General features: G+C 49.4%; 3 long non-coding RNA genes across 3 annotated transcripts; 1 reads left to right on the plus strand and 2 right to left on the minus strand.

Moving 5' to 3' along the window:
• The first annotated feature begins 28049 nt into the window (after positions 1-28049).
• Positions 28050-35037, plus strand: LOC119974180. The gene is made up of 2 exons (XR_005462478.1): positions 28050-28187; positions 34243-35037. It is a non-coding gene; the product is annotated as an uncharacterized LOC119974180 (long non-coding RNA).
• Positions 35038-46525: 11488 nt separating this feature from the next.
• Positions 46526-56155, minus strand: LOC119978058. The gene is made up of 2 exons (XR_005463362.1): positions 56086-56155; positions 46526-46830 (listed from the first exon to the last, which is right to left on the minus strand). It is a non-coding gene; the product is annotated as an uncharacterized LOC119978058 (long non-coding RNA).
• A 1221-nt stretch (positions 56156-57376) lies between these two features.
• LOC119978056 lies at positions 57377-111481 on the minus strand. Its single transcript, XR_005463361.1, has 3 exons — positions 111385-111481; positions 59047-59166; positions 57377-57404 (listed from the first exon to the last, which is right to left on the minus strand). It is a non-coding gene; the product is annotated as an uncharacterized LOC119978056 (long non-coding RNA).
• Positions 111482-120087: the final 8606 nt, after the last annotated feature.

The following is a 120087-nucleotide window of genomic DNA, read 5'->3' on the forward strand; positions in this document are numbered from 1 at the left end:
AGAGCCTAATTGCGCCTTCGAAGCTAAAACTCAAAACCACGAAAAAGTCGGGGAAAAAGGTCCAAACGTCTGGCCAGAGCAGGAGCCACAAAATGTGCGGCTTACTCCCTCATAGCCGCCATCGGAAGTCCTTGTGTTTTACTACTGTTGATCACCATGTTGTTTTATTATAATGAGATAATCCTTGACCTTATTTAAAGTACAAGACATAAGGCACTGATCAGTCATGAGGGATTTGGTAAACACATTGTGGGTTCATTTATTGAGACTAGGCACATGAGAAGAGTTATATATAGGTATAAAGATTGAAGACATTAGAGCTGTGTGCCCGTACTCTGCTCAAAGCAAAAGTGAAACTAAGGATGGGTCAGATGCCACATTGTCCCGGAGAAGGTTGTGCAGCTGTGGAACTCTCTGCCTCAGAATGTGGTTAACGCGGCGTCAGAATATTTTTTTTTTTTTTTTTTTTCTTTTGAATTTAGATTACCCAATTATTTTTTCCAATTAAGGGGCAATTTAGTGTGGCCAATCCACCTACCCTGCACGTCTTTGGGTTGTGGGGGCAAAACCCACGCAGACACGGGGAGAATGTGCAAACTCCACACGGACAGTGACCCAGAGCTGGGATCGAACCTGGGACCTCAGCGCCGTGAGGCGGTTGTGCTAACCACTAGGCCACCGTGCTGCCCAGAATATTTTTAAGGCCAAGGTAGATAGGTTCTTGTCAGGCAAGGGAATAAAAGTTTCGCGGGGGTAAGATGAGAATGTGGACTTTGCAACAACACAGATCGCCATGATCTTATCGAAAAGTGGAGCAGGCGAGAGGGGACAAATGATCCACTTCTGCTCCTATTTTATGTGCTACCTCAGGGGTTCCTACAGATGTTAAACATGGCTGCCACAATTCGTTGGCGGTGAGGGACTGAATGTTTTTGAAGGGGTTTCAATGTATGTTCATCATTATGTCATGCTGATACCACTCAATGGATATCACACCAGCTCTTCCTTGCCACAGCATCTTTTCTGGTTTCTCCTTTTCAAGCTCATCTTGTTCATGAGACCCATCTCCTGCTTTCTCAACGCTATTCCCACTAAACTGCTAACCACCAACTTCCCTTCCTGACCCAGTGTTATCAGACCTTGCTAACAATTCTGTCCCCTCAGGTACATTGCCCAGTCTCCTTCAAACTTGCCGATTTTGCCCCTCACTGAATAAAAAAGCCAATGACTCCATAAACCATGTCCCATCTCCATTTCCTTTCCAAAGTATTTGAATATTCTTTCACCTACTGAAACATTTCCATCTTTCCCGGTACTCCATGTTTGAATCCCGCCAATAGGGATGAAGACACTCCGAAAACTTGTGATTTCAAATAAACCTGTTGGACTTTAAGCTGGTGTTTCAATGATGTTGGTTGAGTAATCAGTATTGGCTACTCATCTCAGTACAGCACTAAACCATCGGCCTAAGTTAAACCCTCAAGTGTGCGGTATGGGATTTGAACCTATAACCGTCTGACTCAGTGGGAGCAGATCTTGCATCGGACCACAGCTAACACCTATAATTATCCTGCCAATGGATCACTTCTTCAAAAACTATTGTTAGATTTGTCAAACATTTTTTTTTCTTTTTTATAAATGTAGAGTACCCAATTCATTTTTTCCAATTAAGGGGCAATTTAGCGTGTTCAATCCACCAACCCTACACATCTTTGGGTTGTGGGGGCGAAACCCACGCAAACCCAGGGAGAATGTGCAAACTTAACATGGACAGTGACCCAGAGCCGGGATCGAACCTGGGACCTCGGCGCCGTGAGGCAGCAATGCTAACCACTGCGCCACCGTGCTGACCTAGATTTGTCAAACATGACTTGCCTTTAACACATTATTGTGTCATTGAAAATCCCACACATTTCTAAGCGCTCAGATTTTAGCACAAGTGATGGTCAAAGGTGAAGCGAGTTACTTACTTGTACCACTGCAATTTGCTCAATCTACCCTGCACCTGACCTCTTTGGTCTCTTAGTACCCCATCCCCTCTTCAACTATCCTCTTGCTGCTAATTTGCTAATCTTAATGCTTCCAGCTAATTTTCTGTCATTAGCCTTGACTCCTTCTTGGCATTTATGATTGATCTCCCTTTGTAACATTTCCATATTCTTTATATTCATCTTGATTTATGGTTAAAGTTTAAAATTTGGGGTTGCAATAGAGTCAAGTTTCGGGTAACTTTATTTTTGAAGCAAAATTTGAGAAGGAGATACCACAGCAGGATAGATTTGATTGGGCAGATGTGTTATATGGTTGCCCTTTTAAATTAATTTATGGGATGTTGGTGCCACTGGCTAGGCCAGCATTTTATTGCCCATCCCTAATTGCTCTTGAGAAGGTGGTGTCAAGCAGTCTTCTTGAACCGTTGCAGTCGCTGTACTGTAGATGCGCCCATAGTGCTGTTAGGGAGGGTGTTCCAGGAATTTGACCCCTTGACAGTGAAGGAACAGTGCTTTATTTCCAAGTCAGGATGGTGAATGGCTTGATGGGGAACTCCCAGGTGGTGATGCTCCCCTTCCTTCTAGATGGTAGCGATCATGGGTTTGAAAGGTGCTACCTCATGAGTTCCTGTAGATGTTAAACATGGCTGCCATAGTTCATTGGCGGTGGAGGGAGTGAACGTTTGTTGAAGGGGCACCAATCAAATAATCTGTTTTGAGTGCCTTTGACCGAGGGACACCCCTCCCCAGGAGGCGGAAAACTCACCCCACGTTTTTAATGCGGGGTCCGCCACATGGCGACAGATCCGCCTGTGGTTGCATTCATACCAGTGGTGGCAGAAAGAGGCTTGTGTTCATTTATTAGCCTCTAATTTCTACAGTAATTCTCTGTTCCGACATTACAGCCTGTGTTGGCCATTATATGGCATTTATCAAGCCTGTCAGTTTTATCTGATTTTGTTGTCCTAATATCATTTATTAACCAGCATATCCATAATGTGATGCATTATGGGACAGAAATAACAATCAATTCTCTCTGATTTGATAGATCTGCTTGGAAAGGAAAGCCAACTACCAAAGAAAAAAAATCAGCTGCCATTTCTTCTACTTATAAATCCCTGTGCTTAATCCGGCTTAAACTACCACTGACTAATTCTTGTCTTGTATATCCTGGGTTAGTAAAAAGAAGAATGAAGCATTCCAGTATGAATCTGATCTGTCCTAATATGTATGCTGTATGATATTTTCTTCCTTTATAGTTTCTATCAGTATTAGACGCAGGTGTCAACTGAGTGATTAGAAACACGTTTCGCTTGCCACTGAAGCGGTTTATTATGATAAAAAGACTGATCACTTGGATTGATGCAAATCAGATTATCGGATGGGTTTTATGCTGGAATCAATAATGTGAAGTGCAAGCAAATATTCCCTTCCACAGCAACATTTCTACCCCAGGGCTTCCAGGAACCCACCCAGGGTTTCTCTCTGAGATCCCTGTGCTCCTCCACTTGCCTTTTGCCCATCACTGATTTTCCTCGCTCCTCCATTGGCAGCCGTTCCATCAGCTGCTTGGACCCCAAACTCTTTCTGGAAACCTCCCGCCACCTCGCTTTCCTCCTTCAAGACACTCCTTACAACCTAACTCTTTTTCCAAGATTTGATACCTCGTTCAGTGTCTCAGCGGATTTTGTTCGGCATATGATCCCGTGAAGAGCCTTGTGGCGTTTTATTACCTTAAAGGAAATATATAAATACAAGTTGTATTTGTTTAAATTAATCAGCTCCCTGTGATTATTGTGCTCTTCATGATACGCATCAGTGCATGTTAATAAAAGATATTCAGAAACACAAACACTCAGCCCACATTTTAAGGGAGAGAAACAGCCCACAAAAGCTCAGGTGTAAGCTACACTCGTGGACCGAGGCTGCGGTCTTACTTTTATTCTGCACCATTGATTGCAGCACTGGGAAAATGCAATTCTCCATCATAGCGACAGTGGTGCCAATGCCTTCCAGAACACATGTACGGGAGACACCGTTTGCACCGATCCGGTATTCTTCGGGACCTCCATGATTCTCAGCCTCCGATGGGCTGAATTCGCGACGACGCGGTTAACTTGTGCTTTTAAAAATAATGGGACAGGTGCAGTGGCTGCTGGGGAGGAGAGAGGGGGTATGGAAAATGACCAACAGCGCCATAGTGTGCTGACAGTCGTGCCGCTGGTCGGGGGGCATCTGCCAGGGCCGGAGGAGTAGTAGGGGGTGGCCAGGAGGTGGGCTGTGGGGTTGTGGTTGATAGGCACCGAGCACCATTGCCACGGCCTGCCAGGCAGCCATATAGCAGCGCATGCCGCGAACAGCCCACTGTGAATTTAGGGCCACAATTCGTATAGTTGTCACCTCGGGCCACCCCCCTCGGTGCCCTCTGGCCCCAGCCAACCCATCAGTGGGATGGGCACGCTCCAGCACAACCAGTGCCATCTTGTTGGCTGGGATGAGTGTGTGTGGGATTGTAATGTGTATGTGCGGCTGCAGATTGTCAACCTTCCAAGTTTCAATCTCGGATCTGGCGAATACCGCACCGTTTTGTGTTGGAATTGATTGTGTTCCACATGGTGCCGGTGCTAGCCCCTCTACAGTCGCTGAATCGGTCCAGATTCTGCGTCAGATTTGCTGTCATGAAAGTCGACGAGTCCTGTCCCGGCGTCAACACTTAGCCCCAGGATCGGAGAATCCAGCCCTGTATATACCTGATAAGATAAGCTAATAATCAAGTAATCAGCCCAGTTGACTATTAGGACCCAGGCTAGACCAAGGCCCATGCAGAGCTGCACTAAACTGTTGCTAGTAATAAACCATGTAATTGTGTTCAACCAGAACCCTCATCCGTCTCAATATCTTGCGTAGAGTAGGTAGGAGAGAGATGGATCCCTTCAGGTCTACATCAAAATCCTCAACATGTATTGTGGCAGCAGACCACAAGAGACCACGGCAATAAGGGTAAGGCTCTGCTGCATCCATAAGGGCTTTTGCAGGCAACACGGAGGGACTATACAGCATATTCTCTGCCTTAGTGAGAGCAGCAGCATTGGACAGCCACTAGAGAGCAGACATTATTCTCACCTATGCTATATGAATGCTAAGTGGCTTCGAATACAATTTGAATGCACGAATACAGCCATGAAGATAAGAGAAAGAGGAATTTGATGTGAGTGTTTTCATGCAATGATACCACTGAAAGATTCATTGACAAGTTCACAGTGGTTTTATAACCTGGGTCTGGTCTGGTGTACAAATACTTGATGCTATCACTGAGAGGCCGGGAAGTTGGTTTTATCTGGTTTACGGAGTAGGTGGGATGCCTGAACGTGCGTACAAAGACATGGGTCCATCGCTCAGGCCAAATGGGACTTTAGGTCTTACTTATGCAAAGCACATGGATGCAAGCCCCTGGGAAATTCAGCTGGAAAGTAGGAACAAGGTTGGGTTGGCATGGTATTCCTGTGCTGTCAGAAGTACCCATTGTGGTGAATGTAATATATGTGTATGTATGATAATTCACACTGTCTTTGTAAAGCGCTGTGGCGCTATCCTACCACTAAGGGGAGTAGCTCTGGGAGTACTCAGGAACTTGTACTGGGCTCCACCCTTGGGTCCGCCCACGACTCCTCCCCCTAGTGCCGCTGTATAAATACCCTTGTCCAGAGTCAGCCTGAGTTCACTACGAGTTCATCAACGGGTAACAGGCTGGCTCTGAAATAAATCGATTAAAGCCTAGATTCATATCGGAAACACGTGTCTGGTGAATTGATGGTTCCATCACCCATTCTCTTTCTAGCTCCGCATTGGGATTGCCGAAGAAGATGAAGATGTTAATACAAGCAGAACAAAATTTCACTTCTCAACGTTCTGCTGGCAGCCTTAATCCACTGATCCTTGTAAGGGTCGCTAGTTAGACTATTTAAATGTGGAAAGACTGAGTAAACATTTGCCACTCATGCTTCATGTAGTTTATGTTACCTTCAGCAGCAGGGTCCTAAAACAGGTGCTTGGCTCAAATGACCATATTCAAGTGGCCTAAAACCTTAGTGGGGGTGAGGTGGCACCACTTATTCAGAAGTTAGTGGCTAACAAATTTGCAATTGACAAAGGAGATCATGGCTGGGAATTTGTCCTCCTCGGCCCATCTTATTTCTCACAATGGAAACCAGTTTCCGCATCCAGTCACTGAAACACGTGTCTGGTGAATTGATGGTTCCATCAATTTAATCGTCTTAAGAACAGTAAAGATCGATTATGGAATCGGCCCTCAAGCCTGGACGCCTGGAACTCGACCGCAGGATGCAGAGGCTAAAGAAATCTTCTCACACTGGATCCGGTGCTTCAAGGCCTACCTGGCTGAAGCGAGCACAGCTGAAACGACAGAGGATCAGAAGCTAAGTCTACTGCATGCGAGGGTGAGCCACAGAATCTCTACGCAACTAAACTCGGCCAGTTCATATACTCTGGCGCTAGCAGTTCTCGATAAAATTTATGTAAGGCCTATTAATGAAGTTTACGCTCGCCATGTGTTCACGACTCGCCGCCAGCGGCCTACAGAATCACTCGCCGAATTTCTAAGGGAACTCAATAATTTGTCCAATGACTGTAATTACCAAGCGGTTACCGCGGCTGAACACAGGGAATTGGCGGTACGCGATGTTTTTGTAGCGGGCCTCAGGTCTAACAATGCGCGCCAACAACTGCTGGAAAAGGGGGCCCAGGACTTAGAAACGACTGTGGGAAGCTGCTACCACGATGGAGGTGTCCTTCCGCAGCCTTAACTCGTTCCCCGCAGACCCCGCGACCCAATCATGGGCCCCTGACCAGCGACTCCCCCAGGCCTGTGCTACGTGGCCGCCCAGTCACCATGCTGCCCCAGCCAGCCACTCTGCTGCTCCAGCCAGCCACTATGCTGCTCCACCCAGCCACTATGCTGCTCCAGCCTGCCATTTCTGCGGCCAGAACCAGCACCCGCGGCAGCACTGCCCGGCCCGCAACGCGACCTGCAGCAGCTGCGGGCGAAAAGGGCATTACGCAAGAGTGTGCCTCGCTAAAAGGGCCCCAGCGACTCGAAGTAATCACTCCCCTCACTCGCAGGGCCGCGGGGCCCGAAACGCTGCGGCCTAAGCCCCGACTCCGCCCCCTCCAGCCACGTGCGATCCATGGGGGCCACCATCTTGGAAAACCTCCACCACGCGTCTGGCCACGTGCGACTCATGGGGGCTGCCATCTTGGACGCCATCTTCCTCGTCGCCCGCCACGTGCGATCCACGGGCCCGATTGGCATCTCCGCACTCGGACAACTCCGCGGAGGAATTCGAATTCAACTATGAACTCAGAGGGCAGTCATCACGGGGCCACTCCAGCACAGCTGATCGAGCCGCCGACTACCCGCAAATCAGCACGGTCACCCTGGACCAATCACGACCAAAGAATCTATGAAACTCGATGGCAGAGGTCCATATCAATGGGTACAAAACGCCATGCCTCTTCGACTCCGGGAGCACGGAGAGCTTCATAAATCCAGACCTGGTAAGACGCTGTTCGCTCCCCATTTTCCCCGTGCAGCAAACTATCTCGCTCGCTTCAGGCTCCCATTCAGTCCAGATCCAGGGGCGCACCGCCGCGACACTCACAATCCGAGGCGCTAGCTACTCGAAATTCAAACTCTACGTTTTGCCCGAACTCTGCGCACCACTCTTATTAAGCCTAGACTTCCAATGCAACCTCAAGAGCCTCACCCTCAGCTTCGGAGGCCCCTGCCCCCACTCACGATCTGCAGCTTCGCTACGCTGCAAATCCCCCCCCTCCTCTCTTTGCCAATCTCACTAAGGACTGTAAACCCGTAGCCACTCGTAGCAGGCGGTATAGCCTGCAGGATAGGGTATTTGTCAGAGCAGAGGTCCGAAGGCTTCTCAGTGAGGAGGTTATAGAGGCCAGCAATAGTCCCTGGAGAGCTCAGGTGGTGGTCGTTAAGACCGGTGAAAAATTCCATATGGTGGTCGACTACAGTCAGATCATAAATAGATTTACGCTCCTCGATGCGTATCCCCTCCCCAGGATTGCAGACATCGTAAACCAGATCGCCCAGTACTGGCTCTTTTCCACGGTGGATCTGAAGTTTGCATACCACCAGCTCCCAATCCGCCCGGAGGACCGCCACTACACGGCATTCGAGGCCGATGGCCGCCTCTTCCATTTCCTCCGGGTCCCTTTTGGCGTCACTAATGGGGTCTCGGTGTTCCAACGAGCAATGGACCGAATGATGGACCAGTACAGGCTGCGGGCCACGTTTCCGTACTTGGACAATGTCACCATCTGCGGCTATGACCAGTAGGACCACGACGCCAACCTCCACCGTTTTCTCCAGACGGCACAGAAACTGAATCTCACGTACAACAAGGAGAAATGCGCTTTCCGCACAACCAGACTAGCCATCCTCGGCTATGTTTTGGAAACCAGAGTCCTGGGCCCCGACCCGGACCTATGCGCCCCCTCTTAGAACTCCCTCCCCCTCATTGTCCCAAGGCCCTCAAACGGTGCTTGGGATTTTTTTCCTACTACGCCCAGTGGGTCCCTCAATATGCGGACAAAGCCCGCCCACTCTTTAGGACCACACGATTTCCCCTGTCAGCCGAGGCACGCCAGGCCTTCGACGGCATCAAGGAGGACATCGTCAAAGCGGCCATGCGGGCAGTGGATGAATCCACCCCATTTCAGGTAGAGAGCGACGCCTCAGAGGTAGCTCTTGCAGCCACGTTAAATCAGGCAGGGAGACCAGTTGCATTTTTCTCCCGTACCCTCTCCGCTTCAGAACTCCGACACTCTTCAGTCAAGAAAGAAGCACAAGCCATTGTGGAGGCTATCCGTTACTGGAGGCACTACCTCGCAGGTAGGAGGTTCACCCTCATCACCGACCAAAGATCGGTTGCCTTCATGTTCGACAACTCGCAAAGAGGCAAAATTAAAAACGACAAAATTCTGAGGTGGAGGATCGAACTCTCCAACTACAATTACGATATCAAATATCGACCCGGGAAGCTCAACGAGCCTCCGGATGCCCTATCCCGCGGGACATGCGCCAGCGCGCAGATCGACCGATTAAAAGTAATCCACAAGGACCTCTGCCACCCGGGGGGTCACCCGGCTCGCCCACTACATCAGGGCCCGAAACCTGCCTTTCTCCAACGAGGAGGAAAAAGCGGTCACCAGGGACTGCCCGATCTGTGCGGAGTGCAAACCGCACTTCTATAAACCAGACAGGGCCCACCTGGTCAAGGCTTCTAGGCCCTTTGAACGCCTCGCGATTGATTTCAAAGGGCCACTCCCCTCAACTAACAAGAACGTTTACTTTTTAAACATCGTGGACGAGTTCTCCCGTTTCCCATTCGCTATCCCGTGCCCTGACATGACCTCCCACACAGTCATTAGGGCCCTGCATAGCATCTTCACCCTGTTTGGTTTCCCCAGCTACGTACACAGCGACCGGGGTTCGTCCTTCATGAGCGACGAGCTGCGTCAGTACCTGCTCGACAAGGGCATTGCCTCGAGCAGGACTACCAGCTACAACCCCAGGGTGCCCGGGCAGGTGGAGAGGGAGAACACGACGGTCTGGAAGACCGTCCTACTGACCCTCCGGTCTAGAAAGCTCCAAGTCTCCCAGTGGCAGGAAGTCCTCCCAGACGCGCTCCACGCTATTAGGTCCCTTTTGTGCACAGCGACCAACCAGACCCCTCACGAGAGACTCTTCATTTTTTCCAGGGGCACTACCACGGGGGTCTCACAAGCCATTGTGGAGGCTATCCGTTACTGGAGGCACTACCTCGCAGGTAGGAGGTTCACCCTCATCACCGACCAAAGCCATCACTTCCGGCATGGCTGAGGACACCGGGCCCGGTACTCCTGAGGAAACACGTCAGGGCGCACAAAACCGACCCCTTTGTTGAAAAGGTGCGCCTGCTCCACTCCAACCCCAAGTACGCATTCGTCGAGTTCCCCGACGGCCGTCAGGACACGGTTTCCCTCCGGGATCTGGCACCCGCCGGATCCAGCACCCCCTCTACCCCCACAGAAGGACCTCTCACCCTACACCCCATGCTGCCACCCCCTCGCGCTCCCGAGCCCACGAGCTCGCTCCACCAGTTCCGCGCACCTGCACCGGCCAGCCCCCCAGCGCCCCCAGTCCCCGGTCGAACCAGGAGAGTATGAAGCTCGGATACAACCCTCCCTGGAGTCCGCCATCGTACTCCAGCACACAATACCCATCCAGCCACCGCAAGAGGCTGCAACCCCAGTGCTTCGCAGGTCACAGCGGACAATTCGACCACCGGACAGACTGTCGCTGTAGGCCACCACCCCCGCCGGACTTGATTTTTTTGCAGGGGGTGAATGTGGTGAATGTAATATATGTGTATATATGATAATTCACACTGTCTTTGTAAAGCGCTGTGGCGCTATTCTACCACTAGGGGGAGTAGCTCTGGGAGTACTCAGGAACTTGTACTGGGCTCAACCCTTGTCTCCGCCCATGACTCCTCCCCCTAGTGCCGCTGTATAAATACCCTTGTCCAGAGTCAGCCTGAGTTCACTACGAGTTCATCAACGGGTAACAGGCTGGCTCTGAAATAAATCGATTAAAGCCTAGATTCATATCGGAAACACGTGTCTGGTGAATTGATGGTTCCATCACCCATTCTCTTTCTAGCTCCGCATTGGGATTGCCGAAGAAGATGAAGATGTTAATACAAGCAGAACAAAATTTCACTTCTCAACGTTCTGCTGGCAGCCTTAATCCACTGATCCTTGTAAGGGTCGCTAGTTAGACTATTTAAATGTGGAAAGACTGAGTAAACATTTGCCACTCATGCTTCATGTAGTTTATGTTACCTTCAGCAGCAGGGTCCTAAAACAGGTGCTTGGCTCAAATGACCATATTCAAGTGGCCTAAAACCTTAGTGGGGGTGAGGTGGCACCACTTATTCAGAAGTTAGTGGCTAACAAATTTGCAATTGACAAAGGAGATCATGGCTGGGAATTTGTCCTCCTCGGCCCATCTTATTTCTCACAATGGAAACCAGTTTCTGCATCCAGTCACTGCCAATGTGGCAGTTTTCCATCTTAATCACAACATCTCAAGGGATTGGTCAGGTACTTTCCCACATGGGGTACGGGACAATTGTCGAAGTGGTGATTTATCATAGAATCAGAATTTACAGTGCAGAAGAAGGTTATTCGGCCCATCATATCTGCACCGGGCCTAGGAAAGAGCACCCTACTTAAGCCCACACCTCAACCCTATACCCGTAACCCAGTAATCCTACCTCACCTTTCGGACTCTGAGGGGCAATTTAGCATGGCTAATCCACCTAACCTGCACATTTTTGGACTGTGGGAGGAAACCGGAGCACCCGGAGGAAAGTCACGCAGACACGGGGAGAAAGTGCAAACTCCACACAGACAGTTACCCAAAGCCGGAATTGAGCCTGGGATCCTGGAGCTGCGAGGCAGCAGTGCTAACCACTGTGCCACCGCGCCACTCCGCTTGAACAAGCACCAAAAAACAAGACCCAGGAACAGTTCTCCTGCCTAGCCCCTCAGGTAAGACAAAACTGGTCTGATTTTGCAGTAAGTTCAAACTCCAAAGAACTGGTTGGCTTGAGATGGTGAGATAGAGGACCAATCTTCACTGCTTTCACTGAGTTCTCATTTTCACCATTGACAGATATCTGGCCAATGCTAAGCACCTTAACGCAAATGGGAGATCGATGAAAGGAAGAGGTTGGAAGCCTGATGCCCTGCCCCTCACCCGCTCTCGAGTAGGGACCAGTTGAAACCAGCAGAAATCTTCAACTGGTTCCAATGGGATTTCCTTCTATGTTTAAATATTATTCCGACCATGTCGGACCATTAGGGGCAGCAGGGTAGCATGGTGGTTAGCATAAATGCTTCACAGCTCCAGGGTCCCAGGTTCGATTCCCGGCTGGGTCACTGTCTGTGTGGAGTCTGCACGTCCTCCCCCTGTGTGCGTGGGTTTCCTCCGGGTGCTCCGGTTTCCTCCCACAGTCCAAAGATGTGCGGGTTAGGTGGATTGGCCATGCTAAATTGCCCGTAGTGTCCTAATAAAAGTAAGGTTAGGGGGGGTTGTTGGGTTACGGGTATAGGGTGGATACGTGGGTTTGAGTAGGGTGATCATGGCTCGGCACAACATTGAGGGCCGAAGGGCCTGTACTGTTCTATGTTCTATGTAAACTCTTATGACTTTTCTGCCTTTTTTGATCCAAATAAGTCTTGCTGGGCTATGATTGTGCTACACAGAGTCAAGTCGTGATCAGATTCTTCGTTTTTCTCTTATGCTGATGGCAGAAGTATATGGTACAGAACCAAAAAACCTCAGCAGATGCAAACATATACCATTTTACTAACATAAAACAGACGCAACAAGGTTCAACTTCTGTGCTGTACTGTTCTAAATTCTAAATTCATAAACTAACACACTGCACCTCAAAAATGTCTTAAAAAAGGGTTATTTACCAGATATCTGGCATGGGCACCCAAGATAGTTATTTGGATGTGCCTCCTGTTTGAAGGCCCCTCAAGCCCTTCAAATTGAGATACACTGAGTGGAACTGGCTTTGATTAATGCTGTATGTTTGTTGCACTCGATGAGAATTATTGCTGAGACATTGTAATGTCTAAACAATAACTGGTTTATGAGACATAACTGAACAATATACAGATACACATGACTTGGTATTACTCTGATGAAATTAGGAACATTCTCTCTCTCAACTCTTGGTCACTTCAACATCATGGAAGGTGTTATTTACACAGTCCCACTCATTAACCCTTTCATCTCCTGATACTACATGATTAGGTTGGCTCTCTTAAGTTTTCCAGGTACCGGCCAAGGTAGTGGCCACTGTCAAAAACGGAACATTTCTTTTTTAGATTCATCCAGTTCATCCATGTTGAGGCCCAAGGCACAATTTGGTTTTGTTCTCCCCGATGGGGCTCCTTCTACTGTGCATTGCTGACTTTGGAGCCGGACTTCTCCCCCATGACATTCATGCTTTTCCTGGCTTTGCAGAAATCTTTTAAAACCAGAAACAAAGATTTATGTGTTTCCTGAATGGATCCTTTGAGGGTGAGACATATAGATATAGAACATACAGTGCAGAAGTAGGCCATTCGGCCCATCGACTCTGCACCAACCCATTTAAGCCCTCACTCCCTCCCTATCCCTGTAACCCAATAACCCCTCCTAACCTTTTTTGGTCACTAAGGGCTATTTATCATGGCCAATCCACCTAACCTGCACGTCTTTGGACTGTGGGAGGAAACCAGACACCCGGAGGAAATCCACATGCACACGGGGAGAACGTGCAGACTCCACACAGACAGTGACCCAGCAGGGAATCGAACCTGGGACCCTCGCGCTGTGAAGCCACAGTGCTAATAATCACTTGTGCTACCGTGCTGCCCACTGAGTGTTAAACCACTAGTACAAATATATGAAGGTTACCCTCCAACAAATCGTGCCTTGCAGTTAATTGAAGGCCTGACTCAGGTAAAGGACGCTAATTTTCATTTTCAAAGGGGCTCCCACGTATTTACTACCCCATTCGAAAGTCATGATGGGCCGGCCAGACATTGGCAAGTGCGGCACTGCCTGAGGCATCTTTATTTCTGGCAGTCAAATCGGGGCCTATAATTCTTGTGATTGAGCCACCAACAATGAAAAAAGTATTGCACGCGGTTCCTTGTCAAGATCTCATGCGCTTTTTAAAACTGAGAGCATTTTTTTGCTGCAGGCCTGTTTGCACTGGGTTAGACATGGCACTTTAAAAAAGCCCGACTCTGCTCCTTGCATGCATGTAACTTTATAGCGTGGCTGTAACAATTCAAGAGGAAGGAGGCCCCAATTATTTATAAACTCTGCATCCTTTGTAAAATCACTGTTCTGTGCACACTCAAGGCCCACCAACAGGACTCTTCCAAGAAATGTTGTTCAAAGCTATCAAGCAGCAACAGCAAACCCTTTGATGTAATCCCATGCGCAAATGAACCTTTTGAGTTGAAGCAATTAGTGAGCTGGTAATGCCGAAGGAGTCTTTTAACCCACAAATGTGTGTCTACGGCCTGTGGTGTGCAGCTCGAATGCAATTGGTGGGCACAGCTGCGCAGATGTTAAGTAATGCTGATTGCTGCCACAGCAATGAGAGGAAATGTGAGGAGGACCCAATTGAACTCTCATAATCTCCCTGTCAGCCTTTGTTTTTATGGTGGCACAAATGCCATCAGCTGCTAACTCGCCTGTGACAGACCCAAACAGGAAATTAGCACCCTGCTGCTGTACAGTCTGATCCTCGGAGGTTGGAGCTGTTGTTTGCGTGAAGCTTGCCAGCACTCTGTAAGTGTAAGCTGTCCGGCCTTGGTTCAATGGGAGCCGCCGAGATGTGCCGCTAAGTAAATAGAGCCCTGCTCCCTAACCACTGTACAACTGCTACAATGAGAAAATGTGCGCACGTTTCCTCCTCACCATTTCGGGGGGTTCAGCAGGTCTATTAAAACATGATAAATGGGCTCGGCGTGAACGATATCATAAGACATTGTTGTTTCTTCATTCCAGTTAGCTTTCATTAGTGTCTTTGTTTTATTTCTTAATCTATTTTGTTTCTTTTTCCTGTTCTGTAATTGCTTCCCCAATATTGTTTCCAACTTAAAGACGGGTTGCTGAAGGTGAATTAAATTGCTATGTGTTTTCTGTTAATAGCGTCCTTGAGCTAATGATCATTTACTGTCGATTTAATCTAACTTGTGGTCATTACAAGCTTCTTGTGTACGCTTGCAGGTATGCACAAGAATATCAGATTTCAACTGGTATTTAAACATTTTCCACAGATATTAGCAGTGGAACTCAAGGAGAACATCACTTTCCTTCTTTACAAACGGCCGTGCTCTTTCGAGGCAGAAGATGTCATTTTCACTGCTTTCTAATTGCTTGGCATTCCCGCCTGAAGTTAGGTAACCTAACCTCATCCAAACACATAACCTAGAGAACTGCTGGTACTGCCAAGCTTAATATTGCTTTTGGAAATAGATTTAACTTTGTTTATAGTCATTAAGTAATGCTATGCCTCCACAGTTCCTAGTGGTTGCGCAGTTTCAAGGGAATTCGAAAAGGCTTTGTTTTTAAACCCTAACATATGTTTCAGCAAAAGGATTGTGGCTGCCGATCAATGTAGCCAGGATTTTAATGGGTGACCATGGTGAAACAGTAATCCATCGTGAGTAAAGTTAATTTCCATACAGCACAGTAGGTGGGCTGACTGTGAGGGCTGGTTTAGCTCAGTTGGCTGGATAGCTGGTTTGTGTTGCAGAGCAAGGCCAACAATATGGGTTCAATTCCCATACCGGCTGAAGTTATTCACAAAGGCTCTGCCTTCTCAACCTCGCCTGAGGGGTGGTGGCCCTCAGGTTAAATCGCCACCAGTCTGCTTTCCCCCTCATAGAGGAAAGCAGTCTGGGATGATGGTGACTTAACTTCACTTACATGGTGAAGCAGCAATCTGTTGTAAATAAAGTTCATTTCAATGAAGCACAGCCATGCTGCCAGCAGCGGGAATCTAGGCGGTTCCCGGCGGCAGGATAAATTTTAGAAATTCTGTTCTTGAAAATTCAAAAGCTTCCTGACAAGAATATTGGGAAGCCCTTTTGAGCTCTTGAGCAAATCGTTGCTCATTGAAGGGCCACCTTGGGCAGCACGGTGGCACAGTTCTTAGCACTGGTTTGATCCCGGCCCCGGGTCATTATCCATATGGAGTTTACACATTCTCCCCGTGTCAGTGTGGGTTTCACCCCCACAACCCAAAGATGTGTAGGGTAGGTGGATTGGCCTTACTAAATTGCCCCATAATTGGAAAAAAAAATTAAAAAAGGAAGGGCCATCTTGCCAGAATTAAGTTTCCCCCTTCAAATTAAATTCTCCACCAGGGAGATGTTGGGACATTCACGTTCACAACTGTGCATGAGTGCTCCTGGTGAGGTAGGCTTCTTCGATGATTAATGGTGAGTTGCTGTTACTTGGGAAGCATGTGTGTGAGATCAGGTGCTGGGAGTGCAAGTTGAGCGGAGGATGACCAAAGAAGTGATGAAGGGTTTGCTGGAAAGAGTGGAGCAGCAGCCAGGCAAAGATGGAACGAATAGTTCAGACTGTCCGGATGCCCTTTAAATATGGTGCCTGGTGCTTCGGCCCCATGGGCTAATGGTGGGAATGGCCACTGACAGTCCACCGGCTGCTGGGAAAATCGGCGAGCTCTTTGTGGATGCACATGCAATTAGCTGCGCTTTGCAATATCACATGTGGTCAGCTATTCCACCCCACAGCAGGAATCACTCCCACGTCCATGTCTGCAACCTAACTTAGACTCCAGAACAGAAGGTTCTGGCCAATGTCTCAAATCCAGCGGAACAAAAACTAGAGTTGTCGAAACACCGGCCATGCTTAAATTTAATTGAGTAAAATAACAAAAATTGACTTGGGTAATTCAGTGAGGCATTGCATCAACAAGGTGTAGCACCAGTGCAGTTGTCTACTTAATCACTTGCGCACTGGTCTATTCCCACACTCCAGGTAATGCTCGAATCTACTGGAGCTGCTTAACATTCTCCCTGACCCAGTACGCTGGGATGAGCTGAAACTCACCCTGACCTAGTACACTGGGATCAGCTGAAACTCTCCCTGACCCAGTACACTGCGATCAGCTGAAACTCACCCTGACCCAGTATACTGCGATCAGCTGAAACTCTCCCTGACCCAGTACACTGCGATCAGCTGAAACTCACCCTGACCCAGTACACTGCGATCAGCTGAAACTCTCCCTGACCCAGTACACTGCGATCAGCTGAAACTCACCCTGACCCAGTACACTGGGATCAGCTGAAATTCATTCTGTCCCAGTACACTAGGATGAGCTGAAACTCTCCCTGACCCAGTACACTGGGATGAGCTGAAATTCACTCTGACCCAGTACACTGGGGTGAGCTGAAATTCACTCTGACCCAGTACACTGGGATGAGCTGAAACTCTCCCTGACCCAGTACACTGGGATCAGCTGAAACTCACCCTGACCCAGTACACTGGGATCAGCTGAAACTCACCCTGACCCAGTACACTGGGATCAGCTGAAACTTTCCTTGATCCAGTACACTGGGATGAGCTGAAACTCTCCCTGACCCAGTACACTGGGATCAGCTGAAATTCACTCTGACCCAGTACACTGGGATCAGCTGAAACTCTCCCTGACCCAGTACACTGGGATCAGCTGAAACTCACCCTGACCCAGTACACTGGGATGAGCTGAAACTCACCCTGACCCAGTACACTGGGATGAGCTGAAACTCTCCTTGACCCAGTGCACAGGGATCAGCTGAAACTCTCCCTGACCCAGTACACTGGGATCAGCTGAAACTCTCCCTGATCCAGTACACTGGGATCAGCTGAAACTCTCCCTGACCCAGTACACTGGGTGAGCTGGAACTCTCCCTGATCCAGTACACTAGGATGAGCTGAAACTCGCCCTGACCCAGTACACTGGGATGAGCTGAAATTCACTCTGACCCAGTACACTGGGATGAGCTGAAACTCTCCCTGACCCAGTACACTGGGATCAGCTGAAACTCTCCCTGACCCAGTACACTGGGATGAGCTGAAACTCTCCCTGACCCAGTACACTGGGATGAGCTGAAACCCTCCCTGACCCAGTACACTGGGATGAGCTGAAACTCTCCTTGATCCAGTACACTGGGATGAGCTGAAATTCACTCTGACCCAGTACACTGGGATGAGCTGAAACTCGCCCTGACCCAGTACACTGGGATCAGCTGAAATTCAGTCTGACCCAGTACGCTGGGATCAGCTGAAACTCACCCTGACCCAGTACACTGGGATCAGCTGAAACTCTCCCTGACCCAGTACACTGGGATCAGCTGAAATTTACTCTGACCCAGTATGCTGGGATGAGCTGAAACTCACCCTGAGTCAGTACGCTGGGATGAGCTGAAATTCTCCTTGATCCAGTACACTGGGATGAGCTGAAACTCTCCCTGACCCAGTACACTGGGATGAGCTGAAACTCTCCTTGATCCAGTACACTGGGATGAGCTGAAACTCTCCTTGATCCAGTACACTGGGATGAGCTGAAACTCTCCTTGATCCAGTACACTGGGATGAGCTGAAACTCTCCTTGATCCAGTACACTGGGATGAGCTGAAATTCACTCTGACCCAGTACACTGGGTGAGCTGGAACTCTCCCTGATCCAGTACACTGGGATGAGCTGAAATTCAGTCTGACCCAGTACGCTGGGATGAGCTGAAACTCTCCTTGATCCAGTACACTGGGATGAGCTGAAACTCTCCTTGATCCAGTACACTGGGATGAGCTGAAACTCACCCTGACCCAGTACACTGGGATCAGCTGAAACTCTCCCTGACCCAGTACACTGGGATGAGCTGAAACTCACCCTGACCCAGTACACTGGGATCAGCTGAAACTCTCCCTGACCCAGTACACTGGGACCAGCTGAAACTCTCCCTGATCCAGTACACTGGGATGAGCTGAAACTCTCCCTGACCCAGTACACTGGGATCAGCTGGAACTCACCCTGACCCAGTACACTGGGTGAGCTGGAACTCTCCCTGATCCAGTACACTGGGATGAGCTGAAATTCACTCTGACCCAGTACACTGGGATGAGCTGAAACTCTGCTTGGCCCAGTACGCTGGGATCTGCAGGTTCTGCATATATTAAACCATTTTATGGCCAATCATTCAACAGTTTTCTGCTGGTAAGCATCATGAGCTAAAACTAGATCGAAGTTTGAGTTTCAGGAAATGTTGGCTTTCTGCCACCTTTAAGGTCCCCCCCTAACTCTGGCTGGAAATATGGAGGGAGTAAGATGTACCTGTAAAATAGCCAAGAGAAATCATGCAAATGATGGGCTTAAACTAGAATAGAGCCAAGAGAAATCATGCAAATGACGGGCTTAAACTAGAATGGCAGGATCACCTAAATTCAAACATTAACAACAATAACATCAGGGTATCTTAGACTAGCAACTGGTAGAACGCAGTGGTTAGCACTGCTCACATCACCAGGGGTGTGGGTTCAATTCTGGACTTGAGTGATTGTCAGTGTGGAGTTTGCACATTTTCCTTGTGTCAGTGTGGGTTTCCTCTGGGTGCTCCAGTTTCTTCCCACAGTCCAAAGGTGCACCAGGTTATGTGAATTGGCCACGCTAAATTGCCCCTTAACATCCAAAGATGTGCAGGTTAGGTGGATTGGCGATGCTAAATTGCCCCTTAGTGTCCAAAGATATGCAGGTTAGGTGGGGTTACCAGAATAGGGCAGAGGTGTAGGTCTAAGTAGGGTGCTCTTTCAAAGGGTCGGTGCAGACTCGATGGGCCAACTGGCCTCCTTCTGCATTGTAAGGATTCCATGAACGTATGTTGCTGAGATGTCAAAAATGAATTGTTGCATTTTATTGTGCCAATTAGTTTAGAACCTATGCTGAATTAGTCCCTTGTTAAATTTTTGTTTTGTTTTTGATTTTGAAGTCTCTTTGAGATTTCTCCTTTTTTCACTACCTGCTGTAAAATGAGGCGAAGGCTTTAAAATCTTACTCCTCATTAACAACATTGCTATTTATTTATTTGATAAGGATGATAAGGAAGAACAGCAGGAAACGTGAGAATACAGATCCTCAAGACAATATTGCAAAGGATTCAGAACATCTAGCTGATAACTAGCGTCCTGTGTGTGCATCGCTAATCATTCTTCAACATTTCCATGGAGTTATCTATCACAAGGCATCAATATTCTCCGGACATTTGCAGATGTTCCTTGAGTTTCCTCTTACTTCATAATACTTTACTTGTAGAAGAACTATCCCTGTCTTAGCCACGAGAGGTGGCATTGAAATCTGCCATTATCGTTCCAATCTGTTACATATCTTCAGACAGTTTGCAGTGACTTTGTACGGTTCTGACCTTCCACAAGTGCTTGTCTTATCCTGGAAAATTATCGTCTGAATATTCCAGAGCCACAATCTGACATGCCCTAAGCACCCAGCCAAGAACACCATGCTCCACCTCCAATACCTCATCCACCTGGGAATTGTGAATCACCCTATGTTAATCCCTCAGCCAGAGTTTCTTATCATCACAAGTGAATCTATCTATGCTGGATATGCTGGATAGTGTCACTCATTATACTATTCCGTGGCAGCAGTGTGAAATGTTAGCCATTCTAGTATTGGTCCTTCTTTCTCCACAGCACTGTTCTTAGCTTCCAACTTCTGTAGATATAAGAATGAGAAATGTAATGATTTGCCTGCTATTCAATTGTCCTTTCTTGCTTGATGCATGTGAGAGACCCCTGTATGAGCCTTCATAGAAAAAGAGAAATAAAAACATTTCCCAATCAACACAATCCAAACTATCAATGGGTGCGGTCCTTGTGTTGTCATGTTACTTTGAGTAACATAAGCTGCTACTTGGTGTTGGCATTGCTGAAGGATACTCCAGGCTCTGAGGTAAATTGAGCGTATTTATTGAGCGATTAACGAAGCTCCTAAATGAGTTCTACACTCTACTAATCTGACTCTAGTAACACAGTATACTCTACTAACTATATGAGCTTGCTCTAGACCACGTGCTATGGTGTGATGGTGCTGTTAACGAAACACGTCTTGCTCTCTAGGTTTCTGTCGGTGGAAGAGGCATGGCCTGTGTGCCTTGTCCTTTTTATAGTGGTCGTGTGGTGCCCTCTTGTGGTGATGTCACCTCTGGGTGTCCTGATTACCCATTGGTTGTATCCTGTTCTGATGACCCATTGGTTACGTGTCTGCATATCATTACTGTCCTGACCATGTTTCCATCCTCTCCAATTACCTCAGTCAGCTCACAGGACTTTTCACACTTCTTTTGTTCAGAAGTCCAAGCAAATACCCCATCCTGCGACGATCAGATGAGGCCTACTTCAAGCTTTTGACTCAGCTAGGCCTACTGTTGCTGACCACGTGCTGGGTGCTCCTAAGGTTAGGAGATGCTGGGACTATTATATTGGGAGTCCTCATTCCCATGAGCTGGGCAGCTGAAGTAGCGATATGAGGTGCAGCAGTCTAAGAATAGCAGCATAAAGAGCACAATATGATCAGAAGTGCAACAATTAGGGTTACCAATTGTGATTTAATGTATCTATCACAAGACTTGCCCCTGGCTCCAACCATTTGTCCCCCAACACATCCATCCTTGTGATGCACTGCCTTCCTACGCCAATTTGAAAGCAAAAATACTCAATATCCAATTGGATGATGCTTGACTGTCAGCCAAACTGCCATTTCTTTTCCCCCCATTTTTAATATTTTTATGTCTGGTGAAGAGAAATATTCAAAGAAAATGACAAGCAAGACAATAGGTTTTCATGCCCCGGTGATTTTTCTCCAAGATTAGGCAGGCTGCTCTTTCCAAGGGCCGGTGCAGACCCGATGGGCTGAATGGCTTCCTTCTGCACTGTATATTCTATGATTCTATGACGAATGCTTGCCGTCGCGTTTTTATTACTTCTCTCGGGTTTAGAGATGATTAATGTTGTTCTTTCTTTCACTAAAGTAAACCGGGTTTGATTGCCTCCTTATTACTCACGGCTTAAAGAGTTAAATACATTCCGATTTTTGCGTGAAAAAGAAACTTAAACCTTTGTTGTACTCAACTGAGGAGTTTGAATAATGGGGAGCCTTTGACACCTTCTCACCTGGTTGCAACATTATTTATTGAATATTTTATATCGCCACAATAGTCTCCCATATAGAAAATGTTGCAACGTGAGCTTTTCGCAAAGATTTTGAGAATATTTAGCCGTTAATATCAAATCCCATGAAGAGAGTCACATAGCTGCTGTTGGGACCTTGCTGTGTGCAGATTGACTGTCGTGTTTTATGCAATTATAACATTGACTACGCTTCAAAAAGTGCTACATTGGTTGCAAAACGCCTTGAGACATCCTGACATAATGAAAGGCGCTGCAATATCGATACCATTGAAAAATGGTCATGCTTGTGGTTTGATCAACTGCTGCCCACCGTTCTCATTCTTGATTTTATTCGAAAAACACTTGCAATAGTTGCTTTTTTAATAATGATACGAAACGTATTCGTGGAACTTGAACGGCCTGCGCTCAGCATTGGTGTCTTTCACACGGAGCAGGAAGTGCCACAGCATAGCTGCTGTGAGATGAGCATGTTGACTTTCTCGTGGTGGTTTTCACAGCTTCAATACAGTGGGGTTTTCAGTGCGTAAATTGCATTTGCAAACTCTTTGCAAGCAGCGGGACAAAAACACAAACGTAAAAGTGGTTTTAAAACAGCCTTCTGTTTCTCCAGCAATTTGGCTGCTTCGGATTTTGTTTTCTCTCCAATCGGTCATGTAACCAAAATCAACAAGTAACCGTATGATAGGAGAGTTTCTTTCGAACTGTCGTTGCAATTCAGTGATGTAGCAATGATACTTCATGCAACTTTCAGCATCATTGGAAAAGGTTGATATAAATTCAACAAATAGCTATTACATGAGAGTCTCATAGTAGCCGTCATTCTGAAATTTGTTCTTGCAGCTTGCTCATCTTTTGATTTGAATGGCTGTGATAATCAGCATTATGCTTCATGCCCCTGCTCTTATCTTCACATTGTGGCATTGCTGTCATGTTTCTGTACCCTTCTCGTGTTGTTTTGTTCTGCGGTGTTGTCTTGCATGTTGTATCTTTTTCTTTTGATATTTCACAGTTTGCTGTGCTGTTTCCCAGAATGCTCACAATTTGCTGTGCTGTTTCTGAGAATGTTCCAGTGCTCGGAGCACTGGTTGCTTCGTTGCCAGGGTTGCCAAGCCCCCAGGATTGGCCTGGAGTCTCCAGGATCTGAAGCTCAATCTCCAGCACACTGCTGCGTACAATCTTGGAGAAAAATCATCGGGACATGAAAACTTATTGTCTTGCTTGTCATTTTCTTTGAATATTTCTATAGAGCGAAGTGGGCTGTGTGTTTTTATAGAGTTTAATGATGAGGTTTAACAAATTCAATGCCCTGCAGGGGACTAGCAGGACCCCGAGTGTATCTCCCAGCTTTAGCTGTGGATACGAGCCCCGTACTTCTGGGTCGGATTCCGCGCATGCGCACGGCGGTGGCCTCCAGCGGCCGCGCCGAGCTCCATGGCGGACTCGGAGCGCAGAGCCACACAAAGAAAAGAGACCTCCCCAATCAGCTGCACTCCCAAGCCTGAAACCGCACAGATTTAATCACCGGTCGCCCAAAAGGCCCCCCCTTGCCTCCGATACCCCCACCCGCGGCCAGGGTGGCCATGGACTGAGTCCGCAGTTGCCACGGCAGCATTCCGACCACGCTGTCTGGAACTCGGCCGGTCGGGAGCGGAGGATTGTTGGGAGGGCCTCTGGCAATGGCCCCCCTGGCGGCACGGCGTACTCCGCGGTCACGGCAATTTTCAGGGCCCGGAGAATCACCGGACCGGCACCGGGTCCGATTATGGCGTCAAAGTGGATTCTCCGCTCCCGCGCCGGCCGCGATTTCTGCAAGGGGCTGCAGAGAATCCAGCTCACTGTATTCCAATTGGTCTTGCAAAAAAGAAGGGCAAGAGTTTGTGTGTGGCTGCGAAAATAAGATTGCAAATGTGTGTGGATTTCTTTTTATTCATTCATGGAATGCCAGCGTCACTGGCTAGACCAGCATTTGTTGCCCTTCCCAAATTGCCTTTGAGAAGGTGGTGGTGAGCTGCCTTCTTGAACCACTGCAGTCCATGTGGTGTTTGCTATGAGGAGAGGTTGAATAAATATTGAATGAATATTTTTCATTTCAATAAACTTGGATTGTTTTCGTTGGAAAGACGGAGGCTGAGGGGAGACCTGATTTTGGGTGGCATGGTAGCACAGTGATTAGTATTGTTGCTTCACAGCACCAGGGACCTGGGTTCGATTCCTGGGTTGGCTCAGATTCTGCACATACTCCCCGGGCGCGATTCTCCGCTCCCCACGCCGGGTGGGAGAATCGCGGGAGGGCCGGGCGAATCACGACAAGCCGCTCTGGCACCCACCGCGATTCTCCCACCTCCCCCCCCCCAAAATGGCATGTCGCGGAATCGGCGCTCGCCGTTTTTCACGGCGACCGCAAATTCTCCGGCCCAGATGGGCCGAGCGGCCTGACGAACCCGACCGGTTCACGCCGGCGCCAACCACACCTGGTCGTTGCCGGCGTGAACATCGCGCGACATGTAAGTTTGGGGCCTGTGGGGGGCAGAGAGGGGAATCAAGCACCACGGCCGTGCTCAGGAGGTGACTGGCCCGCGATCGGTGCCCACCGATCATCGGGCCGGCGTCTCTAAGAGACGCACTCTTTCCCCTCCGCCACCCCGCAAGATCAAGCTGCCATGTCTTGCGGGGCAGCGGAGGGGAAGACGGCAACCGCGCATGCGGGGGTTGGAGCCGGCCAACCTGCGCATGCGTGGCTGACGACACTTAGGCGCCGCCGGCCGCGTCATTCTCGGCGCGCCGCTTTGACGCAAGCGTCAAGGCCCAGCGGCCGGGTTTCTCACAACGCAACTCCTAGCCCCCTGGGTGGGTGAATAGGGTGCGAGGAGTGGTCTTGGACGCTGTCGTGATACTTGGCCGAGTTCACAACGGCTTTCCCGATGCCGCGCGGCATCGGAGAATCGCACCCCCCGTGTCTGTATGGGTTTCCTCCGGATGCTCCGGTTTCTTCCCACAGTCCCTAAAGACGTGCTTGTTAGGTTAATTGGACATTCTGAATTCTCCCTCTGTGTACTCGAACAGGTACCGCAGTGTGGCGACTTGGGGCTTTTCAAGGTAACTTCAATGCGCTGTGAATGTAAGACTTGTGACACTGATAAAGATTATTATTATTGAGGTCTAGAAAATCACAAGAGGCACAGGCAGTGTGAATAGTCAGAAGTTTTTTCTCAGGGTGCATGACTCAATTACAAGGGGGCACAGGTTCAAGGTGAGAGAGGGAAAGTTTTAGGAGATGGGCGGGGAAAGTTTTTCACACAGAGGATGATGGGTGCCTGGAAAGCGTTGCCAGTCAAGGTCATTGAAGATAAAAATGAATAATCGTGTGTTGTGATGAAAGGAACCTTGGAGCGTGCTGTAGCAGTGAAGATGGCAGCTTTTAACACTTTTGAGACTTTCCAGGCAATGTGATGCAACTCAGAATGCGATGAATCTGATGAGACCTCTTTGTTCTTTTTTTAAAATATAAATTGAGCGTATCCAAATTTATTTTTCCAATTAATGAGCAATTTAGCGTGGCCAATCCACCTAACCTGCACATCTTTGGGTTGTGTGGGTCAAACCCACGCAAACACAGGGAGAATGGGCAAACGCCACACAGCCAGTGACCCGAGGCCAGGATCGAACCCGGGTCCTCAGCGGCTTCAGGCAGCAGTGCTAACTGCCTTCGAGTGCACTTTATTCTAAAACAAATGTTACCTTGAGGGGTTGACAGTATATTTGTATGTTGCAGCTGGCTTGGGCCAGGACTGGCCATGACGGCAGACTCATTGTGTGAACTTTGTGATCCTCAGGTGCCCTGAATCCATGGAAAGTCGGGATGAATGTACACTGCATCACTAACTGAGAGTGGCAGAGGTCAATGTGATAGAGGAGAAAGACCACAAAGGACTAGGTGATGTCAAATGGAGTTAGACCTGAGTAACATTCCCTGCTACCTTAGCCCAGATATGACCTCTCCATTAAACCGTTGAGATGACACGGTATACATTTTGGAAGATGGATCTCTGGCAGGAGCATATTCAGACGGAAGGTATGCATCTACATGCACTCTGAGGATTGTGGAACTATTCTTGTATCTACTAGACTTCTGTGGGGACTATGATTCTGTCAAAATGTTACAAGAGGCTGTACCTTCTGATTGTGATGTCGGAACCCTCGTCTAGGTTGAACCTCCTCTCCACAAAGACACATGTACCCAGCCTTCGTTTTCCTTCAAAGGACAAGGACAATGGCTGGCAGAATGGTTGAGATCTGACTCTCAGATTGCAGTGCATGATTGCAGGGATAGTGTTGGCAATGCTAGTGTCCATGTGGGTTCACTTGCCCTATAGGATGCAAACTACTTCTTGGCATCCTCCTCTTGGTGTCTGGTGGCTATGAGGACCTCACATGCATGCCTGCTCATCTGGCCCATGTTATACCCTCTTCTCTGCAGCCTCAGTTTCCTCAAACTCTTTGTCCTCATCCTTATCAATGTCTTTGTCATCAGAGGAGTTGTGCAGCTTCTCCATGTCTACACCTGGTATATCCTCCCTCCTTTGCAGTGCCACGAAGTGCAATGCGCAGCAGATGACAATGATCCCAGAAACCCTCTAGGAATGTATTGGAGTTCTCCGCCACATCTGATGAGGCACTGAAATGCATCTTCAAGATGTCAATATTCTGCTCTACCAGTGTTCGTGTAATGATATGTGCTTGTTGTACCATCTCTCTGCTGGACTTTGTGGCCAGGTCCATCAACCAGGTCCATTGTGGATACTCTCTGTTGCGGAGGAGCCAATCCTGGATTCTGTCTGGTCTCTCAAAGATGTCAGGAGTCTGTGATCTACTCACCATGTATGAGTTTTGGCAGCTTCCTGGTATTTCCCAGACAGGCCTACATGATTTGCTTCTTATGGTCGCAGACAAGCTCTGCATTGAGCGAGCCGAATCCTTTCCTGCAGATATATTGGAGTGCCTGTTGCCAAGGAACCTTGCTAGCTACATGAGTGTAGTCAATACTGGCAATAACAGCAAACTCAGAAAAGCCCAGTCCTCTGGCCTGCTGGCTCTGTCGGCCTTCACAAACAGGGCATCTATCAACTCATGTATTCACCTTTGCATTGGTGTTTGGGAGGTCCCGTACAGGTTCCCAGTGGAGCCCTGGTAGACGTTCAGTGCAGCCCTTACTTTCAGAGTCACTGGCAATGGATGGCCACTCAGTATGGTGCAGTTTCTGGAAAATGTGGCAAATGTGATTCACCAGATCCCTGGACATGCAGAGGCAGTGGTGACACTGTCTCCCACTCATCTGCAGATAAGACATGCGAGGTCGGTACACCAGCTTGAGAGCCGCCCAGGCACCATGCTTCTGTTAGCTTCATCCTCTGTGTCCAGAAGGGGCCCTTGCTGTACCTTGCTCTTGAGGGTTTAGCTCATCACCTCTGGCGAGCCTTGCGCTGCAATTGCAATCATCTCCGCCTTCTCTCTTGCCTGTATGTGAGAATATAGATGGCCACAAACCCAGTCCCCATCTTCCAAATGTTCCCCCCTCTGAGCATCAAAGAGCCAGCAGGAGTCTCCAAAACTCCAGTTTGTAGTGTGCAACTGCAGCTTTAAGGGTTTGAATTCCGTTACGGCACCTAGACTGAAATCCTGGCCAGCACAAGTGATGTTTGATGCTCCACCCTTTCAGTCCACCCCATGAAACCCTCCAATGGCCCTGCACTTCCTTATAACCATCTACAGTCTGCCCTCACTGTGTGTGCCAAACGCGGACCATTACCAAGTTAGAAACCTGCTGGGCATCGATGCCTGTTACAATCACATGCCCTGCGCACAACATGTTGGGCACGAATAACCATTTATTGACATGCCCTTGCAAGGTCAGCATCTAAAGTTAAGCACCTCGTCAGTCTGCCACATTCCAATTCTTGCCCCAGATCACTTAGGTCCTTCTCTAAGACGCTTCCCCATTCTTACCCTGAGGCCGCTTCCAAACTGCATCCCCCCAACGTCATGCGTCAGAGTACATATTTTGCCACTCTCAACCCTTCCCCTGTTGAAGCCTTGCTCTCGGGCACATACCACAACCTGTGTCCACTTTCACAACCTGCCCCCCCCCCCCCCCCCCCCCCCCCCCCCACACTTAGTGGAGGCCTTGCCCTGTGACCCATCCACAGAATGCCTGTCTTACCACTGGTCTGGGAGGAAGAATATTGTTGGAGATACCCTCCCCTGATGTGGAGCTTCCTGTGAAGTGTGGCACTGAGTCAAGGGGCCATGAGCACTCTGCAATGAAAGGTAGGTGAACAAACCTCAAAATCACGAGCAAGGTGCTGGTTGCCAGGTGCATGTTGCTTTTATATTTTTGTGACATACAGCAGCCTAATTAGAAACCTGTTATGGGCCATGGTTTAGAAAACTCCAAAGTATATTATGGAGTTCACCTGACCGAAAACCTTGATGTTGAATTTGGCTGGAGTGAGCAGAAGATGCTGCCTTTCAGGTGTTGTTCAACGGACTTCTCAGATACTTTTAATCGAAAAAACAAGCTTTATTCTAAGAATTTAGTTAACAATTGTATAAACACACACAGCAAGATTTTTATCCACTGCAAACAAAAAGACCCCACACAGCTACTGTAATCTATGTATAACCCTTAATCAATTCCCCTTAAGTCTGCAGAGGGGTTTGGATAGGTTAAATGAATGGGCAGATATAATGCAATGTTGACAAAGGTGAGGTTATCCATTTTGGTAGGAACAACAGCAAAAGGGATTATTATTTAAATGATAAAATATTGAAACATGCTGCTGTGCAGAGAGACCTGGGTGTGCTAGTGCATGAGTCGCAAAAAGTTGGTTTACAGTTGCAACAGGTGATTAATAAGGCAAATGGAATTTTGTCCTTTATTGCTAGAGGGATGGAGTTAAAGACGAGGGAGGCAATTGTATAAGGTATTAGTGAGGCCACACCTGGAGTATTGTGTTCAATTTTGGTCTCCTTACCTGAGAAAGGGTGTACTAGTGCTGGAGGGTGTGCAGAGGAGATTCACTAGGTTAATCCCAGAGCTGAAGGGGTTGGATTACGAGGAGCGGTTGAGTAGACTGGGACTGTGCTCATTGGAATTTAGAAGGATGAGGGGGGATCTTATAGAAACATATAAAATTATGAAGGGAATAGATAGGATAGATGCGGGCAGATTGTTTCCACTGGCAGGTGAAAGCAGAACAAGGGGGCATAGCCTCAAAGTAAGGGGAAGTAGATTTCGGACTGAGTTTAGGAGAAACTTCTTCACCCAAAGGGTTGTGAATCTATGGAATCCGTTGCCCAGTGAAGCAGTTGAGGCTCCTTCATTAAATGTTTTTAAGAGAGAGATAGATAGATTTTTGAAGAATAAAGGAATTAAGGGTTATGGTGTTCGGGCAGGAAAGTGGAGCTGAGTCCACAAAAGATCAGCCATGATCTCATTGAATGGCGGAGCAGGCTCGAGGGGCCAGGTGGCCTACTCCTGCTCCTAGTTCTTATGTTCTTAACTGTTCCAATTCAATAACAAATTCCATTAAAACTAGAAACCCCTTTTCAAAGGCGTGGCCCAGCACACGGCAATCTCACTGGTATCAGACTTGTTATTGATACTCTGTTGCCCTTTTCAAACAGCAGATTTGAATTCCTTCCAGAAAGCAATTAGCTCTTTTAAGTTACCAAGCAGTCTGGAAACAGCTTTTCAAATGAAGATAGAGAGACACTTCTTTCACCCTGTGCAATTCAAAACCAGTCCAAACTCAAAATAAAAGTAAAAATTCACGGAGCCACAGCCCAGATCCACCCACACAATGACATCACTGAAGCCATGTGATGAGACAAAAACATTTCTTAAAGGAGCACACAGTGACACACCAAATTGACCACTTGATCCAGAGGTGGGGCGGAGGGGGGGGGGGGGGGGGGTGTTGAAATCAATAATGAGTACTCATAATATTTAAATGTATTCATTTTTTAAAAAAATATTTTAATTCTCCTTTTTCACATTTTCTCCCAAGTTTACACCCACCAACAATAAACAATAAACAGTAACAAATATGTCAATCCCCATATCAATAACAATGATCCCATCCTCCCAACAAACCCCAAACATTAACCCGCATGTTCACATAAATAAATGACAAAAAGGAATCAGGAATCGCCCATAGTCACCATTAACACACACATCCCCCCTCCCCCACAACCCTCCCACCCACCCACCCCAGCTAATGTTCAATGAATCCAGTTCTTGAAAGTGCAAAATAAATAATGCCCGCAAATTGTAGAACCCCTCCATCCTTCCCCTCAGTTCAAATGTAACCTTCTCAAGAGTCAAGAATTCCAACAGGTCCCCCCGCCACACCAGGGCACAGGGTGGAGAGGTTGCTCTCCAACCTATCAGGATCCGCCTTCAGACAATCAACAAGGCGAAGGCTACACATCTGCCTCCGCACCCGTTTCCAACCCTGGCTGGTCCGACACGCCGAATATGGCCTCCCGGGGGCCTGGGTCCAGTTTCATGTGCACCACTTTAGAAATTACCCTAAAAACCTCCTTCCAGTAATCCTGTAGCTTTGGACAGGACCAAAACATATGAACGTGATTATCACGCCTCCCCCACCCCCCGCAATGTTCACACACATCTTCTACTCCTTCAAAGAATCGGCTCATCCTCGCCCTCGTGAGGTGTGCTCTGTATACCACCTTCAGCTGTATCAGCCCCAACCTCTTGCACGAGGTAGAGGTGTTCACTCTCCAGGGCACCTTAGACAAGAACCCCTCTTTCATATTCTCCCCTCCTCCATATCCTCTCCCAACTCTTCCTTCCACTTTGCTTTGATCCCTTCCAGTGGTGCCTTATCCGCTTCCAAAATAGCTCCGTTATCCGCCGACACTACCCCCTTCTCCAGCCTCCCTGTCGTCAGCACCTCCTCCAGCAATGTGAAGGCTGGCTCCACCAGGAAGCTCTGTATCTCCTTTCTGGCAAAATCTCGAACCTGCATGTATCTCAACATTTCCCCCTGCTCCAGCCCATGCTTCGCTTCCAGCTCCTTCAATCCTGCAAACCGACCCCTAAGAAACAAATCTTTTGGTGTCTTAATCCCCTTCTCTTCCCATTTCCAAAAGTTTCCATCCCACTTCCCTAGCTCAAATCTGTGGTTCCCCTGGATCGACATTTCCCTTGACCCTGCCCCCAACCCGAAATGTGGGCGAAACTGCCTCCAAATTCTCAATTAAGCTATTATTACCGGACTCATTTCCCCGGGACCATCAGTAGCGGCACTGTTGCTAGTGCTTTCAATCCCAAACCCCTGCAAAAACTCTCCTCCGTTCTGACCCACTGGGAATCAACCCCTCTGACCCAGCTCCGCACCTTTTCCACATTCGCCACCCAGTAGTAAAACATCAGGTTCGGACGACCCAAACCCCCTGCCGGCCTTCCCCTCTGTTGCAGCACCTTTCTAACTCTGCCCACCTTCCCTCCCCATATGAATGAAGTAATCCTTCCCTCAATCTCTCTGAAAAAAGCCTTTGGCAGGAAAATCAGCAGGCATTGAAAAATAAACAGAAATCACGGCAACATGTTCATTTTTACCGCCTGTACCTGACCTGCCAGTGACCGAGGGAGACCATCGCACCTTGCCAGATCAGCTTTCACTCTCCCAACCAAACTAGAAATGTTGTACCTGCAGAGCCCCCCCCCCCCCCCCCCCCCCCACACCCCACTCCCGGGCAACCTGCACCCCCAAGTACCTAAAGTCCCTGCCCTACGGAGTGGCAGCCCCCCCACCCCTGCCCCCACCCTCGGCCGAGACACCACAAAACACTCACTTTTGTCTAGATTTAGTTTGTACCCTGAGAAAGACCCAAACACTCGCAGCAGCTCCAATATTCCCTCTATCGACACACTTGGTTCCGATACGTATAACAACAAGTCATCAACATATAAGGACAACCTGTGCTCTATCCCCATCCGCACTATTCCTTTCCATGCTCCCAAACTTCTTAATGCGATGGCCAACGGCTCAATCGCGAGTGCAAACAGCAGGGGGGACATAGGACATCCCTGCCTAGTCCCACGGTGGAGTGAAAAGTATCTCGAGCTGATGTTGTTTGTGCGGACACTCGCCCTCGGCTCCTTATATAGTAGCTTTACCCAGTCCACAAATCTTGGTCCAATCCCAAACCGCTCCAGAACTTCCATCAAGTACCCCCAATCGGTCAAACATCTTCTCATAGTCCAATGCCACAACTACCCCTGTTTCCTTCCCCTCCGCCGGTGCCACAACCACGTTAAATACCCTTCTAACATTTGAAAAGAGCTGCCTCCCTCTCACGAACCCCGTCTGATCCTCACCTATCACCTTCGGGAGCCACTCCTCCAGCCTACCTGCCAGTACCTTCGCCAATACTTTTGCGTCCACATTCAAATGTGATATGGGCCTATACAACCCACACTCCGTCGGGTCCTTATCCTTTTTTAGCAACAGGGAAATCAATGCCTTCCCCAATGTTTGTGGCAACACCCCTTCCCTATCGCCTCTTCAAACATCCCCACCATCTGGAGTGCCAGCTTATCCTTGAATTTTTTATACTATTCCACTGGAAACCCATCCGGCCATGCCACCTTCCCTGACTGCATCCTCCCAATCGCATCTTCTATCTCCTGCTCTACAATCGCTCCTTCTAATGTTGCCCTGTCCCTCTCCCCTAACCTCAGGTACTCCAACCCATCTAGAAATTCCTGCATCTTCCGGTCTCCCCCAGGTGGCTCTGACCTGTACAACCTCTCATAAAATTCCTCAAAAACCTTGTTAATCAGATCCGGAGCCACCACTAACTTCCCTGTTCTGTCCATCACCTGAACAATTTCCCTTACCGCTGCCTCTCTCCGGAGCTGACCTGCTAACATACTACCTTATCTCCATGCTCGTAAACTGCTCGCCTCAGTTGGTGCACCGCCTTCCTGGTAGACAGTCGGTCAAAGCTCACCTGTAGTTCCTTCCTCTTTTCCAACTTCGCTGTGTCTCCATCTTCTGCATACCTCCTATCTACCTCCAACATCTCACCTATTGCCCTCTGCCACTCCAACCTCTCCTCTTTATCCACCCTGGCATTAAACGAGATCACCTCACCCCTCACCACCGCCTTTAAAACCTCCCAGACAACTGCCTTTGACAACTCACCCATACATTTGAAACCTACATATTCCTCAATTACCTTTTCAATTTTGTCACAGAACCCTTGGTCCCCCAAAAGTCCCACATCTAATTTCCACCCCAGCCTCTGTGCTACCCCCTTCTCTAGTACCATATCCACCCAATGTGGAGCATGATTGGATACTTCAATTGCTGAGTATTCCGACCCCTTAACCCCAGCCAGCAAAGCCTACCCCACCACGAAAAAAGTCGACCCGCGAGTGTACCTTATGGACTGCTGAGAAAAACGAGTATTCCTGTTCCCTCAGGTGCAGAAACCTCCAAGGGTCCACCCCTCCCATTTCCACCATTAGCCCAGGCAACGCCTTCACCCCCCCCCCCCCTCCCCCCCCCCCTCCTCCCTGATGGGACCAGCGAACGCGATATTTAAATGTATTCAAATAGCTTTCCCAACACTGCACGTCGGGAAATGCCATTGAAGTTCGGAGCAATCGATAGGACCCTGTTTACCCGCCCAATGTAAAATGGACTTTTATGCTCCTGCCATTTTCGGCCCCCGCCCACCATGGCATCCATTACAGACGGGAGTGGAAAATCCCGGCCAATGTCATCCATAGCGCACTCACTCCCATGGCTCATTCATGAATAAGAGCTGCTTGGTGAATTATCAAAAGGTACCTATCACCTTTACAACTTCACTCCACGAGGGAGTCCATGACCTCTGGCGAAGGGGGAAATATATGGAAGGTTCGTGTCAAAGTAATAGACCTGGAAATTCACTGTTCTCTCACCATGCCAAATATTATTTTCACATGTGCTTGAATGAGAAGATAATAAAATGAAAACTGTTCTGCAGAATAATCAGTAGTTTTTCAATTTAAGCATTGTACTGTGGTGCCAATAATTGGGAGGGCATTTCTACCCCAGTTGGTGCGAGGGATCCAAATTAACAGTTAATTTTCCTACTTGGGTTGTGTGTAAGTTAACTCATCTTCACTGAGTTCAGCAGTTCCCCTCGGAACTCGCTTATGCAAACAAAAATATATTTCTTTTAATCAAGTAAGACAGACATAAACCCAACATAAGTCATTGCAGATGTTTGACCTTTAAAAGAGCTAATGACGAAACTGAGTAGATGAACGCTCACTAACTCCTATCTCATTTCTGAACAGGCAATACATTTTTCTTTTTCAATGTTCTCCCGTCTCCCAGATCAATCCTTGGAATGTGGAACAAGAAATTCAGCATCACTTCTGGTCTGGATGGCTCAATTTAACGAGAGAACGATTTCAGAATTCGAGAAATCACACTGGAGGGAGAGTTCCACGAACTGACTGTAAAAAATAGTTGCTCCAGAGATCTCCACTGCGTTTTTGTTTGTCACTCATTCGACAAGCCATCGTAAAACACTGAACAAAATGCAACATTTCGCACAATGTGATTACTAAACTTCTGAATTCTGCTCTTAACACCTGGTCAGGCTGAGACGTGCATTGACCACCGAATCCCAGAGGACAGAGGAAGGTTTTCTGCAACAGGATTTTATGTTTAATGTTATACTTGGATTAGGAAATTTACACAATAGGAGTGAGCGGAAAGTGGTTTGGCTCCCCGCTTGGGTCAGAGTTATTCTTGGATCAGGTACGTGTTTATCTGGAGCCAGGTGGAACATCATTTTATCACCAGTGGAAAAGTTAGAACAAGGTTACAATCATCAGCGCAACTAACATCTCCGAAAGTGGCTGAACTTCCTTGTCTCCTCGCTGTTATTTTGGGCACAGGCAACGGATTTTGTTGCAGTTCTTGTTCACTATTTTTGTATTTTTGGCCTCTTTCGATTGGAGAACTGATTCCAGTGGAAGAACATTGTGCAATGTAAATGGGGTTTTCAATCTGGTTCTGAAATCTGGTCTGTTGCTTTGTTAGAAATTAGAGTCACCACGTTATTAAACTAGCTACGAATTAAACCAGCAGCCCACTTTAATTTTCTGTCCACTGGGGCTTGCTGAATGTAGAACCGTGCAGTGTGGGACGAGTGCCATCACCCATTAGTAACTCTGTGCCTTGAGGCAGTTTTACCCCACCAAGTTTAGTCACATTTGTTTGTCTCTAGTGGCACAGTGCAGGGTAGAGGCAACCTCCTGTTGAGATTGTACTGCCGTTGCCAAGGTAGAGGTTGCCATTAGCAGCAGCAGCTGACCTAAAACAATTTTGTCTTTAATGTCTTATACAGTGCCTCTAACATAGTAAAGCATACCAAGGTGCTCCACAGGATCATTATCAACCAAAATCTAACACCAAGACACAGAAGAAGATGCTATTAGGTCAGGTGACCAAACATTTGGTCAAAGAGGTGGATTTCAAGGAGCTACTTGAAGGAGGAGAGGGGTGGATTATTAAAGTGCCAGGCAGCTGAAGTCATGGTGGCCAATGGTGGAGTGCTGGAAATTGGGGAAAGACATCAGAGTTGGAGGATGGTGATCTCAATGGTTTTTTTAGGACCATGAACCCTCACAAAAGCTGAACGATAGTTCCATGAAGCTGACAGAGCCCAGAAAAGAAAATTGCCGCTTGAAAGTAGCTGCAAGCCAGGAACTGAGGCCCTTTAGACTGAAAATGGACATGTTGTAACTAAAGGGACAGGTAGATCGGACATTCAGTTTTATTCCTCTATCAGCCAGGCAGGCAGTGCAGCATTGTGGGAATATCAAGTGAGACATTAGCCTGAGGCCTTGTCTGCTCACTCAAGTGGATGTTAGAGTTCCAACGGAATTTTTTGAATGGTAAGTACTTTCCCCATGGATACCTTTTCCCAGTCTTATTTATTTACTTTTTAGGATGAGCAAATTTGACTCGGCCTTCTTGAGACAAAGACAGCAAGTTTTTTAGTTACTAAAAGCGTAGGGAAAATAATAAAGGCACAACAGACATGTATAGGTCAGAAATGAGAAGTTAAGTGTCCAATTGTGCACTCCACAATCTGGCACAACAGCGGGTCAACGTGCTGGAGGAGGAGGAGGAGGCGGCGGAAAGACATGCTGTCTCGACTGAGGAGGAAGAGGATGTGGATCAGGAGGGACTGGACGACAAGCCCCAGGAGGGGCCAAAGAATAGAGGACAGGCTGGATCGAGGGTCTGACAGGCGAGGAGGATTAGGGAGGCCCTCATTGTTTCCAGATTCTCCTAGGAAGAGGCTGTGCCCATCAGCTCAACATTCCCCCATCCCCCATTCCCTTCTTTCCCAATATCCCACCCCCTCCCATACTCCCCTATTTCCCTCCACCCTCCCATTATCTAACCACTAACACCGCCCCTTCCCCGACCACCCAGTTCCCTCTCCAAGGGTGTGTATAACATCATTCCAGGGTGATAGGCCTGTATTGGCACTGCCAGCAGATCACTGGACAAGGCAGGAGAGTGATGATAACTCGCTGTGAGGAAAGCATTTGTGCTCCTCAGTGTTGTGTTCTGTGATCCGCCATTATAATGACATACGCAGAATATCTAGTTGTTTAACTAGAACAATGATTTATTGATGAACACATGGAAAGATAACAAACAGATTGCAATACCGACAAAGTTACTGGTTCAGTGAACTCTCCTGGAACTACCCTATGTGCGACTGTCCCGTTATACACCTTACTACCAACTGGCAAGTGTCTCATGTCACGTGACCAACGTCGGAAGCCAGCAGCTGGTCGGAGGTCGCGTTGCTAACTATGTAAAATCCTATTCACAGGCAAATCACCACACTCAGTTTTTGCTGGAGTCTGACTCCTGTCTTTCTGCCAACAGTGCGCTCACACCCACCCTCTGAACGGGTCTACTTTTGATTTTGGAGGGGGTTGCGGGAAGCAGAGGGGAACACGGGTTGGGGGTACGGACAAGCCCGCTGTGAAGATTAATTTGACAGAGGTTTGACATGTATGAGGTGTGACATGTTTTAATAGTGAACATTTTACTGTGGCTGGTTTACATTCCCCCTATCTACATATAGTGATCCACCGTGCCCACTTAGTGCTCCTCAATCTTCTTGATCTTTCGTAGTCCACATCGAGGTATGTCTCCAGGATGCACATCAGAGGTGGAGGCAGCCTTTGCTTTCCACGCCCTGTGGCCTTTGATGCCTATGGCGGACATCATCTGGAGGGCCTGAAGCCGGAAGGCCATGGCCGACTTACCGTTGTCACTGGCGTCGCCATACCACCCTGTGTAGCCATCTAAGGTGGCCACCTGCAAAGGACCATGGGACGTATGGCCAACCCAGGACTCAGACAGATACACAGCCGATGTGTATCTAAAACACAGTTAACCAGACCTGATTGAAACCCCCGCTCATTTGCATTTTAATGGCCCATTTTCCCAGGAAAATAAAACTCCAATCAAGCAACTGGTACAGCCACAGACTGATCGGTGCCACTCCCTTGCTCAGAAAGCACAACTGCCAAGGTCAATGACCGCTAAGGACCCACCCAGCTACCAAGGCACCCGTCCCTTTATTAGCTGAAATCGAAGAGAGTGATCGGAGCCCTGTCGAACTATTGGGTCCAAGGTTAAGGACAGTCCCAAAGAGTGCAAAATCCCAGGGGGATAAAAGAGAGCGTTCTAAATGTGTTCTGTCTCTCTTGGATGCGGCCTGTGCCACCCAATTGCAGCAGGAACAGCCGGTTAAGTTCAAGAGCAACAATCGCTACCTGATGGATGAGCCCAGCAGAGACAGAGCCACTTTCTTCTAACCAGCCACGTGAAATCCAGATAAAGGCCTTTATCCATTTGCACAGTGCCGGTCACCCTGAAGCTAAGTATAGGTTATTGTAGCTGATAGGTTGTAGTTTAACTCGTAGTAGATATTGTGTTTGCATGTTGAGATAACTCTTGTGTATGTAAATAAACCTTCTTTTGAACTAACTAATTGGTTGTGTGGTCATTTGATCGATTTAAGGGAAAAGTTGTGGTTCTCCGAGATAAATAAATAGAGCAACACCTGTTCTGCCCGCTCCCCTTGAAATATGCTGGTGTCAGGAAGGGGGATTTGGATGAACTGGGGTCCGCTCCTTGGTGGCAGGCCCTGGGTTGGTCTCCACCGCTTCCTCCCTCCTAACAGTGCCTGTAGGGTCCTGAGGGTCTCCATGGGATGGAGAGGCAGCTGTAGTGAGCTCCAGAGGCCTCTGAGTCATTTGGCGCTGCCTGTCCTGGAGGCTCCCCATTGTCTGCACCATGGTGTTGACGCCGTCAGGGATGTTCCTCAGTAATGAGCCAGGCTCTGCAGTGCCTCAGCAACGTCCGTCTGGATCTAGGATTCGTCCTTCAGTGACTGAGACATGATTTTGAGGCCCTCAGCCATAGTCATCACAGTCTGAGCCACGTCTCAAGACGTGGGCATTGTGCTGAGATTTCCTACTGCGGTTGCCACCCTAGCAGTATTGGCCTTGGTACCACACATTGTTGGCAGATTCTCCTGTGCCTGAAGACTTTGAGACTCCTCCAATCAGTCTTCCGGTTGTTGGAATGTTGCCGAAACCCCCTCCTGAATGTCGCGGCTGTGTCCTATCATCTGCATCGGCTCTGGGATAACCTTGTCCAGAGGTTCGGCATTTGGCTGTGACCCAGCTGTGACCTTGCATCCAGAAAACCTCCAAGTGTTGGCTCCCTTGGATGTTCCTGCCTCCATCTGGTGAGCATCAGCGACTGTGTAGTGCTCACCACATTGTGCCCCAGACCCTTGTCCACTAATGTCGCCCAATGAGGTGTGTGTCTCTGTGTTGGCGGGTGCTAGCTGTAGCGCATCGCCGGTGGTATCTTCGGAGCTCTCCTCCAAGGTATTCTCTTGTGTGTGTGGGGAGGGGGGGGAGGGGGGGGGGGCGGAGTGGGAGACGACTCCGGATGGTCCGACCTCATCAGATGGCAATCCTGCAAGATAATGGAGATATGTGGCGAAATTCTCCGACCCCACGGAGGGTCGGAGAATCACCCGGGGCCGCCGAAAATCCCGCTCTCGCCGTGGCAGAAATTCTCCGCCACCCGGGAATTGGCGGGAGTGGGAATCACCCCACTCCGATCGGAGAGGCACCTGCGGCGATTCTCCGGCCTGTGATGGGCCGAAGCCCTGCTGCTGGGAGGCCTCTCCTGCCGCCGAGGTTTGAACCACCTCTGGTGGCGGCGGGATCAGCGGCGGGAGCGGGCCCCCGGGGTCCTGGGGGGGGGCGCGGGGCGATCGGACCCCGGGGGGTGCCCCCACGGTGGCCAGGCCCGCGATCGGGGCCCACCGATCGGCGGGCGGGCCAGTGCCGTGGTGGCACTCTTTTTCTTCCGCTGCCGCCACTGCCTCCACCATGGCGGAGGCGGAAGAGAATTCCCCAGCGCGCATGCGCGAACCGGCGAAAGCCTTTCGGCCAGCCCCAGCGGCGGGCGGCGGGCGTCAAAGGCCGCTGGTGCCAGTTTTGGCGCCAGTCGGCGTGGTGCCAACCGCTCCGGCGCGGGCCTAGCCCCAAAAGGTGCGGAGAATTCCGCACCTTTGGGGAGGCCCGACGCCGGAATGGTTGGCGCCACTCCGCTACGCCGGGAACCCCCGCCCCGCCGGGTAGGGGAGAATCCCGCCCATGGTCAGTGAGAGGGAAGAATAATTTTGTCTGACATGAACAGCTCACATGGGACAGGTCATCGAGATGAAGGGGCAGTGGATCCTCACCTCTCTGGCACAGGCCAACCCCGCTGTTGGTGACTGCTCTCTCCTCAGGCAACCCTGCGATTTCCAGGGCCCGTTCCCCATCGGGGGCGAGGGCTCAAATCTCTGGGATTCCTCCCTCCCGTCTTGGCCCCTTCCCATTCATTATGGACTATCTTCTCCTGTGGGAGAAAGAGAGGGGATTGTGTGCCGCACACGTGATGGGCGATAGGGGTCTATAGCAGGCATGTATGGGGACAGCAGCTGGACATGAAGGTGCTAGTGGGTGCCAGGGCTTTCTGAGGGCCATGCCTGTAGATTGAATGTGTGGAGGGTGCATGGTGTCAGCCAGTGATTTGTGGGGAGGGGGTTGATAATTTGAGGGGTGGCAGACGATACGAATGCCAGGAGAGAGGTGGCAACTCACCCTTCCAGCTCGGTGGAGGTTATTGGTCTTCTTCCGACATTGGACGGCGGTCCTCCTGGTCGTGCTGCCCGAACTGACAGCCGCTGCCTCCCAGGAAGCATTGCTGACCCTGTTGCTAGACCTCCAAGCCTTTGGGGGAACAGAGTGCCCTACCGCTCATCCACAGTGTCCAGAAGCCTTGTGAGGTTGCCATCCCCAAAGTGAAGAACAAGTCTGCGTGCTGCAATGCTTGTGTATTGACTGAGAGTGAATGGCGAGGGAGCATTTAAGAATAGCTCCCCCTTGTTAGCGACGAGCAGTTGAGACGCGAGTCAGGCGAATAAGACGGTGAGGGGGGGGCAGCAGTGGGTTAGCCCTGCTGCGTCACGGTGTCGATCCTGGCTCTGGGTCACTGACCGTGTGGAGTTTGCACATTCTCCTCATGTTTGCGTGGGTTTCACCCCCACAACCCAAAAGATGTGCAGGCTAGGTGGATTGGCCACACTAAATTGCTCCTTAGTTGGGAAAAATTAATTGGATACTCTAAATTTTAAAAACTGAAGGCGAGGGAGTCAGTAAGGGAGCCAGCGAGGGGCAGCACGGTAGCATTGTGGATAGCACAATCGCTTCACAGCTCCAGGGTCCCAGTTTCGATTCCGGCTTGGGTCACTGTCTGTGCGGAGTCTGCACATCCTCCCCGTTTCTGCGTGGGTTTCCTCCGGGTGCTCCGGTTTCCTCCCACAGTCCAAAGACGTGCAGGTTAGGTGGATTGGCCATGATAAATTGCCCTTAGTGTCCAAAATTGCCCTTAGTGTTGGGTGGGGTTACTGGGTTATGGGGATAGGGTGGAGGTGTTGACCTTGGGTAGGGTGCTCTTTCCAGGAGCCGGTGCAGACTCGATGGGCCGAATGGCCTCCTTCTGCACTGTAAATTCTATGATAATCTATGATAATATCAAAAATCTCATGAGGGCAAATTTTTCGCACGAGGTGCCGTTGAATATAGGCCATGATCTCACCAATGTGAATGTCACAAAACTCCCAGCCAAACGCACCAAAAACCAACTTTTGGTGCAATTCAATGAAAAAGTGTGGTAGCAAGCGGATATTGCCGCGAGTTTCCAAGCGCTTGGTCCAGTGAAGCCGTCACCACAATCCAACGTCAATTGGTCAACTTAAAGAGGCCCCATGGGTTTCATGCTGCAAATCGTGGCTCATCAGCTGATTCGCCAGAACCGTGCTCGGCAGCCCCCAGCTAACAAGGTTGAGCAGCACTTAAACTGCTTTTGCATAGTCAATCTTACTCAACTCGCAGCCATGACGCTGAGACGACCGGCCCCACGATTCGGGGATGCAGACCAGTGGAGGCTCCTAGAGACGGTCGGGCCAGGAGGGATGTCCTATTCCCCCTGGATGTTAAGCCATAGGACAACCAGTGCCACCTGAGAGGAAGTGGCAGCGGCCGTCAGCTTGGGCAATGCCACCAGGTGGACAGATACCCATTTCCGCAAGAAAGTCGATGATCTGCACCGGGCCGCACGGGTGAATTGGCATCGGACCCCCCGACCCTGATCCTTCCCCCTTCCCCACCACCCCCGCGGTGAATGATGCCCTCTCTGTGTCTCCGCAAGAGAAGTTGTCCCACAACCATCGAGAGAGGGCCCAGACGGGAAGCAAGGCGCTGGACATCAGGATCCTCACCACCTTCGAGGAAAAGGCCTGGAGGTTACAGGGGTGGCCGAGGACAGACATCACTGTGGAGGGCGGTGCACATGGCAGAGTTGCGGATCCACCGGACTCCACCAAGATGAACTGTCGAACGTGAGTTTTTAATGCCATAGTGACTGATCCATCCCTTCTACTGACCATGCATCAGGCGACGGTGATGGTCATTCCGGGATGCCCCCCTCCTCCTATGGGAACACCTCAAAGGAGAATTCCAAGGATGCCACCATTGATGCGTCACAGCTTTCATCCCAACCCTCCATCAGCACAAATATACACAATATGGAGGCAACGCTAGTAGTCAGGCTTCTGGGGCACATTCTGATGAGCACCACACAGTTGCTGACTTACATCAGGTGGAGGCAGCAACTCCCAGGTGAGACAGCAGTCGGAGGTCTGCTGGATCCCAGGATGCAGCTGGATCTGAGTCAGATGCTGAGCTTCTGGAACAGGTTTACCCAGAGCTGATGCACAGGGGGAGATGTCAGCAACACTTCAGCAGGTCCATAGCCGACTGGAGGCGTCCCAGAGGCTACGGGCACAGGAGATGCTGCCGGCAATGTGTGGCACCAAGGCCAACACCTCAAGGGTGGCGACCGCAGTGGAGAGCCAGGTGCACAACGTGAAGGTGTCCAAGGCGTGGCTCAGTCGGTGACAGCCATGGCCATGGGCCTCACTAGACTGTCCAACTCGCTGGGGGCATGACCCAGTACGAGATGGATCTTGATGAGGCACGGCAGGACATGTCCCAATATGAGATGCGAATAGCTGAGGCGCTGCTGAGCTTATCCTAGTCGCAGGTGGGCATTGCCGAGGTGCTGCACAGCATGTCCAAGTCACTGAGGAGCATTGCCGAAGGCATAAACACTATGGTGCAGATATCAGGGAGCCACCAGGGCTGGTAGGGGCAGCCAGGGCTCAATCCAGCTACATCTTTGTCCCAAGGTGAACCCTAGGGCCTTATGGGCACCGACTGGAAGGAGGGGATGTTGATTGCCAACCCAGTCCCATTCTATGGAATGGCAATGGTGGCCACCAGCGCCCCTGAGTTCCAATGCTCTGACTACGCCGCGCCTCGCTGGAAGCACCCGATACAGTGCGGCACAGCTGTGTATGTGCCGGTAACAGGTTCGCAGGACCCTCAGGTCCCATAGGCCCCAGAAGACATCCGCCAGGACATCGAAGGCCATGGTACGTGGTAAGTAGCTGACTGCCTCCACCTGTGATGTGCATCCTGGGGATACACCTAGACTCAGCAGTGGAGCACGAAAGCACATCGAGGATCACTGATACGGCACTGGTAGGGGGTGGGGGGATGGGGGGAAGGAGGTAGGTAGCGAGCAAGTGGGGAGTGTGCATTGTGGGGGAGGAGTGGTGGGGAGGATGGGCGGCACCAACAGGAGAGTGGGGCACTGGTGTACACTTAAAAAACCTTCACCACAACCAGGACGCCTCTGGCACTTTTTTCCGCAATGCGGGCCGCACACCAAACCCATGCCCCATTCCTGAGTCGTAACAATCCTGGACAGCCCCCCATCCCTCCCTCCCAGAACACCGCATGCAGCTGCTGGGTGGGAGCGAGCACTCAGCAGACAGGCAGGGGTCAGACTATGGCATGGAATGAGGAGCACCAACGCTCAGCTCTCTGCAGATTATCATCACCCCCCTACCCTCGACTGTGGCCCGCGGACAGTGCCGACACAGTCCCAGTACCGTGGAGAGATGTAACACAAGCTCTGGGAGGGTGGGAAATAGGGAGGGGGGGGGGGGGGTGAGGGATGAGGGGAGGTTGGTGAGGGTGGGAGGTTCAGAGGGATGGGGGAGGGAGGGTTGCGATAACAGATTTGGCCACATCCTATGTGAAGCAGGCGATGATGAGGGCCTTGCTGGTCCTCAGGGCTTGCCAAATCCTTACCATTGCCACCTGTACTCCAGCCTCTGGCTGGTCTCCAGTTCCTCCCTGGCATCATCTTCCAGCGCCTCCTCGTCATCGTCGCTCCTCAGTGACCACATGTTCCTCCTCCTCCACCTCCAGTAGGTCACCACACTGCTGCACCAGGTTGTGGAGGACGCAGCAGACCATCTTAAAGCGGGCTACCCTCCAGGGAGTGTACTGCAAGGCACCACCGAAGCAGTCGAGGCATCGCAACAGCATTTTGAGCAGTCTGATGCACCGTTCAATGGCAGGCCGGATAGCCACATGGGCCTTGTTGTACCGGGTCCCGCATCGGTCACCGGCCTGTGTACTGGTGTCATTAGCAGGGTCCTCAGCGGATCCCCCTTATCCTCCCAGAGTCAACCGTCCAGCCTGGGGTGCTCCTTAAAGCAGCCGGGGATATCCAACTGCCCCAGGATGCAGGCGTCGTGCACACTCCCTGGGAAGCGAGCACACATGTGCATGATCTTTAGGTGGTGGTCGCACACAAGCTGGATGTTCGTGGAGTGGAACCCCATCTTGTCGATGTAGGGAACTGCCAGATGGTCCGGTGCACACAAGGCGACATGCGTGCCATCTATTATCCCCTGGAGCTGGGGCATCCCGTCAATGGCAGAGACTCCTGCTGCCTAAGCATCTTGTTGGGCTTGTTCCGTGTCAAAGTTTATATAGTTTGCCGCCAGAGGAAACAGGGCATCGGCTGAGGACCCTGCTAATGACCTGTCAGATGTACCTGTGGGTCGCAGCTTGTGAGATGTCGCGCAAGTCCCCTCTCGAGCCCTGGAATGAACCTGAGGCATAAAGGTTCAGAGCTGTGGTGACCTTGACGGCCACTGGGAGTGGGTGTTCTCCTCCTCCACATGGTGCCAAGTCCTTGTTAAGAAGGAGCCTCCTGGAGCACGCGCTGTTCGCCATCTGCTCAAAAGACCAGCGAAGCTTGTACACGCTGTGCCGTGGTGACGCTCCCCCTCTTGGTCTCACCCAGGCCTGATTGGCGGCTGGGTCTGAAGTGTTGGCTAGTGTAGACTTGAGAGATGAACAGACACTTCCAACACTGATGAAGGTTCAACGCAATTTTATTAACTATATCTAACTAACTAACACACGATGACTGTGGGTCTAAATAATGCTAACTTAAACTAGAGACCTAAGCTTTGTCCGAACCAGTTGATTCTCTCAGCACGTGGTGTGAGTCTGTGCTGGGCTGGATGAGTTCCTGTTACACTCAGAGGCAGCACCCAGAATGAGCAGGAACCGTGGTGCCCTCTGTGTTTATAGTGTGTGTATTCTAACTGGTGATTGGCTGCGGTGTTTGTGCATGTTGATTGGTCCCTGTGTGTGTCCATCAGTGTGTGTCTGCACCATGATATACTGGTTTATAGTATGACAGGGTCCTCAGGGTGTGGGGCGGGGCCCTGCACATGTGTCGTAGTGTCGACACAGCTGCTGCTGCTGCTGTCTCCGGCGTCTGGCTGTCCGGCTTGCCAGCAGCACCACCAGGGCTCATTCGCAGGGTCCAAAATATCATCCAAACAGTTTGATACCTGTACAGAATTTGGAGAGCGTGAGAGACTGACAAACAGCCACAACGGGGGGCCCCGCCCACCAGACCCCACACCCTGCACCCCAGACACGCGAACGTCATGGTACCTGGACTGGATGCAGGTCACCTCAACGTTGCACTCAACCACCCCCGGCAGTGGACATCTCCCCAGGGCTGTGCTCCATCCTCTGGGTGTTCGGAGTTTGGTTGCTGCGTGTGTGGTGTTTTCTCCCGAAGGTTCATGGTCGTATTTTATTTTGCATGAGTTACATAAATCACTGTTTAATGGAGTACTGCTATAATTGTCGTTGTATTTTCCGTTAATTCCAAAGGCACTGTTTGCCGACATAATCGGTGGTGTGAGGGGAAAAGAATCTGAGGTCTTTCAGGAGAATGAGGAACTGGGAGTATGAGTGAGCACACATATATAACCCTGTGAGTCACAGAGTGTGGGTAAGTATTCAGATTTGGCTGCATAAGCAGCTGTCTGTCACTTTTCACTTAACTCCTCTATAAACCATTATTAAAATCTCTATCCTTGCATGAACTTGGACGACGAACGCGACGAGCTGGGTTTCTTTGCGTATTACCTTTTTTGTCAAGAAAATGACTATAGCTATTTTTACTCACCTTCTGGGCGTTGAAAATAGATCTTGGAGTGTTTCACACCTACAGGTCTGCCTACAGTCATTGTGTTGGCAGTCTGCATAATATTTTCCACACTGCATTTCTAATGAGTGAATGACTGTTCAGGAGTATTGTACCATCAATCTGAATGAGTCAATTTAACAACAACATAAACATCTTGAGTTGAGCAGAAGTTCTCAAAACTAGAGAAACCGTAGGCTGCTGAAAGTTACCAGTGATCAGATAGAAAGGTCAAAGCTTTTTCAAAGCTCAGCCTGAATACACTGACCCAGGACCAGTGCAGGATGAGGCCGATATCAAGTTATTTGCGCAAAGGACCTGGCAGTCGGCATGTCAAATTATTTTAAACCTTATTTGTCTCTACAAGTTATTTAAATTTGACCCAAAAAGAGAGATGACGTATTATGCTGAATTACTCAGCCTGAGTCTCATGACATTGCTCAGTTGTCTATTTTCAATGTCTTAGTATTATTACGGGAAGAAAAGCATTGTTAATTGAGATTTTTTAAAAAATGAGATTAAAGGAGAACATGATTAGAAATGTTTGATTTTATTCATTCATTCATAAACATGATACTTTCATCACTTTACAATTCATTATTTTGCTCTCTGTACATCATTTTACATTGAATTAAGTATTTTAATTTATTCTTCAGGGTTCAGGCTCTCTCTGCCCCAGTAAACATGCCTCAGGATGATTGGTTGAGGAGACATGTTGTTGCCCTCTTCGCAGAGATTCCAGATCCCCTATAGAGGGCGCCTCGCTCGATGGCAGCGAGCTGCCAAACAGAAGCTTGTGCGCAGCGATGAGCGGAGTTTATTGTGAGCTCCATTCAATACTGCGAAGAAATGGCCAAAAAAAGGAGTTAAGTTGGAAATGAGCACAAAGGGTAGTTGGGGTATACAATAATGCTCCAGCGATTAAATCAGCAGATGTTAAAGACTCTGATCACCTCAGCAATTGATTAAATTGACAGCTTGAAACTCAGCACAGGCTGATTGAGGAGGCTGAGACTGCTCAGGACAGCGCTAAACAGAATAAACCATATAAGGCAATGCACAAACTTATAACCAATAGTGGAGTTCAGTGAAAGAAGTGGGAGATTTGAATGTATGGAAAGGGATGATTTGATAAAGCTGCATTACTGTCTGAAGTGTTTGAGCCTAGGCTTGACTCTATTTGCTGATTGCACCATATATTAAAATAAAGGCATGACAAAAAAGAAAGTTTGAGTCTGCCTATCATTTTACCCAATGGATTTAACTTAGCTGACAGAAAAATCTGGGCCAATAATATAACAGGAAATAACTTAGGGTTCTTTTCAGTTCCCCATCTTTCTCCTGCAGTAAAATAATTTCCAAAGTTAGAATCATAGTCAACTCCACCTCCACGTGCGCAAGGCTCGGCCTGACGCAACTAAAAGTGGTACATAGAGCCCACTTAACAAGAAACCGTTTGAGTAGGTTCTTCCCAGAGGTGGAGGACAGATGTGAACGGTGCCAAAGAGGCCCGGCCAACCACGCCCACATGTTCTGGTCTTGCCCCAGACTTGTGGAGTACTGGACAGCCTTCTTCGAGGCTATGTCCAAAATGGTGGGGGTGAGGGTGGAGCCATGCCCGATTGTGGCGGTCTTCGGGGTTTCAGACCAGCCAGATCTATTCCTGGGGAGGAGGGCGAACGCCCTTGCCTTTGCCTCCCTGATCGCCCGCCGTAGAATCCTGTTTGGCTGGCGGTCAGCAGCACCGCCCAGAGCTGCAGACTGGCTGTCCGACCTCTCGCAATCTCTCCAAATGGAGAAAATCAAATTCGCCATCAGAGGGTCAGACGACGGCTTCCACAGAACGTGGGAGCCATTCATGCAATTGTTCCGGGACCTGTTTGTGGCCAATATTGGGGAATGTAAAATATGTATGCCGGCTAAAGGGGGCGGCCACAATTGTTATTATGAAGATGCTTACCTGTAAATATACATGTTAATTTTTGAGTTTTTTTTTCTCTAATGATTTATAATATGTTGTATATAAAATATGAAAACTCAATAAAAAAACATTTAAAAAAAAGTTAGAATCATAGAAACCCTACAGTGCAGAAGGAGGCCATTCGGCCCATCGAGTCTGCCCTGACCCTCCAAAAGAGTCCTCCATCCAGACTCGAAACGTTAGCTCTGTTCTCTCTCCACTGATATTGGCAGACCTGCTGAGGTTGTCCAGCATTTTCTGTTTTTGTCACAGATCTGGGACCTGATCCAAACTCCACAGGAAAGGAGCTCACCCACAGGGCAACCAAAGCTAAAGTTTCAAAAAGGAACCCTGGACTTGAAGAACAAATGATGGACAGGGGAGGCAGAAGAAATTCAACTCCTCCCTGACATGAATGACACGTGTGCCTTTTTCAAGACAAAAAAAGAGATCTGTGGATCCCCAGCACAACATTGGTAAGATCCAAAGGGAGCAAAGACCCTCCTCAAGGAGACAGCCAGTCTCAACCTGCTGGAAAGACCACTTTGTAGAACTATTCAATTAGAATGAGGTGATGGACATGTAGCTGCTGGAGAACCTCCCGCAACATACAATCAGAAGTGAACTAGGCAATGATCCATGCTTTAGTTTTTACAAATTTAGATTACCCAATTATTTTTTCCAATTAAGGGGGAATTTAGCATGGTCAATCCACCTACTCTGCACATTTTTGGGTCGTGGGGGCGAAACCCACGCAGACACGGGGAGAATGTGCAAACTCCACATGGACAGTGACCCAGAGCCGGGATCGAACCTAGGACCTCAGCGCCGTGAGGCGGTTGTGCTAACCACTAGGCCACCGTGCTGCCCTGGCAATGATCCATGCTTGACGAATGATCCCATTGGTGCCACCTAGATGTAAACCAACAATGAGCGAAATTTTCTGGCCACCCCGCTGTGTGTTTCTTGGCAGCGGGTGGTGGCCTGCCATTGGCCAGCGGCATGGTCCTCTGGTCCCACCGCTATCAATGGGATTTGCCATTGAATCCTCCCTACACCTCCAGGAAACCCATGGCGGGGGTGCGTCATCGATGGGACCAGAAGATCCCGCCTGTGTGAACAGCAGGAAGGTCTCACCCAATGATTTTGGTCCTGATAGTAGGCACACAGAAATACTGAAACATGGAGGAGGCATACTCACCTCTCAGATACATGCCCCACTTATGAAGTTCTGGTAGAATGAAGTGCTGCGCAAAGGAAGCATTTCAAAGACAATCTCAAAGTCATTAGGAAGGTCTTTTCTATTAATATCAAAAGATGGAGGCAGATGCCCAACTTGAGCAAAATGGTAATTCACAATAAGAAATGGTGTCAAGATCTGTAAGGCTAGCTGTAAGGCTAAGTTACAGTTCGTAAGCCACCTCCAAACGCACAGCCACCTCACTTCCACCCAATCATCCACAAGAGAAAAAAAATCATCTCTGATATAAAGGTTGCCAATAGAGAGGTCATCCAAAGATCAGCTCCCATCTCTTAACTCACACCAAATCCAGTTTCCCCATCACCAACATCTGACCTACATTGGCATCCATTTATTTATTTTTTTAAAATAATTTTTATTGGAATTTTTTACAGAAAATATAAAAATATAACAAGTAATAATATGCAGCTAACTGCCCCATAATACCCACAAATCCCCCCAAACCGTAACATCACATGTATCACACTCCCCCCACCCCCCCAACAAGAAAACTTAACCATAAATTAAAATTAAATAAATCAAATTTAAATAAAATAAACAAACATAGTCATCGTCTCCCCCCCCCCCCCTCCCCCCCCCCCCCCCCCCCCCCCCGGGTTGCTGCTGCTACTGTCCCAGTACCCTATCGTTGAGCCAGAAAGTCGAGGAAAGGTTGCCACCGCTTAAAGAACCCTTGCACCGATCCTCTCAGGGCGAATTTGACCTTCTCTAGCTTAATGAAACCCGCCATGTCATTGATCCAGGTCTCCACGCTTGGGGGCCTCGCGTCCTTCCATTGTAGCAAAATCCTTCGCCGGGCTACTAGGGACGCAAAGGCCAGCACACCGGCCTCTTTCGCCTCCTGCACTCCCGGCTCTACCCCAACCCCAAAGATCGCGAGTCCCCATCCCGGCTTGACCCTGGATCCCACCACCCTTGACACCGTCCTTGCCACCCCCTTCCAGAACTCCTCCAGTGCCGGGCATGCCCAGAACATATGGGCGTGGTTCGCTGGACTCCCCGAGCACCTGACACACCTACCTTCACCCCCAAGAAACCTACTCATCCTCGTCTCAGTCATGTGGGCCCTATGCAACACCTTGAATTGAATGAGGCTAAGCCGCGCACACGAGGAGGAAGAATTTACCCTCTCCAGGGCATCAGCCCATGTCCCGTCTTCGATCTGTTCCCCCAGTTCCCCCTCCCACTTCATTTTCAGCTCCTCTACTGATGCCTCTTCCACCTCCTGCATAAGCTTGTAGATATCGGATATCTTCCCCTCCCCGACCCAGACCCCCGAAAGCACCCTGTCACTCAACCCCCTCGCGGGGTGCGCAGGGAATCCTTCCACCTGCCGTCTAGCAAATGCCTTTACCTGCAGATATCTAAACATGTTACCCGGAGGGAGCCCAAATTTCTCCTCCAACTCCCCCAGGCTCGCAAACCTTCCGTCGATAAACAGGTCCCTCAGCTGTCTAATGCCCGCTCTGTACCATCCCTGAAATCCCCCATCCATGTTCCCCGGGACAAACCTATGGTTCCCCCTTAACGGAGCCTCCATCGAGCCCCCCACTTCTCCCCTATGTCGCCTCCACTGCCCCCAAATCTTGAGGGTAGCCGCCACCACCGGACTCGTGGTATACCTTGTGGGAGGGAGCGGCCACGGCGCCGTGACCAGGGCCCCCAGGCTCGTATCCCCACAGGACGCTCTCTCCATCCGTTTCCATGTTGCCCCCTCCCCCTCCATCACCCACTTACGCACCATCGACACGTTGGCCACCCAGTAGTACCCCGAGAGGTTGGGCAACGCCAGCCCCCCCCATCTCTACCCCGCTCCAAGAAGACCCTCTTCACCCTCGGGGTGCCATACGCCCAAACAAATCCCATGATGCTGCTGGTCACCCTTTTAAAAAAAGCCCTAGGGATAAAGATGGGCAAGCACTGGAAGAGGAACAAGAACCTCGGGAGAACCGTCATTTTGACGGATTGCACTCTGCCCGCCAGCGATAGCGGCACCATGTCCCACCTTTTAAATTCCTCCTCCATCTGTTCCACTAGTCTGGTGAAGTTGAGCTTATGGAGAGCCCCCCAACTCCTGGCCACCTGCACCCCCAGGTACCTGAAACTCTTCACTGCCCTACTGAAAGGGAGCCTCCCAATTCCCTCCTCTTGATCTCCCGGGTGCACTACAAATACCTCGCTCTTTCCTAAATTTAGCTTATAGCCCGAGAAGCCCCCAAATTCCGCTAACAGCTCCATCACCCCCGGCATTCCCCCCTCTGGGTCCGCCACATATAACAGCAGGTCGTCCACATACAGCGATACCCGGTGCTCCTCCCCACCCCGCACCAGACCCCTCCATCTCCCTGACTCCCTCAACGCCATGGCCAGCGGTTCAATCGCTAGTGCAAAGAGCAGGGGGGACAGGGGACACCCCTGCCTGGTCCCACGATAGAGCCTAAAGTACTCCGATCTCCTTCCATTTGTGACTACACTCGCCATCGGAGCCGCGTAAAGCAGCCTCACCCATTTGATGAATCCCTCCCCAAATCCAAACCTCTCCAGCACCTCCCACAGGTGCCCCCACCCAACTCTATCAAACGCTTTCTCTGCGTCCAGCGCCACCACTATCTCCGCCTTCCCCTCCACTGCCGGCATCATGATAACATTGAGCAGTCGCCGCACATTCGTGTTGAGCGGCCGCCCCTTGACAAATCCTGTCTGATCTTCGTGAATTACCTCTGGCACACAATCCTCTATCCTGGTAGCCAGGATCTTCGCCAGCAATTTAGCGTCTACGTTAAAGAGCGAGATAGGCCTATATGATTCGCACTGCAAGGGGTCCTTATCCTGTTTTAGGATCAAAGAGATCAGTGCCCGCGACATCGTCGGGGGCAAAGCCCCCCCTTCCCATGCCTTATTGAAGGTTTGCACCAACAGGGGATCCACCAGGTCCGCATATTTTTTGTAAAATTCCACCGGGAACCCGTCCGGCCCCGGGGCCTTACCTGACTGCATTTGTCCGATCCCCCTGACTAGCTCCTCCAACTCTATCGGCACCCCCAGTCCCTCTACCAGCCTCTCTTGAACCCTTGGGAAACATAGCCTGTTCATGAAGCTCTCCATCCCCTCTCTCCCCCTCGGAGGTTCTGACCGGTACAATACCTCGTAAAAGTCCCTAAAGACCCCGTTTACTTCTGTCCCCTTCTGCACCACATTTCCACCCCCATCCTTCACTCCACCAATTTCCCTAGCCGCATCTCGTCTACGGAGCTAATGCGCCAACATCCTGCTCGCCTTCTCTCCATACTCATATACCGCGCCCTGCGCCCTCCTCCACTGTGTCTCCGCTTTTCTGGTGGTCAACAAGTCAAAATTGGCCTGCAACCTGCGCCGTTCTCCCAGCAACCATTCCTCCGGTGCCTCCGCATATCTCCTGTCCACATCCAGGAGCTCTCCCACCAGTCTCTCCCTCTCCTTCCTCTCCCTCCTTTCCCTGTGGGCCGGATGGAGATCAGCTCCCCCCGGATCACTGCTTTCAGAGCCTCCCAGACCATCCCCACCTGGACCTCCCCCGTATCATTGGTATCCAGATACCCCTCAATGCTTCTCCGAACCCTCTTACACACCTCCTCATCAGCCAGCAGCCCCACATCCAGGCGCCAGAGCGGGCGCTGGTCCTGCGCCTCTCCCATCTCCAGATCAACCCAGTGCGGGGCATGGTCCGAAATCGCTATGGCCGAGTACTCGGCATCCTGCACCCTCGGAATCAATCCCCTGCTCAGGACAAAAAAGTCTATCTGGGAATAAACCCTATGGACGTGAGAGAAAAAGGAATACTCCCGCGCTCTCGGTCTCCCAAACCTCCAGGGATCCACCCCTCCCATCTGGTCCATGTATCCCCTCAGCACTTTGGCCGCCGCCGGTCTCCTACCCGTCCTTGAACTGGACCGGTCCAGTGTGGGATCCAGCACTGTCTTAAAATCTCCCCCCATGATCAGGCCCCCTGCCTCCAGGTCCGGGATGCGGCCCAACAATCGCCTCATGAAGCCAGCATCATCCCAATTCGGGGCATATACGTTCACCAGCACGACCTTCTCTCCCTGCAGCCTACCCTTCACCATGATATATCTGCCCTCCTTGTCCAACATCACCTCAGCCGCCTCAAACGCCACCCTTTTCCCCACCAGAATCGCCACCCCCCCGGTTCCTAGCGTCCAATTCTGAATGATAAACCTGCCCCACCCACCCCTTCCTCAGACGAACCTGGTCCGCCACCTTCAGGTGGGTCTCCTGGAGCATAGCCACGTCCGCCTTCAACCCCCTTAGATGGGAAAACACCCTGGTTCTCTTAACCGGCCCGTTCAGCCCCCTCACGTTCCAGGTAATCAGCCGGATCAGAGGGCAACCCGCCTCCCTCCCCTGCCGACTAGCCATAGCTTGGCAGATGTTCGCCCCAGGCCAGCACACCCCGCTCAACCTGTTCCCCATGGCGATAACGCCTCTCCTCTTCCCCCCCGGCCCCCATCGGCTCCTTCCTAGTCATTCCAGCAGCAACCCGGTATCCCCCCCCCCCTCCCCCCCAAGGCTAGGACCCCTCCTAGCCGCGACGCACCCTCCATGGTACTTCCGTGAGTCAGCTGACTTCTGCTGACCCCGGCAGCTCCCGCCAGAACCTATCCCCTCCCGGCATGGGGTCATCCCCCTCTTGCCACACCTCCTTGGCATTGCTGCAGCGCGGGAAAGAGGACCCGTAGAGGCCCTGCCCCCGCCGCAAGCTCCACCCCCCTGCCCCGCAGCGCGGGAAACCAGAGGAAAGCCCGCGCTTTCACACTGCCACACCCCACCCTTCTGACGCAGTTCCCCAAAATCCAGTTTCACCTCAATCCCCAGCCCCGTACAGAAGAGAACATATAAAACACAAACCCCCAACACTCCCCACCTAACCCACAACCATGCCCAACAAACAAACCCACCCGTAAACAGAGCAAACAGAAAACCAGCATACATAACACACATGTCGAAGTTAACAAAGTTGAAACAGTTGAAACAAAACAGCCACAGCGGAAACAACGACGGCCAAAGTATGTCCCCAGGCCCTAGTTCGAGTCCAGCTTCTCCGCCTGTACAAAGGCCCACGCCTCCTCCGGGGACTCGAAGTAATGGTGCCGGTCCTTGTATGTCACCCACAGGCGCGCAGTCTGCAGCATTCCAAACCTGGCCTGCTTGGCATGAAGCACCGCCTTCGTCCGGTTGAACCCGGCCCGCCGCTTAGCCACCTCCGCACTCCAGTCCTGGTAGATCCTCACTACCGAATTCTCCCATTTACTGCTCCTCTCTTTCTTGGCCCAGCGCAGCACACACTCCCGGTCGCTGAATCGATGGAACCGCACCAGCACCGCCCTCGGGGGCTCACCTGCCTTGGGCCTCCTGGCTATCACTCTGTGCGCTCCCTCAAGCTCCAGGGGCAAATGGAAGGACCCCGCTCCCATCAACGAGCTCAGCATCGTGGTCGCATATGCCGGGAGATTCGACCCTCCAGCCCTTCCGCCAGGCCCAGGATCCTCAGATTCTTTCGCATCGTGCGAACGTCCAGCTCCTCCAAGCGGTCCTGCCACTTTTTGTGAAGTGCCTCGTGCAACTCCACTTTCCCCACAAGGACCACGGCCTCCTCCTCCCTTTCAACGGCCTGCTGCTGCAACTCCCGAATAGACTCCTCCTGTGCCGCCTGGGTCCCAAGCAGCTTGTTTGTAGTTGCATTCATGGAGTCCAGCAGCTCAGCCTTCAGCTCAGCAAAACAACGTAGGAGCGAGGCCTGTTGCTCCTGCGCCCACTTCCACCAGGCCTCGGGTGTTGCGCCGGCCGCCATTTTGTTTTCCTTCCCCCGTTTTTTTGGGGGAGTTGCTGCAGCCTTTTTCTTCGTCCCACTCCGGATGAGCACCATATAGTGTGGGGCAAGTTCTTCCAGGCACCTTCCCCCACCGAGATGCGTAAAAACAGCGCCGTTTGGGGCCCTCGAAACGGCCCAAAAGTCCCTAAATAGCGGGAGCTGACGAACGTGCGGCTTAGCTCCGCATAGCCGCAACCGGAAGTCTGGCATCCATTTAAACATCTTGTTCCTAAAATTTTCATTCTTGTTTCCAAGTCCTGAAATGGCCTTCCCTCTCCCGCCCCACAACTTTCCGATTATAACGGCACTCATCTTGTTCTGGTCTCTTGAGCATCCGCATTGTTAAAGGCCTCACCACTGGAGGCTGCGTCTTTAGTTTCCTCCTTACACCTCCTCTGCTTCTACCCCACTGTCCTCCTTAAAAACATTCCTTTTCAGGGCGGCATGTGGTGCAGTGGTTAGCACTGGGACTGCGGCGCAGAGGACCCGGGTTTGAATCCCAGCCCAGGGTCTGTTTAGAGTTTGCACATTCTCCCCGTGTCTGCGTGGGTTTCACCCCCACAACCCAAAGTTGTGCAGGGTAGGTGGACTGGCCATGCTAAATTGCCCTTTAATTGGCAAAAAAAGATAATTGGGTACACTAAATTTAATAATAAAAACATTCTTTTTCACCAGGTTCGTGATCATCGGATCTAATATTTCCTTATATAGTTCAGTGTCATATTTTTGTTTATACGATTCCTGTGAAGTGCTTGGGGCGTTTTTTCTACAGGAAAGGCTTTATATAAATACAGGCTGTTGTTGTTGTTGCCATGCATGCTTTCTGACAGCATTCTCTGGATAGTAACCAGAGATTGATTTCTCCCTTCTTAGCCCAGGGCGACTGTCTGGAATCAGCTAACTCAGCACAGACAAGGGATTGTACCCACCGAGGACATTTTTGCAATTATACTACTAGCCTTTTAAATGGCAGTCATGAAATCAGAATGAAGAAGTTGAAGTACCTTCAGTAACTTCAGCTGCATCTGGTTAAGTATCCATGGTATTTCTCCAGACAATGAAAATGGTGAAAATAGGAAACACAAGCGTTTGTGCTGGTGGATAATTACAGATAATTAGCGGTTATTTAATCAAGCGACTCAGGTGGAAACCCAGCAATAAAACTGATTCTTTACTCCAATCCACATTTTTTTCATACTTACAATGAGGAGACAAGTGCATACAAATATTGCAAAACATCGGCACTGACATATGTATTATGCAGGAAAATTAAAGATGTCTTGTTGATAAACTGAAACTGTTATTAATTATATCGACTTTGTGGCCAACTAAGGGTACCTAGGCTGCTCAAGGTTTATTTCCCATTGGGACTGCTTGTAAAATATGCCATTAAAAACTGATTAAGCTTTTCTATAAAGCCACTGCTCCCTGACTTGCATGGCAAATGCTTCACTGTCTGAAGGGGAGGAACGTGTAAGAGGAATACTTTCAGTTTAAATTAGTCCCCCAAAATTGTCTCCTGAAAAGACGGATTTACAATCCTTTCCACCGTCTTGTTTCAAATATCTTTGATATTAGTAACCTCAAGGAGGCTGGCATTTTGGAGCTCTGCCTCCCTTCACATTGCTCCAATAACACAGCAAAGTGTGTTCATCGGAATTCCATTAATTACAGTGGGACCACCCCTGGCTAGCAGGCCAATTCAGAATTCATTCATCGCAGAAATTGCATTGCTTGTACCCAGTCGGTACTGATGTACTTCAGCATGTAGTGTCTAACATGCAAATGTACACTAAGGGAGATGTTGTAAATGTTTTCACCCAACACAATGGAGAGGGTGGCGTAGTGGTGGCGTCACCGGACTAGCCATCCAGTTTTATTTCACGTGCCCCTCTACCTCCTGGTACACCAGCAGGGGGCCATAAAATTCAACCCATGTAGTCTGAAATCTGTGTGTATAATGAAGGCAAAATTTAACTACAGCAGGAGCAGAAAATAAACAGCAGCAAATCAGCCAGCTATTAAACACCACACTTAATTCTCCTCCCATGGGCTTTTATTTGAATTTACCCCAGTGTGTCTTTTCGATTAGATGTACTTGCACGCATATAAGAATATAATTACGTTTTTGGGTGCATATATAAGTTTTGTCTTTGTCCAAATGCACATACATTTTTGTCTCAACATGAAGCCATCAGGGAAAATGAGTAACTAAGACAAATTAAAAATTTGAAACTGCTTGCCTTGCACTTAACCTCTACTTTCACCCAGTATGCCAAAAGATGTGTAGCACTCCTCACATCGAGTCTCATGTCGCAAAGTGCTTTTTTATAAAGAGATAAAAGATGAGACAAATGTAGAAAGTTATCACATACACTTACAAACATTTCCAGATTTGATTGCTGTCTAATTACAGTACTGGTGTTTATTTATTCCCCTGCTTATTACTACACACCAAAAATGTCCAGCTGATGGTGATAGCGAAAGGATTAATTCGATGCTCTAAACATTTAAAGATGTTACGTTAATGTATCAGTTTAAATTGCATATTATTCATTTTAAATTATATATTATAAATTATATAGATTCAAGACCTTCAACCCACAACTATTTAGAAGTCGGACTGTCACCATTGAACCAAGCCGAACATTTATCCTGAAGCTGCTTTGCAGGAATTTGCTGAAAAGACAATGGGGCTGGATTCTCTGCCAGCGGGATGTTCTGCTTTGCCGGCAGCCCGGGGGTTTTCCGACGCATGGGGCAGCCCCAGAATGGGAAACCCCATTGACCGGCCGGAGGAATGGAGCATCCCGCCGGCGGGATGAAACGGAAATGTGGCACGGCGGGGCGGAGAATCCAGCCAAATGGTGTCTGATTGACCTGTGTCTGTTATTATTAATGTGTAAATTAGCGTGCAATTTGGGAAGAGGAGTGCGTGAGTTGTATGTTGTCACAAGAGAGGTGCAATTTGCAAGGACGATTTGCACCACACTACCATTGGAAAATGGCCGCTCACCCATAAGCCCCCTGTGAGTTTCATTAATTTGCTTAAAATCATCGCGGAAAGTTAAGTCCAGTAATTAATTTGGGAGTTGTTCTGTCCGGTGAGATGATGGTTTGTGCTGTTGTGGTACATCTGTGTTAAAGTTTGCCTGGTGTTGTTCAGTAGCTGCACTTTGGCATGGCAGCCTCGGCCACATTAGCTGCAAAGGAAGACAGTGAGCTGAGAAGGTGGGCGACTCGTTGGCCGCTGTTTCTGCTTACCCTTCAAACGAGGGCGGCACGGTGGCGCAGTGGTTAGCACTGCTTCCTATGATGCTGCGGACCCGGGTTCGATTCCGGCCTTGGCCACTGTCCGTGTGAAGTTTGCACATTTCCCCCATGTCTGCATTTGTCTCACCCCGACAACCCAAAGTTGGGCAGGTTAGGTGGATTGGCCGCGCTCTATTGCCCCGGAATTGGAGAAAAATAAATGGGTAATCTAAATTTTAAAAAAAAGTTCCTCCAAACAGTTATCCTCCAGAGCTCACGATGATTGTGCCTCAGTTCCCTGCGTCTGTCTTTCAGATGAGATATTATATTGAGGCCACATCTGACTGCTTGGATGGATATAAAGAACCCTATGGAACGGTAATTTGATTGCTTTTCTCCCTCTCATTATTCCATTGTTGCTGATTTGACATTGGGATTATCCATTCCAATTTACCATCGCTCACAGTCCTTTCTGTCAATCTTTCAAGCCTTTAATCTGATTTATTAAGTGGTTACACTGCCCTGTTGCTCTCATCATACCGTTGTTAGCTCACCCACCCGACAATTTACAGGGCAAAACAACTTCAGCAAAAGGACGCAGGAAATGGCCTAACGAATAACCAACACAACCTGGTCCATGATCATTCAGGTTTCAGGAGGTCAGCAATGAGAAATACAATCCCAACAACTGAATTACTAAACCTGAACCTCACCTGGAAGGAAGATCCAGAACATCTGGGTCGATGAGGCAACTGCCAAGATAGGAGAATGTTGAATTCTGTGGAAACTATATTAACACTAGAAGCTAGCACATGGCTGCTGTCTCCTGAAAACTGAATAAAAACAACATTAGTATGAGACCAGCCAAAGGTTTCCTTGCTTCAATGTGAAACGGGCGGCAGAATTCTCTCATTTTGAAACTAAGTGCTGAGGTGGGGACGGGAACATGGAGTGTTTCCCGCTGTGGGAGCTGGCAGCAAAACGCACCAAATTGTCCGACACCCAACCTTATTAATTATGCAGTCGACTGTTTCATGCTGTATTCAGTGTCAGGGCAGGCATGGGCAGCGTGGAGTCTGCTGTTGTCTACGGGTGCCATATTGAAAAGGTGCCCAACATCACTGACGCACGATTAAAGAAAGGAGATTGGCCCCCTGAGAATGAAGATGGATCTCCAGAAGCATTCTTCAATTCTTCCAATAGGAGGGTGGTAATTTCTGTTGTGCTACTTTAGCTGAGAGAGGAATTTAGCGCAAGTGTAGTAAACATCAGTACAACAGAATTCTACAACAAAAATACTCTTCAGAATAAAACAAGTAAGGCACTACAGGAACCTGAGTCCGCGTGCTGCTGGAGTTAATCTGAGATTTAGATAACCCGTACCGACTGTGGTATTGATGAAGACCCCGCCTTCTCAACCTGGCCCCTCGCCTGAGGCATCCTCAGGTTAAATCACCACCAGTCAGCTCTGCCCCTTCAAAGGGGAAGGCACCCTATGGTCATCTGGGACGATTGTGACTTTCCTTTCCTTTAGATATCTTGTGAAAGAAAAGTGAAAACTTGATAAGAACAGGACAAAATTGTGGCTGAAAGCAACGTGTGACCTTTATTCCTATGTTGAACTAGGTGGGCATGTATAAAACGGGACTTCCACATTTGCAAGATTAACTAATGTGCCTCGGTTACATTTTGACCATAGTTTCCACTTCCTGCAACGGTACTAATAAACAGTGTTATCACAATGCCCTGGGAGGAAGTGCTCTATCGTGGTTAGTGGATAGATGGTGCTTTGCCCTCCAATGCAGTAAACGCCTTTTTCAGTCCATGTGACAGCAGAAGTGTCGCCTCTGCTCCATTTTCCATTCACGTTTTCAAAGATTGAAAAGCTTTGCAAGTTAGATGGAAAGGATTTGGAGCCAACAGCAGATTGCAGCTCTCAAGAGTGGTGCTGCCGCACAGCAGGATTGGGGTCTGTGATTTCTCCATAGCCAGACTTTCCTTCACACTCCCCTCCCACCACTGTGAACCATGCGTGTGACTAACGATGCCCCATCTGTGTCCCCTCAGGAAAAACTCTGCAACAATCGTCGGGAGAGGGCCCAGACTAGTGGAGGGGTGCGGAATCCTCACCTCCTTCGAGAAACGGGCCCAGGAGGCGACTGGGGTGGCCGAGGACAGATTGGTCACTCACGCGGAGGCTGGCAGATGCCGCAGAGGTGAGGAACCACCAGGCTCCACCCAGAGGACCTGTCGAACGCAAGTTGTTATTGCCTTACTGACTGACCCATCCCTCCCACTGACCACATGTCCAATCTCATGCAGGTCCTCCAGCTAATGGTGTCGGCCATTTCCGGGCGGCATCTCTCCTGACACCGAGCACCTCGGAGGAGAACTCCGAGGATTCAACCATTATAGTCACATCACAGCTTTCATTCCCATCCTCACCAGTGCAGATACTCACACCTCGTGGGACATGTTAGCGGACTGGCTTCTGGGGCACAATCTGGTGAGCACCACACTGCTGCTGATGTACATCAGGTGAAGGCAGGAACCCCCAAGTGAGACAACAGTCAGAGGGCTTCTGGATCCCAGAATCCAGCTGGGTCCCAACCCTATTGCTGAGCCTCTGGGAGTGGAAATCCTGGAGCTGATAGAGACGTTAGGGAGCAACCGGGGCATTCAAGAGATGCCAGCGTCACTCCAGCAGATCCATAGCCGCTTGGAGGAGACCCAGAGACTATGGGTGCAGGAGATGGCGGCAGCATTGTGTGGCACCGAGGCCAACAGTGGGAAGATTGGTGCACAATGCCGGCACCATTAGTGAAGGGTCCAAGGCATCGCGCAGTCGGCCATGGCTGAGGGTCTCGGCAAAATGTCCGCCTCGCTGGGGGATGTGACCCATTACCATTCTGACCTTGATGAGTATCTGTGGGACATGTCCCGTTCTCAGATGGGAATGGCTGAGGCACAGCGGAGCTTTTCCCAGTTGCATGTGGGCACTGCCGAGGCTTAGCAGAGCATGTACCAGTCACTGAGGAGCATCGCTGAGGGTGTCGATATGATGGTGCAGACATTAGGGAGGTGCCAGGGCCTGCAGACCCAGGCGATACAGAGGGGGGCTCGAACCAGCTGTCCCTCTGGCCCAAGGTGAACCCCAGGACCCTTTGGGCACCAGCTGGGGGGGGGGAGGGTAAGAGGCGCTGGGTGGCAACCCGGACCCTTCCCGTGGAGTGGCGACAGTGCCATCAGCTCCTTCGAGTTCCACCCCTTTGATGAGGCTGCGTCTCACAGCTAGCACACGGGACAGGGCGGCACGGCTGTGCATGTGCCACCAAGTGAGCCGGGGCCCTCCGGCCTCAGAGCCCCCAGAGGATGCCCACCAGAAGCATCGAAGGCCACGGGACGGGGTAAGCAGCTGGCTGCCTCCACCTTAGATGTGCATCCTGGGGACACACCTAGATGTAGAAGTAGAGCTAGGAGGGAGAAGCACGTTGAGGATCACTGAGGGCACTGGGGGAGGGGTGTGGGGGTGGAGTTGGGGGCGGCCCCATCGGGAGAGTGGGGAATTGTAAAGCACATTAAACATCGTTGTGCACAACCAGCATGATGCCACTGTCACTCTCTACTGCAATGCGGGCTGACCTCCAAACTCTTGGCCCATCTCTCCAGGCATCTCCCTGTGCCACTCACCCACCCTCTGATATGTCCCTGGTGCTGTGTCCCATTCCCTGGCTGTTTCGGATGTTGGCTGCTGTGTGTGTGGTGTTGCCTCCCACAGTGATCAGGCACAGTGTCCATGCATCAATGTGTGATTGGGATTCTAGGCAATGGCTCCCACATGCTACATGGCCCACCCACCCACAGGAACCAACTTGGGTTGTGTGAAGTGCTCACTTAACCACGATTGCCAATTCCCTATCAGCAATAGCCTTCAGCCTCACGGCCAGGGGTATCGGCAGTCAATGGTGGTTATGGGTGGCTGGTGGGGCAGACAGGCAGGGACAAGGGTGCCCCGGAATGGGGAAACGATCCAGGGGTTGGCATGGTGGTGCTGTGGGCAGCCTGTGAGAAAAGATGGCTAATCATACCCTCGGCTCCCCACAGAAGCCCTTCTGCCAGGTTCATCTTTTTCAAACGGAGTACTAATCAGCGCCAGCGTGACCACTTGCTGGAGAGGCCGCTGAATGACAGGAGGCTGTTGGATATGGGGTGGCCCCCATTAATTGTGTGGAACTGGAGCTTAAGTGGTGATAATTGGTTTCTCGCGCCGCCATGGCGAGATCCCGATTTCACCTACGGGAGCGAGCCGGTTGCATCGCAAACTGTTTGGTGCCTGGCACGGTTCTGGTTTTTGGCCTCTCCCGCTATTCACCGGCCTTGTTTCGCTCGAGCGAGAGCACAACGAGGCAGGAAGATCGCGCCCGGGATTTCTTTCCAAGGGTGGGCGGATATTTCGCTGGCTGTCATTCAACACTCAACTCTACGGGAAATACCAGTGGGTCTGTCGGGGTTGGTGGGTTACAGTTACATGCCGACTCTCATGCTGGCTTTTCTGTGCCCACTAGGGAAAGGAAAATCTGAGGCAACATCACCCATGTCAGTTGCTGTGAGTTGTCAAAATAACTTTTCATTGTGGCCTAAGAGTAGAGGGGAATATTTAAACTTTGAAATGGGGACCAGAAGATTAAATAATGTAGAGATTATGAATGAAGAAAATGTGTATTGGCAAAGACTGCCTGAAATAGCAAATAGCATTTTCCTTGTGGCCAGTCATTGAATTTTAGCCAAAATGGTAGACAGCAGAAGAGAAATCACCTTCGGTGGTAGGATTCAATTGGAGTTGTTCAATTGGAGAATTTGTGAATTTTAACTAGGCTTTTGGCAGGGGAGTTCCTAGCTTGGTTAAAATGAACAGATAGAAATGGAAAATACTGGAATGGAAATCTGAAATTAAAATAGAAAGTACTGGAATACTCAGAAGGTCTGGCTGTAAGGAAGTGAGCCCACTGCACAGGTACTTACTTGAATCACCGATATTGTTGCCTGGCACGACATCTGTTCTCCACCAAACAGCAGTAACATAAATTGACAAGTATTGTGTTTATTGCTTACCCTCTGGTCTGAATGTGATGATTTTATTACGCGCTATTACTTTTTAGAAGTTATCTCCCTTCACACCTTTGTTGTGTTTACTTGTCGAATTCTCTTGCATGCTGCAGCCATTCCTCAACTGAGAAGGCAAGCCTTTTCCAGAGCTGTACTGTCTTCCAGTATAGATTCTAACCCCCACCCCATTTATCTTAGTTGCCTAACCTGGTGTAAGTGAGCTTGCACACATCTTACTGCTCCAAGATGCAGGGCTGTACATAGCTTTTTCAGTCTCCGTGCCATCGTTGGCACTTTCTTTCACGTTGAAGCTGCCTGCATTATGAACATGCTCTCTTGGGCATCCGACATACTATCGTGGCATTAGTATGGTTTATTTTTAAGTGATTGGTTGAACTACGTCTCCATATCAATTAAACACTTGATGATAGCGGAATCTCTAATTTGCCTGACTATTTCTGGTGGCATAAATTATCAGCGCTTGAATGTTCTATTAATTACAGGATCAAACCATAATCTGGTTATATTGATTATCTTTAAGGCTGGAGCTGAAAAACTGCAACTTTTCCGACACAACCTCATACTCCTGAGCTCAGGTTTTAGACAAATGTAGCTGTTTGTAAACTTCTGCCTTAAAATCAGAAAAACCCAGCCTAAAATGATTAACGTTCTATTTTTCAATACCTTTTGTTGTATCGGGCAACAAAATACGACACCTTCTATGCTCTAGACTTTTGCATAAAGTAGTTGAACCAGATTTGTTTTCCATTTCTTTTCCATTTCAGTGCTGGCTACTAACTTCCAAACACATTGCACAGTTTTCTGGCCTCCTTGTCATACTCAAATCTTCAGAGGTTCTGAAATCTAATGAACTGTATGTATATATTCTTGAATTTGCTATTTCATGGCAGAGACCTGCCTCAGTGGTTATTATTATCTGGTGATTTGTGGCTATCACAGACTCAATCGTGAGCTGCTACACATAAATTAAGGCAAAGAATGCAACCTTTGCTACCTGTGTGAAGCCTCTGTAGATCGAAGTGCAATGCAAAATATAGAGCTTATGGCATTGTAGCTGTCTCTGACCCAGATTGGGGAGGTGAAGAGGAAAATACTCATCTTTTTTAAAATTAAAAAATAAATAAATTTAGAGTACTCAATTCATTTTTTCCAATTAAGGGGTAATTTAGCGAGGCCAATCCGCCTAGCCTGCACGTCTTTGTGTTGTGGGGGTGAAACCCACGCAAACATGGGAAGAATGTGCAAACTGTACACGGACAGTGACCCAGGGCCGGGAATGAACCTGGGACCTCGGCGCCGTAAGGCAGCAGTGCTAACCACTGCACCGCCGTGCTGCCGTAAAATACTCCTCTGTATCTTAATAAGGATAACAGGATCAAAAGGTAAAGCAGTTGAAGAACCAATTTTTTGTCCTTCGTTTTTGTGACCCCGTAGACTGTACAATATGAAAGATACATGATGCTGCTGTGAGAGTTTAAAGCTGAAACATTTACAAACTCTTTATCAATCAGCTAAGGGTGCACAGCATAAGGCTGGATCCAACCTTGGCATGCAGCAGAAGTAAATAAATCACTTATATTGGCACCCGAGGGACTATATGGCGCGGTCATCAGTTTACAATCAATTGTACTGAAAGTCACAGAAATCTAGCTATTCAAGCAAGAGAATTCAGCAGTGGCAACTTTAAATCATCACACCAGTCAGGGTTGTCTGGAGACTTGGGGAGGAAATCGAAGGCTCCCTTGTTGCACGTTTTACTATGGGCGTAAAACGCGTTTATTGGAGTGTATTAACACGCCTCCGAGTTCGACGTGTGCTTAACACTGCTAGGCTCTGTTCTATGTAATTATTTAAGCTCTGGAGTCGCCAGCTGCCGTATAGGCAACGTCACAAGTATTCCAAGGTCAAATTCAAAGTAATAAAGACGATACACCGATTAGTCAAGTTCAAACGATCAATATTTATTATACAGTTAATAATAAATACTCATGCACACACACTAAGAGACTAAGCTACAACTAAACATAAGCAAACAGAATACTTATCTAACAGGAACAGGCAAGGTCAGAGAACGAGGCCTTCGTCCTGGTTTTGTCTGCAGCCTTCAGCAAGCGTTCTGGCACTTGGGAGTCTAGCGGGCTTGGATCGCGTAGCGAGCGTTGAACTTACGGTTTCGGCGGCTGGTGCTCAACGGCTGGAGTCAGGATACCAGGTGTCAGTCGAGGCCGGAGCACAGGTTTAACAGACCGGACAACACGAGGTCCCTATCTTTTATAGGGGTTCCGTTGTCCTTCCCTCTTCTCGGGCGGGCTCTACCTATTGGATCAATTTCTTATCGATACTGGATTAATTCCCCAATGCGAGGGGGTCTCCGTGATGGAGGGGGCGTTTCTTATGTCCTTTTGTTCGGAGGTTTCTGGTGCCTCGATGTCTGGGTCTTGATTGGAATGTGTCCATTCAGAACCAAATGTATCTATTGTGTGGGTGTTCAAGTCTGATGGCCTCATTAGCATGCAAAGCGTTTTGCCATTTGCACCTAGCTAAGGTCTCTTCACCTGAGCCCAAACTGGTTTCTGCTGCTGCAGAATGCAAACTGCTCTTTGCAGACTGCTGTTCTGGCTGAACTGTCTGTTTCTCAGCAGCCTTCCATTTTAGTTTGGCTCAGTGTCCATTTTGCGTGGCCAGCATGGCTACATTCCCTCCTTGTGATCCTCACAATCATACTATTGTGAAGGATCACCTATGTACTTTGCCTCCTTGTGTTCTGACCTCTTGCCAGTTCCTGTTCTACTCTGTTCTAAACTATGGGAAGAAGAGAAAAAAAAATTTAACTAACATTTCTACTTGGCCCTATGTCAAAAGGGACATGCATTACTACAATTGGGAACCTCTACCTATCACTATTAACCTTAACCTTAACTTAAACATTTAATCACTCTAAACCTTAACCATTCACACCACAACATAACACTTCCCAACTCGGCAGTCGAGTATGGAACAATATAATACATGGCTGAAATTTATTTACAGAGTGTTGTAATCAGTGAGGGGTTGAGGGGTTTGGTGGAATCCGAAGATGGGGGATTGCACTCTATAGATGGGTGAGGTGCTGGAACGAGAGGCTCTCCTCTTCCATTTCCTCAACCTGAGGGTCTGCACTAGGATGGTGAGGATCGCAATCACCAACAGTGATTCGATTATGTAGGACATGGAGTACCACGTCATGAATTTAGTACACCAGGTCTGAACCTCGCTGATCAGAGCTGAGCACTGGGGGTTTGCTGTACTAACATTTACGGTGGGGGTTGTGGGGGAAACGTGTCTTGTTTCCACACATATACATATGACATTAAATAGTAATAAGTGGGCTTCCATCATTTTGCTGTTCTTCTTCTTTCTCTTCCTTCTTCCTCCGGTATTGACAATCCTGGCTTCGACCTCTGTCTCGTCCTTTGAAACCTTTGGGATCAAGCACAGTATCTGTCAATACACAGTTTAAGACCTTTACTTGTTAGTGTATCTGTCTTTCAAAACCCAATTGACCCTTTAAAATGACTGGCTAAGTCACACCCTGTGACTCCCCTCATTTTTTTTTTTTTCAAAAAGCGAATTTAAAGACCAGCATACACCTAACAATCCTTCCTTCTGCGAGCCGTCTCGCAGGCTTTGCTGATTTACCATCCGAATGTTTCCGGATGTAAATAGCATGTGGGATGGCGGCCGAAGGGCTACCTAACCTAAAATGAAAACAAATTTGGAAAGAAACATCCGAATGAGTTGCGTATGGGCCGCTACGGGTACGAGTTGGATGGGATCCCCGGGTAGGGCGTGCTGTGCCATACCCGAGCTTGGCTGACCAAGGGTTGGTTCTCAGACAGGGCGGGTCCTCAGTGCCGTTTGTCCACTGCCTGAGTAACCTGGAAAAACGGGTACGAATGTGTTTACCATGACTTGCAGCCTCTATTTCGCCGAATAGAGGGGCACCTAAAAAACCAAGGGAGCCAAGATGCTCCAACTGAGGACATCACTGAAGTTCTCAGAGATATCTGCAGATAAACTATTTGGCGTGTGGCCTTACAACTTTGGAAAGGATCTCCAATCAAACCGAAGTTCTCAAAGGTTTCGGCAGACAAGCTAACGTGTATGTGAGGTGGTCACAATCTTTTCAGCTGAAAAGAAGATGTCCATCCTCCAACTGAAACATTTACATTCCTGAAACAAACAAACATAAAACGAAGACAAACATACGTGCAGGTTCCATCAGAAAGGACATCGTTTCCCTCAAACGATTCCTATCTTACATCATCTGGACACCTCACTTTGATTCTGCCTCTGTGAACAGGGTCACAAAGGGGTTGCCGTGTCGGGAGTCAGACACCGTGTCGTCCTGCTCTCCCGGATCCCACACCCTTGTGTGGATCAGGCATGCTATTTTGGAGTTGTGTGACCGGGGGTCACTCTCATCATTGCGGACAAGTCTGTAGGAATTGTCCCTGTGCCATTGTGTAGCGTCGAGTGTGTTGTCGGGGTAGTCGGGGTCGGGTGGTGGTTCTGGGTTTTTAAGGTAAGTGACTTCCATGGGGTCACTGGAGTCGGGGTCGTAGGTGGTGCAGTGTGGGCTGTATGGCTGTGTGGTGTCGCTGTCTTCAGAGTCGGTGTCTGTCCTACTGTCTCTGCTGTGGCAGCTTGTGGGCGTGTCGGGGCGTGGTCTGTAGTGGTCTGTGGGCGGAGTCGTGGGCGAGTCCGTTGATGAACTGGTCTGTGAGGGGGATGGTGGAAAAGTGTCTCTGGTGGGCGGGGTGAAGTGTTCTGCTGCGTCTAGCAGGACATGGTGAGCATGGTTGGCCTGTGTTCCATATGCCTTTAACTGGTTTATATGGAACCACGCGGTCTTCCCATTAGGATACTTTATCCTGTAAACGGAGGGGCTAATTTTGTCCGAAATTGAGTAGGGGCCGGAATATTTTGGAGCCAAAAAACTGCTGGGGTTATAAACAGATAACATTACCTGTTGCCCAACCTGGAATTCTGTGGTGTGGACGGTCTTATTGAAACAGGCAGTCCGTTGCTGTCGGCGTTTCCCTAGCTGGACTGCGGCTGCGAGCTGTGCAGACCTCACAGTCTCAACTAATTCTTTAACTGCCTTTTCATGTGTGAGGGCCGTCACTTCGGGGCTTGTCATGTCCAGTCCTAAAAGGAATTCTGTACCTTTCATAGGGCGTCCGGTCATGAGTGTGTGTGGTGTGTATCCTGTCGATGTGGAGACAGTGTTCCTTATGAACATAAGTGCAAAGGGGAGCACTGAATCCCATGTGGAATTGTTCTCTTGAACCATTTTCCTAAGGGTAGTTTTTAGGGTCCGATTCATGCGCTCCACAATCCCGCTGGACTGTGGATGATACGCAATGTGGAAGTTTTGTTTGATGCCGAATATTGTCAGGACGTTCCTCATGACCCGTCCTGTAAAGTGAGATCCCTGGTCCGAATCGATACTTCGGGGTAAACCCCATCTCGTGAAGATGTGGTGGGTCAGGATCTTTGCAGCTGTCTTAGCTGTGTTTGTTCGCGAGGGAAATGCCTCTACCCATTTGGTAAAGGTATCTATCACCACCAGAACGTATTTATAGCCATTCCTACAAGGGGGCAATGGACCTATAAAGTCGATCTGGAGGTTTGTCCAAGGGCCGTTAACTGGGCGAGTATGCCGAAGTTGTGCCTTCTTAGAATACCTGTCCGGGTTATTCTGAGCACAAATCAGGCAATTCTCTATGTAGTGTGTTACATCATTCCTGAGATCAGGCCACCAACAGAGTTGCCTGAGGTGCCTCGTTGTTGCATCAATTCCCTGATGCCCGTGTCCGTCATGGAACAAGGCAATCATCTGATTCCTGTCCTGCTGTGGGACCACATAAAGTCGGTCCTTAATGATCACACCCTCATGTGTGGTCAGTGCGTGTTTAAAGTGCTCGTAAGCAGGCACAAAGTTTCCCTTGAAAACCTCCCTGAGGTCTCCGTCCTGTTTTTGTGCTGCCACGAGGTCTTTAATATCAGTCTGTGAGACTTGGACTGCGCTCACAGGGGCGCTAGCTGGTGCGCTAGCTGGGGGGGTCCATAAGTGTCCTCTCCTGGAACCTGCCTTAGCCAACGCGTCGGCTTTTACATTCCCAGGTGGTGATGACCTATGGTGGCTGCGAACTTTTATAATGCCGAAGGTCCTGTCCTTCGCTTTCGCTAAAATATGCTGGAGTAGAGGGGCTGATGGAAGGGGTTTCCCGTCTGCGGAGACAAAACCTCGTGTCCTCCACAGGGGCAGAAAATCGGTTAAACTGTTACAGACATATAAGCTGTCTGAATATATGTCTGCTGGGCTGGGGAAAGAATCGGGGTGGTCCACTATGTACGCTATGGCTGCTAGCTCTGCTGCCTGCGCGCCTAAGTGACCTGGTAACTTAAGAGCGATTTCTTCGAGAGCGCGCCCCTGCGCGTCCTCTACATAGATGCCGCATCCTGTGATACGCTCACCATTTAAAACTGTGGAGGAACCGTCTACATAAATCCTCAAGGGTCCACACGTGTCTGTGGGCTGGGGGCTTTGTTTCGGGTTCCCTATCTTCCTGGGGGGTGTTTTGGCTAAAAAGGGTCCTGTGTTGTGCAGGGGAGCTACAATTTCACAGTCATGGGGCTGTCCGGGGTATTGGAGGTTGTCTGCTAAGTATGTGTGTGTGCGTGTCCGTTTCACTGTAATGTCCCGTCCTTGTAAAAGTAGGGTCCACCTAGCTGCCCTAATCTGGCTAACTGAACCGTCCTTCAGTCGACCGTCTAGTAGTAGCTGTGTGGGTGTGTGTTCGGTTAGAATGGTGATGGGGTTGAGTCCGGTGATGTATGAGAAATACTGCACTGCCCAGAAGACAGCAAGGAGGTGCCTCTCACAGGCTGAAAATCCTTGTTCTACTGGGTCTAACAGTCGGGAGGCATAAGCCACTGGTCTTAGCTGCTCGTGCCGTTCTTGAAGCAACACGGCCGAGAGGGTCAGATCGGTGCTCGCTACCTCTATTGCGTACGGTGAAAGTTGGTCGGGGACTAGCAGCGCGGGTGCTGCACTAAGGGCTCGTTTCAACTCTTCCACAGCGCCTGTATGCTGCGGAAGCCATTCCCAGGGGGCTCCTTTCTTAAGGAGGTCTGAAAGTGGGGCGGCTTTTGTCGCGAATCCGTCTATGTGGTTCCGACAATAGCCAACCAGTCCTAAAAACGACCGGAGGGCTGATACATTCTGGGGAAGGGGCAATTTGACAATCGAATCAATTCTTTTGAATTCGATCTCGCGTTTGCCGTGCGTGATGACTGATCCCAAATACATCACTTTACTTTCCAATATTTGGGCCTTTTTCGGGTTAACTTTACAGCCAATTTCAGTTAAGAGTTCTAGGAGCTCGGCCAGAAGCGAAATGTGCTCTGCCTTTGTGTCTGTCTGCAGTAGTAGGTCGTCTACATACTGGACCAGACAATCGGGTCGGGAAAATTTCTCTAATCCACTTGCCAGCTGTCGGTGGAAAATGGAGGGGGAATTGTGGAATCCTTGTGGGAGGCATGTCCACGTGTACTGCTGAGTTTTGAAAGTGAATGCGAATTTGTATTGGCACGCTTTTGCCAATGGTATTGACCAGAATCCATTACTGATGTCCAATACCGTGAAGTACTTGGCGTTGAGACCCTGCTTGAGCATGGTCTCGGGACTAGTAGCTACCGTTGGGGCTACTGCGGGGGTTACTTTGTTGAGTTCCCGATAATCGATGGTCAGACGCCATGATCCATCGGGCTTCCTCACTGGCCAAATAGGGGCATTGTTGGTGGAGGCTACCGTTCTTAGTACACCTTGGTCCAACAAGCTGCCTATAACCTTTTCTATTTCCACCTCTGCCTCGAGGGGAAATCTATACTGCTTTTGCGGTCGGGGGTCCTGTCCGGTAACATGAACTTGTCCAGTCATTCTGCCACAGTCATGACGGTGACTTGCAAATGCTGTCCTGTGTTTGTTTAGTAGGGCCTTAATTTGTCGGTCGGTGTGGAGTGTAGTCAGGTCGAATGAGTACTCTCCCACTGCGCTAATCCGATTAGCGTAGTCTCCTACTGTGAGGGTGGCTGGGGCTCTGTCTGATCTCGCCATTCGCCAGACACACTGGTTCACTGGGTCGAACGACAAGCTGTGGGCGTTCATAAAATCTATCCCCAGGATGTGCTCTGCTGTCCGGGGAAGATTTACTAAAACTACGGGGTGCCTTGTGCTAATGTTCCCTAGCTGGATCGCTACGGGTGCTGTGATATGTCCCTGCTGCGAGTGTCCGGTGAACCCGCTAAGTGTGATGGTGGAGGTGGTCGGCCACGTGTCTGCGTGTGCCGTGGTTGTGGAGTTAATGGTGGTGCGGGATCCTCCTGTGTCCCACAATAACTCTATGGGCTTCCCTTTGACTTTTGCCGTGACTACGGGCCTCCCTGATGAGTCCCATAGTGTGTCACAGACCCAAGTGGGGGAGCCCGAACACCGTCAGTTCGTCTCGTCCACATTGGTGGGTCCTGACTGTACTGCTACATTGTGGATGGGTTTTGCCTTGTTGCGGTTCAGAGTGCCTGTCTGCTGGCCTCTCTGAGATCGCTGGGGTGCATTACACTCTTTTGCCCAATGCCCTAACTGTCCACAGTTATAGCATTCCTGTCCTTTCTGTTGAGGGCTGCTCTTGCCTTCATTTACCCATGCGGGCTTCTGGTGCTCTCTGACTGCTTGGATATCTGCAGCAGCCTGAGCCTCTTCTGGGGATCTAACCTTTGCTTTTGCCTGAAGCGATTGCTCCCAAGCGCGGGACAATCTTTTGAGGACCCATTTCTCGTTATGGGCCTCTTCTGAGGGGTCGTAATTATTGCAAGCGCTCTGTCCTGCTTCTGTTGCGTGTGAGATAATTGTGCGCGTCCACTTAACCATGTTTTCGCGGGTTAAATGCGCTCTATCTAGCTGTCCGAAAACTGCGCTGAAGTGAATCCACAGCCTTCCTGCGAATGCTGTGGGGTGTTCAGATCTCTTCTGCCTGCACTTATTCAAGCCTTCTACGGGGTCACCTCTATTGTACCCGATGGCATCTAAAATAGCAGTGTGCATCTCCTCTAGGCTGCCTCCTGCCACGTTTTGTGGGTCGGGGAGGGCTGCCACTACACTCTGGTCTAAGCTCAGCACGGTGAGCTTAACCTGCTCTCTCTCATCCAGGCCGTACATGGTAGCCTGCTGTTTTACTTTCGCAAAGAACTGGTGGGGGTCTGCGGTGGGGAGGAACGGAGTGATCTTTTCACAAGCGTCCCTTAGCTGGGTTACTGTTAAAGGGGTGGTGTAAGTTATGTCTGGGGCGCCTTCTGATTCGGCTTTCCTCTGTGTGGTTACGGGATTCATGGGTGCGGTTATGGTCTGAGCTGTGGGGGGTTGGGGTGCCTGTCGTTTCTGTTGAGCTGCGGGCGCACATGTTCCCTGAACATAACGCTGCGCTGTCTCGCTTAATTCCTGCCAATCTGGGGCGTTTTCCCCATCTAACTGAGCTCCAAAGGTGCTTTGGAAGCCATTCTGCACCGAAAGCAGAGATTGCAGTTCCGCAATCTGTTTTCTGCATTTCGCGTGGTCAACTGTGCTTTGTCTTTGTTCGGTTGTTGCAGCATGGAGTGCTCTCAAAGCTGCTTTGAGATCGGAACATTGCCTCTGCAATGCCTCCACCTGCTTTTCCGATTCCTGTCTTATCAGAACGGCACGTTGCACGTCCTGATAGGCTTTCTCATACTGGGTCTGGGAACTGTTCAGATGAGCTAGACAAGACTGGTGAGCCCTCTTGGCATCATCCACCTCTCTACCCTTCTCTGCCAACTTCCCTTTAAGATCCAGGTTTTCTTTCTCGACGTCCCTGACATCGACCTTACTCATTCGGTTCCTTTCCTCTAAATCTGCCCGGAGCGTCCTGATAACCTCCTCTGCGCCTCGCAACTGTGCCAAGCAGGACACAATCGCCATCGGCTTGCGTGCTTTACTTAAACTCTTTTTGTGTATCTGAGAGAGGTTCTCCCACCAAGTATGACCTATACTTCCGGGACCTGTCTCCTCATTTGCACAAAACTCTTTCCAAAGGGGCCATCCCTTTCCTTGTAAATATTTGCGGAGTTCCAGCTCCCACGTGGGACACTGGCCTACTCTGCTACTGCTGCTGGTCGCTGCGACCACAAACTTTGCTGGATCCATCAGACGTTCCATTGCCTGCATGGCCATTTCCTCTGACTCTCTTTTTATAATTTGGAACAGGGGGTTGCTGGGGTGGTGTTTCGTAAAAAGGGTACGGCTTACGCTATTTTCCGATTACAAAACTACCGAAAGTTTGTCGCAACAAAAAGCTTTCAGTTTTACCTTACAGCCCTGTTAGTACGCATGCACTAAAACACACTTCCGAATTTCGCTTATTATTTTGAACACCTTGAATACTTGTGATCTCTTTCTTTCTCTGCAATTTGGAGTTCTAATTCAAATTTCAGGGTCCTGGACACTGTGGTGTTTCCACTTGCAACAGGGTCCCGGCGGATGTCGCCACTAAATGTTGCACGTTTTACTATGGGCGTAAAACGCGTTTATTGGAGTGTATTAACACGCCTCCGAGTTCGACGTGTGCTTAACACTGCTAGGCTCTGTTCTATGTAATTATTTAAGCTCTGGAGTCGCCAGCTGCCGTATAGGCAACGTCACAAGTATTCCAAGGTCAAATTCAAAGTAATAAAGACGATACACCGATTAGTCAAGTTCAAACGATCAATATTTATTATACAGTTAATAATAAATACTCATGCACACACACTAAGAGACTAAGCTACAACTAAACATAAGCAAACAGAATACTTATCTAACAGGAACAGGCAAGGTCAGAGAACGAGGCCTTCGTCCTGGTTTTGTCTGCAGCCTTCAGCAAGCGTTCTGGCACTTGGGAGTCTAGCGGGCTTGGATCGCGTAGCGAGCGTTGAACTTACGGTTTCGGCGGCTGGTGCTCAACGGCTGGAGTCAGGATACCAGGTGTCAGTCGGGGCCGGAGCACAGGTTTAACAGACCGGACAACACGAGGTCCCTATCTTTTATAGGGGTTCCGTTGTCCTTCCCTCTTCTCGGGCGGGCTCTACCTATTGGATCAATTTCTTATCGATACTGGATTAATTCCCCAATGCGAGGGGGTCTCCGTGATGGAGGGGGCGTTTCTTATGTCCTTTTGTTCGGAGGTTTCTGGTGCCTCGATGTCTGGGTCTTGATTGGAATGTGTCCATTCAGAACCAAATGTATCTATTGTGTGGGTGTTCAAGTCTGATGGCCTCATTAGCATGCAAAGCGTTTTGCCATTTGCACCTAGCTAAGGTCTCTTCACCTGAGCCCAAACTGGTTTCTGCTGCTGCAGAATGCAAACTGCTCTTTGCAGACTGCTGTTCTGGCTGAACTGTCTGTTTCTCAGCAGCCTTCCATTTTAGTTTGGCTCAGTGTCCATTTTGCGTGGCCAGCATGGCTACACCCTCCAGTGACAGGTTGGCTCTGTGCTTATACTGCTGCATTACAGCAGCATATATACCCAGCTGTGAGATTCACTCAGGAGTGGATTCACCCCAGGTACAAACCTGAGGCAGACCGGATAAATAACAGGGAAATGGAGATAAGGACCGGAAGTCTCTGGCCATTGGGATTCTCTTTTCCCGCTGGCAGCCCACGGGTTTCCTGGGGGCATGGGGTAGCTCCCTGACAAGTGGCAGGGAGAGAGAATCCCGCCGCCAGTGAACGGTACACCGCCGAGAAACACGTAGCTGGGGGACCAGAGAATCCAGCAGGGTCCATGCAAAATATATTAATTAATATGTCTTTCATCGTCACCAAAGGGTCCGCGTCCACCTCCTCCTCCACTATCCTGGCTAGGATGTGGAGATGCCGGCATTGGACTGGGGTGAGCACAGTAAGAAGTCTTACAACACCAGGGTAAAGTCCAACAGGTTTGTTACAAACACGAGCTTTCGGAGCGCAGCTCCTTCCTCAGGTGATTTACCTGAGGCAGGAGCACTGCTCCGAAAGTTCGTGTTTGTAACAAATCTGTTGGACTTTAACCTGGTGTTGGAAGACTTCTTACTATCCTGGCTAAGACCGCGAACATTCCTGCCCAGAATCGCAACCAACCGCAAAACACGTGCACATGATTCGTTGGCCCCCGCCCACACCTCTCACACTCATCTGCTCCTCCCTGAAAGAACCCACCCATTCTCGCCCGAATCATATGCACCCTGTGCACCACCTTAAACTATATCAGGCTCATCCTTGCACAAGAAGAGGTCCCGTTTACCCTTCGCAGTGCCTCACTCCAAACTCCCCAATTGATCTCCCCTCCCTACTCCGCTTCCCATTTCTCCTTCATCTTCACCACCCGCTCGCCTCCCTGCTCCCCCAGGCACTTGTATATATTCCCAATTCTTCCCTCCCCTTCCACATCCGGAAGCAGCAGTCGCTCCAGCAGGGTGTATCCCGGAAACCTAGGGAACCCCCTCCAGTTCTACCCTCTCCCTTAGCTCCTCCAGACAGGTGAACCCTGCCTCCAAATACAGATCCCTCACCTTGACCAGCCCCATTTCCCTCCACCTCCTGTATACCCTATCCATCCCCCCCGTCTCACACCCATAATTCTCGCACAGAGGCGTTAGCACCGACATCCCTTCCACCTAAAATGCCTCCTCAACTGATTCCATGGGCGGGATTCTCCAATAATGGGGCTATGTCCCCACGCCAGCGTGAAAAGCGGCGCCAACCACTCCAGCGTCAACGGTCCCCAATAATGGGGAATGCTCCCCTTCCTAAGTCGACGCCAGAGTGGTCCCCACAGCTCCAGCCGGCGCAGAACAGCCGGCGTGATTCCGCGCATGGCCAGGCCACCGAGGGTGACCCCCCCCCGGGATCGGATTCCCCCTGCTTCCCTTCCAGGATGGCCCCAGCAGAGACACTTTCCAGGTCTCACCATGTGGGACCTGAGTAACCCACGCTGGCGGGTCTCGACCGAACTCGGTGGCCACTCAGCCATCGGGGCCAGGAGAATCACCGAGGGAGGGCACTTTCAACGGCCCCCGTCTGGCACGGCGGGAATCCTATGGGTGCCCGAGAATCAGCGGAGGAGAATCGGGAAGTCGTGGTCGGAGAATCCCAGCCCGTATCTTCACCGTGGACTGCACCACTGGACTCCCTGAATACCTACTCAGAGCCATTGGCAATGCTGTTGTCACCATAGCCCTCAAACTAGACCCCTTACAAGATTCCTCCTCCATCCTAACCCACTCTACCCCTTCTCCTTCCCACCACCGTCCTCACTCTCAATGACCGGAACCTAATGCTCCTCAAAGTGGAATAATTTCAGTCTCACCCATGCACTCATTAACTTTGATCCACATCGCCCTCCCACCTCTGGGTCGATGATCTGGCATCTTCAGAGGAACTGTTTTGTTGGCACATTATTGCTAACCCAACACAAGATGTCAATGAGAAGAAGGAGGAAAAACCAAATAAGATGAACAATCCTTGCCGTTTGCTCAACCAGCCACATGGCAGCTCTGCTGTCATCATCTTTCCTTTCTCACTCACCAGCCCAGAGAGAGCTAGTCGGTGAATATAATTATTTCTGATAAGGGTTAATTGTTACTGGTTGTGCAGAGCCATCGGGTGTCAGAGATGGAAGTGGAATCTGGCAGTGAAAAATCTGTAATCTTGAGTTAAAACCTGCTGAACGGCAAGTAGACTGGGGTGTTTTTCAGCGCTGAAACATCCCGCTATTCAACGGCACTTTGCTGGCTTTTGGGCCTCGAGGAGATCTCATCACCGAGGCCACACTTAGAGGGTCTTTCCGCTAGCAATTGGGGTGCCATTTTGTCTCACTGCTCGAAGCTCATCCAAAATTCAGTGCCGACTTGATACCAGGGCACCCTGGCACTATCAGCCTGGTACCCTGCCAGTGCCCCTGGAACAATGGCAGTGTCACCTGGGCACCCTGGCAGTGCCAGGGGGACACTGTCATTGTGCCAGGCTGACAACACCAAGGTGCCCGGATGCCAGGGGAGAGCCAGGGTGCCACCCTGTCCTGTCCCTGACCACTTGGGGGGATCAAATGGTCTGGGAGACCCTCCTCGAGGTGCCTTTATGCCTGGTTCCTGTTTCTGTGAACCCGTACTAAATATATGGCCCATTTAATTATGCAGATCTGTATCTTGCCCAGCGAGAGCTAGATCCAGGTCACGATGTCTCGCGGGATTCTATTTAAAAGCCTTGTCCTGGCACCAAGTCGGGTGCAAATTGCACCCCAAATGAGTGAAGACGAGCCATCTCATTTATTTCCAATGTTAAAATGTGTTAAAATCAAGCCAGCATGGCTTGAATCCACTTCAAACGTAAGATCCCGCTAAAAATCAGTGAAATAATACCAAACTTCAGGGAAAAGCTTAGCAAAGTTTAGCTGTAAATATGGTTCACACTGGATGATGTAATTGCAAACCAATCACAACTAAGAATTAGCAACATATGATTTGAGTAATGTCATGTGTATGAATTGTTTGGTTACTTTCAGACAGATATTCACCAAAGACCAAAAGTAGATTATCACTTTAAGTGACAGTCACAAGTTAGGATTGTCAAACTTTCCTCGTCGATCTCCACCCCCCCCCCCCCCTCCCCCCCCCCCACCACCACCACCAACCCGGATTATCTTGGCGTCTCCAGTAGTTGAAGATTAATCGGCAGGATTTATGCTGCGTACAAACCTGGAGAAAAATCATCGGGCCATTTAATAAAAAGATTCTTAGAAATAATTTTATTTGAACATTAAAATTAGAACATTTAAATTATTTTACAAGATGTAAGAATATTGAAAACTGGGGTGGGGAGGAGGGGGGGAGCTGTTTGGCTAACATCACCCAATTGGGTAATGATGTCTTTTTGCTTTCCAATTGGTGAAGGAAGACAGTGACTGGAGCTCTGCCCCAGATTTCCCGACGGCATGGGGTGGCTTCAATGGAAAATCCCATTGAAAGTAGCGAAGTAGAGAATCTCACCGGCAGCGAGTGGCACGCTGCCGAGAAACACATTGCTGGGGGACGGAGAATCCAGCCCAGCGTATCATAAGAACATAAGAACATAAGAACTAGGAGCAGGAGTAGGCCATCTGGCCCCTCGAGCCTGCTCCACCATTCAATGAGATCATGCCTGATCTTTTGTGGACTCAGCTCCACTTTCCGGCCCGAACACCATAACCCTTAATCCCTTTATTCTTCAAAAAACTATCTATCTTTACCTTAAAAACATTCAATGAAGGAGCCTCTACAGCTTCACTGGGCAAGGAATTCCATAGATTCACAATCCTTTGGATGAAGAAGTTCCTCCTAAACTCAGTCCTAAATCTACTTCCCCTTATTTTGAGGCTATGACCCCTAGTTCTGCTTTCACCCGCCAGTGGAAACAACCTGCCCGCATCTATCCTATCTATTCCCTTCATAATTTTATATGTTTGTATAAGATCCCCCTCATCCTTCTAAATTCCAAAGAGTACAGTCCCAGTCTACTCAACCTCTCCTCGTAATCCAACCCTTTCAGCTCTGGGATTAACCTAGTGAATCTCCTCTGCTTACCCTCCAGCGCCAGTACGTTACTTCTCAAGTAAGGAGACCAAAACTGAACACAATACTCCAGGCGTGGCCTCACTAACACCTTATACAATTGCAGCATAACCTCCCTAGTCTTAAACTCCATCCCTCTAGTAATGAAGGACAAAATTCCATTCGCCTTCTTAATCACCTGTTGCACCTGAAAACCAACTTTTTGCGACTCATGCACTAGCATACCCAGGTCTCTCTGCACAGCAGCATGCTTTAACATTTTATCATTTAAATAATAATCCCTTTTGCTGTTATTCGTAACAAAATGGATAACCTCACATTTGTCAACATTGTATTCCATCTGCCAGACCCTAGCCCATTCACTTAACCTATCCAAATCCCTCTGCAGACTTCCAGTATCCTCTGCACTTTTCACTTTACCACTCATCTCAGTGTCACCTGCAATCTTGGACACATTGCCCTTGGTCCCCAACTCCAAATCATCTATGTAAATTGTGAACAATTGTGGGCCCAACACGGGATTTCTGAATTCTTTGTCCAAGGTGTTCATCTGACAAGAGCAGTTTACCCTCCAGTCCATTTCAGAACTCACCCGATTTTCCTTCCACTGAAATCAATAGGATGGAAATTCTGTAGGTTCTCGTGGATGGCACACTACACCAGATGCCACCCAGGTGGTGAAGATGAAAATCTACCATCCAAGTATCCTGGGCTGGATTCTCTGTTTTTGGGACTATGTTCCCACGCCGTCGTAAAACTGTGGACATTCACGCCAGAAAAACTATCGTGAAAGGGCCACGTATTCCTAACCCTGCAGTGGGCTAACAGGGACCCGGCGTAAACCTAGCAGCTTTGGCTGCAGCTACAAGCCACCGTACTTCCGGATCAGAGGCCGCGCATGCGCAAGGCGCCAGCCTCCAGTGGCTGCGGCGTAGTCCATGGCAGACTCAAACCGCAGAGCTGTACCTTCAACATAGTGCCCCCGATCGGCTGCGCACCCGACCCGGACCGCCCACCCACAAATTGCCCAGTTGCATACAAGGCCCCCCCTGCCCTCCAACCGGCCTGCCCTGGCGAACTGAGTCCGCAGTCGTCACGCTAATGTCCCGACTGACAGGACCATGTTGGATCCACGCCGTGGGACTTGGGTCGGGGTCAGAGAATGGCGGAGCGGGCCTCCAGGAATGGCCGCAGGTAGGGGATACAGGGCGTGGCGTACTCGGAGTACGCCGCATTTCGGGGCCCAGAGAATCAGGGAACGGCGGCGCGGCCCCAATTCCTTGCAGGAAAGTGGATTCTCCGCCCCACGATTTCGGCGTAGCGGTGCGGAGAATCCAACCCACTATATTCTGAAATGAACTGCGTTTCTTAAACACCTTTGAGGTCTAAATTAATTTGGTAATTTAGTTTTGTTTCATTGGGCAGGGCTTTCTGCTCCCACCCCTCCACCTCCCCATGTTGTGTTTTGTAGCAGCGGAGATGGCCCGCCATTGGATGGTGGCGAGATCTTCCAGTCCCTCCGCTGTCACTGGGAGTTCCCATTGTCGGCACCCTCTGCCACTGGGGTACCTGAGGAATTGTCGGAAAATCCAGCCCATTGTTTACACTGTTAAATTGGAAGAAAAAGAAACAAAAGTAGGGAGAATAAAGCATGGTTTATTGTCCGGGACTATATTTCAGTTTGTGCGACCTCACTGCGTGTGCAATGTGGCAGGTGGCAGCCATATTCCCTATATTGAAGCAGTGATTGTACTTAGAAAGTACCTCACTGGTAGTAAGTCGCTTTGAGAATCCTTAGATCACGAAATGTATTTAATGCAGGTCTTGAGCGGGATTCTCCTGCCTCCCAGCCATGTGTACTCCGGCGGGGTGACACAGCACGGCGTTCGCTGGCCGTGGCATTCTCTGCCCCCACCACTGTCAATAAGAATCCTGCTGGTGGGGGTGCACTGCCAATGGGACCAGAGAATTCTGGCATCAGAAAACGGGCGGTAAATTCTGGCCCTTTTGTTTTTCATTTGCACCTCCAAGTCGAATAGTAAAGCAGTGGTTTTAAATGCTGCCCCCACCTGGGCATTCAGTAAGTCAGTATTGAGGGTGCTTTCTTAACTGAACTAAACTTTCCGAGTTTAGCTTCACCCAAAGTGCAATTGGTTATGGTGTTTTACGTGCCTCTGTCTCCTCTGCACCCTTTTGCAATATCATTTGATTTGCACCCAGCGTTGCACAATCTAGCTCATTCAGCGGCACTTGCCACATTATCTTTGTAATGTCAATGTCACATTCCACTGCATCAGATTTGTGAGATAAATAACATTTCCAGCAGGTGCCTCGTACATCCTTTCCATGTCATTAAAAAAAACTTCAATATCAATCTTATTTTGATACAAGTCATTTTCCACACAAAATCACGTTTTTATTTTGTCAATCAACCACATAATTGCGTAGAAGAGAATGGGAAATAAAATGAAAGAACACCTTCTTGATGTTGAAACAGGGCAACTTGCATTCTTTTTAAACTTAATTTACGGGATGTGGCGGTCGCTGGTTAGACCAGCATTTATTGCCCATCCCTTGTGGTGCTTGAGAAATTGGTGGTGAGCTGCCTTCTTGAATTGCTGCAGTTCCTGAGGAGTAGGTGCACCCACAGTGCTGTTAGGGAGGGAGTTCCAGGATTTTGACCCAGTGACAGTGAAGGAACGTCGATATTTTTCCAAGTCAGGGTGGTGAGTGACTTGGAGGGCAACCTCCAGGTGGTGGGGTTCCCAGGTATCTGCTGCTCTTGTCCTTCATGGGCTTGGAAGTCGTTGTTTTTCCTTCAGCAACCATATGATCAATTTCAGATCATACAACATCCGTTCACGCTAGCGGGATTCTCCGGTCCCGCTGCAATGAATGAAGTGTTGGCTGAGCACCAAGTTCTCCGTTCCCGCTGGCAGCGGTGGTGTCATGAACTCAGATCCGAGAATCCGAATGTGTCTTATTTAAATATTAGGCCTGGAATCTAAATTATTTTAGGTTCCCGTCTTCAAGTCAGATTCCAGTGTTTGAACCTACATCGAACATGATAGGATCATAGATTTGGTGTAAAGATCTGAGGGAAGGAAATCTCCGGATCCACAGCAATGTAGCTGACTTTTAAATGCCCTCTGGTCTGGCAAGCCATTCAGTTCAAGGACAATTAGGGCTGGGCAATAAATGCTGGCCCAACCAGCGTCGCCCTATAAATGAATAAAAATAAATGTTGCATTGTTTGAACTTCGTATGTTAGGATGCATAGTGCAAGTAACAACCTCATTAACTATTGACCCTGTGGGAACATGCAATCCAAGAATGCAACACATTCTATCGAAAGCTTTCCTCGCCAGAACACTAACCTATCTCCTTCTTTCAGATGCAGACTTTTTTTTAAGTTCATATTTTCTGCATTTAGTCTTCTTTCTAAAATCTAATAAATTGGCTGTCAGCATTCTTGTCGTGCGCCTACGCAAAATGCTCCCTGTTTTGCAAGTTGCTTCAGGTGAGTGTAAAGAAAAGATAAGATGGAGTATTATAATAAAACCTCACTGGTTGCACTGCTCTCAGTTTCAAATGGAACATTTCCTTTCACAGCTTTTATCGTTGCATCCTCACAAGAGGTGTCTGATGGAACAATGAGCCACAAGTTAACCATCACGGTACCCACCAACCCTGCAGCCAATACTTTCAGCACACAACCTGCGTCACCCACCAACCTCTAGCCTCAAACTCTAGAAAAAATAAGCCAGCCTGCTTTCCCACCGATGCGTATCGTCAGCTGTTTTTTATCGCACCAAGCAAACTTTTGTTGTGGGTCAAACGTGCACAGAATAAGCTGAAGGTACGCCTGATACAATCGAATGAGCTGAAAAATTGCAAAACCTTCCAAAACATCTGAAAAGTGCTCATGAGGTGTTTGTAACGGCACACACAGATTAACAAAAGAAAATGGCTTGAATGATTTGCCAACTGGTTCGCTTTGAGGGGAAAAAGCTCAGCCCCTGAGTTACTTACCAGCATAGCCGTACAATCTGCTGCAAGCAATTGCCTTGCATTACGAGGCTAATGTTACAAGTTATAATGACAGTTATAATGAAGAACTCCTGTCACCCCTACTTTAGAGTGTGCATTGGCTCTTGTCTCACATTTAGTGTACCACTGGGTAGTTTCCCTAATTTGAAAGAAAATACAAAAGCAAAAGTCGACTATTACACCTCATTCCAAGACAAGGAGGAGATGGTATGAGTAGGCTCACTAAATGAGCAAAAGCGACAGCTGAATCTTTCTGTTATAAACTTTTCTCCCTGCTGTTCTCTGCCTTGGCTTCTGGAGCGGCCTATTCCTTTGTCATTGGAAGCCACCCTGGTACTTCGCGCATATGCTGTTTCTTCGAATTAGGCTAGTTTTAGTAGCGTCCTTTGACGGTGGAGGGTATATTAGCCAAGATTGATTCTGCCTACATCTGGGTCGGAATTCTCTGGCGGTTGAGATTCTCTTTCCCCTGCTGGCAGCGCACCCCAGCCGTGTGATTCCCGGCGGCGTGGGACAGCTTCAATGGGAAACTGACAAGCAGTGGGAAGAGAGAATCCCGGCACCAGCAAACGCCACGCTGCCGGGAAATATGTGGTTGTGGGACCGGAGAATCTTGCCCCTGATGTCTACAAATATCACTTTCTGGTAAAGGAAACTGAAAAGCGAGCTGTAACTAACTGGTTCATTCCTCCCTAACATGGTGTGATTGATAATATCTATAACCACGTGTAGCCTGACTAATATCAATACTTCAATCCAGGAGACAATAAGGGACAGATGTTTGGAAAATGACTTGTCTGCAAACTATGCAAGGATCATTGTTTTTTAACCTAGTTCTCTCAAATATAATTTTCACATCATAGGACAAAATGCTGGTCTGCATAATGTTGCTGACCTCATTTCTGGCAAAAGTATTGTCCGCTATACCAAAAATGCAATGAATGCAGTGGGGGGCAAATATTAACTTCATCAAATGGCCGAGGGGTATATATATGCACAAGTCATTGAGGGTGGTGGGGCAGGTTCAGAAAGTGGTTAAGGAAGTAAATGGGATTATGGGCTTTATGAAAAGTGGGACACAAAGGACAAAATAAAGGAAGTTGCAATGAACTTTTATCAAACATATTGGTTCGACAGGATAAGGATGCCATTAGTGAGCCTCCACCCTTCACCCCCAATGGTGCCAGCCCTATTGCAAGGGTACCCATCCCCTGGGCCCCTGCAATTTTAAAGGTGATGGGCCAGCTTCTGCATGGCTCAGGTTCATGAACACTAGAGGAATCCTGAATCATAGCCTGGGTTTGGAGATCTTTTTGAAAGGTAACTTCAAAAAGTTTTACCCATGATCCCTCCATGAGCAGTGATTCTTCTAAAAGGATTATGCGAATGAGTTTGTTTATAGGGCTGTAGAGAAGTGTGGAGATCCTTCATTGAATTGTCCATGAGGTTATAATGCGTCATTTTTCAGTGATCTCTTTTGTCATTGTCTCAATGTTTAATTTTTTCAAAAGGAGTTTTACATATGCTATTGTTATCATATGGTTCATTTATTCTGCATATAATGAATACTGTGTGAATGAGCTTGGAAGAGCCATGAATTGGCATTTAGGATATATGGGGCTATTGAGACAGGGTAGGGGGTGTGAGTTGACATTGGGCAATGGGGGTGGATGGGGAGCATGTGTTGCCATGGGGTCATGCAGGTTGCATGGGGAGTGTTTGGAGGATGTTGCAATTTGAAGGGTGAGGGCTGGGGACCTAAAATATAACCAGATAAATGTAACTTGGACAAAGTTCCACAGAGCCAAGAATGGCCTTAAAACTATCTCATCTCAGCACTTGGCCACTCCTGTGGCTGCCTCCAATATACTTCCAGGGGCAGCAGTCCTGGTTCCATGTCACTCCCACATCCCCAGAGTAAAAATAGGTTGGAAAGGGGCACTTTCTATCAAAACAGATCTACCGAGTCGAGAAATTTCCTGGCTCGAGCTATACACCTCAGTCTCGAAAATCTACCAGAATTTCTCCATTTGTCAAAAAGATCCCTCTAAAAATGAATCCTGTACTTTACCTGCTTTGTTTATTACCTGGTCAACCTGTGTCACTACTTTTTGTGTAAATGTACCCCCAGGTACCTCAATTCCTCTATTCAATTTGGTGATTATTTTCCAAGCAAAATGCGGTCTTCTATTTTTCCTACCAAAATGCACCATCTCATACTGGTGCCAAGCCTGTAGGCATCAACATTAGGTTCCATTCAGGGAAGCTCTTCAATTTCTCCAGACTGCAAGTCTCTACCAAAGTCACAGAGTCAATAATCAAGGAGCTTCCATAAGCAGATGACTGTGCCTCTGCCCTAGCTTCCCACAACAAGAAAGATATCCAGACTATAGCAAACAAATTCTCCCTGAACCGCCAAAAACATTGATGTCCAAATCACCAGGTACACACTATGAAAGATCAGATGTAACTACTGATAGATGGTGCCAGTCTCTAGGTTGTAGAAAACGTCTCTCGAGATGTCATTATTAACAACGATACCCATGCACACATCCAGAAAGCAAGTTCTGTCTGCAGTTGACTCTAATCATGTCTGGGTGCAACTTGACATTAAGCTGAAGACCAAAATCAAACTTTACCTGGTCATTGTCTTTACCATTGTCCATTACCATTGTCTTTCAGGGGAGCAGGTGGCATGATGGTTCTGTCACTGAGACGCCCAGGCTAATGCTATTGGGCCATGCCAGCTGGTGGAACTTAAATTCAATGAACAGATCTGTAATGAAATAGTCAGTTTCTGCAATGGTGAGCATGAAACCATTGCCGTTTGTCATAAAAGCTCATCTGGTTCACTAATCTGCTTTAGGGTAGAAAACTGCCATGCTTACCTGATCTGGCTCCAGACCCACACATTGTGCTTGATTCTTAAATATTGTCCAAAAGGGCCGAGCAAGCCACTTAATTATACAAACTGCTACAGAACCAAAAAGGCATTATACCAGGCTGAGCACCTAACATTGACCTAGGCAGTGAAACAAGAACAGTATACCCAGCCCTGTCCATAGGATCTATAGAATCCCTACAATACAGAATGAGGCCATTCAGCCCATCGGGTCTGCATTGACCCCCCCCCCCCCCACCGAAAGAGTACCCTACCTCGGCCCACTCCCCTGTCCCATCCCCGTGACCCCGTAAACCTACCTAACCTGCCCATCTTTGGTCTGTGGGATGAAACCAGAGCACCCGGAGGAAACCCACGGGGAGAACGGCACACTCCACATAGAATCGAACACAGGTTCCTGGTGCTGTGAGGCAACAGTGCTAACCACTGTGCTTTGCAAAGTCCTTCACTTACATCTCGGGGTTTTTGCCAGACTGGGTGAGCTGTCTCAAAGACGAGTCCAGCAATAGCCTGACACAGAACTAGGGGTCATAGTTTAAGGATAAGGGATAAACCTTTGAGGACTGAGGTGAGCAGAAATACTCACCCAGAGAGCGGTGAATCTGTGGAATTCGCTACCACAGAAAATATTTGAGGCCAAAACGGTGTGTAATTTTAAGAAGGAATTAGATATAGCTCTTGCAATCGACTTCTGGTGGCAGGCATGATGTGAGTGGTCGCACACAGGACAGCTCCTGCTCGAAGGGATGGAAAAGAGAGCTCTTTTTACTCAATACTGAGTATAATTGTGTCGAAAAGATGTAGTTAAAGGTGGGAGGAGTAGTTTCCCCAAGGAGTGGTATGTCCACAGGTTATCAAACCGGGCAGAAGATAGTGAGAGACCAGGCCAAAGAGTTGAAGGAAACTTGTTGTGCAGCAGCAGCCGGTGTGAGGGTGGCTGTGGGGGAAGAGTTGCTGCAAGGTGAAAAGCCCCAGATGGAGCAGTTGATGGCTTTCATTAAGGAGGAATTCCGCCAACTGAGGAAAGAAATGCAGGAGGATCACTCAAAGGCCATCGAAGGAGCTGTGGCACCCCTGAAGAGTTCGATGGAACGGGTGAGGAAGTGCTTGGAGGTGCAGGGGTCGCAGATTGAGTGATCGAAGGAGTAATCTCGGACCACAGCAATCGTGTGGTGGCTCAGGAGGCGGAGGTGCGGCTATTAGGAGACATTTGAAAAACATTGAGGGCAAAGGTGGAGAAGCAGGAGAATACCTTGAGAAGGCAGAACCTCCAAACAGTGGGCCTGCCTGAAGGTGTGGAAGCTGTGAATACCACGAGGTACGTCTCAAAGATGCTGGTGGGGCTGATGGCGGAAGGGGTGCCAGATAAGGCCCCTGAAGTGGCCATTCCAAGAAATGGTCCATAACCTCCGTGTATCGGCAGGAAGCCATGGCTTGCCAATGCTGAGTTATAAAGGTGCCCACTTACCAGTGCCCAAAAATCATGATGTCCTTTCCGATTCAAGCAGCATCCTCGTACCTGCATTAGGGACACTGCGCAGGCCAGAACGTGGCGCAGTTTGAATGTCCCCTTGTAATGGAGGATCTAAGGGAATGTCATTGAGATCAGGGATTTAAACTGCAGGTTTAGATTGAAGACAACAAGCAACAGGTGAAACAGCTGCATTAAATGTATGTTGATGTTTTTTTTTTAAACCTTGTTTTGTTCTTTCTTTTAAACAGCAATTGTAACAATTGTTATTGTTTGTTAAAAATAATGTTTAGTTTTATCTTTTATGATTGAAGATGATTATTATTTAATATTTATAAGTGAACATAGGTTTTGTTATTTGTTTCAAATCTAAGAAACCACTATTTAAATCTGCGCGATATTATTATATAACTTTATGTGTGGCATGCTTAAAAGTGTTTATATGGTTTCATTTAGAATGGCAACTGAAAGTTTAGTTGGAAACAAGAGAAGTCAAAATGTCTTGGACCACTGACATGGAGATTCTTGGGCAGCACGGTGGCCTAGTGGTTAGCACAACCGCCTCACGGCACTGAGGTCCCAGGTTCGATTCCGGCTCTGGGTCACTGTCCGTGTGGAGTTTGCACATTCTCCCCGTGTCTGGGTGGGTTTCGCCCCACAACCCAAAAATGTGCAGAGTAGGTGGATTAGCCACGCTAAATTGCCCCTTAATTGGAAAAAATAATTGGGTAATCTAAATTTCAAAAAAAAAAACATGGAGATTCTTGAATCAGGGCAAAATGTAAATCACACCATCTCCTTACCGACCTGCAGAAGGGGCCATAAAATGGTGTTAGGACATGGTTCTGACCTCGTCTTAAGATTTTAAAAGTGCCCCCCAGGGCTTTTCAATTTTAGCTGCTTCTGTCCTTGTAAGATCTGGAGCGGGATTCTCCGTCGGTTGACACCGGAATCAGGAAACACGAGTGGGCGGAGAATCGGTTTTGATGCCGGGATTGTGGCAGACGCAAGTTTCACGCCAAATCACTATTCTCCGGTGCCTCGACAGTGGTGTCAATGCATTCCAGAATGCACGTACAGTAAACGCCGTTGGCATATCATTAGCGAGCCAGACCCGGTATTCTCTGGGGCATCCGGGATGCTCCACCTCCACTGGGGCGAATTGCTGACGGCTCATTTGTGCTTTTAAAAATCGTGAAACAGGCGTTGTGGGCGCTAAGGGAGAGGAGGGGCTATGGGAAGTGTCCAACATTTCCATAGTTTGCTGACAGTTGTGTCGTTGGCCAGGGGGCTTCTGCCAGGGCCGGGGGAGTAGCGGAGGATGGTCAGGAGGTGGGCTGTGCAGTCGGGGTGGACGGGCACGGAGCACCATTGCCACAGGTGGCAAGGCAGCCATGCAGCTGTGCATGCCACTGACCATCCGCTGTGAACTTAGGGCCACGGGTCGTATGAGTTATGGAAGTGCACAATTCCTGCTCCGACATCAACGCTTAGTCTCAGAAACAGAGAATCACACCCCTGATTTTTTTTAAAAATTGTTTATCCTTATTATATTTCAGTCGTTGTTAAGTTTAATGGAAAATATTTATTAACAAAAATAATGTTATAAATACAAAGCTTTCATACTATGTTTACATTCAACTTAAGATTTAACACTCACAGTGCCAGTATGACATTTTGTTTACTAATGACCTCAACTTTTCCAAATTTCTTGCAACAAAATAGATCATTTCACATTAACACAACAATCAATAAAATATATATTTTTTATAAATTTAGAGTACCCAATACTTTTTTCCAATCAAGAGGCAATTTAACGTTGCCAATCCACCTAACCTGCACATCATTTTTGGGTTGTGGGGGTGAGACCCACGCAGACACGGGGCGAATGTGCAAACTCCACACAGACAGTAACCCAGGACCGGGATGGAACCTGGGACCTCGGCGCCGTGAGGCAGCAGTGCTACCCACTGTGCCACCGTGCTGCCCTAAAATATTTTTTCTACTTGAACACAACGGTTCTGCTTTCTTTCTGTAAATTAGGGAGGTAGGTTAAGGGAGGTGAAGGGAGGGAGGGGGGAGAAGGGAGGGGGGGGGGGGGGAGAATGGAGGGTGGTGAAGGGAGGGGGTGGAGGGGAGGGAGGGAGGGAAAGAAGGAAGGAGAGTTCAATGTCCAAAAACAGCAGCTGCCAGGCGATCTCAAACTGATCTTGCGTCACCTGGAACCTGGGCTTGCACACCTGCACCAGGAGCTAAGTCTGCATCAGACTCCATATTGCCCCCCCTTCAGCTCCTCCATTTCTGGTGGCAAGCCATATTCCGGGTGAATGCTCAGTCCATGCTGAAGGGTAAATTTGTACGATGCACAACAATCTTTGTGACTATCTCCAGTGCATCTTGTAATGTTCCCCCTGACCTGGCCAGACAGCGAAAACGTGATTACAAAACAACAATTGTCCTCCCCACCACCAGACATGTTGCTACATGTTCACGGTTGTATCATTCCTGCACTTCATTGGTCCTCCAGAATGACGTCATAAGCCATGTTCTCAATGGGTATCCCTTATCGCCCAGTAACCATCCTGTAATCCCTGGTAATGTTGTCATGGCCCGGTGTAACATTGAGTTTGCAAGGACAAGTGAGTGATGGGCACTTCCCCGGTTGTTTGTATTTACAGTAAGGATCCTCACTTGTGCATCACACACTATCATCATATTTAAAGAATGGAATCCCCTTCTGTTGATGCGAGACAGTGAGACAGTGCCATTTCTTGGTGCCTTCAGTGCACTATGTGTTCCATCAAAAGCCCTGATTACTTTTGCAAAACTAGTAATCGTTAGAATGCATTAGACCACTCCTTCATCTTCTCAGGGGATATGCCAAAACTAATAAGCACCAAAGCCCTGCAATAAATTTAATTAATTACCTGATGAATGCAGGTCCTCGCAGCATTGTGTGAAAGGGTACATATGTCACTAATGCCATGTTGAAAGGGCCCAGACACAAAATATTTCAGCGCTGTCCTGAGTTTCATGTCCACTGTTAAGGCAGTGCGGCAGCTAGAATTTGCCTTCAGGTCTTCCTTCAACATTTCACAAAGACGTCCCATTGCTTCCTTGCTTAAATATATAGGGCGAAATTCTCCCATCGGGAGACTAAGGGAGCGATTCTTCGATCCCGCGCGGCATCGGGAAGGCCGTCGTGAACTCGGCCGAGTTTCGACTGAAATCGTGTTTAGTCAATATTGCTTTCAGTTTGTTTGTTACAGTGAAAGTTTTTACATTCGACATTTTTGTTGTGTGGTTCTTCCAGTCAATCACTGGAAATTTAAATATCTTTCCAAAGCTGATTGGCCTATATACAGATCTATCATTGAGGATAGCAGAGAATCTCGCTGCCAGCGAATGGCGAGCTGCCAGCGAATGGCGCGCCGCCGAGAAACATCCGGCCGGAAGGATGGAGAACCCCGACCACCAATTTAAGATGATTGGCAAACAAAGGTCTGGTGGGATGAGGATGCATTTCTTTGCACAGCGAGTTGTTAGGATCTGGAGTGTACTGTCCGAGAGTGTGGTGGAGGCAGATTCAATTGTGATTTGCAAAGTGAATTGTACATACACTGAAGATAAAAACGTTGGGGGCTACAGGAAAAGGGCAGGGGAGTGGGGACTCTGCCCATTCCCATTTATATCCCTCTTTTTAAAGCAACTATCTAATTCCTTTCTGAAAGAATACATGGGCTCAACATCAACAATGGTCTCTGGCAGAGAACTCCACATCCAAAACAACCGATGAGTAAAGAAGTTTTTTTTGAACATTTCCTTTCATTCATTCTCAAATTCCAAGCCAGACTCCTGTGCATTTGAACAAACTCCCAGAATATTATAAAAACAAAATTCTGCGGATGATGGGTATCTGAAATAAAAACAGGAAACACTGGAAACGCACGGCAGGTCTGGCAGCATGCGTGGAAAAGGAAACAGATAAATATTTCAGGTCGATGACTTTTGATCAGAAGTGGGAAAAGTTAGAGGTGCAATAGGTTTCAAACAAACAAAAGGAGGAAGCTGGGAAAAGAACAAAAAATGAAGGTCCATGATGGCGTGAACGGCAGACGGGATTAAATAACAAAAGGGTTCATGGCACAAAGCCAAATGGAATGACAATGGGACACAAAAAGATACAGAAGATGTGTGAATGGTAGAATCAGGAACAATTATCATCCAGAGAGAAAAACGAGAGAGAAATGAAAACCAGCAAAGAAAAGAGAAACAAGATGGGGGCAGAGGTTGGAATCTAAAATTGTTGAACTCAATGTTGAGTTTTAATTCTGTAAGGCGCCCAGTCTAAAGATGAGCTGAGGTGGGATTCTCCTTTTCAGAGACTAAGGGCTGGATTCACCTTTTTTGAGCCTAAGTGCAGAGGATCTTGCAACCGGTGAGGGGCTAGCTGCCACTCCACGTAAAACTCCCGGCTCCTACAATAATAACGGCTGGTAGGGCAGCACGGTGGCCTAGAGGTTAGCACAACCGCCTCACGGCGCTGAGGTCCCAGGTTCGATCCCGGCTCTGGGTCACTGTCCGTGTGGAGTTTGCACATTCTCCCCGTGTCTGCGTGGGTTTCGCCCCCACAACCCAAAAATGTGCAGAGTAGGTGGATTGGCCACGCTAAATTGCCCCTTAATTGGAAAAAAAAATAATTGGGTAATCTAAATTTATATAAAAAAAAAAAAAAAAAATAACGGCTGGAGAATGGCACGGTGACGACCTGCAGCGGTGGCGCCGTAAAACATGGCGCCGGCCATGCGCGGACCCGACCTGCCAGGCAGTATCTTCCAGCCACCCCCTGGCCACACCCCCCAGTGCTCCCTCAGAAACCCCCCCCCCCCCCCCCCCGGCCAGCAAAATGGCTCCCGCCCGCTGAGACCACACGTCAACCACGCGGTCGGGAACTCGTCGGGGGCGGAGCATCGGGTCGGGGCTTCACGTTCCAACGGCGGGCGACACGATGATGTAATTTCGGAGGGGCGGAGCATACAAACCCTGCGCCAAAAACTCTCCGTCTGATCGGAAATTACAAAGTCAGCATCGGGGAACGGTGATTCCCGCCCTAAGTGTTCGCGCTGGGACTGAATTGATGGACTTTTACCACAGCAAAATTGATGCCGCTCTTGGAGCAATTCATCAACTGTCAATGGGCTAGCACCGACGTCACGAGGAATACCATCGATTCCAATGGAAAATGGTGACAGGTCTCCCGAGGTCAGGATGTCACTCGAGAGGCTGACAAGTTGCAGCCACTTATAAGAACTCCACTCCCCACACGCACTCATCCCAGCCAACAAGGTGGCAGCACAGAGAGCAGCACCCCAGTTCATGGACACTGAAATCAAGACTCTGCCAGACGCCATGCAGGAAAGATGGGCTTCCCTGTACCCCAGGGTTCGAAAGAGGTTGCCACCCATCGCTGTACACTGGGCCTGGGCGCAGGTGGCAGAGGTTGTGTGCGCCGTGGGCCCCAGCACCAGCTGCAGACAGCAGTGCCTGAAACAAACTGCACAACCTGCACAGGGCGGCCAGGGTGAGTAGGAGGCACTGTGTCCCTGGCACCAACCCTTGTTCCACACACACTTAACTACCCCACCTGCCCCCTCCTGCACCCGGAGGGCGACTGAATCCCCGCCCTGTACCACATGCCAGCAACCACAACAGTCGCTATGGCCGGGTGCCCTGGCCAGGAAGGCCGCCAGCTACCCACTCCTTGTGCTGAATGCGTCCAACTGTCTAACAATGTGCGTTTTCTGTCTCCCCCTCGCAGGAGAAGGTGGCCCTCAGCCGCCGGGAGAGGGTAAAACTGGAGGGGGAATACCGGACCTGCGGCCCCTCACCGCAGCAGAGGAGCAGGCACTGGATCTGATTGGTGGGCCCGGTGAGAGGGTAGCTGCCGGGGCAGAGGTCGGCATCGGGCGAGCAAGCGAGATTGCGCTGAGTTGCAGTTCCCAATGGCACATGTGTCATCACCCCCTCCAACATCACCACACCCCTCCTCCACCACCATCACCCCCACAAAACCCCACACCCCTCCTCCACCACCATCACCCCCACAACATCCCCACATCCACCCTCAACCACCATCACCCCCACAACATCCCCACACCCCTCCTCCACCACCATCACCCCCACAAAACCCCACACCCCTCCTCCACCACCATCACCCCCACAACATCCCCACACCCCTCCTCCACCACCATCACCCCCACAACACCCCACATCCACCCTCCACCACCATCACCCCCACAACATCACCACACCCCTCCTCCACCACCATCACCCCCACAAAACCCCACACCCCTCCTCCACCAACATCACCCCCACAACATCCCCACATCCACCCTCAACCACCATCACCCCCAGAACATCCCCACACCCCTCCTCCACCACCATCACCCCCACAACATCCCCACATCCACCCTCAACCACCATCACCCCCACAACATCCCCACACCCCTCCTCCACCACCATCACCCCCACAACACCCCACATCCACCCTCCACCACCATCACCCCCACAACATCCCCACACCCCTCCTCCACCACCATCACCCCACAACACCCCACATCCACCCTCCACCACCATCACCCCCACAACATCCCCACACCCCTCCTCCACCACCATCACCCCCACAAAACCCCACACCCCTCCTCCACCACCATCACCCCCACAACACCCCACATCCACCCTCCACCACCATCACCCCCACAACATCCCCACACCCCTCCTCCACCAACATCACCCCCACAACATCCCCACACCCCTCCTCCACTACCATCACCCCCACAACATCCCCACATCCACCCTCAACCACCATCACCCCCACAACATCCCCACACCCCTCCTCCACCACCATCACCCCCACAACATCCCCACACCTCTCCTCCACCACCATCACCCCCACAACACCCCACACCCCTCCTCCACCACCATCACCCCCACAACACCCCACATCCACCCTCAACCACCATCACCCCCACAACATCCCCACACCCCTCCTCCACCAACATCACCCCCACAACATCCCCACACCCCTCCTCCACCAACATCACCCCCACAACATCCCCACACCCCTCCTCCACCACCATCACCCCCACAACATCCCCACATCCACCCGCCACCACCATCACCCCCACAACATCCCCACACCCCTCCTCCACTACCATCACCCCCACAACATCCCCACATCCACCCTCAACCACCATCACCCCCACAACATCCCCACAGCCCTCCTCCACCACCATCACCCCCACAAAACCCCACACCCCTCCTCCACCAACATCACCCCCACAACATCCCCACACCCCTCCTCCACCAACATCACCCCCACAACATCCCCACACCCCTCCTCCACCAACATCACCCCCACAACATCCCCACACCCCTCCTCCACCAACATCACCCCCACAACATCCCCACACCCCTCCTCCACCAACATCACCCCCACAACATCCCCACACTCCTCCTCCACCAACATCACCCCCATAACACCCCCACATCCACCCTCAACCACCATCACCCCCACAAAACCCCACATCCCATCTCCACCAACATCACCCCCACAAAACCCCACATCCACCCTCAACCACCATCACCCCCACAAAACCCCACACCCCTCCTCCACCACCATCACCCCCACAACATCCCCACACCCCTCCTCCACCAACATCACCCCCATAACATCCCCACATCCACCCTCAACCACCATCACCCCCACAACATCCCCACATCCACCCTCAACCACCATCACCCCCACAACATCCCCACAGCCCTCCTCCACCAACACCGCCCCCTTAACACCCCCACACCCCTCCTCCACCAACATCACCCCCATAACACCCCCACATCCACCCTCAACCACCATCACCCCCACAACATCCCCACACCCCTCCTCCACCAACATCACCCCCATAACACCCCCACATCCACCCTCAACCACCATCACCCCCATCACACCCCCCACACCCCTCCTCCACCAACACCGCCCCCTTAACACCCCCACACCCCTCCTCCACCAACATCACCCCCATCACACCCCCCACACCCCTCCTCCACCAACACCGCCCCCTTAACACCCCCACACCCCTCCTCCACCAACATCACCCCCATCACACCCCCCACACCCCTCCTCCACCAACACCGCCCCCTTAACACCCCCACATCCACCCTCCACCACCACCACACGCCCCTCCACCACCATTTGCCACCCCAACCCACGATCCAATAATGCATTATGTCTTGTCTCTTGCAGGACCTCCTGGTGATGAGGTGAGTCCCGCTGGTGTCCCCCACCCCCGATCCCAAACCCCAACCCCAAATGGATAGCAGTGAGGAAGAGGACATAGACAGCAACCGGAGCTCCCAACCCGCAGCCCAAGACATCCGGGAGCACCAGTCCGGAGACGACACTGACGTCCCGACACAGCTGTCTCCAACAGCCTAAACCATCCCAGAGGCACACACCTTGATTGGCCACTTTAGCAGCTCCTGCGGCACTATCTAGCGTGCACAACACATGTGCAGCGGTACATCAGGTGGAAGTAGGAACCCCCAAGAGGGCGGACAGTGCAAGGGCAGCCTTACCCCAGAGACTAGCTGCCGCCCAGACAGGGGGGTGGTGGGGGGGAGGGGGGGGGCGGTCAGGGTGTGCCATCGAGTGTGCCAGGGTGAAGGCATCATGCACACTGCCCGGGTAACGTCTTTTTCCAAATAAGGGGCAATTTAGCATGGCCAATCTACCTACCTTGCACATCTTTGGGTTTGTGTGGGTGAGACCCATGCAAACATGGAGAAAATGTGCAAACAGTACACGACAGTGACCCAGGGCTGAGATTGACAGTGCTAACCACTGCGCCACTGTGCCGTTCTTCACTCTCCATCCTCACCAGCATCCTCCTCTTCCTCTGGGGCAGCCTCCACTGCTGCATGCTCTTCCCAAGCAGTTCCTGCTCTGCAACCTCAGCATATCCCCCAGGGTTGTGACAACCAGGGTGAAGGCGGCCATTCCTGGTTGGATTTCAAACTCCATTGTCTGTAGAGGCAATGTTAGCATGTTGCATGTCCCTGTGCCCAATCAGGTCCAAAGGGTAGCCCTGGTCTGCACTGCAGCCCCTACCCCCGCATGTCCCACTTCCCCCCCACCCCCCACACCCACACTTGGCACTCTGCCCTCTGCACCCCTGGCTCCGTTGGTGCCCAGTGCTGTGGGGCCTCTGGCCCTGTCGCCCATCCCTGCTGCCAGGCCGGCACTGTCCATGATGCTCTGCGGCCCCTATCCAGCACCCTCCTGAAGGGCCACTGTGCCCATTGCACTTGGATGGGCTGCGTGCTGCCCTGCCGGTGGGTGGCGGCCGATTGGGGGGGGGGGGGTGAAGTTGGTGCGGTGGAGGGTGGAGCTGGGGTGTGGGGTGTGATGGGGTGCGGGCACCTAAATGGCCAATGTCACTCTGCACAACCACAGACCACATAAGTGGTCAATGGGGTGCTCAGCAAGATGGCTGCCTTGCAGGCCACAGCAATGGCGAGTGCGTTGGTCCTGTGGGGGGGTGTCACCTCGACCCCACGGCCCATCACCCCCGGTCACCCCACATCATGACCTGCTGTCCCCCCCCCCGGACCGAGCAGACCCCTCGCACCCCCTCCCTCCAGCCAGCCCTACCAATGGCAGGACCAGCAATCCTCAGTCGTGACTCTGCATGTCTTATCTCCTCTCTCTCCCTCATCAGCCACGGACCCTGTTTCCTGATTTTTGAAACCATAAGTGAAAAAAGCCGTCGGTAATTCCTCCCAGAGGAGGAAGAGCATCGCGCAGGCCATGGAGAATACTGGGTCAGGTCCGCTAACGAAATGCAAACGGCGGTTACTATACACGCATAGTGGAACGCATCGGCATGGGCGTTGACGCACCAGAGCATGGCATTCTGGCGGGCACTGGCGCCGGCCATAGTTTTGGCCTCGCGACCAATTCTCCACCCAATCGCTTTTGCTGATTTTGGCATTGGCCGACAGAGAATCACGCCCGAGGTGCTGTTCCTCCAGCTTTTGTTGAGCATCATTGGGCCACTACTGGACCACTGCTGAGGACAGAGAGGTCAGAGTGAGAGCAAGGAAAATTAAAATGACAGCTAACTGGAAGCTCAAGGTCATACCAGCAGACTGACAGAAGGTATTCTGCAAAGTGGCTGCCCAAACCTTCATTTGATCTCCCCAACATAGAGCACTTGTTCGACGAAAAGTACAGAAGAGCGTGCCAGGAAACAGCACGAAGCATACCTAAAAGTGAGGTGCAACGTACTGCATGCATAATCGACACTTGGTATAAACAGAGCTACCTGTTCCTGCAACCAACATATCAGGCCAAAACACTGCTGTTCAGCCATGTCCCAGTGTGAATGGTAGTGTGCAATTGAATGACTCATGGAGGAGGACGTTCCACGAGAATCCCATTCTCAACGATGGAAGAAACCAGTCAGTCAGTGCAAAAGACAAGGCTGAAACATTTGCAATCATCTTCAACCGGAAGTGCTGAGCGGATGATGTATTTCAGCCTCCTCCTGAGCTCCCTAGCAGTATGGATGTCAACCTTCAGTCAATTCAGTGTGATATCAAGAAATGTTGATAATGACTTTGGGTCCTGACAACGTCTGGGCTGTAGGTTTAAACACTCGTGCTCCAGAACTATCTGCGCCTCGAGCCAAGCTGTTCCAGAACCAACACCTTCTCAATTGTATTTACGGATGGGTAATAAATTATGAGCTTGCAAGTAACACCCACAGCCCTGAATGAATACAAAAAAGAATACTGGATGGCTCCTTAAGATGGGAACCTTGGCTGATTTTCCCACTTCCCTTATCCCGGATATTTAAGTCCAATTATAGCAGCAGTGTGGCTTTTGTACCATGTGGATTGCTGCCCTTAAACCATCGAGTATGACTGGGGGGAAGGTCAGAATAAACTTTTCCATTGCATCTAATTATAAGCACATTTGCAGTTTAAATTATTGTGCTATTTTGACAATGTCTCGTCCTTGTAGAGACAGGGCTTGAGATAAGGGCCGCAGCCCAGCAAATGATTTACAAAATTGCAACATTTATTTGGTCAGCACTGCAAACATGCATGCGTGAGTAAGTTTGTATTTTACTCTACCCATGTAATGTAAATAAACTCTGTAACCAGGTATTGTCTCATCTCTCACAAAAATGGTGGAAAATGGTCTGCAAAATCATTTTTGAAACCAGTTGTCCAGCTGGTCATTGAGTGTCCTCACCAGTCAATTGTACTTATGTGTTTGCGTGGGATTCGCCCCCACAGCCCAAAGATGTGCAGGGTAGGTGGATTGGTCACGCTAAATTGCCCCTTAATTGGTAAAAATGAATTGGGTACTCTAAATTTAATTTAATTTTTTAAAATTGTATTTATGTGTCTGTGCCTATTTTGGTATATACATTCAGGATCTTGAACAGGGTAAATAATAATCATGCACAAACCTAACTTGCTTTTCTGCAATTATATTATCCTTATCTATTATATTATAACATCTCTCCAACTCCACTTTACCTGAAATATTATGCTTAGGTTTTTCACCAATGTCACAGGAATTTGCAAAATATATTATTGAAAATATTGTCCAGGGCACAGAGTTCCCACACAAGTCTTGTTTTTCATTTTCGCTCAGACCTATGGCTCAACAATTCCCATAATTAATTGCTATGTCAACATCTCACATGTCACGTTGCTGTCGGTTACCATGATGCAGTGGCAGGTTGTTACTCTGAAACTCTCTTCCAATTCGATTGCTGTCTTAAACTCAAAAAAAGAATCTTGCCACAGAGTCGGCAGATTTTGTGGACTCTGCAACCAGTCTGACTGGAGTAACCATCAGATACCTGAAAGTAAGATCAGACTATAAACCTGTAAAGCAGCCCAGTCAATCTTCCTTCCTTTAATTAATTGGAGAGAAATGGGGCAGACTGCATTACAGGCGAGCATACCCTAACCGTAGCGATTTCCTGATAGCCATTGCAGCCAGTCAGGCAAGTGTGCCTGACCGCAGACCCTGGAAATCGCTTTAAAATATATAATGAAAATGTTTATTGCATTAAACAATTGATTATCTGCATTGCTAAAATAAATTATCCTCAACTCCCAATCCTGAGGTGGCTCATGGTTACTCATTTAATCAAAATGCCTGGATTTCACAGCCATTCATTTAAAGTTCTTTCCAAAGTGGGATCCACTTTTAGGTTAGCATCGTGTGTGACTATGTGAAATATATCCTGTGAGAAATAGGTCACTGTGGTCAACTTTGGGTAATGATTTCAGATAAGACATGTGACAGACCCAGCTGGTGCCCGAAGCGTATTAAGGTTAAATATGAAAGTAAAATGTTCTTTACCACTGAACTTTTAGAATGACAGTAACAGCCATGATCTGCACATAACGTAATTTCTAGTAATGTGCTTCAGCAGAATGACAGTGTGGATTGTAATAGTGAATTGAATCGGAATGGTTCTCTGTTTCAGCAGTGACCCACCTGGTACAAAGAAAGAATGAACCAAGTTGAGATAAGCTACACATGTACTCTTTTCAGAAGCAGTCAGGGGATAGGGATCAGGAGCAAGAAGCCTGGTTGATTTTTCATTCTCTTGCTCACATGTACTGAAACATATTGGCCTGGATTCTCTGTGGGAGACCAGTTGCCGCTGGGCCTGAATTGTGTATGGTTTGCGTTCCCGCTGGGGAAGCGAATTAGGACATGCAAATTGGCCAGCACTCTCCCCAAGTGACTCGAGAGCAATTCCCAAACATTTGCGGATTAGGTGGATTGGTCATGCTTAATTGCCCCATAGTGTCCAAAAGGTGAGGTGGGGTTGCTCGGTTACGGGGATCGGGTGGAGGTGTGCGTTTAAGTAGGGTGCTCTTTCCAAGGGCCGGTGCAGACCCGATGGGCCGAATGGCCTCCTTCTGCACTGTAAATTCTATGATTTTATGATTCTATGATTCACTGGCGTCTGATTCACTGGGACCGGAATGGGCCTTGGAGAGCCAGACAAGTTGGAACTGCTTATAAGCACTCCACTCTTCACACGCTCTCATTCCAGCCAAGAAGGTGGCTTCAAGAAAACCAGCAGCAAAATTCACGGAGAGTGAGCTGGAGAGAATTCTGCACGCGGGGGAGGAGAGGAGGGACACCCTCTTCCCCGGGGTGGACAGGAGACGAAAGCCCGCCATCGTTAACAGTGCCAGGGAGGAGGTGGCAGAAGCGGTCAATGCTGAAGCCTCGCCAAGTGGACTGAGGCTCACTGCTGAAAAAAAATGAACAACCTCCTTAGTGCAGGTCATGTGAGTCACCACCGCTGTTTCCCTGGCATCACTCCTGTCCCTCACACCTCACATCACCCCCCACTCCCCTCGAGGCCAACCAAAACGTACCTGTCTGAATTTCGTTTACATACCACCGTCCACCAAACCCCAACCTGTATTATCCTCTTTAGCCAGGTGCCTTGCACACACATGCCACCAGCTGCAGACCTCCACCACCCCCCCGCCCCCCGTGGAATTCACCTCCATGCATCTCACCATGTCCTTTATGTGTCATCGCAGGACAAGGTGGGCCATAATCAATGGGAGCGGCAAAAAACTGGCGGGGACATCGCAGTGAGAGTCCAAACCCCTGTGGCGCAGAGGCCGATGGAGCTCGTGGGAGAGGCAGGTGAGAGGGCAGTCACACAAGCGAATGCCGGCTTCTGGCAGCCAAGTGAGCTCCCAATGCAAAATGATGTCCCGATAGCAAGTGAGTCATCCCTTTTCCACAGACCGCTCCATCCCAAGATCTCACCATGTCTCTTGTTTTTAGTCTTGCATGGTTTTGCCTGGACCCACTAGCATGGGGTGCAAACTTTGGTTTTGAAGCCAGGGCAGGACCAGAGCATGGCGTTGGAATCGGCACCGGGCGCCAACCTTGATTTTTGATTTATGCGAGGTTCTGATTGCGTTGGCGTTGTGAAACGGAGAATTCAGTCCATTACCACACTGCCTCCATTTTCTTGGCGAAATCAGCTAACTCTGAAAAGATTGGATCAAAGATGGGTGTCCCTTTTAAACGTTACATCACAATGCCATGGTGGAAGATGCATTTACCCACTGCGCCACTGAAGGAACTGTCTTCACCATTGTTGCTTAAAGAATGTGCCTCCGTTATTTGTTTTGCGATTCTTTTCCTCTTCCTTCATGATAGTCACTGCACTCAAAATGAATTTAGTGGGCAGAATTTTCTGGCTGTTCACGCTTTCTGGATTTCACCGACGCGTACCTCCACCTTGGGTTTCCCAGCGGAGAGGGATGTTCAATGGGAAACCTCGTTGATAACGGTGTCAGCCACTAACGAGCTGCCCTCCACTGCTGCAGAACACGCCACAAAGGGGGAGTAAAACTCCACCCACAGAATGTGAAGTGAGGGCAGTGAGGCGGTGCTAAAAGCAAGTCTTGCTTTCTATGGCTTCTTATGGCCTCCCCATGCTACAGGCTATTCCAAATCAAAAAGATAGCCAAGTAATCTATTGGCAAACCAAAGTATCATAAAAACTTAGAACCATAGAAAATAGGAACAGGAGGGGGCCATTTGGCCTGTCGAACTGCTCCGCCATTTATTATGATCATGGCGGATCATCCAATTCAGCAGCCTAATCCTGCTTTCCCCACATATCCTTTGATCCCCTTTGCCCTCAGTGCTATATCTAACTGCTTCTTGAAAATATGCAATGTTTTTCTCTCAACTACTTCCTGAGGTAACGAATTCCACAGGCAGACTACTCTCTCGGTGAAGATATTTCTCCTTACCTCTATCCAAAATAGTCTATCCCGAATCCTCAGAGTGTGACCCCTGGTTCTGGACACACCCACCATTGGGAACATCCTTCCTGCATCTACCCTGTCTAGTCCTGTTAGGGTTTTATAGGTTTCTATGGGATCCCCCCTCATTCTTCTGAACTTGAGCGAATGTGATCCTAACCGATTCAATCGATCCTCATAGGTCAGTCCCACCATCCCAGAAATCAATCTGGTAAACCTTCGCTGCACTCCTTCCTCAGATAAGGAGATCAAAACTGCACATAATATTCAAGGTGTGGCCTCACCAAGGCCCTGTATAATTGCAGCAGGACATCCCTGCTCCTGTCCTCGAATCCTCTCGGTTTGAAGGCCAGCATACCATTTGCCTCCTTTGCTGCCTGCTGCACCTGCATGCTTACCTTCAGTGACTGGTGTACGAGGACACCCAGGTCTCATTATACATTTCCCTCTCCTAATTAATGGCCACCGTTCAGGTTATAGTCTACCTTCTCGTTTTTGCTTCCGAAGTGGATAACCTCGCATTTCTCCAAATTATACTGCATCTCCCATTCATTTGCCCACTCACTCAACTTGTCTAAATCACACTGAAGGATCTCTGCATCCTCCTCACAGCTCACCCTCCTCACAGCTCACCCTCCTCACAGCTCACCCTCCTCACAGCTCGCCCTCCTCACAGCTCACCCTCCTCACAGCTCACCCTCCTCACAGCTCACCCTCCTCACAGCTCACCCTCCTCACAGCTCACCCTCCTCACAGCTCACCCTCCTCACAGCTCACCCTCCTCACAGCTCACCCTCCTCACAGCTCACCCTCCCATCCAACTTGGTGTCATCTGCAAATTTGGAGATGACACCATTTTGTTCCCTCATCTAAATCATTAACATATATATTGTGCAAAGCTGGGGTCCTAGAACCGATCCCACCGATACCCCACTAGTCACTGCCTGCCAATTTGAAAAAGATCCATTAGTTCCTACTCTTTGTTTCCAGTCTGTCAACCAGTTTTCTAATCATCTCAATACACTACCCCATATCTCACGATCTTTAATTTTACACACTAACATCTTTTGCGGGACTTTGTCAAAAGCCTTCTGAAAGTCCAAATATACTACATCTACTGGCTCCCCCTCATCAACTCTACTAGTTACATCCTCAAAGAACTTCAGTAGATTTGTCAAGCATGATTTCACCTTCATAAATCCATGTTGCCTCTGTCCGATCCTGCCCCTGTTTTCTAATATCTGCTATAAAATCTTTGATAATGGATTCTAGAATTTTCCCACTACTGACATCAGGCTTACTGGTCTATAATTCCCTGTTTTCTCTCTACCTCCCTCTTTAAATAATGGAGTTCCATTAGCTACTGTCCAATCTGCAGGAACTGTTCTAGAGTCTATAGATTCCTGAAAGGTGACCATTATTTCGAGAGCCACTTCCTTAAATTCTCTGGGATGTAGATTATCATGCTCTGGGGAGGCTTTCCTGCAGGCTTACTCTTCTACAACCCTGTCATGTACATCTATTTTCCCCTTCTTAATCAATCCTCTACTGCCACTTCTGCTGGGAAGACAAATCGATTTTAAAAACAATCTGCTCCTGGAACAGCGTGCTGACGCACTGAGGAGATGGTCTGCCCCGCTGCGCTGGACGGGCAGCATTCTTGAAAATCAGTTGAGGCCGGCATTTTTAAAAGCCTGGTCACAGTCATTGGGCACTTTTTCCCATGATCGGGAATGCCCCGTCCGATCGCTCCACGAACATCCTGGAAGTCGCCCGCAACCCACACGCAACCCTGAGTTTGAAAATGACTGCATTACACAGTACCCAGTCCAGGATGGTCCAGAAAACCATCCCATATATACAGTCCATGAATTCCTCCTCTATGGTATAGAAAAAGCCTTTTCAACTGCTTACACCTTTGCCAGCTCTTTGAAAGAACCATTCAATTTGTTTCCCTATCCTTTTCCCATAGACCTGCCGATTACTTAAGCATTTCAAATATATATCCAATGGCCTCTTGAAAGTTACCATTCAATCTGCTTGCTCCGTTCTTTCAGGCAGTGTATCTGAGATCACAAATATATGCTGCAGAGGAAAAATTTACCCTCCGGTTCTTCAGCCAATATATCCCTATTAATTGTTCCTAAGTGGTGATTAACCACTAACTGATGACACCCCATTGGATCACCAAGTGAGAAAGCACTGACATATGAATGACACCTTTTAGCAGTACACCGTGATTTAACAAAGCTCGAGCCTGGCTACGCAGACTGAACCCGCAGGTATGCAAGTGAGTGGTTGGAAAGAACATGCAAATGAGGGAAATACCTCCTCTGGCTTAATTTACTGTGCTTGCATCATTTAAATGTTAAGTGCAAAGGATATATCTGTCCCAAAGTTTAATGAAGGGGAAAGCCCTTCTTCGTTACAAAGCACTCGCCAACACTGTCGAAGCAATGCTTCACAGGGACAGCAGGAGCAGAGAACTACATTTATTTGGAAAACGCCCTTTCACCGGATTGATGTTCCCAAAATATCTCAAATGCCTGCCACTGAAAAAGCGGCCGCCATTTTGGCAAGGCACCCAACAGAGGTGAGGGAGCCCAGCTCCGACATTTAAATGGTTCCAGGGCTGAAAGTTCAGCAGTGCCAGCGGCAGGCAGGAATTGCACCCAGCCATAGATACAGCCCAATTAAAAAGAGAAGCATGGCCATGGAGAATCCTGGCAGCTTTAACTGTCAGTGGGACTCTCAATTCAAACATCTCTTTGACTTGCAGGTGCTGCTTGGCCTGCACTCAGGTTCTGCTTTGTTTTGTGTTTTCCTGCATTTTACTCCCTTAATTCTACATGACTGTATTTCCCTCTAGCAATGTAATGTTTCTGTAATTACCTTAAGTAATTATCTTAAATAACACATGAAAATGTTATTGGTTTAACCTCGGACGTTGACAAAGACATCAGCACTTCTTGATTTTAAAGATTTAATAAAAGTATATGACCGTGGGTGAATAACTATCAGTTCAATTCGACAGCGATGTCAGTCACTCGCTCCTCCTCCTCCATGCACACACACACTCACCCTTACTTGGAAACAGTGAACTTCCCATGTTATGAGCCAGGGACTTTCTGGCACATAAGCATCTGTACAAAAATGTAGCCTTCACACGATTACATTCAGGGAACTTTCGTAAACAAAACCACTGAATTGTGTAGCTGGAATATCAGAGCCTGCGGGTTGCAATTGGAATCCAAATGAGGTGAACAAGAAATATGGGCCAGAATTCTCCGGCAGTTGTGATTCACTTTTCCAGCCACCATCGGTTTTTGGCAGCATGAGATGGCTTCCATGGGTAATCCCATTGGCAAGCGGTGGGACTATAGAATCCCGCTGTCAGCGGACGGCGCATCGCTGAGAAACACACGGCTAGGGAACCGGAGACTCCAGCCCATAATGTTACTTTTATTTTTGCCAATGCAGTAAACTACACCCAATGATATTACAATATTTTATCAATGGAATATATTTCATCAATATAAAGTGTATTGCAGAAAAATAGGGACATGCTGATGATGCTGCTGATGCGTATTTGAATCCACAGATGTCTGTAAGAATTTCCTTACACAGCTTGCTCTCAAATTCACCTTTGAAATGGAACGGTCAAATGAGCTCCCCTTCCTCGACGGACTAGTTGAGAAATGGATTCTCGTGTATTGTCAACCGCAAGCCAACTTTCACGAGTATCAACATCCTGGGGGTTACCATTGACCAGAAACTGAACTGGACTAGCCACATAAACACTGTGGCGGGTCAGAAGCTGGGAATCCTGTGGCGAGTAACTCATCTCCTGACTCTCCAAAGTCTGTCTATCACCGACAAAGCACAAGTGAGGAGTGTGATGGAATACTGCCTGATGCACAATCAATGGACACAAAACGTAGATGAAGTCCGAACAATAAGCTTTAATGCACAAGAAGTGTACCCGGCAGCAGACGTACAGAGGAAAGGCCGACTGCCGGGAAGCACGGGTTCTTATATCCCGCCTCGTAGGCGGAGTTACCTACCTCTCAGCCAATCGGCTGAGAGGCACATGAGCTACCCGGGCCAATGGGCAGCAAGTCCTCTGCACCAGTGGCGGCTCACTTCCAGGTACCGTAATACCTCTAGTCATACTACCACACTGCCCACTTCCCTGGATGAGTGCAGCTCCGACAACACTCAAGAAACTCAACACCATCCAGGACAAAAATCAGCTCACTTGATTGGCACCCCATTGGCAAACATTCACTCCCTCCACCACCAACACGCAGTAACAGCTGTATGTACCATCTACAAGATTCATGGCAGGAACTCACCAAGATTCCTTAGGCAGTGCCCACCAAACCCACAACTGCCACCATCTAGAAGGACAAGGGCAGCAGATACTTGGTGACACCAACACCTGGCGATTCCCCTCTAAGTCACTCACCACCCTGACGTGGAAATAAATAGCCGTTTCTTCACTGTCACGCGATCAAAATCAGCACCAAGATGGCAGCTCATCACCACTTCAAGAGAAATTAGAGAAGGACAATAAATGCTGATCTAGCCAGTGAAGCCCACATCCCTGAAAAAATGAATTAAAAACAATGCATGCTTTGGGATTTCTAGAGGTCCACGCGCTAAAACATTGTCCTTATTAGCAACCTCATCCATTTGCTCAGTGCAAGCTTGATGTGGAAATAGGACATCAAATACATCCTGCGGGATAATGGCTATTCCGATCAAATTATTGCTCACTGTATTTTTCACAAACTCATGAATTGGTAGAAGGCCTGGGGCTGGTTTAGCACACTGGGCTAAATAGCTGGCTTTTAAAGCAGACCAAGGCAGGCCAGCAGCACGGTTCAATTCCCGTACCAGCCTCCCCGAACAGGCGCCGGAATGTGGCGACTAGGGGCTTTTCACAGTAACTTCATTGAAGCCTACTTGTGACAATAAGCGATTTTCATTTCAAGGCCGTCACTTTCTGTCCTGAAAGGTACCCAGTCTACCTTAGATTATCCTGGAAGAGCAAGGTGTCTCCAAGATTTGAGCAACAGGTGAAGCTAGCTGTTTTATGCTGCAACTATGACCCAGCAACATGAATGGTATTCTCCACAAACTGGAAGATGGCGTGAAAACAAAAAGGCATTGGGCCTATCACACAAATGAGTAATGTGGTGCATGAATTTCAGCACCGGTGTGATGACAGGTTTGTAGGCCGCAGGCTCCAACAACTGGAGGATTGTATCAAGCATGTCCCTTCAGCTGTTCGCAACAGGCAAAGTACCGATCATACCCAACCAGCCCATGCTTGTAAAACCCAAAACATAGGCCTGATTTTTACGTTCTGAGGGGAATCCCACGCATGTTATTTTCCAATTGCACCCGCCCGAACCAGCAATGCCAATATCCCATGAACGAATGAAGAGAAAATAAAAAGTTGTACCTTCTCCACTGCCATTGGTTGACAGGCACTCTGTTTTGACATGGAAATGGTATGTGTTCTGTCAGTGGAGCTGGAAGCTTTTGTTATGACAGCTGCTCCATTATGAATGCGTGACTCAGTTTCAAAAGCTTCAGATCAGCAGGTCTTATTGATCCAAAGATTACTGTAGTGTCAAAGGTTAGGTGAGGTTACTGGGTTACGGGGATAGGCTGGAGGTGTGGGCTTGGGTGGGGTGGTCTTTCCAAGGGCTGGTGCAGACTCGATGGGCTGAATGGCCCCCTTCTGCACTGCAAATTCTATGATTCTGTGATACTGACACTTTCAATGATTTTAAAATAATTCCTATTGCTATTGCATGGCTCTTGAGAACTGTACATAGGGCATAGTATGTTAGTGATTATGAAGGATACATAGGGGGGCATGGCATGGGGAGGCATGGGGAATGTAAAGTGGCATGGGGTAGCATGGGGAATGTGAAGTGGCATGGGGTAGCATGGGGAATGTGAAGTGGCATGGGGTGGCATAAGGAATGTGAAGTGGCATGGGGTGGCATGGGAGAATGTGAAGTGGCATGGGGAAACCAGAGGACACATGGGTTGGCATGGGGCAACATGAGGGTGCATGGGGTGAAATGGGAGAATGTGGACAGCATAGGGTGGTAAGGGGTGGGTTGAGAGGAGACAGTGAGACAGGTGAGGTTTATGGGGCCTTTAAATAATGTTGGGAGGTGGGCTGCTATATTTGAGGACCAAGACGGGCCCTCTAACCATCCGTATACACGCTCCTCACACACTCATTGCAGCTCACAAAATGCATTGCTGATCTGACCCCTATGAGGGAAACAAAAACCCCTTGTAAAATCACACATGGGTCAGGTGTTGATGTTTTTTAGCGGCAGAACTGCATAACTTGGGTTTTCCCCAGCCCAGAAGAAAATTCAACCCTTAGTCTCTGGCTACATAATAAGTACAATATATTTCGCTACAAATCTCCTCTCTACGCTATCTGGCCAAACCCAAATGAATTATCTGTGACCCTTCCACTTGTTTTTCCTCCACGGGGTTGCACTCCCTGCAGCAAACCCATGGTTACCCACAACATTGGGACAAACTTCAGCAGGTATCCATGGATACGGTTTAACCCTTTTGAGGCATTGGCTGAAACAAGCAGGGATTAATACAGCTTTCCTGCACTTTGATTGCACTCCGTGCTTGTCGGCTAATCTCTACAGGAATGGCAATTTCCTCTTTCTTCAATTTGGCACCATTGTCTGCTTCACACATTTAATGCTGACAGCCATTTTCCACTGTGTTCCTGTGGTTTCAGCAATTTACTGCTCCCTGCGTATCAAACTGGACAATGTTCCATTGGATCATTACCTTCCGAGTTTGGATTTTGGCCACCACTTCCTTTCCACATTACTCGATGTTGTGTGAATTCTAACGAAGCAGTATTTTCTTCGGCAGCCATATTGGAAATCCCCTTAGCTGGGATTCAAGTTAGAAATTCAGACAAGTACAAGTCCCTAAATAGTACAGTTGTACCACTTGTCACCAAATTTGACCCAGTTGTTTAATTATCCTGCAGATTTCTGAGAGTGCAAACATTCAAGTAAATATTGAAATGAGTTCCACGTCAAAAATACATACACTGGAGCTGTTGACACAGGTGGAGGGTGGAAACTGAAAAAGTATTAAAGTAGAAAGGAAATAACTCCAGGTTCATAAATCTGAAAGCAGCAAAGTGGCGGGCCAGTGGCGTAGTGGTATTGTCACTGGACTCGTAATCCAGAGACTCGGGGTACTGCTTTGGGGACATGGGTTCGAATCCCACCAGGGCAGATGGTGGAATTTGAATTTAATAAAAATCTGGAATTAAAAGTCTAACGACGACCATGAAACCATTGCCGATTGTTGTAAAAACCCATCTGGTTTATTAATGTCCTTTAGGGAAGGAAATCTGCCATTCTTACCCAGTCTGGCCTACATGTGACTCCAGATCCACAGCAATGTGGTTGACTCTTAAATGTCCATCAGGGATGAGCAATAAATGCTGGTCAGCAACACCCACATCCCGAATAAAGAATAAAGAAAAAGAATGACATTTGTAAATGTGCGATTGTGAAGTTACCTCAATTGACCACATCATTTGTAGAGTTACGTATGCATCGTCAGGAGATTCCGAGGAAGATACTTTAGACATCCTCAGAGCATCCCGAAGAGATCCAACATCCCCACCAACACATGGGAGACCCTGGCTTGCAACCATCCAAAATTATTCGGGAAGGCACCAAACACATAATAATAATAACAATCTTTATTGTCATAAGTAGGCTTACTGCAATGAAGTTACTGTGAAAAGCCCCTAGTCGCCACATTCCGGCGCCTGTTCGGGTACACAGAGGGAGAATTCAGAATGGCCAAGTTACCTAACAGCACGTCTTTCGGGACTTGTGGGAGAAAACCGGAGCACTCGGAGGAAACCCACACAGACATGGGGAGAACGTGCAGACTCCGCACAGAGAGTGACCCAAGCCAGTAATCGAACCTGGAACCCTGCCACTGTGAAGCAACAGTGCTACCCATTGTAGTACTGGAGAGACTTTGTGGGGACCGTACAGAAGTAAAGTCAAAAAGGCGAAGGGAACGCACGAACCGCCAAACAACCCAACGACCCAACCATTCAAGCACCACCTGACCCACATGTGGCAGACCGTGCAGATCGTGTATTGGAATTATCGGCCACCTCAGAACTCATCAAACCGGAATGGAAGAATGTCATCCTCCATCACGAGGGAGTGCCTCAAAAGAAGATAGTTGCACATGATTTACAATATTGGGCTATAGTTGCCTGCCTCCCCAGTGTCGCATTTGGTGGGTACCCCAGAAATGCGCTGGGGATGCCTCTCGGAGGCTCCCATGCCAGGGTTTACCCAGCAATTGTCCAGAAGCACTAACTTCCTCTGGATAATTGCACTGTGCTGGGAACTATCAGACAGAGTGATTTACATTGTTAACTTCAGATGGTTCTGTCAGTTTTACACTCATAGTTTCTCTGAAAGAGTTAGAAGGGAAAAAATACTTCTGATATCAAAGCTAATATTTTAAAGACACAGACTGAGCTCTGTACACGGCCCCCCCCCCCCCCCCCGAGGGTTCCGCCCCAAACACCCCAACTACACAACCCATGGGATTCCCCACATTCCCCATCTCCCCACCCCTGACCCAAGCAACTTCGCACCCCACCCTGTCCACACCCCCACGATGTCTAACTACCCCCTCTGATGCCCAGAACCCGTTGCCTTTGCCCGAACTCCCTCCCTATATGTCTGGAACCCCCTACCCTAATGTCCATAAATTCCTTCCCCCACACCATGCCCCCCCCCCCACCAATGTCCGAAACCCCAACCCCCACCCCCCACATTCCATTCACTTACTTAATAAACTTACCTTCTCCCTTTCAATGGATCTTTAAACTCACCCGCTCCATGGCAGCTGGAGCCATGAAAATGGGGCGTGTTCTCCTTCACTCCTCTCCTTTGACACTGAACCGTTGGAGCCATGGACGGGTTTTGCTTCTTCAGCCTCACCCGGCCTGAGTCAGGAAGGTTGGGTGAGACAGTCCCTTTGCAATTTAAGCGGGAGTAAGTCAGTATGTAGCAGCAATCCCCACTGACTGCCATTCCGAGGAAGCTAAGGGAGAATATTTTCTGGGAAACCGGTGGGCAATCTAAATTTATTTGACAAACATCAATGCTGAAAGATGTGAGAACAACTCTTTACATTTCAGACATTTTCCACATAAAACGATTCACTTGCAGGGGCAAAATGTTTGTTTGGAACATTTTCATAGAAGCATCAAGAGAAAGGGGGATGTCATGGTTCATGAAATATATTTTCCAATGTAGCTAAAATGAACCACAGATTCACAAAATTGTTACAATTATTTGTTTAAATCGACAAGTTGTTCAAATATTTCATCAATTAGTTTCTATTTTCTGAAAGAAAATCATTCCATATCAGCAGCAATGGTTTTGTCGCCCAGTTATACAAATTGATTTAAGAGTTTCAGAAAAAGGTTTAAGCATTTGCAAAACCTTGGATTTATGTGCTGTGATGTGGTTGTCATGTTGTCAGCTGTGTGTGATCCTTGGGCTGTCAGGATATTGGGCAGGCTGTGAGGGAAAATGGGCACAATGCCTGGACTGAATGAGATGCCCCTGTTTTATTTTATTAATTCAAGGGATATGGGCAACCTCGGCTAAACCAGCATTTATTGCCCATCCCTAGTTACCGTTGAGAAGGTGGTGATGAGCTGCCTGTGGCGTTTTGTACGTCTCGTCTGTCCCGCCGCCGGGGAGACCATAGCTGTTGGAGGGAGGGGGCCGGTGATCGTCTTCAGCGGGTCAGGAAAACCCCACCCAATGTCTCGAAAAAGTGGCATCACACCTGTGACGATCAGATGAGGAGGGGTTGATTAGCTGGAATGACTTCCCTCTTTTCCTTCTCAGTTTGACTGCGACGGTTTTTAAAAAGCTGAGATAATTGCCAATTCCATTTAACTGTTTATGTTCTGTGACCATAACAGACATGGTCACATGGGATGTTTGAGCTTTTAAAAAGAGAGGATAATTTTTAACAAACTCACCACACACTCACACACACACTCACACATGCACTCACTCTCACACACACACTCACACACGCACTCACTCTCACACTCATCCTCACACACACTCACTCTCACACACACTCACACACACACTGGGCGCGATTCTCCGCTCCCGGGAAAAATCGTGAAGGCCGTCGTGAACTTGTCCGAGTTTCACGACAGACTCGGAGCCCGCTCCTCTCACCGAATTCACCCCCACCCGGGGGGCTAGGAGCGGCGCTCCGTTATTCTCCACCGCCGGGCGTCAAGGCGCGCCTACAATGACGCGACGGCAGCGCCTATGTGACGTCAGCCGCGCATGCGCAGGTTAGCTGGCTCCAACCCGCGCTTGCGTGGCTGACGTCACGACGGCTGACAGCTCGAACCTGCGCATGCGCAGTGGTCATCTTTCCCCTCAGCCGCCCCGTAAGACGTGGCGGCTTGATCTTGCGGGGCGGCGGAGGGAAAATAGTGCGTCCGATTGAGACGCCGGCCAGACGATCGGTGGGCACCGATCGCGGGCATGTCCCCTCCCAAGCACAGTCCCCCTACAAGCCCCAAAACGGGAATCTCACGGCTATTTCACGACGGCAGCGACCAGATGTGGTTGCCGCCGTCGTGAAGCGGTCGCGAACGGCAGGCCGCTTGGCCCATCCGGGTCGGAGAATCGCCGGTCGCCGTGAAAAACGGCGAGCAGCGATTCTTCCGAGCGGGGGGTGGGGGAATCACGGGGGGTGCCAGGGGGTCATGAAATTAGTCGGGGGGCCCTCCTGCGATTCTCCCACCCAGAGTAGATAGCGGAGAATCGCGCCCACTCACTCTCACACACACTCACTCACACACAGACACACTCTCACACTCACCCTCACACACACTCTCACAAACACACTCACACACACTCACTCTCACACTCACATGCACTCTCACACACACACACTCTCACACACACACACGCTCTCACACTCACCCTCACATACACTCTCACAAACACACTCACACACACACTCACTCTCACACTCACCCTCACATACACTCTCACACACACACACTCACTCTCACACACATTCACTCTCACACTCACCCTCACACACACTCACACACACACTCTCACATACACACTCTCACACTCACTCACACACACACTCACGCATACACACTCTCACACGCACATTCTCACACACACACACGCTCTCATGCACACACTCATTCTCACACTCACCCTCACACACACTCTCACACAAACAATCTCACACACACACACTCTCACACTCACTCTCACACAAACACTCACACTTACACACTCACTCACACACACACACTCTCGCACACATGCTCTCACACACAGGGCACGATTCTCCGCTCCCCACACCGGGTGGGAGAATCGCGGGAGGGCCCCCCAACTAAATTCACGACCCCCTGGTGCCCCCCGTGATTCTCCCACCCCCCGCTCGGAAGAATCGGCGCTCACCATTTTTCACGGCGACTGGCGATTCTCCGACCCGGATGGGCCGAGCGGCCTGCCGTTCGCGACCGTTTCACGACGGCGGCAACTACACCTGGTCGCTGCCGTCGTGAAATCACCGTGAGATGCCCGTTTTGGGGATTGCAGGGGGCCTGGTGGGGAATGAGCACCACGGCTGTGCTTGGTAGGGGACAGGCCCGCGATCGGTGCCCACCGATCATCGGGTCGGCGTCTCAATCAGACGCACTATTTCCCCTCCTCCGCCCCGCATTATCAAGCCACCACGTCTTGCGGGGCGGCTGAGGGGAAAGACGGCCACCGTGCATGCGCGGGTTCAAGCTGTCAGTCGTCGTGACGTCAGCCGCGCATGCGTGGGTTGGAGCCGGCCAACCTGCACATGCGCGGCTGATGTCACATAGGCGCCGCCGTCGCATCACTCTCGGCGAGTCGCCCGGCGGCCGAGAGTTATGGAGCGCCGCTCCTAGCCCCGCCGGGAGGGAAGAAGATGTGAAACTCGGCCGAGTTCACGACAGCCCTCCCGATTTTTCCCGGGAGCGGAGAATTCCGCCCACACACTCTCACACTCACTCTCACACACTCACTCACACACACACACTCACACATACACTCACACACACTCGCACACACACATTCACACCCACAGCCTCACACAGACACACACACACACACCCACACACTCAAACGCCCATTCATACACAAACACACACTCTCACACACACTCACACACACACACCTACACAATCACACGCCCATTCATACACAAACACACACTCTCACACACACTCACACACAGAGGACGGGATTCTCCACCGGTGGGATTCTCCGTTTTGCCGGTGCCCAGGGGTTTCCCGACGGCGAGGGGCTGCCCCACAATGGCAAACCCCATTGACCGGCCGGCGTAACGGAGAATCCTGCTGGCTGGTAGGGGCAGAAATGTGGCACGGTGGGGTAGAGAATCCTGTCCACACACTCTCACACACAAACACACACACACACTCACACACACCCGCACATTCTCACACCCACTCGCGCACACACACACACACACTTACTCACATTCTCTCACCCACACACTTTCACCCACACACTCTCACCCACACACTCACACACACACACTGAAATTTCACACACAAGGTGGGGTTCTCCGTCCCCCCGCCGAGCCGGAGAATCGCCGGGGGCTGTGTGAATCCCACCCCCGCCGGCTACTGAATTCTCCGGCTCCAGGGTTTTGGTGGGGGCGGGAATCGCGCCGTGCCGGTCGAGGGCCGCTGGCAGTGGCTTCCCCGGCGATTCTCCGGCCCGCGATGGGGCGAGCGGCCACCCAATTTTGGCCGGTCCCACCGGCGTGAATTAGACCTGGTACTTACCGGCGGGACCTGGCTCTGCAGGCGGCCCCCAGTGTCCTCGGGGGGGGGGGATCTCGCCCCAGGGGGTGGCCCCACGGTGGCCTGGCCCACGATCGGGGCCCACCGTTCCGCAGGCGGGCCTGTGCCATGGGGGCACTCTTTCCCTCCGCACCGGCTGCTGTGGACCTCCGCCATGGCCAGTGCGGAGACGAACCCCCCCTGCGCATGCGCTGGGATGACGCCAGAACACGCTGGCGCCCCCGCGCATGCACCAACATGCGGAGGCTCTTCGGGGCCGGTTGGTGCGGCACCAAGACAGTGTTCAAAACTCGCACGTTGAATGGCGAGCACGAGAGAGAGCGAAGGAATGAACCCACACAGGGTCTTGTTCTTTCAGCATCTCAGGTTCTTGTCCCATTCTGCAAAGAAAATAGTTGCTTAAAATGCACAAAGGGTCAACTTGTCACATGAGTGTCTCTCCCCGTCTGCCCACTGACCCAAATATGGGTCTATTCTAATTGTTACTTGACTAGATCACGGCATAGCACTCCTCTCTCATCCATGGTCCCATTGTCTGAGTGGTTATGTCTAATTGTTCGTCCACACCCAGTTGATTGGCCACTTTGCTAATGGGATAGGAGATAGCCCCCACTCATCGCTTTCAAAGCAATTATTCTTGATGTAGCTTTGCAAACAGCTTGTCTCCATTTCAATAGTCTTGAAATCTAGACGACTGATCTCAAGTCACCGGAATGTGCTTTAAGTTTTAAAAAAATCAATTATGAGTTTCCAGCCAATAAATTCAAAAGTCATTTTTAAAATCATAGAATCATAGTATCTCTACAGTCCAGAAGGATGCTATTTGGCCCATTGAGTCTGCACTGACCCTTGGAAGGAGAACCTGACCTAGGTCCATGCCCCGGCCCTATCCCCGTAACCCAGTGACCCCACCTAACCTTTGGGACATTAAGGGGCAATTTAGCATGGCTTTTTTTACCTAACCTGAACATCTTTGGGCTGATGGAGAACAACCAGAGCACCTGGAGGAACCCACGCAGACAAGGAGAGGAAGTGCAAACTCCGCACAGACAGCCACCCAAAGTTGGAATTGAACCCGGGTCCCTGGCACATGTGAAGCAGCAGTGCTCACCACTGTGCCACCACGCTGGCCCCAAATAATAGCTTCTCAACACACTAATTATAACTCACTGTTCCCGCAGACACACCATTTTTATGAACAGAACAGTAGATGACAGGAAGCTTCTTTTTACGTTTATGTTGGAGGGACATGGGTTCCATTCATAATTGCAACCTGTAGTATACTGGAAGGGAGTCATAGGTGTCATGATTGTCAACAAGAGGAAAGCATAATCAATATACACTGGAGAACTCAAACCTTGCAGTACAACGTCATGCATGGCAGACTCTAGCTGTAAAAGTGGTCTTCTGCCTTTGGCTTTGTGAAGCAGATAGTACATTGATATTGAACATACAGAAGGAGGCCATTCGGCCCATCGAGTCTGCACCGACCCACTTAAACCCTCACTTCCACCCTATCCCCGTAACCCAATAACCCCTCCTAACCTTTTTGGTCACTAAGGGCAATTTATCATGGCCAATCCACCTAACCTGCACATGTTTGGACTGTAGGAGGAAACCGGAGCTCCCGGAGGAAACCCACGCAGTCACGGGGAGAACGTGCAGACTCCGCACAGACAGTGGCCCAGCGGGGAATCAAACCTGGGACCCTGGCGCTGTGAAGCCACAGTGCTATCCACTTGTGCTACTGTGCTGCCCACGGTGGGGAATGGTACCTTAAATTCTGGGGAGTCATGATGGTTTTTACTCCATCTTCAATCTGTTGAAATGTTGGCCGATTTTAGGATGACAAGACTAATCGGTGTTATATCTTTCAGGCCGGTATTTAAACTCAATGTTTGTGCACGGATGCGGATGCCTGGAGTTTACTCCATGACACTTCTGTAAAATCCAGGCATCCAATGTTGGCAAGGGGAGTTGTAAAGAACAAATACAGGAAGCCTGATTCAACAAGAAGAAACAGGAGGGCAGTCTGCTGGAAGGACACCATCCCCTGGAGCATTTATCCAAATAGGACTGGAAAAAAATAGCAGAGTGAACACAGTCTGCAGAACAAAGTGAACCTCGAGTGATATGAGGAAACAGATGGCTGACCTCAAGAAAACAGCTAGGGTAAATCTCAAGTACAGTTTAGAATGCAGAACACCTGCTCCGCATCACCCTGCAACAAAGTGTAAATCATTTGTGCTGCGTCATCAGAATCATTGATAGGGGTTTATCTCTGAGGTGCTTCCACTAAGAAACAGGACACCAGATGCTTACCACAGCCAAATTGCAGCAGCATAAATCAGTCGATGGCCACCCTTAAACACAGGAAATTCTTGCGTGCCAACTAACCATGTCTATTTATTCGATCATTTAGATAAGATGATCTTGAGAACGGACAGCTGCATCTACTAATGTCTGCGCTATCTAACCGAGCAATACTTCAAGTTGACTTACCTGCTTGCAGATAAGGTGGCACATATCAGAGAGCAAACCAGATCTCACTGGAGGTCCCAGGAATTATATGCCCTTGACACCATTTGAGGAGGCCACCCCAGACATTAGTGAGCAGGAATATCACGAGTGTACATGACAGTGAAGCTAAAGGCCTTCTCGAAGTTCAAGGCTCAAACCATCGTGTTGATAGACAGGCATTTTTTTTCCATTTCAATAACATCACACTCCCCCCCTCCCAAACCTGCACTGAGACGCCCCTCCTGCGGTACATTGCAGAACATTCACGATTTGAAGATGCTTCTTTGAGGCAGCATTTTGTTGAAGTAGTTCTCCCTAGTTTTTTGTCGACCTTAACAATGAAGTGATGCACTGCTAAAGTCCATCATGAAACAGCAACTCACTGTGGTCAACGCCAGCACACAGATGCACAGTCTGCAAGATGCACATGAAGAGGTATTATCTCATGGTCAATAGATTGTCTTTGACTGTTCAGAATAAGGTAGCAGCACAGAAAAAAAACATGAACATTGATGGTAGTTGGGGAAATGCAATAGGCAGTATTACTGAAGAATTTTGGCTACATTAATGACCCATAACTTCTGGGTTTCCCAGCATCGCATTTATGAGGTACCCCAATGATGTGTTGGGACTTCCTCCAGGAGGTGCCCATGTAAGGGTTTACTTGCCAATTGCCAGAATAGCTAACATCGTCTGGAAATTGCAGTGGGCCTGGAACCATCTGACTGAAGTGATTTAAATAGCTAACTTCGGAGGGCACTGCTGGTTTTACCCTGCTCGTTACTCTGAAAGAGTTAGTCAGAAAAAATATCCAACTGCAGAGTTAGATATGGGGAGACAGTGGCTTAGTGGCATTGTCACTTGACCAGTAATCCAGAAACCCAGGGTAATGCTCTGGGGACCTGGATTTGAATCCCGCCAAGGCAGTTGATGGGCTTTGAATTCAAAAAAATAATCTGGAATTAAAAGTCTAATGCTGACCATGAAACCATTGAAAACGAAAATGAAATGAAAATCTCTTATTGTCACAAGTAGGCTTCAATGAAGTTACTGTGAAAAGCCCCTAGTCGCCACATTCCGGCGCCTGTCCGGGGAGGCTGGTACGGGAATTGTCGCTTGTCATAAAAACCCATCTGGTTCACTAATGTTCTTTCGGGAAGGAAACCTGCCCACCTTAGCCTACATGTGACTCCAGTCCCACAGCAATATGGTTGAATCTTAACTGTCCTCAATAATGGGCAGCACGGTAGCACAGTGGGTAGCACTGTTGCTTCACAGCTCCAGGGGCGCAGGTTCGATTCCTGGTTTGGGTCACGGTCTGTGTGGAGTCTGTACGTTCTCCGCGTGTCTGCGTGGGTTTCCTCCAGGTGCTCCGGTTTCCTCCCACAAGTCTTGAAAGGCGCGCTGTTAGGTGAATTGGATATTCTGAATTCTCCCTCAGTGTACCCGAATGTGGCGACTAGGAGCTTTTCACAGTAACTTCATTGCAGTGTTAATGTAAGCCTACTTGTGACAATAAAGATTATTATTAATGGGTAATACCTGCTGGTCCAGCCAGCGACACCCACAACCCATGAACGAATTTTTAAAAATCTAATATTTAAAACACCCAGGCCCAGCCTTGTATGGACACAAAATCAGGACCCCCATCAGGGGGCCCACTACACCACCCCCTCAGCACGACATCCCCCCCCCCCCCCCCCCCACCCCACCCGACCTGAGCTCTCCCAATGCGACTCACTCTCCGACCCGACCTGAGCCACTCTCTCACCTGCCCGACCTAACCCGGCCCAACCTGCCCCCAATGTGACCTGACCCACCCTACCTCACCGTGGCAGAATCGACCCTGCCAACCCCCCCCCCCCCGCCCCCCCCCCCCCACCCCCCTACCCCCTCCGCTACCCCAGGCCTAGTCCAAACCTGAAGCCCTAGCCCAACCTGACCCCACCCCGGCCCAACAACTCTCAGCCTGATCCCACCCCAACCCAACTTCCAGCCCGGCCCCGCCCAAACCCACTCTGACCAACCGGACCCTTCCACAGCCCGGCCCCCACCCCAGGCCGACCCCACCCCGCCTACCAGTGCAACATGTCCCCAATATGACCTCTCTCTCT

This window comes from Scyliorhinus canicula, chromosome 1 (assembly GCF_902713615.1).
Source record: "Scyliorhinus canicula chromosome 1, sScyCan1.1, whole genome shotgun sequence".
Taxonomy (NCBI): domain Eukaryota; kingdom Metazoa; phylum Chordata; class Chondrichthyes; order Carcharhiniformes; family Scyliorhinidae; genus Scyliorhinus; species Scyliorhinus canicula.